Genomic DNA, 144,179 nt, shown 5'->3' on the forward strand with positions numbered 1-144,179 from the left:
TGAGAATGCTAGCTAAAACACGTTTTGTAAACATCTATGCCCATGGGTGTGGACTTTTGCTTTTGCTCCATGTCCTTAGCAATATACAAACACGATCATAAAACCACAAGCACACAAGTGAGAACACCAAAAGAAGAGGTCATGGCACTCCACAGCCATTACTGTCCTACAGAAGGCCTGTGTGACTTCAGCTAGGTCACCAGTGCCATGCAGCTTTTCAGTTTTTGTCAGAATTTCTTTTTCACTGGACTGCCAGTTAGCCATATCCCTCAGCAGTCAGGTAACTCTTGCTGCTAGCACAAGGAAGAAATAGAGGTGCACAGCTAAGATGAGAAAAGGAAGATAGCAGTGGATCAGCACTGACTTGGTTCAGCTTGAACTGACACAAAATGGTGGCTGTGTCTGTCTGCACAGCAAGTGGAGATGGGAATTTTGGGGAAAGGTCTTCTGCCAACTTGTATGAAACGTCTGCCATTACAAGTTGTAATTTTGCTAAAAACCAGAATACGTGACTCAGTTTTCTATTGAGGTAGGTAAACCTCAAGCATTTCCTTGAATGAATATGACAAGTCACAAATTGTTACGCTGTGCTAGAGAAGAGTTCCTACTGGCAGGCTTGCAATGGGCATTCTCAGACTGCCGAATGGCAAGAATGCAGCAGGGCCATCACCTCCTGGTCTGCACTGCCAACAGAGTGGCAGTGGGTTCCATGTGGTGGGCACAATCAGTCTGCTCCTAGAAGGGAAAATAAAGCTGCCCACAGATGCACCAGGTGCACATTTCAAAAGATTCATTGCTTTGTCCTTCTTGTATACAACACAGGAATAAAAAATGAGGTCTCTTGTATTCAAACAGAATGGAGGCAGACACCGTTTTAATGCAGGAGAGGTACAAGTAATTTGTAGTACTAAGAAAAATTTAGCAGACAATTAATTGGCCACTAGAGGGGATCATAGGGGTGGAGAAGGAGTTGAATGTACTACATGATAAATGTTTTCCTCCAATCCAAGCTCTCCTACGTGCGTGTTGTACTGTACGTGCACAGTTTAAAAATGATTGAGAAAAGACAGCACTCTGTGCATACTTAGGTTGATATAAGAAGCTTATTTTAAGTTTAAAATACATTAATAACAGGTTTACTTGTTACAATGAAATAGTTTCTTTACACAGATATTTTTTAATCAGTTTAACTTAGTCCAGAATAAGTTTGTTCAGCTTCCATCTGTAAAAAGGTGCTAATCGTTTTTTTAACCTGTTTTAAAAAAACAGGTTCTGTTCTTCAGACTTGCTGTCATTTAAACAAGTGTAGCTTGCTTGTTTAAAAGCTAACTTTCAATTGTTTTTGATCCTTCCATAAGCTTGTTCTTATCTTTAAGGATGATTTAGGAGTAGCCACCCTAGGCAGTATGAACCTCATTACATCATTGTGGAATCAGACTGCAAGTTGACATCCACCTATATATTTTAGTTACGTCAGTCTCGCAAATGAAGTATTTGCAATGTGCATGATGTGGTATCAACGTCGCAGAACCTGAACAAATTTCCACTAGCTATAAGGATCCTGCCCATCCAGTTACTGGCTATCTTGCTGAAATGGAACTTGACATCCCATCATAAATATTTGATTTAGAAATCACCCTTCTAACATCTTCCAGACCAAATCAAGCCACCTGAAGCAGTGATGTCAAAGTTTTCAGTCCAGGATGAATTCTTTCAAGAAACTATGCACAGTAATAAATTCTGCAGAATACGAAGTTCAGTTCCGTGAAAATGGACTGCTCTCAAATTACTTCCTTGTGACACATCTCTCTGCCTAGGGATGGGAGAGGACAGAGCCATTGACACCTTGCACAATGACTGTAACATACCCCCTAGTACCCTTTTTCCAGTACTTGTCTAAGAAGGTGGTGACTTTTCACTGTCCTTGAGTTGGAAAAAAATTAATAAGGCAGTCTAGCCTTGTAAGGTTATAGACTTAATTGCACATAGTTAAGTTACTGAGTTTTGTCATTTACCTTTGAGGTAGTAGGTGTGAGGCATAAATATTTCAGTGAGATGTGCTCTCACCTTTCAGCATCACTAAATAAATATGAATAATTTGCTTCTCTCTTTTTCCTAGTGGTGCATTACAAGAGAAGCATGATGACTATTAAAGAACCTAGATTTCTTTTTGCTTCAGTGGAGTCTCACACAGAATATATTGATATACAACAATACAGAAAGAAAGGCTTTGAACATAAGCAGCTTTACAAAAGGGAAAGCTGAGTGACACGTGGTATTGCCAGCACCTTTCACCTCTGTCAGGGGACTCAGTTTAATTGTCTTCTTGCTACTAGGATAGTAATTATACTGTGAGGAGTAATTGCATCTAAAATTTCTGTTGTTGGTGGTTTGTTTTTGGGTTTTTTTGTTTTGTTTTGTTTTTTAAGGGAAAGTGAGAAGATTATTTCACCCTTAGGTGCCCAATGAACATTTGTGTGCAGAAGAGGCTGCAGAGTGCTGGTCGTAATTTCGTAGACATTATTCTGTTATGAATGAGATTGAAGCCACAAACTAGTGCAACATATTAAGTGAGCAAAAAAAGACAGACCTGCAGTAAGTCTGGCCCCTGCTACAGCAAATGTTCAGCCTGGCAGGACAAAGCAATGAATATTCCAAGTTCATATTTCTTATTCTTTGAAAAATAAACTGTGCCCATTTAGCTCTTCAGACCATATGGCATGAATCATTTCAGTGAAGCATTCATCACATCATGATTTACACTGACATTATTTCTTAGAAGTTAAGTGGTGGGGCTTCACTGGGAGCAGCTTCATGTATTACAGCCATTCTTGTCTCTTTCACTTGTTTCACTGAAAGGTAACTTCATTAATCTCAGCTCAAAACTGGAGTTACAGGAGTGAAACCCAAGCATAAAGGGTTCCTGCTTTTAGGTTTTCTGGTTGGAAGTTAATTTACTCATAAATGTACACAAGCTTTTTATTTTAAGCTTTTATACTCCTGTATGATGTAGTCATAGGTGCCTGATTGCTACTTACTCTTTCATTTTAAGAACATTTAAGTACAACAGAGAAAAGTCTTAGGATGGTTATAGCAAATACAAATTTAATTAGAAAATGCTGAATATTTAAATGGCATAGAAGGTATGTGATCTGGAGTGTGAGTTACCTGAGAGGGATTCCCTGACGTCAGAAACCTGCTACCGCGTCCTGGTAGACTGTGTCAGTAACACCACAAGGCTGCAGGGTTGTCCAGGAAAGCCTGTGAACGAGGGCACCACAGACACTGTGTTGCATCCATAGGGAAACTGAATAGGTAGATTTGCAGCAGCTCCCTCTTTCAGTTCTTAACTCTCTTTTATCACTACTAATTTCTTTTTTTTCCCGTGGATTTCCCACAATTAAGTGAAATTTCTGTGGGTTTTTTCCCCTATTAAACCCCTGCTGAGAGACCAGAGAAAGGAAGAACTGCATATAGTAAGACAAAATTATTTCTCTGCTAGTTATGTACACAGTGTGACCTTGGGAAATCACTTAAAACTCTGTACTTCAGGTGTAAAAGAACCGTGTTATCTGGGTAGTAAAGATGGTAGACCAAAATTTAATAGAAAGAAGAAATAATAAAAATCATCATACTCTCTTTGACTGATAAAGTGTAAAGTATTGGACTATATATCCTAGTTAAAATAAAAGACAGGAAACATGGAATATTATTGAATGATGGGAATAGTTTACTTCTAAAAAAATCCCGGAATCAAAACATAAAGTGGCAAATGTTGGGTGTTAAATGTAAAGCTGAGACTTTCAGAGTATGAGGCATCCATTCCACTGGGGCTTGACTCACAAGTCATACTTCACAATTTACAGCAAAACTGGATTATTAACATATTGGAATAAAGATTTTTAACAAGCTTCCATCTGTTAAACCAGTGAATTGGCTTGGTCTGATCATGCTTGCTGTTTTAATAAATAGCCAGCATCATTTCAAACCACAGCGTTCAAATTACTTTGGAGCATTTCTACTCACACTAGTTGTGGCCAGTCCTGAAAGATTGACATTGCTTGTATGTTTGGAGGAGCCTACACCACACAGAGGGCCCAGCCTCCCATCCTGGTGGCTTGGAAGAAAGGCATACCAGTGCCATTTAGGAAGGGTGGGCTGAGAAGTGACCTCAGGATAGCCACTTCCTTGACTAATGGTATTGCAAATGAGACATAATTGGTCTCAAACAGGAAGGGAGTGAACCGCTAAAGTCCGAAAGCAACTCCCTGTCTGGAAGGTGTGTTTGCCATAGCAAAAAAAAGCTTCTCTGTTAGCATGGGAAAATGAACTGAGGGCATATTTGTCTTTTTGCTGGGTTTTTCTTTTTCAACAGCACAAATTAAAATGTCAACAAAGAAGTGTGCATGGAATTAAATTCATGCTGTTTCCTCTCTGCAGCAAAACATTTATGGTGTATGTATATTTTTCAATCACTTTATATATCAGTATCAAAGGTTAAAGCAAAGCATCAGTAAAGTTAAAATGAATGTTTATGGCCCAGAGTAAAGCAGTTAAAAAGCCATCAAACAGAAGTCATAATGGGAGAGGTGATTAGAAAAAGGGGGGGGGTTAAAACCATGGCTATTAACAGCTAAAATGATACACTAGCATGAAAGGCGGAACATGCTTGTGTTATGCAACATACTTCTCAAGTCTGGAGTGATAGCAGTATCCAAAACAGGAAGTGATGAGGATTTAGATGCTGACCACCAATCTATACCGTCAGAGTTTTTCTTATGAGAGTACAGAAATAAATGAATTGTGCAGTTTGTTGTTTCTCCCCTGTCTTCTCTATTTCTACATCCGTGCTCGTCAGTTTCTCACCCATGCTTTTGTGGGCTGTTTGATCCAAATATTTTCTCCTCTCCATCTCAGTCCTGTCTTTCTCCCAGTTCCCCTTATAAACCTCAAGAGACTGCAAAGCACAGGAAGTGACAAAGGTTCAGAGAAATGGTTGCTTAAATAATCTAATCTATGGGAAAGAATTGAGGTGACATAGCTGAAATAATTAAAAAATGAGTAAATTAAAGGAGTGTGAAGCATTTCAGCCCAAAATATTGAAATCTGACAGCATTAGAAGCAAATAAAAAACGTATGATGTAGCCTTTAACGAATGGAGTCTTCCTCTAATGGAAAATTCAATACAAACTCACATATGTGCATACATCTGTACATAAATGTATGTATAGATAAAAACAGGTCCTTAACTTATATTTCAGGTTGGGGGAGATTTTGGTTCTTAGTCTTTTTTAAATGATTCACCTAGGTGCTGCTTTTGTGAAAAGTTCTTAGCATAATTCTATTGGATTCTCCTAGGAAAAGAAATAAGGTATTTCTGGAAAGTTCATTTTCCTTTCCCTTGAACTGTAGGCCTTTTTTTTTTTTAATAGTAACTCAGCCTTTTGGTCTTTCACCCCTTTCACCCCCTTTGTTGCTATTCCTTGAGAACTGTGGGTGGCCGATGAAGTGGTGAACATCACATGATCTCACTTAGCAACCTGATGTTCATAAATAGCAACAATCATTTTTTTCTAATGGCTATTTTTCTCCATCAGACTAAATGTTTAGACCCATTTCATTCTGAGAGTGCTGAATTCTTCATCTGATTTCCAGTATACTTATTGCTTATGCTTTCCTTTCTGGGGGTCCAATTTCACATGATTATATCATGGCTGATGCTATTAGGATGCTTCTAACTTTTTTCTGAGCTTACTGGTAACATGTAATGACAGTAATTGTTATCACCATTAAAACTCTTTATGAATAGTCTCCTCTCCCTTTTCCTAAATGCTTACATTGCATAAGTCTCAGATGCTCTCAACATACTGTTGGTGAGATGAAACCAGAAGGGTCATCCACAAGTGATTTTTATTTTTAAATGCCTTTGGGGAATGCTCAGGAAGCTCAGAGATTTATCAATTCTTTTGATAAATCAGAAAAGAGTTATCAAAAAAAATCAAATCAGAAAGAATCTGATAGGATTTGTGTGTACCCTCTTAATATTAGTATAATCATTTAAAATATTGGCTTTGCTGTGAAGGACTGTCTCTGTTAAATGACAGATTTTTGCAAACAGCTTACCTTCACATGAATATTAAGATGGAAACCAGAAGATAAGATTATAAACTATGGAAAGTAGAATTGTGCAAGCCTTTGAAAAGGACCTTGCAAAAAATCGCTTAGGAAATACAGTGAAATTTTGCAACTACCATAAGCCCAGCGTGTCCTCAAGGAGTTCTCTGTCTGAGAGCACAGAAGAAAAAACCAGCCCCAAATCCTGTCCGAGCAGCACCAGTTCCCCTCTCCCTAACCATATGGCTGCTCCTCAGAAAGCTGGGGGCTCTCTGACTGAGAAGAGGGAGTAATGTGGGTGAAACCAAGACACTGTCATCGTGTGTGTGTGACTGCTTCCACAAATCCTCCAGCTACTCTGTAAATACTCCTCTCCCTCTCACTATCTGCATTGGTAATTCATACACCAAGTAAGTAATGGCTGAACAACACAGAGAAGGAAAAATATCTGGTTTTCTTGCTCCCTTTATTGTTTCTTTCTTTTTTAATTGATATAAAAAAAATGTATTACAGAACAGAGGAATAAGGAAGACTGTACTTCCTTTCTATTTCCAAGACATCTTTGTCATTCATACCTTCTTTCTGTGGATCTGCATTTCAGTTCTATAAAACTGGGGGCAGGGGGCGGGGGGGGGGGGGGGGGAAAGCCCTCTGATAGAAGCACTTGGGATGCCCCAGAGCTCTCTACTGCTCTGCTCTCACATGGCTGCAGTATCTTTCATCAGCAAACTTGCTATCTGAGCCACTTAAAAGCACAGCAGCTCATGTCTGGAGGGTGACAGCAATGAAATCCCTACAAGCAGTCTCGAAGTTTCAACTTCACTGTGTCTGGTGGAAGTCAGAAGAATAAAAACTGCAAAATAAACCGCTTCCTCTTGTTGAGGGAAGTGAGGACAGAGGTACCTAATCAACAGCTCTCAGTCTACTAAAACCTTTAAACTCAGTTTAACAGGACAGGCAGATAAAGCGATACATGTAATATATTACTTTCTATGTCTTTTTCCTGCAAGCAAGCAAAATTAAGACTACTCTAATGAAAGAAATTAATCTAAGATTGGATTTGATGTAAATTATGCAGACTGAGAAAATGAATGCAAGATTATGGCCTCTGCAAATTCATTGTTTTATTCTCTGCCAATACAAGATTGGGGGTTTTTTTAATTCACATTTTTATTACACTATACATGATGGGATTATTCACAGAAATCATCACATTCAGGGTGTGCTGTCTGGAGACATTGGAAGAGAAAGTCCTTAACCTGATTACTTCCCAACATATTTTTTATTTGTCTCTTTTGCATGTTATAGTGTGAATTAGAGTTGGAGGACTCTTGGGGGTTAGGTTTGTTCCTTCTTTCTCTAAAGAATTTTTTCCCCACAAATTACCAAGGAGACCAAGTGTTGGATACTTGAGAGTACTTAACCGAAACAAAGAGGTGGACAAAGGTGGAAGGGGGAGATAACGCAGGTAAAAGACAGAGCTTGAGGCAGCTGCGGGCTCTTCTTTTTCCGGCGTTCGGGGAGACGCGTGTCTGCCGCTCCTCGAGGAGCTCAGCCGCCGCAAAGCACGCCGAGCGGAGAACGGCTGCTGCTGGCTGGAGGAGTTTCACTGTGGCCAAAGGGATCCAGTCCTGGGAAATCTACTATCACCGGTTCGGCCTGAATCCTGAGTTTTCCCTGCCACCTGCGGGAGCTGGGCTGGCCCTGCCTTGCCTTTGGCTTCTTCGGCGCTGCTTCTCTTGCTACAGCGTGACCCTGCACCCCCTGCGCTGCCGGGACACCCTGCCATCCGAGCTACACCAGCCCGGGACTTTTCCACCGTTTCAGCTTGGTGCTCTGAGGATCCTGCAGGGACACCGAAACCAAACTGCCCTGGGTTTTGTGAAACAAAGCCCTCAAGGTTCTTGGTACTGTTGTCGTTTGTCATTAATGCTGTAGTTGTTTGGTGGTGGTGGGGGGGGGGGGAGTTTTTTTGTGTTTTGTTTGCTTTGTATTACATACTAGTAAAGAACTGCTATTCCTATTTCCCAAATCTTTGCCAAAGACCCTCTGATTGTAATTTTACCTGGCAGATACCTGTCTTCCCAAACCAAGACAAGGACATACCTAAATCAAAGACAGATTGTGAGGTGTAGCAAAACTAAAAATCTCAAAACAGTTATGAGCTGCAATGAAGATAATTTAGGAAGAGTATTTCATGCTCTTTGTGTGTCAGTAGATGGTGCTCTGTATACTATCTACACACAAAATATATATGCATAGAATAGTTTTATAGATGGTGATTGTTATGTAGCCTTCCCTTGGTGCAATGAAAAGAACTTCGGGGGGAAAAACCTGTATTCCAAATTCAAGCTATTCACAATTCTAGTTACATTTACTTGAAAACATACATTTTGCCTCTTATTTTCTAACTCATCTTTGAGTCCAGGTGTGTTCATAGTGGGGCTTTTCTTCAGGAGATCTGGCTTCTGCAGCAAAGTATCAGGTAGCAAGTAAAAACAAACTAGTAAATAAGTTTGCTTTACAGCTTAACTGAATTTCATTGTAAGCCCCATAGACAGAGCTACAAGGTAGCATTTAGATCCATTTAGAGATCTGATATCTGAGAATGATATTCCTTAATAGTCTTTTAAACCCCCCATTTTAACAATAAACTTACTTTTAAAACATTTCATGTTAGCTCTTCATGCTGACCTTCCAAAATTATAATTCCCCTTACTTGTTTTGAACATTAGGGGACACCCTTAACACATTGGTATTATTTAGGACTTCCTTTGTAGGAGCTTTTGCTCATCCTTATTTTGTTTTTTTACAACATAGGCACTCATTCAGACACCAACCTACCTAGAAGATTTCCAGTCATAAATAGGAATAAAAAGTAAGTAGTGCTGAGACATGACCAAACTTTGAGGTATGCTTTTTCCTATTTCTTTTACTAAATGAAGAGTTCGGCATCTTGGAGGACAGGAAGCTCTCTGTTGCAAATCACAGTACATACAAATCATATAAGTTGTCAGTGGCCCTCTTGTGGCAATGGAAAAGCTCCTTTAAGACAATTTGAGTACACCTTGTAGGCACCCAGGGATCTTTTCACCACTCCTTTCTAACACAGGGCTGGTGCTCCTTGCTCTCTATTAAAACATAAATATAGTGAAAAAGTATTTTTAGATGGAAGTGGTTGGTTTAGTGGGTGATTCCACTGAGACACTGCTGTGTTTCAAGAAGAAAAATATGGTGGACAGAACAGAGGAGTCAGGATAACATGCTGGAACAGTTTCTAGGGCAGTTTTGAACTCTGTCAGTTTTCTGAAAGACAAGTTGATGGAGGGGCCCAAGTCTTCCCCCAGGTTTTGCATGCTACCAGCTGCAATGCTGTGATGTGAAAGCCCAGCCTATCTTTTGTAAAGCATGAAAATTCTTAGATATGGAAGGGTAAAGCTCATTAAAGTGATCAATCTGAGCAAGAGATAGCTTAGTTATCCACTGGGAAATACCAAGGGACAGGCAAGGGCCCAAGGTTTGCTGTTGTTCTAAGTAACAGCCAAATTGTGCTTCTTAATCAGTAAGAAATGAGCGATGGATGTTGTATATTTTAACTCACTATTTCTGCATTTTCTATATTGTGGGAGATCCAAATTTGAACGTCTACTGTGCAGCCTTTGGTCACACCCCCGAGGTCATACCCCTCCAACACCTCCAGACCTGTCTGCCAACCCCCACTGCCCATCATGTGTGGCCCTCCCCCCGCCCACTCTCCCCACTTCATGTCCCCACCCACAGTCCCCATCACATCCCTGTCCCCTTCCCACCAGGTTGCAGGCTGAGGCTTTCTCAGGCAAGCCTTCCTCTTGAAGATTAGCACTTATGAATAAATTGGTTTCACTGAGAAATTTCTAGAATTAAGTCTGCCCCTACCTAGCTGCATGCCTTGGAAACATGCCATTTTGACACAGCAAATATGTGTCCTATAAGAAAGCATACTGCACTAAAGAAATTTTTCAGGGAGCCCAGAGATGGATGGAACAATCACCATCACTTAGGAGTACTGACTCTAGCACTGATGGGGTCCAGGCCTGGCACTGTTAGCCCAAGGGGTTACTCAGGCTAAACTATTGGGACTAATTCACACGCCCTCCTTACTGGAGAATTTTAGTTTGTAAATCAAGGATCATCGAAAAACTATGAGGAACCTCTGTTTTGTGAATCCTGGTAGACCCCTGGAGCTGCCCAGAAACTTGCTGTTTGATGTGATTGCAACCTGATGCAATCATATCAGTCTGTGCAGCCAATATATAATATAAATTCACACATGAAATATTAGGCACTGAGTTATTTCAGGTGCTTTTTGGTGTGGAGTAGATCAGGCAACTGAATGTGTCTGTAAATGTCTACAGAAACACCTGAGGAAAAAAAATCCTTGCTCTGAATTTAGCTCGCAATCCCTATGAGATGCAGTTGGCTGTCCATGAAAAGGGAACACCTCCTTGAAGTATTGTAAAGGAAACCAGTTGGTAACAGTGAGAAGTGTAGAGGCAGTACAGCTGTACTGAAAGGGGGGCAGGTTAATGTACTTATTTAATGTACTCTCTTGAAATATAGATTTCAGCTGGAGAAAATACATTTTCAAAGCAAAATGCTTTGTAAGTTTGTTCCTAGATTCTACAACTGTAGTAAACATTTATGAAGAAGTGACCAATTTGAGAATCAAAAGGAAGATTAACAGCTTTAGTTTTATATGCTAGGACCCAAAGTCATTTCTCACTTTGTGGAATTTATCCAGGCTTCTCCTCTCTAACTTTAGTGAGTTATTCCAGATTTAAACCAGTGTAAGCAAGGGCAAGTTAAAAATACTTGTGCCACAATTGGCCTTGAAAATACATTTCTCCATGATAGACATTAAACTGACTGCTGAGGCAGACAGCATGTCTTGCCCATAATAATTTTTTATTTGCTTCTTTTCCTCAGCCCTTAAAATGAGTTCATGACTTCATGACTCCAAGAGTAAATGCATTATATAATGAATACACTTTTTATTCAATATTTGGGGGAAATTAAAGTAAATGTTGTATGTAATAATACTGCATGGAAAAAGCAGTGATAATAATCCAATAAGGGAGTCAATAGGAAGACATTTAGTTAATCCTGTGGTTTGAGGTAGACAATCATGTAAACCTAATTAACATCATAAAACAAATACAAACAGCAGTAGGCCAGCAGTTCTTGGCTAATCTCTTCTTTTCTTCAGAATACCACTTCATGAAAAGGTTAGGGATTCTATACTCAACTAAATCTAATTCCATAAATAATTTGTCATGCTTTAGCCAAAATTGACCCAATCTAAACTCCTGCAAGCAGATCTTACACAGATGGCCCTTTGGAAACAAGCTTTGCCTAATGGCATTTCCTCCCTATTATTCTGGTACCTGAGCATTGCACAGAGAGAGGGGGTTTAGTGAGAAAAGAGAAAAACCACACAACTGATGCAGTAATTATGATGGTGCAGACAGTTAAGTGAAAGGAACCTTGCTGAAGCGTCAACACCTGAGAAAAGCTCCTGGGAATGAGTACATTTTCTTTGGACTGTATTTTTGGTTTGGGAGAAGAATTTGTGACATTTTCTTTTGGGTTGCATAAAGAAAATATCCATAGTGTATCAGCAAATTTAATTTCTGGTCATTCTGTTGTTCCCTTCTGCTCTCCATTAATTAAGGAGGATTCTCTATCATTTTTAGGTAGTCTTCCCATGGATATGGCACTGTGGCTAAACATTGTAAGATGCACTTTGGATGTCTCAAAGGCCATTTCTTCATACCTTTATACACAGACCTGAAGAGAATATCAGAGATGGACAATATGAGACTTTTTAAAAAACTACTTATTTTTCAGAAATTAACTTAGAATTGAGTAAAGGGGAATCTCAGAAGGATTTTTGAAAAGTCAGTAGTTCTTTATCTACCTGAGCTGAGATAAACTGAATTTCAGCTCTCAGATGAGGACAATTTCCAGATTAAAACATTTACCTGTATGATGAACTAGCATGTTTCACCTCAGGAAAAGGGTAATACAGTTGGGGTTGTTTGGTGGGGTTTTTTGGGGGTTGTTTGTTTGTTTGTTTTTTGGGTTTTTGGTTTTGTTTTTCCATTTATGTAGTACATATATGTTGCTTAAGAATAAACAGTTCAGTTATTTCATTATTTAAACTGTTAAAGAGCAAAATGCTAAAATCAGGTGCCAGCCTTGAATCCTTGTCCCCATTCAGTCCTGACCTGGCAGAGAGTCAGTGGGGATTTTCCCATGTGTCTTAGGAGTGACAAGGAAGACACATAGAAGAGCAGTTGTTCATCTGCTTGCAAATCTCTTTTATGTCGTTCTGCTCAAGTCTACCTATGTATCTTCATCTTCAAAAGGAAGAGGAGAAAAAAAGAGTATTGTAATAGAGAACAGCTTTTCTACTTTAAACTCAGAATTTGTGCAAAATATTGTGTGTTTTGTCCATGATTCATGAAATTTGATGAGCATTAGCTATAAACATTGGAATTTCTTTGTTTTGCACAGATGTCACTATGATAGACTTTGAAGATCCTTTCTATGCATTTTGTACTGCCATACTTCGTTAACTGTATTGCTCTTTCCTGTTGCCTTTCTTGTTGTATTTTTTCTCCTAATGACAAAGCAGAGTCTAATTAGATTTGTGAGAAAATTTACCCAACTATTAGTCTTTCCTGAGAACTAATAGTTGGGTAAAGAACTCACTGTTAAGAAATAAAACAAATTAAGAGGGATACGTGCATGTAGTAAAGAGGTGTCATGGAATGACAGGAAAAGGGCAGCACCTTTAAATTAAGAAAGGAAAATGATGTAATAGTGATTAAACCACAAAACAGAACTCCAACACAGTGAATGAGCAATGAAAATAAGGTAATAAAAAGGACTACTGAACTAGCTCATGAGACATGTTATTACAGTGAACATTATGCTAGGACTGTTTATTTTGCTTAGCATTCTGGCCACCTTCAAGGCTGCTATGACAAATGTGTGAGCGTTTAACAGAAAATGAACTTTTTTTTTTAACTAAAAAGGCATCCACCAGCTCTCTGCCTACTCAATTTCCTAAATTACGTGCCACATAAATTTAACTTCACTGGCACTAAACAAATGTTAATGTTAACCACTTATGGGTTAAAGCAGGTTTTGAAGTATTCAGTGTGTTTCTCTGTTGACATTCCTCATTCCATAAATTTTAATCCATGCAGTTTTGCTTTACCCAAAATGTAAGGCACAATAACAGCACCTAAATAAGAAGCTCTACTAGCTAAAGGGCTGATCTAGTTTAAAAGTGAATATGTACAGCTTCTACTAGATTTAAGGGATATTAAAGTTTTTTTTTCATAACTGGCCTTTCTATGACTTTTTTTTCCATGGCACTGAAAGAGTCTTATTCATGTGTGACTAAGTGACACTAAAATTTATGCAAGGTCCTTACAGCAGAGGGAGTAAGGGAGGAAAAGCACAACAGGGTTTCTCCATGCAACTTAGAAAAACATTATCAATGTAGTTCATTCATTGAGCAGTGACAAACTCAGAGGCCTGTTACCAGCTGGAATAGAGGTACTGAACCAAAGAAAGAAGGAAAGTGGAATTGGGACAACCACAGTCTGAAAGCGAGCTGAAAACAGAGCACAACAAGGTCATTGGAACCCAATGTGCGACACAGAAGGGCCGCACATTTACAGGGCTTTTCTCCAGGTTGTAATCCAGTTTCTAAAAATTAGGTGTTTGGGATGTTTGGTGACATAGGAAGCAGGTAAGGGGTTCCCACCTGGCCTGTCAGGATGTGTAAGGGGAGTAGGAGAAAGCTAGATTAGCCTTGCAGCATTTGAAGCTGTGCAGGTAGTGCTTATTAACGTAATTAAATAATGAAAATACTAAATGGTGAGTGGTGTCCCAATGGAAGCTCTGAGATAAGAAGAAAAAATGGTATAAAAAGAAGAATATAAGATCAGGGAGCCCAACTAATCACATTTCAGCATTTCAAAAGGAATAGATCAATTTCCTCTGCTGGGACCTCAAGTTGAAGGGTACATTGCCCTCTCACCTGACAACTAAAGATATTACATGTGCTATTATTGATGGAAATTTGGTTATATGCTTTTTCTTTCCCAAAACATTGTTTAGCTGTAGCTTTTTGGCTTTTGTTTTGGTTTTTTGGTTTTTTTTTTTTGTTTGTTTTTTTTTTGCTTGTTCTTAGGGGATGACTAGAAGAAAACTGTCATGGTTTGTACATCGTAGCACAAGATTTGCAATTTCATCATTGAGGTGAATGGTGATGAGATGAGGTGTAACTCTGTCATTGCCAGATTAACAAAAAGCATCAGGAGGCTTCAAGTCACGGCACAGGAACCTGTAAGACTACAAGTGATACCAGTCATGTTCTTGCCTGATGTTTGCTGCTGAAGATTCAGGCTTAGAACAGATCTCCTAAAAGAGCTGTCCATGACACTGTCAAAAGAACTCTAAAGCAGTGTGCATATAGATGAGGCACTTCTACAAATGTTCCCAAAGCTGATGATCTTCTAAAGCTACAGGTGGCAAGTAGCATTAAAGCCTAAACTAGTTGCTCAGGGAACAATGTATGTAAGCAAACAAGTGACTGAGAACAAGAGAGAAAAAACCACAAAACAACCCAAAACACTTTTCTAGGATGTACTTGGCGGTGGGAGAGAAGCAGAATCTCCTGGCTGTAGAAATTTTGCTTGAGACACCACAATTTGTTTACCTGGCTATGGAGATTTTGCTTAAGATACCACGATTTGCTTCAACATTGGGCTGGGTATATTTGCCATTCCTCGGGACATACTGTGGTTCACTAAGCTCTGCTGAACTGAAAAGAAGCATTTCATGCCATGCCTCTGCAGAGTGCTGCATGCAATATTTATGTTGGTAGAAGAGCTGAAATGACTGTGTTTGAGTTAAACAGATGAGCAGAACTAATGCAGGGGTTGAGCAAGGCTGAATACCAAGCTGCTAAGGCAAATCCTAGCTCAGGTTTCTTGTTCTGGTCAGTTAATGGCTTGAAAACATTGAAACGAACTTACACAGATTATGTGTAGCATCCGCCCTCAATAACTCATCTGGAACTATTTCACCTGAAGAAGGCTGTCAATAAACCACTGTAAGACATTGTTTACATGTTATCTAGTTGACTGGTTAACTGCTGCTTGCTCACTGACACACAAACTGGATGGACATAAAAGTCTTCAGCAAGCATAGGTTTTTGGATGAAACCAAGACTGTGCACTCAGCAGTTCTTGGCATTCACCACACTGTATATGAGCCCAGTTAAGATTTTAAGCAATTTTACATTCTGAATGCCCAAGATGCATGATCACTCTAAGTTCCTATATTCAAATATATGATTCACTTGGAGGATACTATGAAAAAAACCTATTTGGGAAACATCTTTGCTTCAGTCCTGATTTGACATCACAAATTACTGTCAGCTGTGATTTAACAGTCAGTAGCAAAATAAGACAAAGGTAAATTTTCAGGTATGCTTTTGAATGGCAGGCTTTTGAATAACTGCATAACATAGCTATATCTATCTATAGCTCTATATATAAATAACCTAGCTAGACTATGTCTACTGAAACTAAGCAGCACCTGTTGATACCTCTTTACTATCTTACTCCACTTTTGTAAGAAATAAAGGTAAGAGTGAAGTGACAATCTTCTGAGATCTTTAAAACTCTTGCTCTAGATGTGTTATTGGCAAGTAACTTACTGTCCAAAACAGGAAGAACTCACTGAAAATTCTATTAGCGTGTTGCTACCAGCCACATTTCAGAAGTTGTTTAAAGTCTAGTAAGTGACCATCCAAGCATGTCAGCAGCTGGTGAGATTACTGCAAGTAGAGCTGACCTTTGAAGTCAGAGATATAGTTAAGCATTTACTGCACCATGTAGTAGAAATAGGGAAGGAAAGATCATTGCGAGGCAACTGCAGCTGATGAGGTGCCATCCAATCATCCATGTAAATATGTAATCTGAAATTCTTCTTGGGCTGCATCACAGATGTCAAAGTTCCACCAAGTCCCAGCAGTCTGTTCACCAAATGCTCTGACAGCCAAGACTTTCATCTCGAGTGATGTTGTGATAGTATGTCACTTGCTGTGTTTGTGCAGACATGAATCATTAATGATGTCAGCCTTTCCTAAATGACCTCTGCAACATGTGGGAGCAGTTCCATTTAAATGTTCTTACATCCAGTTGCCACACACAGTGTTTTAAACTGGGCATGCTTGAAGGTCTTTTCTACAGTACAATCATTGATTACACAAGGTGAGATTTTTCACATACACAAAATTTTTGGAAACCCAGGAGAGGTCCACACACATAGCAGGACCTAGTTTGTCCATTTACAAATCTGTATCATTTTGATGTCTTGCAAAGGACAGTTCTTTATCCAACAGCTTGATAATTAAGCCTACATTTTTTAAAGGTCATTTGTGGATAAATGATAGTAACACAGCCCATCACTGATTTAGTACATTTAGTACACATTTAGTACATGAATCAAAGAGCAAGCCCAGGTGGTGTTCTGTCCAGGTCTCTACAAAAATACTTCACTGATTTTCTTTATTTACTTTCTGATTGCCTGCTTTATGAAGGGGAAGGCTTCTATATCTTCCTCGGAAGATTAAAAGTAGATTCTCAAGTGCCAGCACTTAGGAAAAGAGTGAAAAAATATACAAATCAAGGGAGCAAGGACTTGCAATAAGCTGTTGCGCAGTGCAGGCAGCTTTGCACTCAAGATGTCACTGAAGCCTATCCCCATGGATATAGTTAAAGGTAACTTCTATCTCATTCTTCAGCAGATGTGTAGCCAACTGGGAGTACCTGCACTGGGCAAAGCACATTGTAACAGTTAGTTTGGAAGAAACTATTCTATGTCATCTAGAAATATAAGCGTTAACTGGTTGAACATTTTCTAAATTATTCCAAGCAATAGCAACTGTCCTAACGAACTGTTACAATGTAGATCTGCTCATGTTCTCACTCTACTTTTCCCTCTAAATGTAAATGTTTATGTTAAAGAAATTCAGAGGGAATGGAGATAACTGCTGCAGTGAAGGAGTTTCAGCAGATACATCTGGGCCACACATTCAGGGTGTGAAGTCAAAGTGAGTCTTACAGCTCCAGTGCCTTACAATCCTAACTCTGGTGCCAAAGGTACATTACTACAAGACTGAGGAGTGATAGCATGGAAAAGTACAACCAACAGAACCACTCCCACCCTCCCTTAGCTTACCTCCCACCTTATGGGAGGAGTAGGGGATTTTTTGGTTGATCTTGAGGCAAAATCCTTCTACTTTCCTGACACTACTGTAAAGCCTCACAGCAGCACTTACTAAGAAATTATATTTATGAATAATAAACATTATAGGGAAATATTATCAGTAGTGAGAACTGCCACCACACTCATGAATGTGAGCCAGTTCAGAGGTATCAGGCTGAACAAATGAGGACTGAGGGGAAAGCAAAATCTGACTGGTCTAAAGGGAAGAGAAACTTTAGGCAATAATTGAGCATTTGTTGGAGACACTGGTGGATAAATGGAGAGAAAAGCTACAGAGAGCATGAAGTCATCAAGGATAGTGCAGGAAGGACTTGAGTCACGATCAGCATGTTATTGAGTAAGCCGATGAGCCAGACTTACCACCTCATTGCTGGCTGGAGGTAAAATAGCAGGAATCTGTTGGCAGCAGGACATCCAACAAGCAAATGATGCAGTTCAGGTACTTTTGAATTTTCCAGAAACACAAAAACGGCCAAAGTTTTTAGAATATTTCATTTTTCTAAACTTCATAAGAGAGAAACAGGACTAAGAAATGTGAACTGGCAATTATATAGTTAAAATCTATTTCAGTAACCACTTCAGAAAAATGTCTGTCTAAAAATGAGATGAATATTTGTGTGCAGTAACATTACTTTGATTTTTTAGTAGTGGCATGAAGGGGAATGACTCAGTCTTCTCAAGTCCCCACCCATCTTCTGGCTCTGGCTACTAAGAACAGTTTAAATTTTGTAGTAGGTACAGGGTCCCAGATTCAGTGATTAGCTGCCAGCTCTGCCTGTACTCACCCACGTCCAGTCTCACCCTGCTGCTGATGCATCAGCCTGAGCAGATGTGTGTGCCTTTCAAATATACTGTGCACAGGCTTTTTTACCTAGCTTGGCTCAGGTCCCAGATTCCAGGCAAGTTTTAGAGGTGCTTTTAAGGTAGATTGGTAATCTGGAAAAGGTCTGGAGGTCCTGATTTTTATTTTTTTTCTTAACCAAACTATCTTGAAGTTAGCAACTCTGTGAAAACGTTTTTGTGCCAAAAGAGCATGTGAAGCAGCAGTTCATTACTTATGCAAACACCTGTGAATATTTTTAAGCTTACTAACACTTAGCTTTCCCCCTCACCTCAATACCATGCTAATACCTATTACTTATATTGAAAAGCCTTTGTTCATGAAATATATTCATATTTTAATGACAGTGAAAAACATTGAGTTATAATGATGACACGACTGAAATGACAATCCTTTGATCTTAACTTGAAATATTCAAGCGTTAACAGTAGGATTTGCCTCAAAATTAGAGATCAGATTTAGCAGGCACAAAATCACATCACTTATTCTGAAACCATCTTTCTTCTTCAAAATTCATAATTTTTTTTGAAAAACCACAGAATTGCTGATGCAGTAAGTGAATTCTGGAGATCACCTAGTCCAACCTCAAAGGCCTAAAGCAGGGTCAGCTTGAGCAGATTACTCAGGGACCTGTCTTGGTGAGTTCCGAATGTCTCCAAAGATCGAGACTCATCACTTCTCTGGTCAACTAGCTCCAAATGCATTAAAGCCTTCAGAACCATGACTTTAAAAATATATGTTTAGTAATGCAGTTAACACAGAGCAATCTGCGCAAGTCTGCCACAATCTAGAATTAATCAGAAGTCTGGATAGCACCACTATTTTAGAACGGCGTTGTTAATTGAAATGTCTGGACAGCAGTCAATCTTCAATACCAATCAATTAGCTATTCATCTGCACAAATCCCAGACATGCACCATGTACAAAGAGGAGTGTTCTGTACTATGACTTAGCAGATTTCTGAGACACTGCCTATTACGGAAGAGCCAGGACCTTGGCTGTATCAGACTTTACTTATTAATTCAGGTACACAAAAGGGCTCAAAGGCACTGGGGATGTCAGAAACTGCCTAGCTGTAATCAGAATGCTTGAAATTTCTTGTGAATGCTTCTTCACTTGTCAACACATCTTGAAGAGATTAATTTTGTGAGCAGGACCTAGATGATGCTCCTCTTCCTCTTCTCTCCCTCTCTATTCCCATGATTCCACAGAGGTAATTTAACCTCTGTCCACCTTGCAGGGATCACCATTCTCACTTCTCACATCCCCACCATTTTCCAGGCTTCCAAGAACTGGCAGAAGACCACTAAGCGCAAGGAAGCAGGAATAGTTATTCACCATTCTCATGACAGAAGTAGCACTGAAAGAAAAAAATGCTCCTAAGCAGCATTTTTAACACTTAGCTGTAGAGTCATGGAAAACAAGAACAGTGGATCCTGCACAGCTGGTTACTCAAGTGTCCCTAGTACTGTTGAAGGCCAAAAATTGACAGCCTTCCCAAATTAATTTGTTCCACCTTGTTGGTTTCAACATAGTTCCAACAACTGTTAAAATTATTTAACTCTATGACCAATGTGATTGTTAGGGCAAGAGAGGAAACCGAGGGTTGTTTAGAGCTTCAGTGTTTTAGTTTTCCAGCTCCCCTTGAAAAGAGTTGCCCAATAATGTTTTGCAGAATCCAGTCCATTACCCATCTTATAAACAGTTAAATTCAAGTAGGCAAGAGACAAAAGAAGACTTAGGTAAAACCATATCAGACTTGGAAAACAGTTCTTTGGATTGATCAGTCTGTGGCTGAATGCCCACCTAATGGAGACAACTTCTCAGCATTACCATATTCAAGAGTGATGCAGTATTTCTAACTCTTTTGAGGCTTGCAATACAAACTTTTAAATACTATTTATAATGGGTGTTTAGTAATCAGCAGCTATCATCATCAGATGCACACACACAGACTGTAAAAACTACATGCTGGCAAAGAAAGCTGAAGACAATTTCAGAACACACAGAAAGAAAAAGGGAACAAGTTATGGAGAAAAGACAGGAAAGATCAAGTCACTGTAACACTTCCCTCACTGGCAATATAGGCAACAGAAAAGCACCTAAGCACACTGCCAGGTACAAAGAGACAGCCCGCTTCAGCAAAGGGCAGTGATAACTGCTGACAGCAGCAATATATTTGCACAACCCCTTTCTACTTCAGTAACAATATTCTCCTATTTTCAGTTTGAAAGAAGTAGTCCACTACACCACTTGCTGTTTACATGGGATACAAAATGGCAAGTTACTCACACAGAGGGCTAGGAGGTGTCAGGTGTAAATAGATTTGTATTCTACAAATATAGTACTGGAAGGAGAGAGCTCATACAGGAATGGTTTGACAGATTGCAGTCTTGGAGTAAGGAAGATTAGCCCATAACTCAAAGCCAGTTTTACATGCAACAGTAAGTTTAATCATCTTAACAGGCTTTCTTGTAGCTACTTTTAGCAGTGACCACAGAAACAGATTTTATTGATCAGTACTGGGTCTGCATTTAGAAGGGTGTCTCCTCTTCTTTCAAACAGTTATTATTTGGTCAGCTTACTTACCCTGATTCATATTACTCATAATCAGAACGCAGAAGAGGTTTTTGTTGGTGGTTTAAAAAATAAAAAAGCAGCCAATACCAAACATGAAATAATTGTTCCTGTGCATTACCTCGATCTAACATAGATAATTGCATATTGCTAAAAACATTGGATATAATTTGGTGGGTACTGAGATGTGCCTGGAGTCTGCCAAACCACCACTTAGCTGAAATCACAATTAATCTGAGAAGCTTATTCTGTCAAAAACCTCATTTTCTCAAATATTCCCAAACCCCTCAAGTCAGGGCATGGATATCTAGAGATGCAAGTTTCTTGAAGAACTGGCTTACCTCTTTTTTCCTTTTCCTTCTAGGTAAAACTAAGTATTGTAGGTGATACACAGTATGCATTACTCAAAGCACAATTAAATCAGATCCCATTGTGTGTGTGTACACACTGTCCAATCTCAAATTAAAGGTATAAAATGTGGATTATTTTTTATTGTCATCATTTGCTTGTTATGTCTGTTTCCAAACTGTTAAATTACAGCTCAGTGTTCTCAAATTATGTTCAATCCTACAGATTGAACACTTTCTGTTCTGGCACAGGATCCCGTAGTGATCCATGACAATAAGCCAAAAGGTTCAGGAAACAGTGATACAAAAAGCTGAGTATTAATTGCTAAATGACTTAGATATTTTTGTGAATTCTCTTTAGAAACTGACCACCAGCTCTGTGAACTCCAGCAACTGAGTTTGACTCAGCTGTAAAGAAAAAAAGAACAAGAAAAAGAAAAAAGAATAAGAAACAACCCCCCCCACAAAGCCCACCACAACCCCCCCCAAAAAAAAAGACGAGAAAAAATAACAAGAAAAATAAATCATCAAGAAAAATAAAAGAACAATAACCCCTTAACTATCTTTTTTTCTTGTTCAAACCCAGAAGATTGTGCATTAACCATGACATTAGGTTGATTTGTCTGAGATGTAACACTAGGTTTCTAAATTGTATGAAACCATGTTTAATGCTGAACTACTTTCTCATATGCGTTTTTCACATAGTTCTATAGTTTTCTCTCCTAACTCCTCACCTTATTCGTCATTCAATTCATTTGTCTGTTTCATTTCTCTGGTAGAGGTGAATTTTCACATCCTCAATTAAAAGCTCAAGTATCTATACTTAATAGTCCATGTAACATTTGCACCTGCCAATAAAAATTCTTCAAGTTAGCAACTGATCAAATGAACAGGGAGAATTACTTTATTGGCTGTAACCATTAAGAAAGCATTTATAAAACCTAGAGGCAAATACAATTCAATTTAAAATAATCTCTCCTAAAACCTGACCACTGAACTTTCAAATTATGGTCTCACAGATTTCTGCTTGTTCATTTTTCTTCATGGACTGATTAGTTTTCCTTCCTTTTCTGGTGTATATCTTATTCTGCAACTTACAGAAAGCTTGGAATTATATTCAGAGATATGCATTTTTGTGGTAGGGTCAAGCGGGAACACAGATATACACGTTTTACGTAAAGGAATCTTGACCTCAGCATGATGTCAACGACAAGTACTGCTGTGCATACAAAGCAAGCTGGTATAAGCCCATTTTTGTTTAAAACATTATAGTATCTCTTAAAAATAGTTCCTACAATGAAAGATGCTGGAGTTTGAAGGTAATACCTGTATTTAGGGCTTTTTATTCTATTCTTGAACTGCAACATTTCATTTTATGTGTGCTGTTCTGAGGAAACCCACACAGAATGGAAAAACGTGTTATTTTTTTCATTTCAAGATATTTTTAATCAGGTAATTACAGGAGAAACATTGAAACAGTTTTTATGGTGTTATCTACTATGTCAACTTACAAGGATATGATGTATCCTTACAAGGATATTGATAACAAACCAGTTACAAACTTAAAGACATATTTACATTATATACTTGAAGAAACAAGCTATATTCATATTCTTTAAGCAAACCCATGTGGGATGAGTTAATTAAATTATACATCATTTAGTAGACACAAATAGCAGTCGAGGTTTAATGGAAACAATATACACATGAGGCACTTTGAGGTCATTAGGGTGAAAAGCAAATGGCACCAAGCAAAAGAAGGAAAACCATGTAGAGCTTATACGGCAGCTTTAAACATGAAGGCTGCTTTTTCACCAAATGCTTTAATTTCTTTAATGAACCACAACTTTTGCAATTAAGGGAAACTTTCAGAGGAAAAAAAAATAAAATAGAATGAAAAAACCCAACAGCCCCCTCAAGCCCTCTTTATACTTGTAAATGCACCAAAGTAAACAAGTTTTATCCACCCAGCTGCTGGACTAATAGTACCATAAGGCATATTTTTCAAGTTCTTGTTTTTGTTGCCAGCCAGCGATCCTGATCTTCATTTTAGTAATATGAATGTATAGCTGTACTGGCTGCACATTGTGCCGTAAGCTTGGAAAAGATCTGAAGTCTAATTTAAACCTGGGCATTATTTACGCAAGTGTTCAACATTATCCTCCAGGTACACACGAACAGATCATTCTGAAGAGAACTCATCTAAAATGGGAATGTTATATTCCAACATGCACAATTAAGGCATTCTTCACAATACCTTTGCTCCTCTAGAAGAAACTGTATTGGTTAAGACTGTTTGAAACATCTCTTCTATAAGCTCTTGAAGAGTTCTATGAGATCATGCTCTTTACTAAACAGTTACCATAATAATTGTAGATTATTATTAGATATTGCTTTAACCATGCACACAGCTGTAGGTATGTCCTTCACAGCTACTGAATTTCATGTGTGAGAGCACACTCCACCTGTGCATACTCACAACTTGATTTGTATCACAAACCAAAAGGCCAAATATTCTCTGCATGAGGATGAAAACTCCATAACTGTGCTGTGTGAAGAACCTCCAGAGGGGAAATAAATAAAATCATCATCATAATAAAAATAATAATAAAACCTCTTTCTTATAAGCCCAGTGACACAATCAAAAGAATGTTCATTTCATTCCTGGTTCTTATGCTCCTGTAACAGGCCATCACAACGTTAAACCTAACAAAATACATGGTTAAAGGATTTTTACTTCAGTATTAATAATGAAACTTAAGAGGCATGATGAGCTAAAGCATCCCAGTCAGATTGCAAATGACTATTCTGTATATTCATGCTACAGCATAACCTAATGGTGTACCTTAAGCCGTGCACAGACAGCCCGGTGATTGCGGTGTCATAGAGCTGTGCCTGAAGGCCGCCGAGCTTCCCCCGGCAGATGGTGCCCGAGCGCCGCTCTTCCCTTAACTTCCCCCACTTTCAAGGGAAACGATTTTCACGGTAACCGAGGCTTCCAACGAGCGAGGGACTTAATATTCAGTGACGGTTTCCAAAGGCTCGGGTCCCCTCCGAGCAACACAAAGCTCGGGTACTACATGCCTGACAAACTACAGCTCCAATGGCAAAGGCAAGGATTACGGATCAGGGAAGAAATTTCTCTATTTCCAAATGCTCAAGGAAGTTTTTCAGAAGAGATAGAATGAATGTTACATGCCGCCAAAACCAGAAGATGTATGGATGTAACAAGCTGTTCTGGAACGGGTTTGCTGTATGTCTACCTTCCACTGCCAATCTCCTAAATGTAACAGTGGGTAAGATCCCTAGCACCAGAGAAGTACACCTGCGTGCCGCTAAAACCAATCCTTATGCAACCTCGGATCTTTGCATTTGGTTTCTCAAACCAGGCAAGCTGGCTGACGCAGCACAACAGGAACAAGCAAGCATGGGCCCATTTAGTAACCATTTTTTAGATGATACAGGTCTTCAAAGAGAAAAGCAAAAGGTGAAAATATTTTAGCAGCAAAGTGGTTAAATGCAAGGTGAAAATATTAATGCACACATTTAAGAAAAATATTAAAGTATATGTATCATATAAAATACAGTACAGGACCAGGAGTTTCACTGTGTTGTATAGTGCTCAGAGGAAATTGCTAAAACTAATTTCTTTCTGAAGTATATATACAATATGATTATATAGCATTTTCTTATACAGCCAGCAAGTTCTTTTCTTAGGTTGTTCATACCTCTCCACCTTGAAGTAGTAACCTAGCACTTACAAATATTAAATTCCTCTCATTCACTAGAAAAAAGTCACCATTTTAAAATGAAAGTTGTTTTTAAAGTTAACAGTCTATTCCAGGCAACCAAGTTTAGCTGAAAATGTGTGAAGCACGAAAACCAACCAGAGTAGCAGCTTTCAAATACATGAACAGTAAAATCCAAGACTGCTGCTACCACGTCATATTCTTGGACTTCAGCCATCCAATCAACTCTTAATACAAAACTAGAAGCTCTTCCATAACTTCTGTAGTTATCAAGATATTTGTCGTCTTTTTCAATGTGAAATAATACTTTGAGATGATCTATGTACACAAGGCGGTCAATTCAAGCTGTAATATAAATATAAATGTTTTCTTTTAAAAAGTATTTTACAGACAGATAATTATATACATTTGCTCATTTTACTTCTGGGCTACAAAGGAAAATTAAGGGGTCTGATACACGCAGAAAAAAAATTACACAAAATATATTGAAGAAATGTGTATGTAAGTGAGAAAAGTAAGTAATGCATTTTTTAAATTAAAATTATTTGGTTATGTTTAATAGCAAGGGTATACTAAAGACAATCTGTCCCAGTCCAGCCAAGGTGTCAAACAGGCACCTATGCTATCAATTGTGACTGTTTTTAGTGTTTTACAGCTTTTTAACAAGAAGTAAATTATTCTTATTTCATAACATAGCACAACATGTCACACTTTAAAAAATTCTCTGTGGGTTAATTAATTAATTCTTACCTGAAAGTTAGACTTACTAAGTACAAAACCATAAGAAATACCATACACAATCTACCAGCACTCATACACATACATACACACACACTCTCTCACTCTCCAGCCTCCCCTCTCCAAACCCGCCTTCAAATTCCCCAATTAAGAAGTTCACTCAGTTCTGCCTGGGCTGGAATTTATTTCTCAAGCTAAGTCTTTTGTTGTTCTTTTTGAACAAAACACACAGTACTTTTGTTCTTGCCCGTTCAAATTAGAAAAAGTTGTGGTTCAAAATAATGAAAACAATTTCACTTTTGTTATTAATCTTTTGTTTTAATCATAGTACTTGATAAACAGCTGAACAGGATCCTAGTTTAACAGAAGGATAAACAAGAACACTGATGACAATTTGTTACAACTGCCTTAATGTACCTTTTGCTTAATGAACATTTGAATATGCAAGAAAGTATTTTTGGAGGACACCCCAAAAGAAAACAACTTGCTGGTTGAACAACAGAAACAATGGCATTTTTGCTATTATGTTGAAATCAAAGTAATTTATATATAAAAATAAATGTTATGTTCTAACAAGAACATTTTAGACAATTACATCTGTGCTTAACAAAAAAATATTGGTCACTCAAGACTAGAATAATTAATATTTTAAAGGTTTTTAGATTATCAGAATGCATGGATACAACTCAACACAAACTGTAGCTGAAGGGAACCAGGACTGAAAATACCAATTTGTCCATCTGGAATAAAAATGCAACTAAATTAACTATTTAAAATACTACCATGGAATGTGACAGTAGATATGGTCCATACCTACTATATCAGAGGGAAGGAAAGTTTAACATGTAATAATTCGTACCTTACACATTTAGTTAAATATAAACATTTGTTATTTATACATAAAGTTGCTTCCAAAAAACTATTAATAAGTGATTTAGTTGCACTTGAAATCAGTTTCATTTCTCATTTGCTGAGTATTAACTTTTCTTAATCTTAAATCAACTGTCACTAGTGCACTTTAGTTAAAATTTCCCCTCAGATAAGTTTTAATCCTTTTAAAAGAGCCCCCTCACCTAAACCATGAATGTACAAAGTGGCAAAAGTTAATCCCTTTTAGTATAATCATAGTTTATATACTCATTTTATAGCCAATAATAAGAACAGGCTTTCCTTTGCAAAATCTCCTTCACAACTCGCAACAAATGCCACGCACTCAAAGGAAATAGTTAGGCGTGGCTAGCACTTGTAAAATGCCAAGGTCTGACAAGTCTTGCTTCTTCCTCCACATCAAGCATCTCTTACGTGAAAGAAGATTCCCTTCAGCTTGCCAAAAAGCTTCCACAAATCCAAGTTAGATGCTTCCTGGAAACAAAGATTTTTCAGCTCTGTTTGGCACAAGACTGATTCATCCCGCAGCTTTATGCTTTCCTCCACAGCACCCACACACCTCACCACAGTGATGGCATGCTCTCAAGGGGAGGTAGCAGCACATACATGGAGCAATGAACGAGAGTGCCACCAGTGCTAACCAGCGTAAGCAGAACTTGTCATCACTAGTGTCACACGAGCAAGGATCAGAGAAATCTCCTTCAGAGTCTGACATGCAGTGATACAGCATGCTCTCTGCGCAAAGCATGCAACTAACTTGGTAGATACATCTTTTAATAGGATCTGGCGCATCTTGACATTTTCCTCTGCCATTATCTTCATGATTAAACCTTTCCTGGCAGTATATACAGCGGGAACGCTCACCATCCTCTTTTCTTCTTTTTGAGTTTTTAAATTTTGATGAGGAAGGCTGAGTTTTAAATACCACAGAACTCTTTGAGTCTTTTAGGGAATTCAACTTAGTTCCATCCCCACACGGGTATAAATAGTCAGATTTTTTACTGTCTGATTTAGAAAATGGTATATTTGAGTCTGCGTCATCCCTCTCCAGGTCATTCTTCCACATGTCAGGATGCCTGTAGTCTGCATAACGACGTATCAAAATGTCACGAGGGTTTATTCTGACAATTTCATCTTCGTCCTGAAAACTAACGTGTCTGATTGACTTCAATGGGACCTGAAATGGCAAAGTAAGAGAAGTTTACTATGGTGGAGTCTCAAATTTATGTCCACCTAGAATGCAAAACATAGATTAGAAAACTAAAAAAACAAGACTTTTTTCTCTTGTTGCCTGAGGATAAAAAATTCAGATTATTTTCTCACTACTATAATTTACAAACATCCCCACCATAATGAGTCTTCTGCAGGGTATTAGGCCTGTGAGCTTTAGTATTCTTTCCTGACTTTTTAGTGTCTTGTAACAGCTTTTGGGTATTTTGGTATCTGCATAAAACGTGATGCTTCTCTGTGAATTATGCTTAAAATTAGAGTGTTAACATCTAAAAGTGAAAACTAATCCCACAGATTAATGTTGCCTTTTGTGCTGATTTCATGTGATGATCTGCTGCTTTAGGACTACCTGCCCAATACATTCACCGTGGTGTTATCCAGGAGAAGCTTTCTGTAATTCCTGCTCTAAGTTTTCCTGCTCTCTCCAATTCATAACAAGAGTATTGAACACTGGTAACTTCTTATCAAAGCTGTGTTCTAGATAAGGATTTTGCAGTATGAAGAATAACATTCAGTATGACGATCAATCATTAACTGCATCTTCTGAATGCGTCTCTCCTTAGCTCATCTACAGCACTTAAATTGATTAGTTTAGGACACCAGCAGGCAAAGACCCAAGGACTTCTAAAATTCTCAGTTTGTAATGAACTGACCATCACTTAAGACCTTTTACTTCAAAAGGCAATTAATAAGGAATGTGCTAAACACATACAAAACCGGCAGAGAAGACAGAGTTCTTGTTTATTCCACCTTACAATGAAAGGGCATGAGGGCATGAAAAAGTTGTCAAAGATGACAAAATTCAGAGAATCATCCAAACTGAAATACTGCAGCCCTTACATATCAAAGTGTAAGACAGTGGACTGCCACTAAATGTTACTGAAATCACATTACACTTGCAAGAAAACACGCAAATAATGACCGAGTAAAACTTAAGCATGTGTATAAAAAGTAGCACCAGAAAATAGCAGACAGTGCAGCAAAAAAGCAAAGGTCTCAGTATGCCCCAGTATTTCTACCTTACAGGCAGGCAATTATTTTCCTACACTGTAGGGCTATTATAATCAGAGCCAGATTATAAATGGGCTTCAAGTCAAATTCTGCCTTTTTCTCTGTCAAGTGCACAGCGTGTAAACCATCTCTCAGAAAAGACAAAAAACCCCTCCCCTCTAACCTATTAGTCTTACAAATTCTTCCAGAATCATGAATCACTTGGGAATAATCTTTGGCATCAGTATTGCTGCTTTGAAAGGGTTTACCTTATTAGTACTCAAATTAATGAGAATCAATGTATCAGCATTCCATAGTCAAGTACAACATCTGAACTGCATGTTTCTATTCTGTTGCAGTGTGTGAAACTGAAGATGATGTTTCAGGTTAAAACACTTCTATGTCACTTTGCATTTGTCTATGCTCCTACTGCGCTGAAGTCTGCATGTCCTGGTTTTGGGGTAGGAGACAGAGAAGGGAAAAGGGAAGGCAGCTGGAAAAGAGGAAGGAAGAGCTTCTTAAAATATGCTATCTTCTGATTATGCAAGAATATCTGTAGCCTGCTCTAACCACTTCCCTGCTCAACAATCCTTGTGTGATGAGAACAGAACTGTAATTAGAGATACTTTGCCCTGGGACTTTCAACTGGAGTACTCTAACAAGAACAATTTTTTTTTCCCTTGGCTCCAAGCCACACAGTTGAACTTCCACAAGGCTTCAAGGATACTGGGAGAAAAAAGGTTATATCCTATTCTGCTAACTTGCTTCTCTTCCATACTTAACCGGGTTCTTATGTGAGCAGTTAGGCTTCCCCTTTGCTTATAGAAGTAGACTGCTTCTCAGCCCTATTCTGTTCTCAAACAAAACAAGAGGAAGAATCTATTGCTTAGCAAAAATAACTAACTATGGCTAATTGCCTTATTTGAACATTTTACAGCATAAATTTATTTAAGGAAAAAAGGTGCAAAAGTAATTAAAATTCCATACGTTACAGGCATAAAGGATCCTTGCCCCACTGTCCATACAGAATATTATGCATGCACTTAAGACAGTAAATAAAAAACATTGTTTAAAGGAAAAAACCCCGAAAACCTCAATACAAAAAAAACCACCCTCAACCTCCCATTGCCATTAAAGATCACTACAAATACTAACAACTGTAGAATCTGACCTCTCCTAAGCCTTTGAATGCTTTTTAATAGTTTGAGCAGAACACACGACATACATAGAACTCTTATTTTTTCAAGTCTTGAGCCCAACACCTAAAAATGCTTAACTGTTACAAATAAGGCACCACTACACTCTTTATGGCACTGATATTAAGAAATATTTTTTGAGCAGAAAATGCTGAAAAATAGGCAAACTGGAGAAATGCTGGAAAGAGCTTACTCACTGGGTATTAAATGGGACCGCTATGAATGCATGAAGTACATGAAAACTTATGAACAATTCACAATCCAAAGTCAGATAGAAATAGCAGCAAAATTTAATGAGAATAATGCACTCAGTCCTCTAAACAGTCAAAAGTAAAACTCAGTACAAATGTCACCTATGTGAAGCTGAAGCAGGAAGGGAGGAAGAATGTTACAGCAAACTGAAATTCCACAGAGAATCTGATTCTGAACATGATTAGCCCAGCGGAAATGAGGCAGAAAATTTTTGTTGATGCAACTGAACCCACAAGTATCACACCTTACTGGAAGGGGTGCACCTTTAAACAAGGCACAGTCACTTCCTTGGTACAGTAGCCTTTGCAGCTTCTCCTAAAAGACATACACCTGACTTTGCTCACCTTGCAACTTTTCAATATGAAGACACCAGCAGCTGCCTACATCATCACAAAGTACTAAGTTTAACACACTTTTTATCCATGTATCAGAAGGTGGAAAGCTGAAGGACTTGAATATTTTTTTTAATAACAGTCAAAATGTTACAGGTAAAATCTGAATTGTCATTAATCACTTCTTTAGTTGGAGCATGTACTTCTTGAGCTATTCAACTTACGAGCACACTCTTAAGTAAGAGTGTTCAAACTTATTTACACAAAATTGAAACAAACCCAGTAATTAGCTCAAGGTCTGCTGCGCCACCTGGTTGCATGCATGGAGTTTAGCAGAGCCAGTGCAGTGTGTGCACATACAGAATGTGAGGTTCTGGTGACCTGCCTATGTTCTGAATGTGTGTCCCACAAGACCATGCAAAAAGCAGAGTGTGTCTGTTGCTTGCAAGTGGTGCTACAACATGAGAAGAATATTTTAAGAAATATCTACTTAAATTTTCATGGAATTGCCCATAACTTCCCTTTTCAAGAACTGAATTCTAACATTGTCATTTGAAAGAAATTTCTATTTAATTTCTATCAGGCAGACACAGACTAATCAGTTGAACAAAACCTACATTATCACTTTCTCAGTAGTTGATTTTATACATGCTTTTAAAACTTACAGGTGTTTTAAGCTACTGCACTTTTCTTTACAATGTTGGGAAGACTAACAGGACATACATCACTTGTTACTGTAGCCATTAAATATTAACTGCAATAACCTAATCACCCATCTGGTTTATTCTAAAAAAATATTTACAATTCTCTTTGCAAGTAAATGGGAAGAGGGGAAAAATACATACCTTAAGAGAAACAATAATATGAGATGACTTATGCAAAGAGATAATTGGAGTAGATCAATGATTAAAAATCAAAAATTAATAATTTCAAGCTTCTTAGTTCTCCAGATAACACTGCTTGCTTCTTTTGGTGAACAAAGCAGCATAAGAGTAGCAGATATAAGACTTAAATACAATCATATTTTTCTCTGCAAAAATAACTGAGGGCACTAAAAAGCTTTATTTCAAGTAGCAGAAATATTCTTTTTGTAAGTCTTCAGAACTACTTGAACTTGCATTCTGCTTTGACTACTGTTATTCAGCATATTCTAAGTTTCCCATGTCTTTGGTTCTAGACATAAGACCATCAAATTAATTATAATCCAATTTACTAAGTCTAAAAAACTGTCAGTTCTTTTTGCTTTAGAAAAAAAAGAAAAATGTATAGTGTGGAAAAGGAATAGTATAGTATAGTAAAAGGAAAAGCTGTACCAATGCCTCAATACTTTTCACACATAACTGATATATACATATATTCCTTTCTGCACCAAAACAGAGTACTTTAGTTTAAACAGGCATTTAGAAAGCATAAACAATGTTTCGATAAAAATATTTAGAAGTGCCCTACTGTACAATGCATCCAACTCAATTTTAAAGATACTTTTCAATATTTCTAAGCAAAACAGAATTAGTATACATGTAACCAAGATTGAGCTAATGCCCAATTAACATTTTCTGAAAAAATTTCAACAGCTTTTTAAAGCTGCTGATACTGAAATCTGCAATACAAAAACAGACTTCAAAGAAATTAGAGATTTATTCATGTAGTCTGGTGCACTACAAAGATAGGTAAATACCTTCACAAAGCTTTACCTCTGCCATAATAATGCTATAATATTTCAGCTGCAAAGTTTATATTGAACATTTCAAGAAGCTGAGAGTACATGGACTCAGAACACTGTGATTTCTTGCAGAAACTACACACTGTGCCATTAATACAGCAAGCAAAGTAAGGACTGCTTCTTTCATGGGTATTCTTACCTGGTTAGATTGGCTAGGAAAACAGGCTCTCCTGGTGTTGAAATCCTCAAATGTTGAAGGCCTTAAATTTGCACTGTTGTAAGTTTCACTGGTTACTACAGTTTCATGTTGAAAAAGGTGATCTTTCATTAGTGAACCTGATGTATTTTCTTGAGCGGTCTAGAACACATAAGAACTCCCTTGAAATGATTTTTGCATTTATATAGAAACAATGCCAAACCTAACAAGTTCATACATAAATATGTTAATATTCCATATAACGTGTTAGAGGTATCTATAAATACAAGTAATATTAAATGCACATTTTTAAAGCATTTCAAAGTAGACAAGTATTTTCTTCATTTTTGTGAGCCTTGGTAAATACAGAATTTCTCCGCAGACAGCACACTTAGGCACTAGAGATAAATGCCTTTGAAATACAGTTGCCAAATCAGACTTCTTTAAGGAAGTAAGAGATTAACCTGTCTCTGAGATGATGTTTTCTCTAACTACCCACAAAGCTGCCAGTATTTACAAAAACACAATTGAAAAAAAAATCTGAGACTAATAAGGCAAAAGGCAGTCAGACCTCTTTATAAATTAAAAGCAAAATCAGCTGGAAAGGAAGAGAAAGTAATTTTTAATCTATACTGGCTCAATTAAAATATCTAATTGCAGCAAGTGTGCATTAAACACATAAAGACTGTCTTTCTGCAATTAAAGTTGTATCAGGCAATTTGATACAAAAATGCGACCATGAAGCAGTATATGATGGGATAGCTGGAGGACTTGTGCCATTCAGAAGAAGGAAGAAGAAGTATGTGTTGGTGGAATACTGGCTTGTAAGATGATCCAATTTCTGAAATGAATTGAAAAACAAACAGTTCTCATTCTTTAAGCTTGACTGACTGAGAAATACTTAGGATACAGCAAAGCATTTTGACACAAATTCCATTGGGCCACCAAAAATGTACTGTATGTTTTGTTTGCATTGAGGGATGGTGAAAAGTTAACTGGCTGTCATCACAGATAGCACTGATAAAATTCTGGCATAATCAAGCTTCCAGCAATGAGAACGTTTCAGCTTTATCATAAGAATTTGTATGTATCAAGAAAACATTCAGAGGAAAAGAATAAAAATACTACAGAAAAATACTGAGGCAGAGGCAAACCTAAAGTTTTGGCAAGTTAAGTATTATCTCAGAATCATTAGTTTTCACTCATCAAAATACTAACAGAATTTATTCCAGGATTACATTAGCACGTCACATAAATAAAAGCCTAATGTATCAAGTTCTAAGACACCTAGATAATATGAAGTAGTTGGTCTGTAGCTGATTTTGTAGGAGAAAGAAAATCATCACCTCACTAAGATTTCATATATTGTTTCAGAAGCACCATGTAGGATAACATTAAATTTAGTAATTAATTCATGACCAGTGCAATTAATACTAGAGACCATACATGCCAAGAAAGACAAAAGTTCACTCAGCCAGGTTGAAGTCCCCCTGAAAAATTGTGAAGACATGCAAAATGCCAAAAAGAAGAAACATTTGCAAATCCTTGATCGTGACACCACAACAAAGTAATTGACCCTGTTATTGTCAAAATTAAGTTTTCTGGTCAAACATTGTTGGGAAAGGAGTCTAAAAGAAATATTGGAATGACTGACAACAATTAGACTTCATATATGTACACTTATTTTAAGAGCAAAAAGCATCAAATATTAGTGCAATAGCAAACATCTTCATGGCAGGAGGTACTCTTGCAGATACACTGCCCAATGATATAAGAAGCTTCCAAAATAGTGGCTAAAACCACAGAAGACCTGTATTCAAAATGAGGAAGAAATGCCTACAACCATTTTTGGTCTGAGCAATGTTTAAAAATGACTACAAGCATTTAAGCTAACAGCTAGAAGCCATTTTACAGAAACCACAGTGATAAGCAATCCCCTTTCCCCTTCCCCTGGTTATTATAAATTTGAGTAGTCTAGGGAGAAGGGAGCAAGCAGCAAAAACTTCTACTCCTTCCTTGCCAGGGAAAAAACACATACTACCCACAAGCCCAAGCCAGTCTTTATCCCTGGGTGAGATTTGCAGCAGCCTGCATTATTTCCTGTCCCTGCAGGTGATTCACACTTTTCTTGTTTAAAAATATACTATTCTACACTACAGAGCAAAAAGGACACATGCATATGCTCACACAGGCAGACACAAGGTACTCCCCTTGGCAGTCAAGGAGCGCTCCATCTAATGAAGGACACAGGCACAGATCATCTCTTACTGCGCTAACTAGCGGTGCCAGATGATGTACAAAATCCAAACCTTAATCTTAAAGCAAACCTGTGCCCCATACACAGCAATTATCAAAGAATGCTTTTAGAAAATTCCAACACAGATACCACAATTCAAACTAATTGACTTCAAGGACAAATTTCGGGGTGGCAACAGACAGAGAAAAGCACGTGACCTTTTGTAAGACAAAAACTCGCCAGACAGCATTTCTGAAAGCACAATGCTCAGCTTACCAACCTTTACACTACAGCTAAGCAGACACAGACTAACTTCTGGTATTAAAATAAAAAGCAATCATGTCAGTTCTTTAGCCAATAAATATTCACTATGCCAAATTACAGAAACGCCAGATAACCATGCTGAACTCTCTGCTTTTAATTAAACTGTAGTTTAGATAAATCAAACCACGTTTCTTAGTATCCAAAAACCTTTTCCTTGGACAACACTTCCTGCTCCAAAGTGATATTTTATTACAACACCTGAAAACCCACATTTATAATGGAAACACTGACAATCTGAAGTAAAAGCCCTAGAAACAAAAATGGTATTGTGCTGAAAATGCATTTAAGTAAGATGCAAACATATAAAGTTTTCCACAAGAACATATACAGAACAAATATACAGAGTATCACACACTAACACAGATGCACACACTTCTCCTTTTCTACTGTCCAAAGCAATTACACCGCCCACATTCAATATTCTTTAACCACAGCCTCCAAAGTACAGTACTGGCATAGGTTATTCAGTATCATCTGTAAAGTAACCTACGCCAGTTTTTAATGCACAACGGAAATCTGGTTTGCTCCCAGCTGCTGGTATAATAATTACTGTCCTATGGTTGCTAAGAGATACTCTGAATTTTTTTCCAAGACTACTAAAACATTTCTGTGCGCACAAGCAAAAGGATGCTGGGTAAAGCAATAAAATGACTCCAGCTGTAGCTCTCCAGCAGAATTCAAAGCCAGATGACAGCTGTAGAGAAAATGAAAACCAGACTGAGCTTCTCTTGTTCTTCAAATTTTCTCTCCTTACTTCTCCCAGTTTGCCAGAGTTAAGTCTGGGAGAGAATTCAACATTGTTCTGCAAACATTGTTAAAAATGTTCTCCTCTAACTAAGTTTAATTATTACACAGAAGGATGGATGAGAGACCACATTTCCACTGCATCCCAGTTCTTGCATTTACTTCCCATGAGGCCTGAAAATCTGCTGTTTGATGCTAACAACACAAGAAATGTTTGAAGGCTTTTTCCTTAATTGTTCAATTCTGAATAAATCATACAAGGTTTCAAAAACATCTGAATGACTTCCTTGTGCTTCGGGTATTTCTGAGACTGATGAAGCCATATATTTGGCAAAGAAACTATTATTTTCAGGTATGTGTTTCTGACATAGGCTGAAGTATTACCTGGATTACTCTGAATATTTCATACAGTTTAAACTAAAAAATAAGATATGTGACATGCCTCTTTCTTCAAAGGCTTTTCCACCTGAATACATAGAGAACACTACATGTAAAGAGGCTGCTAGGAACACTGGTGAGGAAAAAAAATATAATTCCTCCTGTTTTTTATATACAACAACAAAAAAAGCTTAATAAACCAAAATTATTTAGAACAATATATGAATAGATTTATTTGAAACTGATAATATGAATTAGTATTACTTTTAGTTTTAAGAACTGGACCTAAGCAATTTATTAACTGCACTAAATATTTCTAATCTTTATTGTTTTACCATGTAGTATTGTCTTATCCATAAAACAATAGACCGTGTCAAGGGCAAATTATTTCGCATTTCCTTACAAGTCATAATGTTATTTTTGTAAAATGAAACTTCTGCAAACATTTTGTTAGAGACAAAATAAATTGAGTGGTCATTAAAGGCCCTTATGAAGAGGTCACTAAACAATATATTTACAGAGTGGCACATGAACAATTAATGTCTTCCCTGCCTGCACCAAGACCACTTAAGATGCATGTAAGCTGCAGGCCTTTTCCCCTTCCTGTTAACAAAAAGTCTAATGTACTTACGTCTGAAAGAACAAGCCAAACTTTTTATTTTCTGCTTACAATTTATCAGTCTACACTTTTCTTCTGCCACTAGTAAGAAACTCAAAAGCATAAGTGATCCAACTCCTATAACTTCAAAACTGTTAAAATGTGTTGGTAGCCTATAAATAACACAAATATGGCTGAATCAACAAAAACTGAAAGAAATTAAAACTCAACTACTCTATTTTTCAGCTCACAAAAGCAAGACCTCACAAAAATAATTTTAAATGTATGAGCTCTAGATTTCATTTACATTTACTTCTAAGGAAATTTTTTTTCAGTTAAGCTAGGTGAGTTTTAGACCATGAGGTTTTTATTTGACAGAGGAAAAGAACCTGAGCCAATCTTTTAATAAACAAGCAAACTGACTTACAAAAGCTGCTTATTTACTACATTCAAAATGCAAGGTTTTATACCAAAAACATCTAAACTTCCTTATAAAAGAAATTCCCAATGTATATTTCCATGTAAGTACATACTCTTTTCCAGGTTCCATTTACCAACATTATAGGAAGTCACATAGCTCTGCCTTAACTCATTTGTATTTCTCTTTGAAATGAATCTGGTGAAACCAGGGCTTTTTTCATGATACGAACAATTTGCATCTAATAAGTTAATTAAACAACTAAAAATAATTGCAATAATTTAAGCAACCACGAAACCCCTTAAGTGATCATATTCTTTTAATACTAGGATTTTAACATTATTTGTAAACAATAGAGAGGCTAAAGAAACGATAATGAAGCTATATCTTCTTAAAATAATAAATTTGATCTTTACAGAAAGACTGCTTTCTCTGGGAGATTTTATTTATGAAATGTAAATTAAAAAAATTAAAAAAAATAATGAACCAAAGTATAACATAGTAGGCCAATTGCTAGCCTAGAAGGCTCAGGACAAGACTTCAACTTTTGGGTTTATATTTAAGATGTACACATACAGCTTTTGGACAATCATTATTTCTGCTAACTACTTCTCTAAAACATGATAATACTTATTACAAGGAAGCACTGAGATTTCACATTGAGATGATAATTTTTGATCTTCTTTTGATCATTTTATTTGCTTTCTTTAGCACCAACTATAACTAGCCAGTAAAATAACTTATGAAGCATGTTTAGCTTTCTTTATCAAATCATCTTCATTAAAAAAACAAATAACAAGAACAAGCCACTGTTAATGAAATTTCTGTACAAATGAAATACTATATTTATACTTCAAAGGTAGACTAAATATAGGATTCCTGCTGTGTAAGATGACTAGAACAGTATAGGAAAAACTACTCTCTAATATTCTATCCACACTCCAAAATGCCCTTGCATATACTCCAAAACACACTCAAAAATACTGATAGAGACTTTGGAAAACAGCTTATAAAATGAACAGGGAAACAAAAAAATCATTAAGCATTTTAAACTACGTAGAGGTGGCAAGAAGTATGGGACAAGTCAACGTGACTCTTCAAATACTCAATACATTATCTTCAAAGAACTATTGTCTTATGCATCAAGTTAAAAAGACCCTGGGGTACCCAGTTTCACTTTATCAGAGTATCAGTCTTGGAAGGGGAAGGAATTAATAATTTGAAAGAGAATGTGGACTATTTGGCATTTCAAAGGTATTCTTGGAGACTAGATCTGATGTCTATAACTAAAATGGTGTAGCTTTTCTACTCTCATGTTTATAACCTTGCAATTACAACTTCGTTATTGATACATTAAACCTGGTTTAGATGAAGGATAGCTAAACCAGGATGGATTCAGTTTTCTCTGCATTTCTGGGTTTTTTTTTCCTCCCTTCTGGTATTTCTATTGATAGGCAATGCTAGTTTCACTTATTTTACTTTGGTGTGCAGAGATACAGTAAGAGATATTGGCTTCTAGAAAACAGGACACCTATTAAGAGGTTAACCACAGTTAGGTGAAGTCTGTTGTGATGAAGTCATTAAATATGTTTCCCTGTCTAAGATGTAAAAGATAGTTTTGCCAGCAGTTTGTACCACACAAGATTGTTTGTACCTGTAATATATATATATATATAGTATGTGAGTGTATATATATAAAATACAGCTTGTAGACCAGATTTCAAAAACAAATGTATGTATTGAAAAAAACCCATACATTTTAAAAAAATTGAATATAAAGTAAACCTATATTTACAAATGTAAGTAGGTAATATATTGATATTCACATATATAGAACAGATGTTGTAAACACACTTTTCTCCACTTTCCCAATAACAAATTTGTAACTATAATGAATCTCAGATATTTTCCTCAATTTTGGCATCCTTCTATAAAAACGTAATAATTAGGCAGCAAAATCAAGAGGTTATTGGTTTGTTCTAATCTCATTAGGCCTGTAGAAACTGTTCAATTATTTATCCTTGCAACAAAGCATGTTTAAGCAAGTCCTTTAAGATCTGATTAAGGACAGCATTTACTTTGGCAGACATTTCCTCACCCTGACAAAATCTCTCTTTTTTTAAAATCTGAAATATCTAATATTTATAGCCGTTTTACTTTCAAGTGCCTTGAAAAAAAAAGCACTGCAAACAAAGAACAACAGGTTGTTACACAGGCAATACTTACACAAAGAAATACATTTCTTCTACCATAAAATGAAAAGATATCAGGAGACTTCTGTATTGTCACTGCATTGCAGTATCCTGTCCAAACACTTGACTCTCAGTCTCCTATCATAATATCTTCAAAGTCAGCTGCTAATTTTCTTGATTTTGTGTTCTAGAGGTTCTACGCTGGATCTAATTACACAGATACAGGATTTATTATTGCATAAGTGACAAGACTCTTTCCCAGAAGAAATCACTTAGCAACAATATCAGTTTTCTGAATAGTCACTAAGACTCCTGAGTCAACTTGTTTCTTTACCATCTTCATATTAATTTAAATTTCTGCACTCTGAAAACTGAATAGATATGTGAATGAAGACACGGCTTTCCCTAAAACCATAAATAAGAAGAAAAAAATGACAATCATACCTAGACACAAGTAGGATTTACTCGGTTATATTATAGTTATTTACTCTGTGTGTATGTATATATATATCTCCATTATATTTTTTTATACTGGCTTTTTAATTACATAGATTCTTGGATATTACCAGGCAGTGCTAGGCATCAGTGTTACAGTATTTATGGTATATAATATGGTATACGTGTAAAGCAGTGTAACTCTGAAGTATAGTTGGAAAAATCTTTATCTGTTAAGCCATTATGACCTACAGAAATTGAATAGTGCTAAAAAGGATCAATAAAAATTTGAATCTCAACAAGTGACTACTTTATCTTCAGTGTGTTTTTAAAAATTGTCTCAACTTCTGTCTTTGTTTGGACTAGATTCTCTTAACCATTGTCTCACCATCTTTTCAACTCTAGCAATTTATGTTAGAAGTGTTTTATCACTGCAAAGTGAAATCTAAGAAGACAAACAGGATGTACAAGTAAAAAGCTTCTTCATTCCTCTATTTTCTGTTTCCCAGAAGAATAATTCATATTTCAATAAGATCAAAGAGGACATATACCTTGAACAAACATTTTGAAGTTAAAAATTAAACTCAGGATACTTAATGACCGTATGGATTAAATAATAACTACTTCATTTAGGACAGACAATATTACAAGTCTTCTAGATAATTCTTCTGGAACTTATTTCATTAAACTGAATTTTGCTATTGCTCTTATTTTGCTTATTCTCACTAATGAGAGCAAAAATCTGTTCAGTACATTTGTAAAAGAAAAGATTTACTCACTTGAAAGCATTCTTCTGCCACTTCAACATCATTTTGGGAGGGTGGATAACCTTCATATAAAGAAAAAAAAATGTAGACAAAGTTATTTTCTTTGTATTTACTGCTTACTGCTTCGAGTAATTCACACCATCTCCCAATATCCAGTGAGGATGATATAAACACTCTTGTTTACTTTTTTTAACCTATAGATCACTGCATTTCAAGTTGATTTAGTAAGCATCATTCATTTCTACACTCTGCATTTTCTATACTAAATATTCCTAGCCATACTCCTCTCTCCTGTTCCCACCTTCCTTATAAAAACATTTTCAAAGTGTCAGCAGCAGTCAGAAGCAAGCGGGTATATTCCTTTTAATGTAGCATTTTGAAAAGGCAGACACATTTGGTTAGCATGAATGCACACTGTGTTGTATTTTGCTATAAATTGGCAGAAATTGAAACTGTGAGACCTTAAGAGAAAAAAAAATTACTCTCAAGTTCTCTAATTATTTGTCTTGAAGGGCTATGGGTCATACCAACACAATTCCAAAGCAGTCATTACAGTATGTCAAAAAGCATTTCCCTTCAGAAACATGCTCCTCCCTTCATTAGTAGGGTAACACACACAAAATCCCGAAAGTTACTTTTTACAAGCCTGAAAGAGATTTTCTTTCAATTCAATAGAGACCTGTTCTCTTCCCTCCCTGTCTCAATCCAGCAATACATTTATCATATTTTCAGCTTAAAATCTAGGCTTGATGATATCCTTCAGTTTTCTCACTGGTTTCCATTAATTCAGTGAAACTCTGGAACCAGTTGGCCATATTGTTATCTGCGTAAATTCTTCTTCTGTTCCTAAAAAAACCTGTCCTAAGAACTATGCTGTCAGCTGTTACTAAAAAATAGAACTATTAACTGAAAGAAAGTGCAGATAAAGAGAGAACTCAACAGGTCACAAATCATTCAACTTCCCAGCTTATCCTACAAGAACAGAGGAGCTGCAAAAAGCTTCTAAGATCCAAGTGAGAGAATATAACACTCCAGATTCCTCCATTTCTTAATGTCTAAAAGAAAGAGGCAATGCTTTATTATGTAGGGATGTTTCAGGAAATTATCTTATTAGTGTTTGTGAAACAATTTAAGACACTTGGACGAATGGCACTTTAGAAATGCCAGAAGTACTATTTCAAAAACTATTAAAATCCCAATATACCATAGTTTAATCCACATCCTTAAATACTATCAATGTAATGTTACACAAAGTGCTTTGACATCTTTTTTAGTAAACACTCAGTATTCTTCCACCCTACCAAGTCTTTCACCTGAAATATGTACCTTGAGAAATATCCTCTACTGCTCTCCGAATACCTCTATCAAATGCTCTTGCATCAGCAGGACTCTGAAATGTGAGGCCAAACTTTTTGTCATCAATCTTCCAGTGGTAAAAAGTAGGAGTAACTTTGTTGTAAACGAGGTCTTTCTTTAATGTGCATTCCAAGACCACCTTTCAGAAAGAAAACAGAAGGAAAAGGTACCAATGATCAACACATCAGATTTGAGAACAAAAGGTACTCTCTGTGAACTACCTAAAAACCTGCATCATAGAGGTCTCTTTTCAAATGTCTTCCTGCTACAAGAATGCAATTTCAGCTTCATTTCCATTATGGCCAAATTGTTCACTCTTGGTTGCTGATAGACAATATTTGTTTACTGAGTTAACCTTACTATTCAAAAATCTCATACCCACAAAAATATCTCATACCTGCAACAACCAGTACAGACTTGGTCGATGTTCAGTAAATGAAAGGGGTCACATCCCCCCAAAAAGTATTATGTGCACTGATATCAAATTTTAGTGTATCACTGGGATCTACAAAATCTTTTACCACTAGACTAACTTCATGCTGCTCTCAGGCAGATTTTCAGATTTCTCCCAGAAAGGCTACTAGACAAGTGAAAGTAATGTAAGAGAATTGTTTGAAAAAATGGAATTAATAAAACCTAAAGTCTTTATGAATGCACTACTGCCTGCGTCTAGACAAAAATACATTTGAGCTTCATGTTCAACTATAAAAAACCCCTGTAACTGTGAATTAACAGAATTATTTGGCTACAAAATCATTACAGGTACACACGCACATTCACTTATAAAGCAAAATCAGTCTTCACATAGAATCATAAAATGGTGTGTGTTGAAAGAAACCTCAAAGGCCATCCAGTTCCAACTCCCCTACCATGGGCAGAGACACCTTCCACTATACCAGGCTGCTCACAGCTCCATCCAAAATCGCCTTGAACACTTCCAGGAATGGAGCATTCACCACTTTTCTGGGCCACCTGTTCCAGTGCCTTACCACCCTCACAATAAAGCATTTTTTCTTAGTATCTAATCTAAATCTAACCTCTTTAAATTTGAAGCCATGCTGCCTTGTCCTGTCATTACACACTCTGTTAAATAATCCCTCTCCTGCTAATTTTGCAGGCTCCCTTCAGGTGCTGGAAATAGTCTGGTTTTAAAAATATATTTGCATATTTACTTTACTGGCAAAAATTATTTTAAGCAACGTTGTTACACTGAGTGTTTATTGATCAAAAAAAAATCCAATGAACAAGAAAGTATGGAGGGAGATGCATTGATCTGCTCCCATTGCAGTATAATAAAGCTCCCAGCAAGACAACATGTCTCTCTGTATTGGTATTTGATGAGGAAGGCCTACACTGACTAGAAGATAAATGAGGAATTTCATTATTCTATCATTTCAATAATATTCTATCACTTCACTGATCCATTTTTAGAATTTTAATTCTTTGTTTTGTTACATATGTGGCTTTTTAAAAGAAAAAATACGAAATTCCTCACAGGATATGGTAAAATTAGTTTAAGTATAAACAATGAAGAAAACCCCTCAAACTTAAATATATCTATTTATCTATCTATATCTAGATCTGTATCTATATCTACATATCTATATCTGTACTTAGCTTATTCTTACATATTCTCTGTGTTCGTCTTCTTTCATTGTCTAATTATTACATAGGCAATTAGGCTTTTTCTCTTGCTTTTCATTATTTGTTCCGCCTATAATCCACCAGTAATCATCTCCTCCCGACTCTTACTGCCTTTTACCTCTGCCTCTAGAAGGATAATATTCTTTCTGCACATATAAACTCCTTCAGCATGGAAATAATTTTTTTGTTTCTCCACCTGGATCTCCCTAAATGGTCAACAATATGTAGGTAAAACTGCCTACAAGAAAACATAAAAAGGAATCTGTTTGCTATAGGTCTGCAGGAAAAGTTGTTGCAGGAAGGAAAAAAAAAGGATTATTCTGCAGTTCTAAGGTGAATCAAATTATTGTTCTTTGCTCCTCTGGATGATTTTACACTTGCTTCCTGTTTCAAAGAGCAGTCAAAAATGAAGGCTTCTCACACCACTGCCTTTTCTAGGTCTGACAGCCCTTTAGGGGGATCTCTAATACATTAACACCAACTATTTTCACAACCTATTTTGTCTGCAGTGTCATCCAAAACATCAACAAAACGTACTGCATGCCTGATTTTATAGTATCACAATGAATTTCTGAAGGGATTAATCCAGATTACTCCATGCTGAAAATTCATACCCAGTAACAATTTGATCAGTAGAGATAAAAACTGGATTAGAACTTCACTGAGTAGAAGCTATGCTTTTCAAAGACACACGAACCAAACTAGAAAATCCCCAAACCAACTCCCTCCAGCCCAAAAAGCTACATTCACCCCCCACTTCCAACCCTCACATTTTCTATAACAAGATACGACTAACAAAATAAGTAAATGTCCCATACAACACAGTAATTGTTTTCACCTTGATTCAAGGAAACAACACATTTGAGTTTCCCCATCTAAACTTGTATGAAAACAGACTGCTTAACACAGAAGATATAAGTAAAAGTACATTGAAAAGGGAAAAAATCCGTTGCATCAAAATTGTATGTGTTTTCAGATATAAGAATCTATACAAGCAAGACCTGATGCCTGCCCTACCTAAGAGAAAATTTAAAAGCTATAGGCCTCAGTTAGCAGTGGGACACAAATTTATAAACATCCAGCCCTTCAATAGTATTTGTTACATCCAGAAATACAAAAAATCCAAACCAAATAAAAAAACATACCAACCATCCCCAGAAGCATTTTTTTCTCCCTGAAACACTTCTGTGCTTTGCAGCAATAGTGAATTTTTAAATTGTAAAACTTAATTTTGCCAAAGGCTTCCTGATGCTCAAGCATGTAAACTATCATGGGGGCTGGGGAGGAAGTATCCTCATATACATATTGTCCAAGGCCTGGAAATGGAAGCCAAGGTTTTGCAATGCAGATATATTTTAAAACTATTATTTTTAGTGCACCTTGCTATGATTTAGAACTCTTCACATCATAGGTGAAGACCATATACTTTTCCACATGGTTACCCAAAATATGCACTCCCAAACCGTTTTAGGTAGACTTTCCCCAAGTCTCCAGGGATAAGCAGAGCAAAGACCTGAAAAATTGTAAATAAAGTGCCTACAGCTTTACTAAGTTTCATTTAAAAAAACACCCCATAGGTTACTGTTCTGAAGGTTTTCTTATTTGGAGACTTAAAATAAGACTTCCATGCCAATATGAAACATCTACCTTGGCACATAATGGAAAACGTTACAGAATCATCAGTCTCAAGACAGAAGAAAATCAGATCCACATGTCCAAATTTTAAATTCTCAGAGCATAAATAGGGCTGTATGTCTACTTTTATTTAATGAAAAATCCTTCTAATATCTAGATGCCATTGTGGGTTACACTTATGAATTCATTGCTACTCAAAAGTACTTGCTTGCTTAATGTTTCTTTTCTCACCTCTAAAAACTAAATTCTTTAAAGACAAAAAAATCTGTTGGCTTTTGTAGAAAAGATCAATCTCCAGTGTCAGAAATTTTCTACTTCAGCACTTAAAACCCAAATATTTTTTAAGCAGAAATGAGTATTTATGATATAAAATAATTATTTAGAGCTTATTTCAGAAAAAAAAAAGACAGAGAAAAAAACTTCTGCATTTCAAACAAATTTCTGTCTTGCTAACAGACCCAATAATTGAACAATTTGAGATACTGGAACTTTTTCACTGGTTTCTAGCTGTACTTTCAAAGCTAACAAGAGCACATGTCAGATAACAGCTTCACTGTTTCTCATTCCCAACCCAAATCCACAAGCATATAAACACATAGTTTTTGAATGCCTTTTCTGCTGTACTCTGGGGAACAAGCAGCACAACCTGAGTATATTCATGCTAGAGAGTATATGAACCCAGTACCACAGTAACCATATGACATAATTATTCTGTGCATACTTCTTTTTATTCAGTTCAAAAAAGAAGATGATGTAAGGGCTGTACTACAGCCCATCAGAATCAACCTTCCCTCAAACTTTAAAGACAATTTTAAAAGTAAATATTTAAGTTTGCAAACCGCAGAAGAGAAATTTTTAGAAGAGAATGGTATTTATATTCAGTTTTAGATTTGCATCTCTCCCTTTACACAATCAGTTTTTATTCAAAGGAAAGATTTTAAAATTTCTCACTTCTGATTCATGATCTAAAAGGTACTAGTAATATTTTTTTTTCTCCTTTAATAAAAACTTGCATGGCAAAGGTCTGGAGAAGAAAATAAAACTAGACTTCTCTATTAGACTTTTCATTCAAGAAGGCAAAATTTACCAAAGCCTGAACACCAGTAAGTTTGAGCCTAATATGTGTTTAGCACTCTTCAGTTATTAAGATAGAGGAGAGCTACTGTAAACACAGAAAGAGAGAACAGCAGACCTGACCAGGTTACAAGTGAGTGCAATTGTTTCAAGCAGACTGGCTGGAGCCTCATCTAGGAAGGTGATTATAATAAAGGGGGAAATGTGTAATTATGTGAAAAGTTTTCATGAAATTCCCTTACATTCCAACACAAACCTAAACAACCTGAGCAAACTAGCAGGGAGCATTCTCTCACAAATTAATTCAATGGTGGCACCACTTTTATTTTCTTCTCAGATAACTAGGATGCTTTTTGTGAACACCGCGAGATGTTTTAAATAGCTCAGTACTGCACAAAAATTTTGGAAGTTCTACATGTAGTCTCTGAACCTGGTTCACAGAAGGGCTGACAGTAACCTGCCTCTCAGGTCTAAAAAGAAACAACACAAGCCCTCTCCAACAAGGATCTTCAATACTGTGATGTTCATTCAGGAATATTTAATTTACACAGCACTTGCAGACTGAGATCTATAGTAGTAATCAAATGCCTGCATAACCTATAAAATACATGGAAAGATCTGGCACACTTGAATGGAACTGCAATGTAGTGTCAGAAGCAGCGACTAAAGCTAATTAATTCCTCTTCAGTATAACAATTTAAAAGGCATCTGAAAGATACCTCCATCAAATACCTCACCTATGGATTTCAAGCTGCTTTGGAGAATTCCCCCTTTCTACTGACACATCAGTTAAACAGTTATACTGGCATTATGATTCCCATTTATCTTAGGTAAAAGCTATAGATCTGAACTGTATTTACTTTCTAACCTAAGATATTTCAAAACCTATGCTTCCCCATGTCACAGGAAAGTGTTCCAAGTTCCATACTCTAGGTTTCCAGGGTAAGGGAATTTATGTACATTTTCTGGAAGCTAAGACAGTTCACAAAAGAAGACACTTGTTGGCCAGAAAAAAATCAAGATATAATCTTGAGTAGAAAGGTATTTTAGCAATGTGTAATGTGACTTTGAAGAATGTGGGGAATCTGTAAAGATGACTTTCTCTTTTAATCCATAGAAGCTGTGTGTACCTTGCAAAAAAATTAGTGAACTGGAAACCATGGTCCAAGTGACTTGTAGATATTACAGTAGATTATTATTTAAACATTCCTGAAGATACAGGTAGTCAAAGTCTGAAAAACTGAAATGTTAAAAACTGTTTAGGAAGTTTTAAAAAAAAATATTGTTACACTCTCTTTTCAAATACAATAGTAAAGCAACCAACTAAACAGCATACTACTAACTTCAAAGATTATTCAGGCATTGAGATTTACCAAGGGCAATCTAAAAAGAGACTAGAGGGAAATTGGTGCACAGAAACAGTGCATTCAGCATAACACTTCTGCAAAATCTGAAGATGATCAAAATATTTGGTATCTGCTCAATAGCAAATACAGTGGCTTCTACTTCTACTTTGCTTTTAAATAAGAAATAAAATACATAATTATTATGAAATATAATAGTCACCTGTCACTTCTATTTGGAAAAAAAACCCAAATATTTGGCTTTATTAAAAGTTAAAATTTGTGCTTGAACAGTGAATCCACAGGAATATACTAAGATTGCATGTAAAACCATTAACCATATTGAAAGCATAATGATCAGAACAATTTTAGAATCAGTGATGTGTCCAACAGAATTTCTCTTTCAGTGCCTGAAATCTTCTGCCCTTCTAAATAAGCGTCATGACCTAGTTTTGTCATCGCATATCCTGGTGTAGGATCTTGTTTCTTTTGTGCCAGTGAGGTCTTGTTGCACACCATACAAGTTGGTCGTTAATTCATTACACATTAGCTGTTGCTTATAATTGCATTATCTGAAGTCTGTGGAAATACATGAATACACAGTGACCTTTCATTCAGTTATCAAAGAATTACTGGTTCTCCAGTGTTCTTCTCCACACCTTAAATGTGTATTTGTTAGTTCCCTGAGATTTATTCAATATACACAGGAGAGATGTTCGTCCTAGCTGCACTTCTTCAACCTTTTATCCTGTGTTTTTGAGGGGCTGACTTCCAACAGAAATTTCCCATAACTACAGCAAGATTATAATCTGCCCTGACAGACTAGCTAGGTCATATTTGGGGGGCAAGTACAAGAAGACAGATGGACACAGGATGGGGCACATACAAAAAACCAAAAACAAAACAAACTGACCAAGACAATAAAGGTTTGGAAAACATATTCATGCTAATTCATGAGCTTGATTTTAGGCAGGAAGAGGAGGAGAAATATTTAAAACCTTCTACCAGAAGTGGAAACAAAACAAATCTTGCCTAGGGGAAATGGGAGAGAGGACTCTGCAAATAGGTCAGGACACTGATGGCCGGACATTTTTATATCCATGCAGGCAAAACATTAAATCAGTCTCTAGTTCAGAGCATTTTATTATTCTTAAGGCAAGCTGTGAATATTCCAAGTATTAAGAATTAAGAAAAAATTACCAAGTATCTCTAAATGCAATTAAGCGTCTCAAAAAGAGCCTCAACAAGGCTAAAAGAAGTTCTAAAGGGAACTACTGCAAAGTGAGGAAGGAATTGCAGGTGCACGTAGCTGTGCGGGAACACAGGGTACTCTGCTAATAGCGCTACGCCCCACTGAAACAACTGAGTCAGCAGAATTTCTATTTATATGCTCTCTTCCTACAATAGTCACAGTCAAGGCAGAAAACTCAGCAGTCCTGCCTCAGGGGAGAAACTGGTGTGCTTGAGGAAGGGTCAGCAGTACAGTATGAGAAGGAATTCTATCTTTTAAACTTACAGAGGAGTCAAAGTTCATTTGCAGAAAAGAGTAAATTCTTGATAAAAGTCATTAATACGGAGCTTTTGTGCCTTCTCCATCTCTCTTTGTTTCCACAGTAAGACACAGCCCCATTCAGATATCTGTTTGCCACTCAAGCAATCCTTAGTAAGCCCATTTTGTCTTCCATAGGTCTGCATGTAGAAATGGCTGAGATCCTGCACCAGTTTTCATTTTTGAGGCTGATTTTCATTATGCTTCTTAAGACGTGTTTATTACTGGTATTTTATGTAAGGTAGCTGATGAATGAATACTGTCAATGTGTTCAGCAAACCAGGTCAATTCTTGGACCTGTCAGCTTCATGCTATCTTTCAATATGAAGTTGTTCTCCTGTAAAATCGCTTCTTTTTATCATAGCCATATTCCACAGCTAACCAATTCACTACCGAGGAACTCCACCTGATTTCATGCTCTTAATAAAATTCTCATTTCCAACACTCCTCCTAAATGCAGTATCACTGCTTAGAAACAAGATTTAACTCCAATCTTTCACTGGAAGAAAAATTAACAGCAAAATTTTTCCCAGATGGAGATGTTTCTAAAAAATCAATGCGCTTGATTCTAAAAAGGCAGGATATTCCATTTAAAACAAATACCTGGCTCGTTTGGTACACAATCATTGATACAGATATAGCATTAGACTGAAACTGTAAGTTTACTTTGTAGTCTACAGGCTACAAGCAAGCATCTAAACTTATGTCCCATATAGTTTTATAATCATTAAATAGATGCAAATTGTTACCGTTTTATCCCTGAGTCGTTCTCCATGGATAAGAAAGTCAGCACAGCTATTCTCTTCCTGGGGAATGACTTTGAAGACTGTGACACAGCTTAGTCCACCCCCTCCAAGTGGTAACCATCCACCACTTGAGTCATCCCGGGTCATCACCACAGCTCGCACTCGTGCATAACTATTACTGAAAGAGAAGCAAAAGAAGAAATTAGTTTTCCATAAACATAAACAACCTAAGTCTAGTAAAAAACAAAACCAAACCGACAAACCCACAACCAAGATCACAATAATTAACACTGTCTTTCCACAAACATCACCTAGAAGAAAACAATTTAAGACCACCCTCAAAAAATGTTTCTCTGCATTTTTATGCCTTCATTAGGACTTCTCAGAGCTTGTAATTTTTTGTAAAGAGGCTCAACCAGAGAATATAGTTGCCAAATCAAAGCTCATGTTCTTCTAAAAACTTTACACTCAGTGATCTAGCTAGAGGGCCGGAAAGAGAATAAGAAACAACTCCTGATTTATTTTAGACTAATCATGAAGCCAGTCAGCCACCATGAAATTGCACAGAAAAGAGAACAAGAAAACAGAAAGAGGTCAAGCCTTCTGTCACTAAAATCTAAACAAGAACAGGCTTCTAGCCAGAAACCCTGCTTCCCTTCATCCATCCCTCCTCCCCATGCATATAACCCGTCCTTTGCAAGGGTAGGTCAGGACACACACTGTGGCGTTTGAAAACAGAACCAGTTACAACTACTTAAAATCCGTATCTGCAGTGTCTACTTGCTGCTTCTCTCCTGTATTTGCACCATGTATAAAATTACTTGCATTTTACAATTTAACAGCTTTTTCTGTAGTTGAGTATTTTTATAAAATAAACTAATTATTATCATGTCATTACTTAAAAGCCAAGTTCCAGAGTACTGTAAAAAGAGGTAATTTCCCTCTCTCTCTGCTCTTAGTTTTTTCTTTTAAATTACATGAAAACTTCTAGTTTTGGTTATGAATTTGCCACTACATCACCTAAAACCCCACGGCTTGCCAGGGATGTTATAAGATGCTACATTTGAAATACAGTCTACTGGATGAATGTAGCAGTTGATGACTGAACATTTTAACACCTTAAGATAAGGTGTTACCTTTTTGTAACATATTCCTGATTGAGGTTTTAAGTACTTATGTCACTTAGCACTAGTGATGTCAAATTTAAGGGCTGAAGACGAAATATTAGAACAGATCAAAACTGTTCCTTCAGTATTTGAGATAAAACTATTCGCCAAGCTGTTGCACTTTTAAAAGATCACTGCTTTATTTCTAACCCCCCCCCCCAACCTGCCAAAAATAAAAAAGGTAGGCTTCTTTGTGTAATTAACATATTACATTCTCATACACATGTATGATTCACAAATATGATTCACTTGTGTGTGCATGTGTGTTTACATATAGATATATATATATGAGATTTTGCTGCAAGCATCTAAAGCTGAAACACACAATGGTTTGTAAAATGGAAAATTATACAAGACTGTAAATTTTTTGCTTATAGGCAGCTGAATTTTGTTTACAGCCTCTGGGCAAAGCCCCTTCCTCTCTCTGAATCTCATAGTTAAAATGACAGTTCAGTCAATGTTGCTTGCCATTTCTTTACCAACATCTTTTACTTAAGTACTCAAACACAGCAGACATACGTTAAAAACAATCCAATCCTTCACTGTATGTGTCTATCTTTATAAAATCTGCCAATAAAACTGGTTACATCTCAATGCTTAATAATATTACTGAAAGTTGAATCATTCGTTCACTGGTCTCTATCACTGTGTCTCACTTGGAGCTAAGATCAGACTGTAGTTGCATGTACACTTCATACACAGGTAGTCTTTCATCTCATTTCTGTCAGAAGAGCCTCTTCTGACAGAAACTGAGGACACCAGGACACTCCTCTAAACCAGTAAGAAACAGGATCCAACGACTGGTTAAGCCTCAAAACTGTCTTTGTTATTCTCAGTTTAAGTGAACAACAAATTTGGCTTTTAAGTTATTCACTCTATAAATTTGGTCATAAATCTGAGTATTAGAGCTTTTATTTGTATATCAATCAACTGCAGCAAGAGTTCAGTTAAAGAGAACTTCCCTTAGGACACTTAAGAAAACCTACAACAACATTAATTTTTTCTTAAAATGAAAGCTCACACTCCACATCCATTTTCTTTCCAAGAACTGCTGAAGAGAAGCAAAGACAGAGGCTTAAGCTACTTCCATTCAGTGGAGTTCTCTGCCAGTGTTGGGAATTTTCCCTCTGTCCTATACTGAGATGCCTAGTCTGGTCTGGTTAACAATCCTGTGATTTACTTTCCATATATTCCAAAAAAATGTTTTAAACATTTATCCTTTCAAATATTTTAGAAACTACTATCGAATCCACTGCATTAGTGCAAAACCAAATTCCCCAAAAGGTAATATTTAATGAACAATCGCTTAAATTGAAACAAGCCCGTTTTTCCGTATAATCACCCTGTAGATTAACTAGACAAATTCTGTACTTGTAACAATACCTAAGCCTACAAAGAGATTTTTAGTTTTATGCTTCTGTTGGTGGCCGTTTTTTAATATTATTTTTTATATTTGAATGGAACTCACAATTCGTAACAACAGCTATTTTTAGCAACAATACAAGCTGGTTTCCAATTAACCAGAATGCAGTGGCAGGAGCTATGAATGATTCCCATTTCCAGAATCCTCTGCAAACAGAACAGGATCTGCCTGTCACACTACTGGCGCTACAAAAGCACTCGCAAGTCTTCTATCTGTAAGCATCATAGCCCTGTCTACTCTTGGGAACTTTAGAACAGATTGTTAAACTGCTGGTGGTACCTTAGCAGTGGGAAAAAGGGCAGACAAGGCCCTAGAGTTTTCCTAACACAGCCTAAGGTTTTTACCTGCTCTTGCATGTTTGGCAGCTCTATCAGGAATACCTGAACAAAAGAAAAACCAAACAAATGGCGATTGGTTGAGCATTGCTCTTCTGAAGCCTTTTACCAGAGCTACCCACAGGCGTGTGAAATGGAGCATGGAGAACAGCATTGCAACAGCAGGTCCAAAGCTACTGTACTGAAGCCAACCTCTCCTGAGACTCCCTGGTTTTGGTTGTGGCCACTGGAAATTCTTGAGGCAGAGCAAGGTTTAAAGGAAATGGTATTCTGGCCAAAGGAGCATGCTGCTTTCTTAAAGTCAGTACTGAGGACAGTAAGACTGGTGACAATGACACTGGAATCCAAGATCAGTTTTTAACGACTAAGGAAACAGATCTCTCTAACATCTGAGCGCCTCAGGTAGGAGATAAGAATATGGTATTAAGTGATTAAAGGGAATTATAAATTGGAATAAAGGAGAAAGAGAAAAAAAAAACCCAAACACTTATCTACACTGTGTTTTCCCTCTAGCAGTGAAAACTTACTGAGGAGTACAGCATGTGTCTGAGTGCTATACCTAGTAAACACGAAACAAAGCTATTTTAAGATAGCATAATAAATATGTTGTGTGAAGTTTCATTCTAAAAATATAATCAAATGAAGATTATTCTTATACCAAAACCAAAATCGTTAGTGGGGTGAATTAAGCAGCCTAAGAAAGTATTAGGGGCAAAATCAAAAGGTTATACACCACAAGTGGACAGAAAAAAGATGACCTACAGTCCTTGCCTGACAGCAGCAGGCATCTTAAAAGCACCTCTGACAAGAGGTTTAAAAGGCTCTCTCCCCGCTCCAAAAGCTGTGTGTTTATATCATTGTAATGCTTTTGGGCCCAAACTGACTTATGAGCTGGATGACCAAACCATCCTACAAGCTCAGGAAGAATGTCACTGGCCAAGACAGGCTGGGACCTTCAGCTCAACAACTAAGGAATAAGCCTGCTTTTGGTAGCTGAGGAAGGAACGCAATTGTAATTTCATCACCATGATTGTTTTCTTCTTTTTGTGAAAAATAAATTACTTTGATAATTTGGGGTATTTCTTACATTTAATATCAAGATAATAAAGATAACAAATGTTGTTACATTTGTCCTTTATTCCATTAGCCAAGCAAAAGAGAATGAATATTTAGAACTTTCTGCCAAAATACTTGTCACAGAGAAAAATGGGAAGAGATGTTGGGGATAGTGGAAAAGCAGCCATCTTGTTGCTTTACCTATGTTTTAACCTAGTTTCAACCGTATACAAATCTTTCCTCTCCTAATTCATTTTAAACATTGCCATTCTTTCACTTGTACTGCATTTTGCACATTTCTATTTTAATATAGGACTGAAAAACAAAAGTGATTTCAGAAATGTTGCTTAAAGCAATTGTACTGTAATTGATTTTTTTAGTACTATACTGCTACTACCATTACCACCAAGAAACCTGAATCTGCAAGTGGAATTATAAACTGAACCATAAGAGAAACTGACTCTTTCAGCTTTGGTAAAAATATTTAGAATTATAATTTCTTTCAAAGTTGGAAAACAGATTTGAAGAAAAGGACTTTGAGTTTCATATGGACACCCAAGCTGAACACAAGTGAAAAACAGGCCCTTGGGAAAAAGGAGGCCAACAATGCTGCCAGCAGGTCACAGAAGCTGATCCTGTCTCTACTCAGCCCTACTGAGGCCACAGCTGGAGAGCTTTGTCCAGTGTTGGGCTTTCCAGTACACAAGAAACATGAAGCTCCTGGAGTGGGTCCAGCAGAGTGTAACAAAAATGGTTCAGAGACTGAACCATCCATCAAATGAAGGCAGGCAGAAAGCTGGGACTGCTTTGCTGGATGAAGAAAACACTTGTGGGTATTTTCTTAGTGTATAGAAATAGCTCAAGGGATGGTGCAAAGAGGATAGGCAGAGGCTCTTCTCAGTAGTGCCCAGTGAGAGCACCAGAGACAAGGGACACAAACTGAAACACAGGAAGTTCCATTTGAACATCAGCAACTACTTTTCCACTGTGAGGGTACCTGAGTACTGACACAGGTTATGCAGAGAAGATGTGGAGTCTCCATCCTTGGAGAGTTTCAAAAGCCATATGGACAGAGTCCTGCATAAGCTGATTTAGGTGACCCTTCCCTGAGCAGCAGGGAAGATGACATCCAGAGGATGCCTTCCAATCTCAAATATTCTTTCTTTTCTTCAATATCATATTTCAAAGCACAGTTATATATATGGGTTATATATGGGTTAATTTATAAAAATTCATGATACTTTGAAGCAAGAATTGTCACTGTGCAAACTGCTACTTAAACACTTCTGACAAGGCTAAGGGAAAAAACAGGCGTTCTGAAAAATCGTGACACACTCTGCTATGAAATTACACTATCTTTGCTGGCACCCAAGTAACAGCTCCAGGCTGGTCTTCAAATGTGAAATGGTCATGGATCAAGGCTCTTTACCTTTGACTGACACTTTACACAGGTACTTTAGTCCCTCCAACTTCTGGTGCAATATCCTTTTGTGTTAGTAGTCTTACCAAAAGAGCATACATGAACCACACTTGGCTTTTTATGGTTATTATACAAACAGCTTAATGGAACACTTTATGATTCCCAGCGAGAGAAGTGCACGGGAGTACATAACATGTCCACATACCAAAAGGTACTATCAGACCACTAAAGTCTGTTTTACTTGCAGATAGCATTTTTTGAGTATTGACTCAATATAGAAAGAAAAATAATGTCACCAATAACACGTGACCTTACTGGTACACTGCTGATGTTATAAACCCTTCGTTACTAAAGGTTTAGTGAATGAGTGCCACTGGCACAAAATATTAATAACTTACCTTAAACAGATGGAGATGAAAATGTAGCACAAGTGCTGAAGAAGACATAATTTACATCAAGAAAATGTATGACAGCATATCTTATTATTTTTTTAATAAGGAGGATATTGCCATAAAAACAGCTACTAAATGAGGCTCTGCTTAACATGACTGTTACCTTTCTCCTCTCAAAATTATATCAACAAATCAGAATATGCACCAAACTCTTATGCTCTTTCACCAAACTCCTTGCTGCTAGAATGCAAGAGTTGTCAGATTTTCTCCTTTAAAAAGAGGCAAGAGATATTCCTCACAACAAACAGAAAATGTGTATGGCTACTATGCCTAGTAAGTTTATTTCTGTGAGTTCAGCAAGGAAAGACATGTGGTTCCAGGAGGAACTACAAACAAATGCTGTTACATTTAGGATATGGGTAACCACACTGATTTACTGAAGAGCTTTGGATTTTGTCCAAAAACCTGAAGAGAACATTTCCGCTCAAATAACAAACCCCAAAAAACCAACAAAACAAATCAACAAGAAGAAAATTTTCAGATTTTACAGAAACCTGAGCTACCAAGCAAAATGGCTTGAACCCAAAATGACAAAAGGAAAAAGCTACACGGGAAATAGTATTATGTAAGGAAGGGATAAGTGGTATTCTCAAAGACCCAAAAATACATGACTAAAATTATTATTTAGTAGAAGCGGTTCATAAAACAAGTTGTTTAACAGTGCACCTACAATTCAAATGGGAAAATGAGACATAAATGAACAAGTGTCAAGATACTATGTTGCTCTCATGAATTGTTCTCTTGGACACAACACAAGAATAATTAAAAGAAAATTAAAAAGTATGAATGGGGTCCTAGTGTTCCTACTTGAATACAGACAATTTATGTCCATATAAAGTAATCAAGACTACAAGGAAGAATGGCTGCTGCTGTAAGCTCTTTTGCAAAGCTCAAGAGCATATGAAGAATGGAGAAGCTGTTAAGAATTGAAACTCATCAAAATTACATATAAAGTATGTATTTGACATTTGTATGAAAAAACATTTTAGCCCTGTTCCCCAGCATCTTCTCTTGTTTCATAATTGTAGCTGTTTTCTATTACTTCTGTATGTCATCCATGAGGGCTGGTTAAACGAAGTAATATTTTATCACACCAAAGGAGATCACAATACATACTTGGATTCTACTCCTTGAAAAAATGAAAAAGAATCAAAGTGAAGTTCGAAGATGGCTCCAGAGGTTTTGGACACATGTAGCAGAACTAAATAAATAGCATACAGTATGTAATTCCGCTTTGTAGTAGTTTATGAGATAAGCAGGACTTGGAAGATACTTTTTGACCACTTCCACAGCTGCCTGCTCACAACAGAGGACTGCTGGTACCAAGGACTACTGGAATTAAGTCCATCCAGTTTTAGGTAGATGGGTAACAATTCAAGTGGTCAGATCCTGGTCCTCATGTACCCTCCAAGTTTAATGGGGCTCTTCCAGAAAGTCCTAAATTTGCCTCATTTTAAAAAGCTGACAGCATGACTCCAGAAATATCCACTCTCTGTTCTAGCCTGTCTTCCCTTCTCTGCATATATTCTTAAAGTTACTGCTTTTTCCTTACCTCAGAATTTATGAAGATCCACAGGAATCTCTTAATTCCATTTATAGCACAGAACTGTCTGTACCTTCTTTTAATTCTGTGAAATCATTACTTGTTTCTTACCAAGCTATTGGGTACTGATGCCATGTATTCTGATTTGCTTACCATGGAAACGTGTAGAGAAAGATGGAAGAGCCCACAAATGAAACAGGAGAAAGAGGTTTAGTTTGGGATTTTTTAGTGAGAAAAGTTACCATTTCTTTCCAAGCTTGCAAAAACAAACATCTAAAGAAACGATGGAACAGAAGCTTTTCATTTTCTTGAGCTCTTCAGTAAACTTAGGACAAGCACAAGTCTGCCACCTAAGGCAGGTTCCACTGAAACTAAGACAACTTGACACTTCCAGTAAATTTCCTCAGACAACACCATCCAGTCTAGTTTGTTTTGTTTTTTTAATGAAGCTTAAAGATTCAGTTGCACTTTTTATTTTCCTGGAAATAGCAATGATGACTACAGTTTAGGACAACAATTTATGGAAAGATTTTATGTAATATTTGTATCTGAACAGGTCAGAATTCTGTCTTCTCTCATAGCCATTTTTCTCGAGTCTTATATGCTCACAAAGCCCAAGTATGAAGCATGCAAGTGTAATTAGATCACTCTCATTGTCAAAGCTGGTCATCTGGCCACTGAGGTTATGGATGGCAGGACTGGAAAACCTGTTAACAGATGTAAATACATTAACCAACAAGCCATTTTGTAATAAAGTTCTTGATCAGTAAAATAAGATGAAAGTAACTAACACATTCTTATAAACCATTTTAGCTCCCCTAAGGTACAATATACTGTACTAAATATGTTATTTTTGAACAAGCACATGTGTACTTTTTATTCCTTTTCTTGTTGTATTTAGGAATAGCACCCCACAAATGCTCAGATAGCTATTATTTTCCTCCACCTAAGAACTTACATAGCAAAAATAAAGGACAAAGCTGTTATACTTTTTTCAAACAGGTCAGAAAATATCGTCACCGATTTTTTTGTATTTCCTCTGCCTGAATTTCTGTCAGGTTGTTCTGGACTACAGACCATTTGGCCATGGGAGCACCTGTAATGAGCACAATTCAATGAAACTCAGAGTTGCCTGTTAGTGTACAGAGCTTAGAGGGTGAGCTGCTACATACTCTTGAACTTTTGGCAATGCATTATGGAAGAAAAAAAGCAGCAGATCCACTGAGCTTACCTAAAATAACACTTGATATTAGGTAGACAAGCACAAAATCTAAATTTTGTTCTAATCACATTAAAAGAAATTTCTAAAAGGTACAGGTCATTTCTGGCATGCATTTCCCACTCAGCCTGGACAGAAAAGGAACAGAACCTGGAACCAAATATAGCATATCCACACTTATAAAAATATTCTAACAGCCTTGCTGCGCTGTGAGATTGCTAATGAATGTTGTATACAAATAACATTCAAGTGTTTAAACCCATATGAACTGAAATTGTAGCATCACTAATTGATATTGTTAAATCTAAAGCTCGTCTCAACATTTACATTGATGTGGCTTTTCAAGGACTTTAGCCACACAATATGAAAGTGATCTTGCAAAGTAAATCATATTCTACGAAAATCCCTATGCTAAATTTCTCCTTTTAACATAATAACAAAACAGTAAACATTCAAAAGGATGTTTTAAACACACACAAATGGACAAATCATAAATGTCTGCACTAACAAAACAAAGACTACAAAGCAAACTGCAAAATGCTTAACACCAAAGTCAGAGTTAAAAACGAAGTCTGAATGAGCCTTAAGAAAGAAGCTTGTGAACTTACAGAAGTTTTTGAAGGTGTATGTTCACTGACCAAAAAAAGAAGTTACTATTCCCTTGCTACACAGCACATTTCGTGGCTTGAACCACTCTCTTCTGTAGTTTTAACAAAACATGAATTTCAGAGAGAGGAAGTAAACAGAAATAAACAAATGAAAGACAAATGCAAATACTTCTATTACAATTATCCATCAAACCAGAAAAAACTAAAATATTAAAAAGATTATAGAAAACGTTTCAATGGTATGCCCTTTATATATGCCATACATCAGCATGAATAATGTAACTTACATAGCCACTATGTAATTCTGTGATTGTGTTTGATAATCTCAGTAATAATAAGCACCTGACCAGCAGTCTAAGCACAGAAATAGGTGATACATGAGCCTTAAGATCAGAACACAGGAATTCTAACAGCACATCTCAAAAAAGCGTAACTAAGCCTTGGTTTACTACATTCCCCATTCCAACTACCACTAAAGCGTTATTTTTCACAAGTTTCTGCAAAAAGCTGCATGTAACGAATACATGGGTGATGCATGAACACAACACAGAGCCAAGAAATAAGGCACCGCAATGCCTTTGAGTTCGAAATGAAGGTTATTTAAGTTCCATTATTTGCTGCTTTTCCAGAAGAAAAGTTTAGAAACTTGTAAGTAGCTGCACAGAAAAAGAATAAGGAGTACACATGCATTCCCCCTTCTCACCAAATACATAATAAACCAAAAAAAAGAACAAATTTAGACTTTATAAATGATAGCCATGAGAACTACTACAATAATCGTGGAATCTCTGTCTATTCAGCAACTTAAAAAGTATCCATTAGATACAGTTTCCTTGTTTAGGCAACAACACAATCCCAAACAAAGGGTTACAGCAGAGATGATGAGATAATGGGATAATTTAGTGTTATAATCACATCTCCTTATTTCCTCTTTAGACTTTTAAAACCATTAACACCATTAGAAGGGTAATGGCCTTAAACTGATGAAGGATAGGTTTAGGTATTAGGGAGAAGTTCCTTACTGTGAGTGTGGTGAGGCACTGAACAGGTCTCCCACAAAAGTGGTGAATGCTCCATTTCTGGAAGTGTTCAAAGGTGTCTTGGATGGGGCTTTGAGCAACCTGATCTAGTGGAAGATGAGGCAAGGGGTTGGAACTGGATGACCTCGGGGGTCCCTTCGAATGCAAATCATTCTATGATAAATTATGGCTTAGGGTGGAACTTCACCCGAAAGAGGAAATTCTGAAAAGGGTGATGGAGACAGCTAAGTCAAACTGCACAAAATGTATGATTAGAGTACCAAGAAAGGAACATTGCACAATGCAAGCTCCAAACAGTTTTTAGGCAGTAGAATCCAAGCAAGGAGTGAAACAACAGCCTTTCAGCTACAGTCAATCTATGAGACAAAAATGTTGTGTAGGAACAACTAAGTAGATTTTTTTTTCTTTGGAGCAGCTGTGACATCATTGTTGCCCAGCTTTACTAGCCAAAGCTGATTGCTATCCACTGTAAAAATGTTTTAAGTGGCTATTTGCCCCTTTTATTATACAAAATAAAATGTAATAGCTTATAAAATACAGGCTAAAGTACAAAACTAAAAAATCTTGCTAAATTAATGAGATATACATTAGGCCATTCCAAAAATATTTGTGTCCTTGTATTTAACAGTACTGGAAATGAGTCATGACTGCATAATTGAAGAAATACAACCAGAAAATTAAATATTTGTGCTTAGAGAGACAGAAGATATTATATATTCAATAAAAATAAGGAGAAATTAAATTAGTAGAACAGACAGGTGTAGATGGAGAAGATCAAACTTAAAAGATTTCAATTTGGCTCTTTTGTTAGTACCCACGTGTTACAGACCTTTGCCCTTACTGCAGCAACAGAAGGACCTTCTATATTTATACTCCAAGGACAGTGTCTATTATCAAAACAGTGAGGATTACAAATAATTTTCCCTTATTATAACTAACAATGAATTTTGAGCACTTTTATCTGCAAGGATACTGTCCGAGTAATTCAAATAAGCCAGGAGAAATCATTAAATTTATTAGCTGAAGTAAAGCAATCAGCATTTTACTATGCATGCTGAAAAGCAAAGTCAAAAGACCAGCAGCGTTTTACAAGTAATTGCTTTAGTGGTGCTAAAAATCCCTAAATTTTGAGCCAAAATGTTCACTATTTAGGAATTTAAGTATCGGCTGCATCACACAGGTTCATCTGACAGACTTCTGAACATTTTGCTTAAAACCCAACATTGGGAATGCATTTACCATGTATGAGCTTTACATACAGGATGTAAAATAGTGGTTTTGAGGGCTCTGCTTCTTAAATTTGGTTGCTCAAATATCAAGAAATTAAATTCAGTTGGAAGAGAGGAAAGGATCTTCTCTAGTCATGCAGCAATTCCTAGACAGATTCATTTTCCTGTAAGTTCAATAATACTGGAAGGAATGGATAAAAGACTTTTTTAGTCAGTAAGTTCTTAAAAATAATAATACTGATACAATTGATTATTTGAGTAGAAGAATTTTAGAACTGTCACTGCAGTTTTAGATGCCATTAGGTAGTTAAATCCTTGTAGCTCAGCCTTGTTCTCTTCGCCTGTGTTGACTGGGAAGTTTTGTGTGCCTAACATTCAATCCAAACATCTGTAAGAAGCATTTTATTCAGAAGACTGAATAAAAACCTAATATTGCCTATTCTACATAAAAAGATGATAAAAAAATACCAAACAAAAAACAGCTGACACAGTTGTTTCTTTAGGGAGCACAAAAAAAAAAAAAAAAAAAAAAAAAAAAAAAAAAAAAAAAAAAGATTGCCTAAGAGTTATTTAAGGGGAAGAAGAGGGAGCTAAAAATGCCAGAACTCAAGTAACCAAAATGAAGTAATAGATGTTCCAAAAGTCAGTGACGTGAAAAGATTGGGGGGGAAAAAATGGTTTGTATAAATCGTCTGCTGCCAAGTAAGTAACAGTAGTGGAGCAAAAAAGAAAGGAGGAGCAAAGAGAAAGAAGGGATGCAAAAGAAGTAGGAAAGAGAAAGGAAGCGGTATCTCCTTTTCCCAGACTAGAAGCAGACACATGAGGAAAAACTAGGTGCCCTTCATCAATGACAAGCATAATCACAATGCACATCACTGTTTAACATGCAATGGTTATACTATGGCTTTCTAAAATACACTGAATTTTTTTTCCTGGATTAAAACGGCAGTATGAAATCTTGTAGCCAAATTTAAATTAGGAAAAATTTGGTTCGATTGGTTCCAATTAAAAAAACACAGAGTAAGATAGAAATTTTTCATTTTTAATTGTATATTAAGTCATTTCCAGCAAATACAAGTTATTGTATCAAAATCTATAGCATATTAACAGTTTTAACAGGTGGAAAACTGGTAAGCATCATGAAGAAGTGGAAAGAATGGTTTTAAGAAGCATTTCCAAAGAGTAGGCAGAGACAGCTGGAAATGCAGAGCAATCACATTTCTTTTAATCTTTCCTGAAACTACTCTCTGCAGCATGATCTCAGGAGGGCCTTTAACAGAGACCTGGGAGAGGACACAAAAAACCTGACAGTTCTACACAACCTCCTGCTAATAAATCCAAGGCAACTTGCATACCTATACTACAATTGTTGTTAGAAGCACTTTAAAGTAATATGATCCGGCACTATTGTCAGAAGCACTCTCCATCCTTCTCTCGCCCATTTCATTTACCTCTACCATGCACTTTCCCCACTGCTTCTACAGCTTTGCAGTGATCAATACTGGGAAAGCTGATGTGAATCAAGAACAATTCAGAAGAAAGAGCAACTTCAATCCAGAACAATTATCCAGCCTTGATCAGTAAATTACAGCCCAGTTGGAGTTTGCCTGCTTATCTACATTACCTATGTATTTTGAGATTAGAACATAACTAACAATATCAACACCCAGGATTTAAGTCACAAAGTTTGGCACATTTGACCCTTTCCTGCAGTTTAAACCTAAAGAGAAAATCTAATGATCAGGTTTTTTGGCTTCATATGGGAGGAATTATGAGGACCAAACATGCAAAAAAGTAGTGGAAAAAAATGTTCTTCCTCCCAAGAAACATATATTGTCTTTGAATTCTTACTGTGAGAGGTTTTGGCCCTCCTTGTATTAGTAAAGTCCAGTTTACATGCCAACAAAACAATTTCCTTTATGAAATGATGGAATACACATAAGGAAAGCACTCTTGATTCCAGACAGTGCAAAGGGATTGATTCCAGTAGCACAGAAAACAGGTATTCTGAACACTAAAAAGGTCACCCCTTAATGTAGTGAGAGAAACCACAATTTTCAAGAAATACAATTGAAAATACATCACAAGAAGAGAATCAATTATAAGCACATATAGCCTGCATGGAGCATTAAATCTGTGTATCGTTAACCCATGCAAAACCGAGTATTTTCAGTGCAGATATAAAAGAAACAAGTACTACTGTTCTGCACATTAAAACATTGATACATCATCTATGGCCAAGCTTTTACACTGATAAACCAATAATTTTACAAAAAATTAGCACTAAAGATAGTAGTCCTACTATGTATGAATTTAGAAGTCTGAACACAAACTACCGTAAGTCTCAGGAAGGGTTAGGAGTATTCACTCTGGATCTTTTCACTGGAAAGGAATTATAGCAGCCTCAGTCTGGAAGAAGTTTAATATATACCAAACAAATGTGATTTGCCTAAAGTGATTCATCACCTCATCTTCATTGATGCACAGTCACCAATACATAAAGGAAATATCACCCCAAAAAGGTTTTAAAATAGAAAAGCAGCCTTTAAAAACAACCAAAAAAAAATTCACTTGGCAACTGAACCTTTACTGCTACAAAACACTTGTTCACAATAAAGTAAAACAAAAACTGATGAAGTGACCACACCATTAACTAACTACTTGTAAAGGAGATGCTTTGAGATTAGTCCAATAAATTTATTGGTAAAAAATGTTTTCCAAACTACAGTACTACTGGCATCATGAACCACACTGTTACTCGTAACCACTTTCCCCACCCCCATTCTCAGTTGGTGCTCCTGCATTATTTTTATGCCAAGCACATAAGGGAGAGGAAATACAAATCTCCTCTCTACAAAAGAGGAAGAAGAAGAAAAAAAAAAAGCCCCAAACATGAAAACCCTACAAGTTTTGCAGCTATTCATCCTTTAATAAGGATCATTATTTACAAAAAGTTATTCAGCACTTGTTGAGAATGCAAGGAAATAATACAAAATCCATAGATTCTAAACTTTAAACATTGGGTTCCAGTAAACTGGCACTCAAAAGAAACAAGATTGCACTCATGTAAGCATTTTGACACAGACAGACGATGCATCTCCAGGAGACAAATTAAAGGGTGATGCTCCATTGAACAGTTATGTGACAGGAGTGCACTGTACTATGCATAGCACATAAATGCTATGTAGATCTCTCAGTTTTTGAATTCCTTATTAATTGCAAGATGTTATTCATAGGAGATGTCTGAGCAGCCATAAATGTAGAGCTCTATCAGTGATTCAGCATCTGTAGGTCTGCAGCAAAGATTATGTGCTTTTATGGGATAATAGGAAAGCAGCTAAACCTCTCGCACCTAAATTCAGCCTGAATTTCTACCCCTTTCTTCACTAGTCCTGGGGTACAATCTCCTATCTCCTTTGTATTAACTTAAATCGGCATACAGCAGTAAAGAGAACTGGTTGCGCAACCAAAACAGAAAACCCATCTTCCCAAAAAGATTGTTCTAATAGATGAGTGCCCCAACTTACTTTCAGTCACGTGCCCCTAATGTCTAGGGCCAAGGCTGTGTAGGTGAATGCAAACTATGCCTTTCATCGGCAGCTTAAAACTATTTCATAATTAGAAATGCAGTTTACATAGGTTTTTAAAGACTTATCTAAAAATAATCATTTTAGGAGACATATGTATTTATAATTTATTTTTTTTTATCCACAGGAAAGCTACAGAAGTTGCTCTATAGTCTACACAAATTTTTGAATTCTAAATAGACTGCCCTTTCATTGTTTACTACTTTAGTGCAGTAAAGCAGTAAAGATTTAAATCAGACTGAAACTGATGACCAACATCCTAGCCATTTGTTCAATATAAAAATCCATTTGTTCCTCCGGTACACTCTGGGGAAAAAAAAACATTACCCCTTTGCTTTGAGGGACCCAGAAACCAAGAAAAAGATTTCTGTTGCATTTGGCATATTTCAATCACTGTAGATCTATTTATACACATACTTCCTAGGTGTGAACCCTAGGAAAGTCTCATTCAGTCAGAATACTGCTACAGCAATGTTTCCCAGATAAAGCCAGTAGTGCATACATTCAGTTGAATGTAGAGTTTGAAAAAAATGGAAGTTAAAAACAAAACAAAACAAATCAAGCCATGATTAACTTCACACAGCTAGAGGCTGAGAGCACCACAGCCTTGTTTCAGATATGAAATAAACACTTTTATAATTTTAAATTGAAATGATCCCTTTAAGTCTATTTATGCATTTGCTTTTCATACTCATATTCTGGCTTCCTCAGCAGCACACACACGGTTAAAACCCGACGCTTATTAGAATAGACTTCTGGTGGGAAGTGCTAAGAATTCACCCCACTGCCTACCAATCTATCCAGAAATCTGTTCTCACTCCTACTTCCTCCTGTCTGTTCCTTTCTGAAACAGCAGTTGGGGGGTTGGGAGTTTGCCTTTCCTCTACTGGATCACAGTTGTGTACATGAACTATACCAGACCATATGACAATCTCTCTCAATCCCTAAGAGGCAAAACAAGCTTCCTACCAAGGCAATCTGAGGAGAAGCCGGTAAGAGCGAGAGCCCACAGATACCAGTGTCGACATGCCTACGTTCTTACAGACCAGTTACTGCACCTATGCCTAATGGAACAAGGAGGAAGTACAGCAAATGTTACTTCAAGGACATGAGCAGCCCTGTCCATACTCACAGAAGCATGCTCCGGCTTCCACCTAGCTGTCTACATGAGACTTCAAGTGGTCCAGAGAAAAACCAAAGGCTCGAGTGTATTGTTTAGCACGCAGGAAGGCTTTGACATACAGAAAATTACTGTATTCAAGTAGAAACAGTGCCTGTTTGATGAGCAATACATGCAGAGGATAACCCCACGGCTGGAGAGTGAGACTAAAGAGAAAGGTTAGAATCTGAAAAGAAACCTCCATGGTTGCCTGGAATCTGCCAGAAAAAAACCAGGCCAATCAAAAGCATAGTGAAGATGGATTTTCCTTTCACGAAGGGAAAGCATTAAAGTTTTACTGAACAGCAAATTACAAAAATCTAGTAGGAAAATCACTCCAAGATACAGCACCTGAGCAGATATTCCACTATTCACTCTCAGTGAAGAGCTGATAAGATTCTCAGAAGGGCCCAGCCTTTAGATCTATGAAACCTGTGTTTAACTCTGGTAAAACCAGAATTGTCTGATCAAATACACTGAAATAGGATCTTGCTCATGTTCTTTTCTGGGAAGCTAAAAATTATTTTTACAGAGATTTTATTTTCAATCTAATAAATTAACAATTGCATTATACAACAGCTTTTAGCCCAGCAACCAAGTTCTTGTGTAAAATAGTACAAAATTTTGTGAACAGTTTTATACTAGGTTTTAGGGTATACAACATACATGAGCATGCAAGAAGTGACTTGACAGAAAATAGTTCCCTCAGCTGGACCTATGTAATTTTTACTTTTTAGTTTAATTCAACTAGAATTTGAACTAAAATTTACTTTAATTCAGTGTAGAGTCATTGTATCTGTATAATAACACAGTCATCTAATTTTCCTATTTAACTTTTCTGCTCACTGTTATGTTCTTAAATCCTTTACTACCACATAGACAACTTACTAAGAAAACAAGAAGCAGTTTTGCTAGAGGGAATAGGGAGCAAAACTGAAGTGGCAGAAGGCATTGCCTATTACCTGCCCTAAAGAAACATGAAAACAACCAGAGACAAAGAACTGTCGAGTAGCTGGAGATACATCCAGGATCTGTCTGTATTCAAACACTACTGCAATAAAGACCAAAACTAAACCACAGTTTTCCATTGCATCATTTCTTCATCAATATCCTACACAATGTGGAAACAGACATGGGTCACTCAGCATAAGAACTGCATAATAGTCTGCCTTTAAATTATAAGTGTTAATGCACCTGTTACATGCAACCAACGACCAATGACATTTGATACACTAGTACCAGAAGTGCTATTGTAAAGAACCATTCAATCCTCATGTTAAGGTTAAATATTCATCCCTCTCAATTTAAGAATTATACATTTCACTCTGTCCACATTGCATTAAAAAAAGTACACAAACAATAAAGAAATAACACATTGTAATAAAATCCCTAAGCACTAAACTAAGAAGAAGCCACATATGTATTTCCCTTGGAGAGAAAAAGTCATCTTCTACTGAAACAGTGCTCTAGATATGATGGAAGAGCCACATTTCCAGAATACCAAAGAAAAGTTATTTTCTTTTCATTGATAAGCAGCTAGGAAAAGATGGCACCTTTTTATTTTCTTGGTTCTGCTTTCGGTCATAACTTCATGTTATGAAGATTAAACATCCAAAAACCTTAAGGGTTCAAATGTTAGTGTGAAAAAGTTGAAGAGTTATAACTTCCCCTCACTTAAACTTTATAATGAATACTGACTGGCAAGAGAATGTCAAAGATGCCACTAGCCTATCACATTTTCAACCTTCACAAACAGCTGTAAAAAATAAAAACCCAAACAACCCCAATAAAAAAATCACAACCCCCTTCTCCCCTCAACACCACCTTTAGTTTAAATACTAAATCTTAGAAGTCCTATAGGGCAATATAGATCTGAGAAATCTCATGGAACCTCTTTAGGAATGAGGTTTTCTAATTCACACAACAATAACTTGAGAAATTTGAGGTTCAGTTAGCATCAAGCATCATTATTTCTTAAGAGTTTTTCCCAGACAGATTATATGTCAAATAAAATTAACCCCAGAGATGTAACACGATCTTATAATAGTTTGACTAAATTACAAATTTTAAAGTAGACAGCCATCAAAGTAAGGAGAACAGGCAATCATGAATTCAGGAAATGTACATTGCCCCATAGTCAGCTAATGGCAACTTTAATAGGATGTGATGGATTTTTCTCCACCAGGAGAAAATACTGCCTGCATTTTTGCTTCAACAACCCACGCCAGCTGACTAATGGAGTTATATTTTTGTCTTCTATGAGGATGGTTACTTGCCCATCCTCTAGCAGTTGCAGAATGAAACATTAACAACAGCTGTGGGGTGAACAGAAAAGCTGCTGTATTTGGTAGCCAAGATCCAAAGTACAGGCCTTTCCTCTCAAACAGTGGAGCTCATTTTCTGTCACAGGGTGACGAAAAGACACAGCATAGAAAAAAGCCACTTTTAGGGCCTGAAGTAGCTAACTGAAGGTACTTTTAAGGAGTAATACATCTTCATGAAAAAAAAAATAAATAAAGGATTGACAGAAATTAAAAATAGGGTACTTGGATAGATAAGAGCCCTTGGGAGCTTAGAAGTTGTTGCTGAAAAGAAATACCGGTGGATCCAGACAGGTTTCATTAAACAACTCTTATCAAATACTATTAAACATAAAACTCTTTAGCTCGGCATTCTAACAATCCTAATCGTAACAGACCAATCCCAAAGAAACATCCCTGCCACGCTACTGAATAATCAGCATATGCCTGCAACTAGAAACATCTTTTTATGCAAACACTTGGGCTTCAGTCCTGCAAAAATTTAAATATATCACTCTGAGTAGACCTACAGATCTCTGTGGAAGTCTGCAGAGTTTATCACACACATAAAAGCTAACACATATTTATAAGTCTTGCAGGATAATTGCTTTTGGCAGAATATAAATAACATTGCTCTAATGTGTTTCAGCATCATGGTCTCCTGCTTTAAGAGCCAGACATTCTGGTGAAGCCTGTCATTCTTCATACAAAGAGTGGCAGCTGTATAGCCCACAGAGACATTTAAACTTCTCTTTGCATTTTCTTTAAAGTTTTAGAATAGTGTTTGGGCATTCTTTTAAAGTAGCAAGGAAGCTAACAAGTGAAGCTGATAAAAACTGCCTAAAAATGCTTTCTTACTAGTGCCATGGATACCACTGGTAGGGCTGGAAGCAATTCTTAGACAAACTATCTATAGCTTCCAACACTGCCAAACAGAACATCAATTAGGCTGAGGAGTTTACTAGGTATTTTTTCCAGAACTTGCACTGGCCAACAGGGCAATAATTCAATATGAGAAGCAGCCTTAATAAAGGACTCTAATGTTCACTGTACTATATACTTCAATGAAAAACCTTAAAAATCTGCTACAAGAAGAGCTTTCAAATTGCAAGACAGGCATCTGAAATAATTTCAGAAATTTAATACCAGCAGTTTGCCTAATTGATTTTTAAATGCATACCTAAAACTAGGCCCCAGATTTCTCTCCTTGTCAGTCTTTTTCTTTCAGTATTGTCTTACTGTCTCTATTGCCTTTCATTTCAACTTCTAACAAGGATAGACAGGAGCAAACAAAAGTAGCTTCAGGTTCCATCAGTGCCATTGAGAATTAAAAGAATGGTATATATCACCTAGTGCAAACCCCAGCTGGAACAGCAGACCTGTCTTGGCAGAAGGTCCAGCTCTAATTAGGGGAAAGGAATTACTGTATTTTGAAGACATAGGTAGCCTTTAGAGCAGCTTTCCTTTTGCCCTTCCACGCTCCTGCCCTTATTTTCATTTGATACTTTCATCTCTCTAATACCACCTTGAAAAATTATTTTACAGCTGAGGAAGTGCTGCATGAACAAAACCAGCCCTGGTATAATTTAACTGTAGTTCAACAACAAAAAAACGTAATTTAAAACACCCAGCAGCTCTCTCAAACCCATATGAATTCACATTTGCAGTCAGTATTGCCTTGGCCCAAATAACCAATTAGAATTTCCTTGAATTCAACTGATTTCCATTACACATATTTTGTCTTGTGTACAAAAATGACAGACCTACAGTTGAGTGGAACACACAGGTAAATTCTGAAGTACCTAACTTTCAATCAATAAATCCTTTGTGCCTCAATTGTATCTAGTGTAAAGCAGCATCTAAAAAACCCCCCCCAAAAAAACCCCACACAAAAAAGCCCAATAACAAAAACAACCAACCAATCAACCAAACAAGAAACCCACCCAGTTTCTAGGTATTAATGAGCCTTGGCTGAATGGTGACTGGAGGAAAGCGACACAGGCACTCTGCCCTCTACTTCATGAGGTCCTTGTCCAAGGCCAAAACCCAAGAGCACCAGCACCTCCCAATCCCTTTCTCTATCTGCTAAAACACCACCTAGCATCAGAAAGCAAACAGATGACACTGACATGACCATAAATTCAATGCATTTCCTAACAAAACTGAATTGCTAAGTTCTTTTCTAGAACGTCATACATACCACTTTCCCTCATCACCTTGTTCATGGTTCCTGTGAGACAAAAGGTTTCAAGAAAAGAAATACCAATGCAGTACACAGATACTGAAATATTTCATTTAGATAAGACTAATTTCAAGTTCTACCATCAAGCATGAACAGCGAGTTACATCAAAAGATTAAAACTGCATAAGATGGCATAACAATTTCAGTTCGCTTGAACTTCTACATGCCTGAAAACACAACACTTCAATTACAAACAGATAAACCACCCAAACCTAACTTTTTGCTAAGGTCAAATGAAGACCTACCAAACAACCACATGGTAAATTTCCCCACCAAAGAATCCAGGAAGAAATAACATATTTCAGCTCAAACCTCCTGATGAGGAAACAGATGTATATGGAATTTAACCAAGTTCCATAGCAAATGGAAAAGTCAGAGAAAGAATGTCAATAATTTTTTTTGCCAGACCCTTTATGGCAACTCTTCTGTTTTTACACAAAGCATGATAATTTTCAGGTAACAGCAGCATTAGGAAGTTAAAATAATAAAATATAGTACTAGATCATTATTCATTTGTGATGCTCTTGGAACACTGTCCAGATATTGATGGCATCTCTGAACATCTTCAATGTCTATTGAGTTTCTCAGACATTTTCAAAAGGACAGTTCCAATCTCCCATAAATGAGAAACCATAGCTGACCCCTCTGTAGTCCTTCAACAGTTCTAAATCATCAGCTGCCTTGTCACAACTTCCCCAAACCATTTCAAACCACAGATCTGTTTTACCATTAAAAAGCAAACAAGTGAGCATTTAAGTTCAGTAGATTTAAAATAAATCGACTCCCACTCTCTCTCATTAACTGATTTCAACTGTAAATTTGCTTTAGTTGCTTTAAGAGGGGGACTATTAACTACATAGAGACAAAGTTATTTTGTGTGTCAAAATGACAGCACCAGTTCTCTTATATTTAGTGAAACTGGATTTGTCAGTGTTGATTAAACACAGTGTATTAATGGAATTGTCTTTTGTTTCTATTTTAAATGGTTTGTGTACTTATACAACTGTAGTTTATTCTGAAATACTTCACAGAATTTCAGAAAGGGTCTGAAAAAATACCCAAACCAAACCCTCAAACCTATCATGAAGAGTATAAAGTATTTCAAATTATGTAGGCTATCAGAAACCTTTGCAACAGACCCACCAATAGCACATATCAGGTATATCATTACAAATCCTCATACTGCTTGGGGGAAGGGGCATTTACTTATATGTCTTTAAAACACCCATAGAATTATGAAGACCTGCTTGTGAGTAGCCTTTTCTGTGTACTTTTACAAAGGAGCAACAATTTCAAGACCCTTCAGAGCCACAGATAAATAATTTTGTGTAATCTCAAGGAGTATGTATAACACTGAATTCAACTTAACTTCTGTGGATCTTGGAACCTCACTTGGTAGCAGCCAAGACTGAGCAACTGCAGTGCAAGGCTAATATGGGAATGAGTAAAGCACACAAAGATTTTCCTTTGTGAAGAAAAGGGTACATAATGGAGCTTGAGAGACTAAAGATTAATGAACCTAAGTTTATCATTAGGAAAAATCAAACCTTAAAAAAGAGAGAGACAGAAGGAATACATAAACCGCCCTACTTGCACTGCCAGATCCTAGAGCAATTTCTGACCATACTGTCATGGAAGTTAAAGGCATAAGAGTAGTAGCTGGCTATTTAAACTGTGGGAACTATTGATCTGAGCGTCTTGTGATCTACTGGAATATTGCATGAAGAAAGGGTTTGACCAAAAAAAAAAAAAATTTCTACTTTTTGTCCAGCATTGTTATTGACAAAGGACAAAGCCCAAAGACAAACAAAAATACATCCTGACAAAATTATTTGCTGGGTTATAGTAAGGCCTCATTGCAGAGGAAAGCAAAATCACTCCTTTGGAGAACACCATTTCCCAGTGTAAATTAAGCTAACAGAAGTTATATCCTACTGAAAACATGATATAACCAAAATTTTTTATGGTTAATGATGAAAGATACAACAGCATCTTTCATTTCAACTGAATTCCTCCGGAATCAAATATACTGTTTTATTCTTCAGACAAAATAAGGGAAGCCAAGTAGTAACAACACTGAAAAAAATCACCTCTCATCAAATTGTGAAGTTTTGACCCGAGATCATGGACATTAATGCTGTAACTGGGAAATGAGTTATGTTTTTTCCACTGTAAAATACAAAGGTATAAGTGAAGAAAAAAAAATGCAGAAAGCAAAGAATTTCTACTGTAGAATACTAAAATTTCTGCACTACCTGATTGCAATTGCCTTTAAAACAAACTGTGAAGCAATCTCAGAAAAGCTGACCAAAATCACACTTGCCCTTGAGAAGTGTCATTTGATCCTTCCTCCTTTGCTATGTAAAATACAATTAGGATCTCTCTTGCAACTTCTCTACTGAAACAATCTTTGACTGAAGTACATGGCAGAGATTTGGATCATCATGCCTTATTTGGGATGCTCAGTTGATCCAAGCTCATACTGAAAGGAGCACGAGGATCTTAAAACTAACTAAAACCTCTTACTTCATCCATTGAGCTTCAGTTGTGGGGCTCAAGCTCAAGCAGCATAGATGTGCCAAAACGGTAGAAAAGCCAATTCTGTATCTGCCAAGTGCCACTCAGGCCTAAAAAACCAGCTGAAATAACAGACTTGCTAAACTTATTTCCAGTTATTCCTCAAGCCTAATCCATACATTTTGGTTTTGTTCCAAAAAGGAGCTATACGTGTAACTGTAGTTCTACTTCAGAATGATTTGTTTGTAAATATCAAAAAAGTTGAATTTTCTAAGTCTACGCAGAGAAGTGACTCAACATTGACTTTCAACATTTCTGTAATGTCTTCTTCTTTCACTGATGAAAAGAGGATGAACTTGTAGCCTGTGGGAAGCATTCTCTCCTTCTACAGCAAAGGAGATGCATGTTTTTATTTGGGTTATGTTTTTATTGTTTCAGAGTGGTAAAAGACCAGCTTCTTGCTAGCATTGCTCAAGGGTAAAACCCTGGAAACTGAGACCTGTAAAGATGCTCAGTGGGTCAGTGAAATGTCTCCAAGAGATACTAACCAGTGGCTTACTTTCCAGAGAAGCTTTTCAGGATAACATGTATGAGAACACTAATAGAGAAATACTCAGAAAAAATGTTTCCTAGAAATACTAAAAACAAACCAAAACCTATGAGGATGGCTAGAAACTCACAGGTTTCAAAACCAACATATTCAAAACATGGAAAAGATATGTCACTTTCAGCAGTAACAAAACAATCAAATGAAAAAAAACCCACAAAGAATCAAAACAAAATAATGAATGCAAAAACCTACGGTTTTTAAAATGTACAGTAAAGAAGGAAAGAAGGGAGAACCTGAAAAAGCTCCTCTAATTAACCAACTAAGCTCATCAGTTTTCCCCTAGTTAACCATAACTTACTCCAGAACAAGGAAAATAAAAGGCCTCCACAGGAAATTACACTATACTAAAGTACAGCACTCTAAATTCATGTGTTGTTCTGGAATAGCTTCCCTGAATAGATCTGTTCTTCATCCACAATTCAACTAAGAGATGAAGAAGAGCTCTCGTTTTCTACCTTGCTTCAGGGGAATGAATGTGGACATGTTCTCCTTGTGCAGGATTTGCAGGCAGTGCTGACAGAGAAATGAAAGCTTGTGAATTCATGCATCATCAGCCCAGGTAGTTCGAAGAAAAGCAAAATGAGGTTTGTATCAGTGACAAACACACGTTTGCTCAAGCATCTCCTTTACCCTATGCAGGACACCCCAAGTGTATGATGGAATATACTTAAAAGTATTCGGTAAGGCAAGACTACTTCACCTTCTGAAACCATTACCAAAAAGTCATCTTCGGCTCTCAGACAACCTGAAAACAGGGAAGCACGTAATCCCATAACAAGATTCCCTCAGCCTGCCTGCAGCCAAGAGGCTAGGGTGCAGGTATGGTCACAGACTCAGTTTTCCATGCCCCAGGCAGATGCTTAACTGATTTCGGCAAATCCTCCATTACCTAACGAGGGCTGTTAACATGCACGATTCTCCTGCATCACCATAGTAACAAAGCACGTACATTTTAAGGTGCATATGGGGGCTCTTCTAGAGGATGTGTCAAGTTGAATACACCTAAGACAATATAAGATATTTTAAGCTAGCCCCGTTCAGTACAAATACAGAAAGCATGAAAGTACTGTGCTAGAGATCATCACAAGACTGCTCAAGCAGTGGTTACACATCCATTAAAAAGTTTTCTGGAGGCTGAAAGAAGTAGAAGGTGAAGCAAGATTCTGTCAAGACACTTAAGGGTCTTCTTAATGCATTAAAACAACTGTAAAATTAATAATGGCCTGATTTACACACACTGACTTCTTTAGGAACCACAGAGTACAACACAGTAAAAGATTTTATGAACACAGTTTACCTACAAGTTTTCCCACCCACACCCCCCACCCCCCACCCACGGAAAAGGAAAAAAGATCCAGCTAGAAAGCATAAGTACTCATAAAAAATCTTGAGCAACTGGCCTTTCCATATGAATGAGAGCAGCAAGCACCTTTCACTTCCAGGCCTGAACTATGACACCATTGCTATAGGATACACACCACAGAAAACCCAGGCTTAATGGCAACCCTTACATTAGGTGTCTCCACACCAAATAAGCCCACACATTGTGAACAGTCTCACTGGCACTCTGTGATTGCCACATTGTGATCCATGTGTCTACCGTGCATGACTCCTCATAACAGATGTCACTACTGCATTAAAAGAACCAAACCAAAATAAAGTTCAACATAGCAAACGTATTATTCGCTCAAATAAACTTCTCAAAAAACGAGAGTGAGGTTCCAAACTGGTGGGGAAAAAAACCCCAACACCAAACCCCCAACTTTCAGATAACAAGAAAATCACATTAGCAGAAAGAATATAAGAAACAGCATGCTACAAGTCTGGATGCAATTACACCAATATTACCAACATTTGAAATACTCCCATAGTTGAAATCTGAAGAATAAAGACTAAAATCAGACTAAACCCAAGAAACAAATCAAACAAAAAACCCTTGACAAATCTGCCAGAATATTGCTTTCCTTTTCAATATTAGTATTTATAGAATTTTAAGGGTTATTAAGATGCTGAACCACCTGTGCATGACCAGAAGACACCATCCTCCTCTCTGGCACGGGAGGAGAAGTAAATGAGGCAAGGGGTTGAAAAAAAATGAAGGTTTGAGAGCAGAACCGAGGCAGTCTGATTATAAGCCTGTATCTGTCTTATTACCAAAATCATCAAAATTCATACAACCTGGCCACATGGATTGTATTTGCCAAAAAAAAAAAAAAAAAAAAAAAAAAAAAAAAAAAAAAAAAAAAAAAAAAATCAGTTCTCAAACCCAAAAATTCTCAAGCATTTTATTTTACAACTTTGTATCCCCTTAGCATACTCATTCTGTGCAATTGGTACCAGCAATCAATTTCTTCTTAAAAATCTTCCAAAATTAGAGACAGCAATGCCAACAGTTTTTTGCATCATCAATAGCACAGTCATACACCAGTAGCACAGATCAGTATGATTTGAATCACAGGTGAAACTTGTAATGAGATAGTTAGCTACCCCCTGAAAAGGGCATAAACATACCATCTGAAGTCTACCTACTATGAAACTTCCAAATTAATGTTGGTCCTAAATCGGGCAAAGCTCAGTGATTATCAACACTAACTAGTGCTTACAAACATATAGCTTTGTTACATAATGTCAGCTCCTTACACAGATTAAGAAAACCCTCAGGATTTCCCACTTTAAATGTACAAATTTCAGCTCTAAATCCTGAATTAGCTTCTTTACACCTTTTAAAAATGTATTCCTGTTCAAGGTTCAATACATACCGGCCTCAATCACAGCCCTCATATTAAGACATACTGTTCTGGGATCCAGAAAAAGCACACCACACAGAGAAAGGAATACCTAGGTCTCAGAATACTTTATCACATCTGAGAGGCTAAAAAGTTTCTAAGAAGCTACATAAAAATTCCTAAATCAGAGCAGGCGCTATACTCCACTTTTCACTACTCTCATTTAATCCTTTCAAAAGGCTAAGGAGAGAGAAATCACTTCTGCCCTCAAGGTTTATACCACTTCACCAAAAAAGTTCTGCACAATTTCTGAAGGCAGAAAAATGCCTGGCAGGAATACTCACTGACAACTATATCTTACCAGTTCTGGGGTTATCTAGGGAACACAGTGAGTCTCAGTAACAATTTTTAATAAACCTGCCATTAAATTTCAGTAATTACGTGTTTCAGTAATGAAATTCTCAATGCTCCTTGTTGGTACGCTTGTTTGATGACAGCATTTGACTTTGTTAAAACTGAAACAAATCAGTTTCATTTTTGCTTTGACAAACTTCAGTTTAGTATCTCAACTAACCAGCAGGAAAAGGGTGATTGTCAACAGTTGTCAGATCATCTTGGGAAAGGCCTATTCATTTATCACTGTTTTTCTGGAGTTAAAAAAGGAAAACCAAAAACAAACAAACATAAAAAACACACACAAAAAACCAACCAACCAAAAAAACCCCCCAACTCTTCCATAGGCTTTAATGACACCTGCTCTTGCAAACCATTCCAGTCAAAAACTGACTCACAAAACCTCTCAAGCCAAGCATTGGGGCCACAGAATTCCTTCTGGTGTGCTGAATAGGTGAGCATTAAACTTGCTAAAACAGAATTAGACTTCCTTACCTAATCAAAACATCATGAACAGCAGCAGTCAAGACATAGGAATGAATACATCTGGATGCTATACCACCTAATTTTTAAGACAGTTTAGATGTTTCAATGATACACATTTGGTGAATTCTTGCATAGTGTCACTTGAAAAATATTTCCTTCTGAATGGAAAGACAGCAGTGCAGAACTGAACACAGTAACTGATGAAGTTTCTATGCCCTGTTTTCCCTGTTTGAATTATTTACTGTCATATGACAGTGAGTTCTTACAGAGAAAAATGCTTGTGAGTGATTTCCTTCCACAGACAGATTAATTTATTCTCATTATATTGGGACAAAATTAATAATAGTAATAACAATATTAATAATAGTATCATCATCGTCATCCGTTTTCCCCACCTTAATTGGAGCATTGGGAGTTAGGGCCTGTGTGTGACAAGTGAATTGTTATTTAATCAGAACCACACTTATAAACAAATTCTAGCACTCAGAGCATTTAAATGCAAATTTTTTTGTCCCTTAGCATCTCTAAAGACTTGCAGGTTGCTTTGGGTTTTCTTCTTTTTCTTGTTCGTATGTAGGAGAAAATGAAAATAATGCAATGAATACAGACAAATTAATATCTTTTTTAAGCAAATTGATATCACTTGATATACAGTATAAACATTACTGTAAAGATAACCTGGAAAAGATTAGAAAACTCATACACTTAAAATGTCTGCTTACTTTACACAAGTGCTAAGTGCTGTTCAATACCATCAAAGTCCTATAGATTGATTACAATTTCAGGTAGAAGAGGTACTGTGCTTATGCCAGTATGACATACCATAGAATATTTTACCATATGCAAAATGTTAGCACTTAATGAATGAGAAAAACCACAGGGAATAGTGACAGCCAACTGATTTTCCTAGAGCATAGTCTAAGCATTAACAAAAAAAGCCCCAAAAACCCACAAAGAAAAGAAACTTCACGTACAAAGTACGAAAAACCAAGCACAACAGAAGTATGTATTGCTATTGCCTTAAGTCTAGAAATATATAGCAATGCACAAAAGCTTCAGTCCTCTTCCTTCCACCAAAAAAAAAGCATTGCTGAAGACAGGAGACGCACCTAACAAAGTATTAGAAAATATTAAAAATTGTTGAAAATGTGTTTACATCCTACTGAATTTTAATTTGGAAAATTTGTAGCACAGTAGTTGCCCATAATTAAACAGATATCCAACAACAGAAAGTGCTTTCAGAAAGAGGCTTGAATATTTTCAAGGGAGAAGGGAGGAAGAAATTTGACATTTTTAGGGAACTTTAAATTTTTGTTTGCAATCAATTCCAGCCATTCAATAACTGTGCAAACTCTGCTAGCTAAAATTTACTTGCTGAAGTGTTGCTGCACTCTAGAACAAAATGGAAAACCAGAAATTTCCTTCTTAAAGCAGCCATAAAGAAAATGGGATCCTGAACAATATGGCAACTTCCAGACACCTTTTGAATTCCTTTAAGTAACCTGTGACATGTTCTAACTGAGGAAGAAGAGTAGAAGGCAGAAAGCAAACATTTAAACATTTGAACAACAGCATTTAAGACAACATACACTCTGTGTCATATCATAGACACTCTTTTTGAATCAGCAGAGTAAAAACCAAAAACTACAAAATTATTTCCTTTGTCTCCTTTTTAAACTTGTGTTAATACTCTGAAGAGTATTTTGTATTTCTGGTGTTTGTCATAATCCCCTTAAGTCATCACCTATACACACAATTTCTCCAGATATACACAAGAATGGGTAAATAACAAACAAAACTGTCGGGGTTTACCCCCAGATGCACCAGGATTGCCCTCAGCTTTAATCCTGTGACTTCTGATCCTGTCAGGATATAATCTTTTCAAGAAACATCTTTACTTTTAAAAATCACGCTGATGTCCTCACAGTCACTTTAACAGACCAAGAGAATTACATTTTAAATGAACAAACAAGGGAAACACTCGGCATCCTTGAATTCAAATATTATTGCTGGTTCCAGTTATGCTGAAACATCCAAAAGCTTTTTTCTGCAATATCACAGTAATCAAGGACTGTTGCTAGGGTGAACCTTTTTTAAAAGAAAAAAGTAAAAATAACCAACCCCCCAACTGACTCTTAGATTATGTAACATGCAAATTCAGTTTCACCTTCAAAATAGTGTCATACAACATAAAGCCAAACAGACAGCAAGAATCAGTTCAGAAGGAAGAGCATCCCAAGGACTCTATAAGCAATCTTCCCTCAACTGAAAATATATCAGAACTGCAATGATTTAATATAATCAATTGGGTTAGAAGATACTTTCCGGAAAAAAAACCCACAGAAACAAAAAAAAAACCAAACAAAAATAACCACAAAACGGTCTATTTACAAATTCCTTTCAATAAGGGATGAAGAATTTCAGAGTCCATATATGCCCTAAACAGCAGAAAGAAAATTAGCCTGCAGAAAAATGTTAAAATCCTCCCAGAACTAATAAGCCCAAAGTAATAGGCATTACTTTCTGTGACACAATTTCACATTCATCTTACAATATCTGGGCTTGTAAGACAAATTCAATACAATTCTGAAGCACAAATGAAATACAGTCTTTTCATATATATTGAAGGAAAACATGAATAAATACCTTTTTTAAAAATTTAGTTCACCTTTACTTTTTCAAATCAACACTTGAGGATGTTTACAGTATCATAACCTGAGGCTATTAAGCACACAGCATTAGAATATAGTGTGTTTAATTTAATTATCTAGGAAAATTAGTATATTTATGTGGTAAAACAATCCGCATGTAGCAGTCTGAATCTGTAAAAATACAATATGTAAAAGCAACTCTGAATATGATCCAAGAGCAGCAGCATTCCCTGAAATAAAAAGTGGCCACCTGCAATCCAGAAGAAAGTAAACAAGCCGGTAAAGCAGTGCTCCTACTTTCCAATTGCAGGAACTACGACTCCATCTTAAGCTTGTCATCATTCATCCCTACTGAATGAGGACTGCACAGCACAACTACTCTGTTTGCCCTGACACTGAAATTTAGTCACATTTCTAGACAGCAATTAAAACCTGCCACCAAAACAGGAATTTGGTACAGCGCTCACTGACATGCCTCCTTTAACATTATTATGGTAAGATGCATTAGTAGCGAATTGACCAATGAGTCCGAAAATTCTACTAAATTCCTTCATTTAAAAACTGATTGGTTTTGGGAATATTGTTGATGTGACCGTTGTGACTGCAAAACATCACTGAGGAAGAAAAAGAATAAAATTACCTGGAGGTATAGAAAGGCTTTCATTCAACTAATACCTAACTGACAAATATAATAACATCATTACAAGAACAAAGTAAAAATCACCAATGAAGACTCATCTGTAATAATTAGAATTTTATAAGGCCGCCTTCCATATGTTCATGATCAAGAAGAAACCTAGTAGTCCTTTATGCTGCTTCTTAATTAATCTTTCCCACCACCACTGAGAATTTACTATCAACTGAGGTCAGACTCTAGACACCACAAATATTTATATCTGACTGTGTAAAACGAAGTTTTATAAACAAAGAATAACACTCAATTACCAGAATATTCCTGGTAGCTACAATGACACAAAATGCATTGCAAAGTACCCGTATTCACCCTTATATGCCGAAAGGACTGTTAATGAACTCAAGGCCATTGATGTCATCAATTCCACTGATAACATTCAACACGGCGAACTTTTAATATACGATGAATTTCAATTTGCACATCTGTCCTATTTTCACAAACGGTTCATCTGGCATTTCACCCTTATTTCCCAGCCATTTAAAGAGACACCCTCGTTCTATGTGCAAAAGCAACCAGAGAGAAATGACGACTGGCCACAATAAAAATGCTGTCAAAAAAAAGCAACCGAGAAACATTTTTCTTATTTTTCTTCTGACGTTTTAATAAGTAAAAAAAAAAAAAAAAAAAAAAAAAACCCAAAAAAAAAACGAACCCCCCCAATCTATTCTTTAGGAAAAAGCATCGTTTCTAGTGCTCTGTAAGGGTATTTATATAAGAACACATTTAATTCTCTAGCACCACTGAATAAACTCAAAGCAAATACTGTATATGAGCTTTCCTTTCTTGTATTAAGTAAAGATTAGTAATATTTCAGGTATTCTCTTAGGCTGTACTAACAACAAGCCTCCTCCACTCCATGAATGTATAATTAAGGATCACCTCAGTGTAATTTGTTAAGATAATGAAAAAGCGTACTCATGAGCAATGAACATCACCATTTTAACACTGGCGACCACAAAACAGTTACATCAAAAAAATACATTGTCTGCTCTGGGGATCCCTCATCAGGAAATTTCACTATGTTTTTTTTAAATTTTCAATAAATCTAAAATCAAAGATAATACATTGCCCTCCAAACAATTTATGCCATATTAAAAACATTTCTGATATTTCAGAGGTCTCTTTAGCCACGGCAGAGGTTAAGGAGAAACTACGATTCCTAATCTGCTGTAAAATTCTCAAAATTAACAGGCAAAAAAAAAGAATCGCAATGTTGGTTTCTACCAGTTTAGTTGTCTTCACTGACACCTGTATTTTATAACAGGTAACATTTTCAGATGCCTCATTAGGTATGACTGACTTCCTTCTGCACCATGTTGATCTCCTGCAGATGGACGACTTTATTGTTCAATAAAATGCAAATGACTCCAAGAGGATTAATACACTGCCTTGAAAATATGTTCATAATAACGAATTTGATTTTCAGTATTCTATTTTGGACTCAGTATTCCCGAAGAGGAAAATATTTCAACATTTTCTAAATAAAACTGTTCCTAGTTTAAATGTAAGATTGTACAGCAAGAAGGGACTTATGAATCAACGCTCCTTTATAGGAAAAGGATAAACATAAACCATAAAAATAAGCCCTTCTCGTCCCTCCGTATGTGTCTTTACAGTGACTTCCCATGCTCGCAGCCATAAGCCCTCTTTCTGCTGCCCTCACCGATAAACCTGCTGGCCTGGCTGCCTCTCCCTTCCCATGCAGGTCTGATCCGCGAGGCTGCTGAATGCAGACACTGTACTGCACTGTGAATGGACAGCCAGGTATTTTATGAATGGAGCGGATCACGTGCTCCCAGCACCTCCCCGAGCTGATATTTCCCACATAACTGTGTCAACAAGCAGCGAACAGCACATATTAATACAGCAGGTCCTGGAGACCTTCCGCCGCCGGCCGCGGGCCGCAGGCTGGCCCTCGGCCCGGGAGCAACCGCTTCGGGCGCTCCGCAGGGCAGGATCCGCCGCAGGTCAGCGGTGGTGACAGCAATTCTTTCTTCGTAATTTTTTTTTTTTTTTTTTATGAATGGAGATTGTGGTATGCAAATGAGAGCGATTCACAAAAAAAAAGGAAACATGGCGGCGGCGGCCCCAGCTCCCGGCCCCGCGGGCGCCGCGACGGCTCCCCCCGGCCCGGCTCCCCCCGGCCCGCTCAGCGCCGCGGGCGGCAGCGCCCCGGCCCCGCGTCCCGCCGGCTCCGCTCCCCGCGGGGCCCGGCCCGCGCCGCTCCCCGGGGACCCGAACGCCGCGTTCGGGAGCGCACGGGAAGGTGCGCAGGCTTTGCTCGGAAGAAGGCAGTGAAATGGGAAATCCATCTTTCCTGCCGGAGGAGCCCCTTCCGCACCCTGCCTGTCAGCTCGGCCGCTCCCCGCTACCTACAGATACAATGGGCGCAGCGCTCCCTCCCCACCGCCATGGCCGCGGCCGTCACCGCATCATTCATAAAATCAGCCCGAGCAAACACCGACATCGCAAATCGGAACGCTACGGCTCGGAGACCGCAGCAATCAACTTTAAACTTCCCGATCACAAGAAAAGTTTCAAAATACTTTATATTCCTTTTTCAACGCCGTAAAGAACTCGGATGTTTTCTGATAAACATTTATCGCCTCCGACCCGAGTGTATTTCAAAGACTGATTACATGCAGGGAATACAGCCGCACACACACAATCTCCTCTGGATTTTCTCCAAACCAGTCAGTCACGGTAAAAATATTAAGAGATCCTTGAACTATCCCTTTCCTCTCTGGGGGGTGGGGAGGGGGAAGGGAAGGGGGAAAAAGTTCCAAGTGCTCATTAAAAGGAAAAAGAAAAAAAGAAAAAGGAAAGGGGAAAAAAAAGGCTTTAGGGTAGGTTTAAGCTGTATTTACACTGACTGACTCATCCAATTAAAATTCAGGAGCAGTTTCCTGCAGGATGAAGCTCCCACACACTAGTTTCCATGTGAAATATCTACAAGTAATAGGATATTATCAGAGGTAGTACGTGCCGACACCTCTCTGGGCATTTCAGACCCATCCTCCCCCTCCAAGACACCATCGTTACCTGCACCGTTTTCTACCCGGCTTTAACTAAACCAAGCTTTTCTGGCCGGCGGCTCGTAGCCCTTCCAAACCAAGCTCCTTCACAAAGAGGGAGCTTCTGGGCTTCCATGTACGCGAGCAGAAATGCGCAGTCCGCGCAGGGGGAGGACAGCACACGTACGTGCGCGGGCAAAGGCCCCGCGGGGCGCGGAGCCGAAGGGACGCGTCGAGCCCCATGCCCATTCCGATCCCAGGGAGGAGGGGAGGGGGAGCACAGCCACTTACTCGTTAGAAGTCGCCGTCTCTTCGCTCATTTTCTCCTCACCACGATCCGACAGGCACACGGAGCAGCACCGACGCAGCCAGGGCGCAGCCAGAACTCACCAGAAACTTCACCATTGTTACCCCTCCCCGGTCTGCCGCCCCCGGCCAGGGCACGGGCCGTGCGGTGAGTAAGGGAGCGGGGGGGGAAGGAGTAGGAGAGCGGTCTTTATCCTGGAAACCCGAAATCCTGTTGTCCGGCGGTGCAGCGTATTTCCCCTGTCTTTGGAGACGATGATGATGGTGGTGATGGTGAAGGTAGTGGTGGAAACAGAAGCAAAAACCAAGGATCTTCTGCTACTGAGCTGCTCCCAGTTAGAGGGGGACAGAGTTGTGGAGACAAGGGAGGGCTCCCCGCCGCAAAAAGCTGCACCGCACCGTCCTCCCGCTGCAGCTCATCTCCCGCTGCAGCCGCCTTCGCTGCTGCCCTCCTCCTCCTCCTTCTCCTCCTCCTCCTGCTGCTGCTGCTGCTCGGCCGCCTCCCTCCCTGCCCGCCCGCCTCCCGCGCACAGCCGGGGCAGGCGGCGGCAGAAATTCCTCCAGACACCGGAGCCGCCACAGGCCGGGGCAGGCGGGGAGGGAAGGGGAAAAGGCGGGCAGAGAGGCTCGGCAAGGATCTCCCACCCCCTCCAAAGCAACGCCGAGCACTGCGGAGGGAGGACGCGCCGGCCCCTAGGAGAAGGCTGGCGACGGGGGGAGGGAGGCGTTTTAAACCAGCCTGGGGGTGGGAAGGGGGGGGGGGGGGGGGGACGGCGGAGAGCGAGGATGCGTCACGGCTGTTTGTGTGAGGAGAGGCGCGGGGAGGGAGGGGGAGTAGAGCTGCCAGGGCGAGAGAGGAGCCCTCGGCTGCAGGATGAGGGGGAGAGGAGAGAGAAAGCCCGCGGGGAAGTTCAGCGGCGGCGCTTCCTCCCCGGCAGCAACTCCATTAGCGGCCGCTGCCGCCGCCTCGGCTCCTCGCGGCCGCCCCCGCCTCCTCCTCACAGGAAAACTGGGCGGAAGCGTTGACTTCAGGCTTCTTCCGCCGCCACAGCTTGATCCAAAATAACCACGGGGGAAAGGGAGGCGGGAGAGGAGGGAAGAGCGAGGGGAGGAAAGTAATCCCCTTGACCCGCGCCCGCCACCAGACGGGCTCGCGCCGCCGCCCTCCCCGCGGCGCCCGGAGCTGCCCGACACTCGAGTTTCCTGAAAGTAGTTCCCTCCCCCTGGCGCTGCCTCACGCGCTTCCCGGGGAGCCGCCGCCGCCGCCGCACACGCACGCACGGCGCCGCGGAGGGATACGCGGGCTGCCCGCTGCCGCGCTCCTTCCTGCACCGAGCGCGCGGGGCGCCGCTCCCGGGCCCCGGCGCGCCCGGCGGTCTCCGCTCGAAGCGGGGCCGCGCCCCGGGACCGGGGGGAGGAGACGGGCCGCCGGTGGCGAAGTGCCCGGCTCGGGCGCCTGCAGCGGCTGGGGGCTCGGGGCAAGCGCGGCTGAGCGCTGGAGTCTCCGCCCGCGGGCTGAGCTCCCCCTCTTCTGCTACTTTTTAAAGACGGAGTGAGTGTAGCTGCGAAAGTGCAGACGTCTCTGGGGAGCGCGGGGGGCTCGGTGAAGCGGGACCCCCTGCCCGATACGTGCTCCGGACGGCTCCTCCCGGAGCGCCCGCCCTCAGCCCTCGGGTCCCGCTGGGACGCGGCGTGGAGCGGCTGCAGCGGCGGGCCGGGGACAGCGGTGACGGCAGCCCGGGCTGCGCTGCTTCCAGCGGTGCCGGGCGGGCTGTACCAGCGTGCTCAACGGAGACGTGGGAAAGGGGGCCCTTCGTGAGATTGTTTCCGTGACTCCCTAACTGCCGTTCTAAGGGAGTGACGGCACGAGAGAGTTTGTGGAAGCTCGAGTTGTCCCTTTTCCTAAACTCACGCTGAAATGGAAGCATTTGTAGTTGACTTAAAACAGTGAAATCAAGAAGCAGCAGCAGCAACCAAATCCCTTTTCAGGAACTTACATGGTAAATGTGTTTTTTGATCTGATGAAAAAGTGGAGCAGAGCTGCAGACCTGGAGGACTCAAAAATCACGAGTCAGACCATCGAGTAAATTAAGTTATAATAAAAGCTTGTACTGTAGTTTTGTCTGTCGGTTGGATTTTTGTTTCTTCCTTTGTCCTTGTCTTGGGATGCACACTTGCCAACTGATATATTTCATTGTCTAAACTTCACGGAGAACCCAAAACATAGTGGTGCTGCTGCTGTAAAACATCACTTTCCCAATGCACATTCCATTATCCCAGGCTTCCTGTGTTCTTCCTCACTTTATCACAGCTGCTCTCTAAGAACCTTCTCTGTCAATTGTAATCCCATTTCATTTTTTCCTGGAACTGTGAGATTTTTTTCCCCAACTCTGGTGGTACTATAGGAGTGGCAATGACCTGCTCTCTGTTTGAAAACGATGGGGCAAGCTCCCCTGGCAATAATAATGTTTCTGATTCACACACTACTGCTGACTGACTTTTTCCCAAGGAAGGGAGACAGGAACATGGGAAATCAGGAGAAGGAGTTTTTACCATTTCAAGGGAGTCTGGAGTCTCTCACATCACTGAAGGCCAGGCTATAAACTTGCATCATTTGATGGAACGCCCAGAAGCAGGGCAGTATTGCATTTCTGAAGTGTATTTGTTAAGGAAATTGTTCCTTTTCACTAAGCATACACAGGTTTAGTCAGATTTTTATTTTGTGGAGTGGTTACTTAGAGCATTTTAAACAAAATCTATTTTTATCTTACCTAGAAGGCAAAGAAAGGCATGTTTCATTTCTAGATAGTTTATGTTGCAATATTCCTATGGATTGAAATTCCATGTTTCTATAAAAGGGTTCTACCATAAACTTAATGGTACAATTACAGTAAACTGCTATCATACTTTCTCTGATAAAGACATTAACATGTTTCCAGCAGCACATATCTCAAACCTGCAGTATTAAAATTTGCTTCTTTATCTAGGAGGCTTTGGGGGAAATGTTCCAATTGTTTTGTAATTTTTTTTTTTTTTTTCGGAAGAGTACATTCAAAAATGGAACAGTTATTCATGACATACATTACAAACCAAATTTTATATAATTTTACAATTCACATGAAAAGTGTTTAAAGCTCAGCTGTGGGCACAATATAATATTCTACTTAGCAGTAAGAATCCTTTCAGAGAACTTCCTGTCTTGTGACTGGCAAGATAATGTGACTTCCTGCTAATTTATTTCCCATTTTGTTTTGGCTTTAAAGTTGGAATACTTAACATTCTGTAAGTTGTTGTTTTGATTAAGGTAATTCAATTAACATTATTCTGTACAAGAATGCTCAAGAAGGTTCAGTTTGTCAGATGGTGGTATAGTTCTATTCACTGCATCTGATGAATGAGACACAATGCTGACAAGATCATTAATTCAGGTGTGTGGTTTTTATTATAATTTCTTAAATATATTTAATGTAAAAATTATTTTCATGGTGGCAATTCAATAAAATTAACTGGTTTTTAATATACCACAAATAATTTCAAATCATTTCAGTCTCCTTAAGGTTTTCATGAGTGTTTGTATTAAGAATAAAATGTGTATTCAGTTGTCAGCTGAAAAATGTGAGACTCATCCTGGGCTTCTGTTTTTCTGTGTGGAGGTAGTAAGAGGAGAAGGACCCACTGCTTCTTCACCTGTGGTAGGTCTTTTGACTTCTGCAAGCAGTCTCCATGCAGCAGTATGTGAAGAGCATCTTGCAAGAGATCTTGCAAGCAGTTTCTCTCCCTTTACCTGAATATCCTAAAGAGGACAGAAAATCTGCTCTGATTTGTGTCCCGATTCTGAAATTCTGTTTGTGTTCCTCTGTCCAGGTTAGAAAGGTTGAAGAACACAGTCCTTGAGTACTGGTATTATTTTGCTGAGCAGCAGTTGGATTCAGGGCTTTCTATGTTTGGTTCTTTTGAGCAGAGTTAAGTGAACAGATGTTTTCAATGCAAATGGTTTATTTCAGTAGTATGTGTGAGTCCTGCCTGTGCAAAGAAGGCAGAAGCAAGTTAGGCATATGTGTCACTATTCAGACACCTCAGACAACTTACTACTTTCTGTCCCTGCCACCACATGTTTTGGGGCCTTGTCCTTGTAAATTCTGTGCATCTTTGCTTTCTGTTGTTAGAATCTGGACAATTTAAGTGTTCTGAGTTGAAATCTGGCCACCTTCTCTATGATTGGAAAAGTTACCTCTAAAAAGGAAAGCTTCTGTTACTCTATTCACTAGAGCTGCTGAAATGTACTCACTTTTTGGTGTGAGTGCAGAGGTGACTCTTCAGCTAGAGACAAGAGATGCTCAGTATGCAATAGGGCAAGTGAAGTTAAAAATCATTATTTTTTTACATTGCATTTGATGTTTTGCTATATCAAATGCCTCTCAAGCTGCATTTTACGAAAACTATATGTCAATGCCATTGCTCTGCTGTAACATTTTGGTAGCTGTGGAACTTTTAAAATGAGAACTGGGGAGGCAACCGTTACTCCTAAAGCAAAATGAAGGTAATGTATGTTATTAGGAAGCCATATAACATACAAGAAGAAATCTGTGTAAGTGTAGTATGGCTGGACACTGGGCACCCACCAGAGCATCCCTGTCACTCCCCTCTGCAACTGCACTGGGGAGAGGAAACATAATGAAAGGTATGTGGAACTATTTCAAGGAATGGTGAATAAGAAGACTGGGCCAAATATATACGTTTTTTACACGTTTGTACATGTTTTGACCACGATGGTATTTGGTGAGTGATCTCTCTGCTGGACCTTATCTCAATCCACAAATCCAATCTGATGAAAGAGGTGGTCAAGAGTGGCCATGGAGTGTAGCAGGACTCTGAGTCTGTGGCAGAAGAATTATATATAGATGTATTATGGGAGTTAGGTTGCATAATTCTGATTTGCATGGCATTCACATCTTAAAATCCATAATAGGATCAGTGGAAGTTAAGTAATGCAATCCAGATTAGTCAGTCATTGCAGAACTTAAGTGACCAATTCTTAGCTCTAAGTCCTAAATATGAAAGTTTTGAACTCTGCCTCCACGAAACACCATGATGGTTATGTTTGTATCCGCATGCTAATGACACATTTACAAAAAATGAAGGTTGGATGGATGTTCTGCTATTTTGAGGAAGATTATTAGAGGTCATTTGGGAATTTCTTCTGCAGTAGCTTTCATTCACAATCCTAGTGTGAGTTAAAACACTGGGTGGTCACTACACACATCTTAATAAGGATTTAGCTAAACCAAGCTGATTAAATCTATATTAGTATATCAGCAAAGTCAGATTTTGTTAAGTTCTAAGCAGGAATCCTATTACTGCACACGGGATAAAAAATTATTTGTTCTACTTGATGCTACTGGCTCAGAAAATGTTCTCTCCAGCAAGATACAAAACAATGTTAGAGTCAAATCCTTATCAATTCTAATGTACTTGAGATGGATCTAATTCATCAGAATATCAAATTATTCCAGTTAATGATTTCCAATAACCCAGAACTGTTTGGATAGAAATTACTGCTGTGTGTTGGAAAGATAGACACCCAGGTGGGAGGATGGGGAACACATCTTGTGATGTTGATGTGGCAGATGTGATTGATGTGCACAGCAGTTGTAGTGGTGATCCGTTGTTCAGGATGTTTATTCTATCCTGTTTGAGCATGCTTACAGGGTGCTTTGGGATTAGTACATGTTTGATTTTGGTGATATCTTACATGCTTTAAGGTAAGGCCAGTTAGGACAGCACTGCTACTGAAACAACGTCACATTCCTCCTACTCTGTTCCCTTCCCTATCTGGCATCTTAGGTGGCCCAAATATCTGTGTGTTGGGCAATGTACTTCACTGGGATGTTCATTTAGATTGAAACTAGTGTGGGAAAAACATCCTGAGTAGTCTTTCAGAATTTCCAGCTAACCATGTGACTAGATAAACACTCACACTCGCCCAAGAATGGATAAAACAGAGAGGGGGGCAAGAGGATGGTGACAGTGCAAAACTGCTTTTTATGGAGGCAGTGGTGAGTTGTGCCAGCCTAAAGTGTGGCTTGGTACAAAATTTGGATAAATCCAAGGAAGAAAACACTGTTTAAGTGCACTGAAAAAAAGCTGCAATCTCATTTGTTCACAAGTGGTTGTGCTAAGAAGTAATTATTCTGTGAAGAACATGCAAAAAATCTTAATTAGAATATTGTTCTTAATTTAAAATAAGCTTTCATATGTTTATTATTTTTCATTTACTTTTTGGACTTGTTATGATCAATAGTCATCTAGAAAATCAGTTCTCAGGATCCTCCAAAGGGAAAGCCCCAAATATATTCAGAAATTACAGTGGTACCTGCTGGCCAGCAACTGGGGACAGATTCATTGCAGTCATTTCAGCCCATATGAAATAGAAACAGGAGACACATTTCTGTACCATATGCAGAAATGCGCTGTCTAGGGCAAACTGTGGCCTAATGTGCTGAATACAGTGCCCCTTCAGCAGTTCTGGTTCTCCTCCCAGCCCTGCATCCCTGTTTTGTGCAGTCTTTGGCAATTCATTTAAAATATTTCCAGGGTATGGTGTGATGGAACAAGAGCTTCCAATGTTGCTGAAGAGATTTCAGCTGAGATGCTGTGGTCAGTTTTATGCAGACTTTTAATGCATTTCAGGGCACAGATGGGTAAGTTTCAATTTACCACTGCAGGGAGTTTAAGCAGACCCTTTTCTTTTTCAGTAAAACGAGCAAGGAGCATTTACACAACTGTTTAATATGTTCAGTCATGAGGAAGTAAGTTCCTACATCACTTGACTTCCATGGGAGGATAATTCTTATTCCACCCTGATTTCCCTCATTTCTAGAAATGAGAATGGAAATAACCACTCTATTTTTAAGGGTGCCTCAGATAGGCAAACAGATACATAATTCTCTCAAGCCTTTCTGGTCCGATAGAAGCAGAAAGAAATCAGAAATGGATAAGGAAGGTCTGAATGGAGTGTTAACTCAAGTGCAAGTGAATGTTGCACGTAGTCCTTGCTTTAGAAAATAGACTGCACAGTAACAGGACAGCAAAGAGGGAACTTGCCGTCTTTCACTTCAGGTGTCCGGTTACTCCAATATCTTCTTCCACATGCTAAGTTTTGCTGTTTCATCAAAATAATTTAATTTAAAAGAATGTTAAACTCAGAGAATTTCTGCACTGTACTTGGTTTTTTCCTACAAATGGTCTTGTGCTGCAAACCAATGTGATGACTACTGTGTATGTGCCATCATTTCTAGAAGTCATACATAGTTGTGCTAAATTACCTAATGACATGATTGTACCTTTAAACAAATTCAATTTAATCATTATATCGTTATTATCACATGCATGCTGCCTCTTGGAGAAAAGCTTTAACTTGGAGAAGTATAACAAAAACCTAAAACACCAATATAAACTTATTTAAAAAACAAGCATCCAGATAAGGTTTTTTGGAACTTATACTGCATGTTTCCATTCCTAATTTATTACTGCAAGTTTCCATTCTTATGTCTTTACTATGGAGCAAATCCATCCTTTTCTTTTAGAAAAAAACCTTTGTGTTTCATCTACAGTAGTGAAGATTATGAATATTATCTTATAATTGTAGTCTGCTTCAGATCTGGGCTATTTTTAATTCAATTTGCCTAAGAGTTTGTTTGGGTTTTTTCCCCCAAGAAAGACTTGAAGGAAAAAGTCCTATTGCTTACTTCCCAATTCAAGCTCATCACTCTAAAAATTCACTGCTTCTAGTTATCAGCGCTGGGATGTGTTTCTGGTTTAGTGGCTAGCTTAGACCAGACACTCACCTTTTAGATGGCCAAACAAACCCTACTTAAGAGTACTTTCTACATTGTAAAAGATGATCAGTTCTGGCAAATTGGTATAATACTCTAGGGTCTCTCAGATCCTCAATTGCTCTGGTGTCTCTCAGCTGAGAAATAAAACAAGGGCTTGATTAGCAGTGTTTATTAAAAGCCCTGTGGCACTTTTTGCCCAAGCTGACTATAGATGGGTAATCACATCAATGGTTACATAACGAAGATAAACATTTCACGGCATTATAAACTCTCCTGCTGTGAAGCACAAGCCACCCACCAACTGCCTGATTTTAGGAAGAACCCTCTCTATTACATAAGTGTTCAGTATGGGGGTTTCTTGCACCTGCCTCTGAAGCATCTGGTACTTGTCACCTTCAAAAACAGGATTCAAGACTCGATGGACAACTAATCTGAGCCAATCTGGCAATTTTTTATATAACCAAAGGCTCTTTGTGACAGGGGGTCATGTCACAGTTCTCACTGATGTATCTGCTGAGTTCCCAGGGCTATTTAAAATGTGTATTGTATGCTCTTCCTTAAAAGTTCATTTTTAGGCTTCTTGATACAAGGTAATATTATAGGAATTGCTGTACAAATGTGAGAGTGGGACTGTATTCATATGTGTGATTGTGGGTGACTTTTAAGTACATTTCTCTTCATGAAGAAGCAATGAATTGCTAGCAGAGAAAGTGGGAGTACTATTACATAAGTTGGAGCTATTGAGGATATCTTTAACTCGTTCTCATATCCTTGTGCATTTTTCCTCTCCTTGCCGAAAGTGCAGAACAGGTGTAACTATTTAGCATCGTCTGTATCTCACCCTAGATTCAACTTCTCCCTACAGTGTTAGCATGGATTCCTGATTCCTCTCACAACCAGATCACACAAATGTTACCAAAATGCTTGTGAAAGAATTTACACCATAAATTTTTACCAAGGGACCTTATTATTTATAAGAACAAAAATTTTAGATACCTTCTAATGAAGTAACATTTTTGATTTCAAAGCAATCTGCAAATTGCAAATGGGAAATGTGTTATTTTTTCAAGAAGGTATATGGGGCTCTGGGATGATACATGGTCATAGTAAAATCAACTAATTTTATGTCTAGGCCATATTTAAATCTCAGTGGTGTTTCTAGGAGTTAAGCTCATGTGTACAGTTAATGACATTCTTGACCTCTTTGCAGCTTTAGGATAGTGTAACTTGCAGCCTGTATTAAAAGATGTCTAAGCATTTCCTAAACAATAGTCTTGTAGTGCACAGCAACAGTGAAACATTTTATTGTGGGGCATTAACAAAACTGTATCTACTTGAAACATAATATTCTTTAAATTAAGAAAGAAAAAAAAAAGGCAGCATTAGATGCTGCCTTTTAGATATATGTTCCTTGATAATGATCTTTAATATTTTAAACATGAGTTTAATCTGAAACTCTCCAACCAATAGACTTCCTGAAAAGCTCTCCAAACATTTTCGTCCATTGCTGTGGATTCCAAATGTATTGGCTCTTTGTCTTTTTCCTGGTTGCACTGATTGCAACTGTCACTGAGTCACACAGCTTGCTTTGGGCCTGCAGCCAAGTTGATTACAACAACAACTTGTGAACCATGAAAAGGTAGTCTCGGATCTCAGAGAGAGCTGAGTTATAAAGACACACTTAATCCTTCTGAAAAAAGACTGGACTCAATAAATACTTTTGCATTGTTCTCTCCACTTTCTCAAGAATAATTTAGTTATCAATGGTGAAATAAATTCTTTTGAGACATCACAGTCAGCTACAAATGGAAAAGATGTTGAAGCTGTCTGTCAACTGTTAAGGCAGTACCTGTTAGTGGACAGATCACAGACATACAAGTTTAGGGACAAATGTGCCCAAAAAATTTATTAGTTCTTTTCAGTCTATTTCAGTCATGGGCATATCAGTAAAATGCCTGCTCACCAGCTCTCTAGGAATATTTGATATTTCCAGGGTTTAAACAATAAAATGAACAAATTTCTTTTTGTAGTAACATTTTATACAATGGATGGTAAACATACCAAGTAGGAAGGAATTGAAACTGTTGGCTTTCGGGAAACACTAGAAAACACTGTATTTAAAGTAATATCACAACCTTTTTGGTTGGCTGAGTCCCCATCCTTACACAGGACAGCATGGAACTCATAAATCATTTGGGAAAAAAAATTGTTAACTTCCAGTATTTAAACCCATATTTGATTTGTTCAGTGGGTTTGGGTATATACATAAAGGAATAAAGGGTTCAGTTACTCTGCTGAAACATCAATTCAAAAATGAAGTTTTGCATAGACAGCTGAAAGAATTCTATAAAGTAATAAGGACAAAAAGCCATTAAGTTAACTTACATGGCTCTGCTGTCATGAGCACCTATGTTAGATAATTTCTCTGTTGTACTGACCTGTCAGGGTTAGAGCAAACTGCTGTGTTAGAACAACCCAATGTGTTTCTCCTCCATACTTTGGGGAAAGCTGGTGTCTCTCTTCATTCCCTAATTAAGAGAAAACATCTTAATACCCAGCCTAAATCTGTTCATTCAGTCTATTCGGATTATACCCATGTGTTCTTATGACAACACTGTCTGCTACCTTAAATAGTTGTTTCCTCCCTTGATCTTTTTAGTCCATCATGACATCAGTCTCCATACTCTAGATGAACCAGACCACAGTCTTCCACTTTCTTCTCATATGCCTGGTTCTCCATTTCCAAGACCAGTTAAATAGCCCATCTCTGCAACTACTTTTGCTTGAATTAGTACTTATTGAACATGAAACATAGTGATTGTACAGAACAGTTCATATGAGTTATTTCCAGGGTTCTGCACTAATGGTATTAATCTTTCCTTATCCCTGATACAGCCTATGAGTATTTCTCTTTTTCTTTGGTTATAGCAGATTGGTATCTCAAACAGTTTTGTATCCAGTAGAGGTTTACATGTCCTTCTGCTCCTGAATGTCCTCTAGCTGAAAAGCTTGCATTTTACAGCAAAACTTCTGTTCTTAGTTTCAAAATGCTTGATTTTAGTGTTCATTTGAATTTCATTTCTGCTACTCCAGTCCTCAAAGTTACACAGTTTTTCTGGTGCGATATCTCCCTTTGTTGCCATTATTTTGCTTTGTCAGTCCATCTCATAACCACAGCTGTTTTCAGTGACATCTACATCCATCCAGATGCAAATAGGACTAATCCAAGAGCAGTGCTTTAGGAACTCTACTTGCTGCCTTTTTGCAGCTTGATGATTTCCTTTCAACAATTGATGAGAAACATCTGCACTTTGTAAGGTAGCATGGAGGCCACTCCTCCTACATATATTTTAAATGAGATTTGAAGAGGCATTTTGTAAACAGAAGAACTAGAGACAGGATAACTGGGGTGGGGTTTTTTTGTGGTTTTGTTTGGGTTTTTTGTGGGGGTGTTTTTTTTTGTTTTGTTTTGTTTTGGTTTTTTTTGGGTTTTGTTTGTTTGTTTTCCCAGATGTTAGAATTATCATTCAAGGCCTTAAAGCTATTTTTGTCTATCAAATTTCCTCCTGCTACCTCAGTCTGCTAACCTTTGCAGGCAGTTCACTAGTTTATATGAGAGCATTTTAACAACTTCAGAACAATTAAAGGCAAATAAACAGTATTAATATTCAGGTTAAGTATAAAGAAGTGTGATCTGATTTTGATGCCTCATCTGATTTAGAATTCTGATTCGAAGGCATCAGAAAACCTTCAGCAGGTCTCCCCTTTCATCCAAGTTTGATTTAAAAACTGTGGAAGTAAAACTAAAAGCCTTTGTGAGAAAGAAGGTTGTCAGGTTCATTCAGATCCAGAAATTCAAATGTGTCTTGGACCCGTAAGGCAGAAACCATACTTAGTTTCAGTTTAATCTGCAAATCACAAAGCCACATCAGAACTTGCAACAATTTATATAATTCTTTACAGTTTCATTATACAAGGCAAGACATAAAGAGTAACAACCCCTATCTGCTTTCTCTCATTCCTTAGGTTGTAAACTGTTTGAGGTAGGGCTTGTTTTAAGATTATTCTGTTTCCATAGTGCTTAGTAAAAAGGGGCTCTTTTTCTTAGTTGGCACTATTGTAAGAAACACCATTTCTGTAGAAGTGTGGACAAAAACTGCCCTGTTGTCAATGAATCATGGATAATAGTAATGCTTTACATATTTCCTCTTAGCCTCCACATTCTGCAAGGATAAAAAAAAAAATCTCCCACTGTAAATAACAAAGTACATGTATTTGCTGTACAAAGAACAGTGTTCAGTTAATTTAATGACTAAATCCAATTCACAAATATATGAAAAAAATTAGTAAGGTTTTAGAAACTATTTTTAATTCTTTCCATCGTACACACCAGCTGCAACATACATGATATGACATTCCTACATCTCTGATATTTCCTGAGAAGGGAATTTTAAACCCTATTCTTGATTTTCTGAGATTGATTAAAATGCTTCAGCACAGCTGAATTGTGCAGGTGTAAATTGTCTGTGTGTGGGAGGAAGAGACAGAATTGCTTCTCTTCAGCCTGCTCTGACTTACACTACAGCAAACAGCCTTTTCTCCTTAACGAAATGTGTGGTAGTTAAGAAGCATCCTGCTCCTCTTGTGATCTGGTGTACTGACAGAGTGTTTCCAGTTATTCATTCTAGATGGAAATGCAGACAAGTACAATGAAGAACACATGGCTGGAAATGTGCTCTGGGTTTTTGGTTGAATTCCTCCATTGCTAAATCAATCTTCTAAATGCTTGTGGAGTACCCTTTTTTAAAAAAAATGTCTTTCATACACACACACATGCATGTAGCCATGCACGCATACTCATGCATGTATATGAACATGTATCTCGTGCATGAATCACAATGGGTTAGGTTGGAAGAGACCACAGAGGGTCATCTGGTCCAACCTCTATGTCATCCTAGAGCACATGGCACAGGGTTGTGTCCAGACAGTTACTGAGTATCTCTGCTGAGAGAGACTCCTGTTCCAGTGATCGGTCACTTGGTAAAGAAGTTCTTACTCATATTCAAGTGGAACTCCCTGTGCATCAGTTTCTGCCCATTGCCTCTTGTCCTATTGCTTGGCACCACTGAGAAGAGTCTGGTTCCATTCTTTTGACCCCCTCCCTTCAGATAAGGCCCCTTCTCAGTTGTCTCTTCTTGAGGATGAACAGACCCAACTCTCTCAGCCTGTCCTCAGAAGAGGATGCTCCAGCTGTTTCTGAAAACTTACATCTCAGTTGTTGTTGAAGAATTAAGCATTTCAGAATTAATAAACATTTTCAGCTATTTTTCTTCCATGACATTGAAAGGCTTGGTAGGCTCTGATGCTGCTGGTGTCAGAGTGTCTACGGTTCTCAAAATCTGGGCTTCATTGCACTGGCCATTGAATGAGCATGTAGGGAATAATCCAATAAGGAGTGGAAGTACAATCCTGTTTAAAGACAGTTGTAAAAATACAGCTATTATCTGTCCATTGCCTGGAATTGGCTTGGGAGACTAGATTGTGAGTGAGGCATCTAGATCATCAGAGGCCCGAGGATATGTGTTGTATATTTTTTTCTGCTATGATTAGCCCAAGGTTGTACTGAGTCCCTGTGGTAGGAGCATGAATTGATTCTAGATCTCTTGATTTCACTCTAATATGTAAACCACACATTATTCTCCTACTGTTACTACAAAATGTGTACCTGAAAATACTGCATATCTGAGATTGCTGGGAACTGTTATATAGCTTGACTGGCTATGCATCAATTTAGAACAGTAAGAGTGGGCATTCTAAAAGTGGATTGGTAAAGCATTTTGGGAAATTAAAAAATTAAACCTCAAGAGACCATCAAAGAGTGAAACTTTCTTGGAAGTCAATGGAGAAAGCAGCTGACTGACATATATTTTATACAGAAATCCACCTGGTGTGCAAAAGCAAATGTTAATGTAAAAGCAAATAACATTTTTTTCAGTCATTTGACTAGAAATGTGCTGTGCTCAGGACCCGGACTCCTGTGTCCACTGCCAAAGGCCATCCAGTGAAAAATGCACTTTGAGCATGTTCTTTGGACTCTTGTCTTTTAGATTACCATGAAAGAAGTCTTGAGATACCATCTCTTTGCTGATATGCCCTCCTAAATCAACATAGTAATTACCTCTGTTAAAATAAGAGTACCATCTGAGAAGCGCTCCTATTACCACTGCTCAAAACAGATAAAGGAAGTAAGTTTATCTGCAGAAATGAGGAGGAATCAAGCAAACCAGTCATTCAGCACATTTGTCTTTTTTTTGTCCCTGATCTCCTGAAACCATCAGAAATATTTTACTTCACAGTATTAATGATCTGATAGGATAAATGATTTTTGTTAAAGTTTTTAAAAGTGCGGGAATAGATAAAATTGGACAAAGACATAATAGAAAGAATCAAGGAAGCAATTTTTCTTGATCTGGGACTAAGTTTCTTAGTACTTAGAAATTTTCACAATCAGCTGCTGAATTTTGAGGTGGAGAACTTGATTACAATACGTAGCAGTAAGCTTTTTCTGGCTTTTATTACTTTAGCATTTAGGTAGATGACATTGACTGTAGCAGTTAACTTGGACTTTCAGGCAGTCTTTGTTTATGGCCTATTGTTCCTGTATATATTTTCAAGTTCTATACCATATGAGTCTTATTGTTAGGAATTTTCCGTGCTTGACTGTTACTACTGATCTAAAAAATATTACAAAATTCCAAATATGCATATGAAATATGTATATGCATTTACATATACATTTACAGTTTTGCTTTTAGAAATTCTGCTGTGCTTTGTATAGCTTATAGAAGGTTTGGGATCAAATTTCTGCCTGGTGTGAGAATGTAAAATTGTATTATTGAGAAACATAAGCTTATGGCAGCCATAAATATATGAAATGTAAAGAAATCATATTCTTCTTGATTACAGGAAATAGTCTCTTTGATATCTGCCAACCCAGCGGTGCAAGGGATCTCCAAAGGAAAGACACTGTTACTGGGAATATATGGTTTTGCAATAATTTGCTAAGAAACACTCTAGATCTCATCATTTAGGTACAAGGGAGCCCTGAAGTAGTCTGACCTTGGGACCAACAGCTTTAGGACTTTGAGAATGCACAAGGAGCTGCCTCTTGCCACTACTAATCTTCTGAACATTTCAACTGCATTCAGCTGGGTTCAGCTAGATCAGGGTGTCTTGTCTGTCCTTTTATCTTTCCACATCACATTTTCCTTTCTTCAACAGTGTCAATGCTTTTATTTGATTTTCCATTAGAGCTGTAATCAATGGCTTTCAAGATTGGTGAGTGGCTGACATTTGCTTTGGGATTACCTCAAACTGTGAGACCAGTGCTATTCCTATGTTGGCCATGAGTATATTTCACTGATCATATATGCTAGCTACTGTATAGTGATTGCTTCTATTAAACGAAACACATGGAAGAAATGTTGCCAGTATCTTAATGAATCTTCTGAGAATGATTCTCTTGTGGTTCAGCTGCCTTGCTGAAGCTCCCAGATCTTTCATTTTCAAATCTACCACTTACATTTCCATAGACTTTCATCATTAGCTCACAGATAAGGTAAAGAAATATGAGGCCAAATAAGATTTGGCACATGCTCTTGCTTTCCAAATAACACCAAGATTCTTCAAACACTCTAGACCACAGAAAATTTATTATGCAACTCAGGCTATTTTAAATGAAAAAAACTCAGATGCAAAAAAAACCCCAACCAAACAACAACAACATAAAACAAACCTAAAGAAAAAAAAAAAGCTGTTGTACAATTATATATATTTATGTTTCAAATGATCTCATGGGATTCAGAAACACAGAATAGATGCTGCTCTCAAATTACTCACAAGATTGCTGTAGAAGTCATCCTACTATTCTTAGAAACAGTTCTGAGAACATTTCTTTTGCTGCACCATCACGAATAAGTCCTACTTCATCTCAAAACCCACAGAGACTCAGAAGCCCTTTCTGTGCCACCTTCAGATGGATCAGGATACCCCATTCCATCATTTTGGATGAATCACTAGATCTTTCCAAGCAAGATTGTTACTAACTCATAACTACCACCCAGGTAAAAGAAATAGTGCTCTCTCCTCTTACTGCCAAGTGAATAATAACAAGCTAGAAAAAGCAGTAGCAGGTATCAGGCAATACATGAAAGGCTAGAAAGTCAATATTAATCAGCCAATGTGATGAAGAACAGAGCTGGAGTATTTTTCTCTAGCTTCAAATAATTCTCTTTAATATTACATAGGAGTCTCTTTACATAAATCATGGTTCTCAGGCTCCACCTCACAAAATAAGATCAGCATTTAAAATAAATCCCTTTCAGTCTGACTGCAAATAATATTTTAAAGAGAAATCCCCTATAGAGGATCAGACTAATTCTACTCCTATTTGTATCTATTTGAAAGCTTTATTTTTAGATTTTAAAACTGTCCCCAATTTGGCTTCACACTTTTCTGATTTAGTGTTCTCTTTTGCCATCCATTTCCCATTTTTAGATATTTCTCTCCCTTCTTTTTCTGCCCTTTACTTCTGTGACTCATTCTTCTATGTATACTACACATCCCTTTTCCCAAATGCATGTGTCTGGTAACTCTCACATGGAAACTAGAATTGGTGAAAATTGCAGTAATGCACCTGAAAAAGCTACAAAATAGTAAGATTTTTATAATGGTATCACTGAAAATTTTATTTTCTACTTTCAATAGACTTCCTCTGCAATATATTAGTGTTCTAGTATATTTAGCATGATATATGAATCTCTCAAGTTTTGTGATGTAAAAATACATGAGTAAACAAGTCTTAAGGATCAGGAAGAGGAATTATATCTTCACAGAGAACAGAAATGATCCGTTAGACTATCTGCATGAGAAAGCCTCCCCTAGTAAAACCATGCAATCATATGGCACAGAATATTCCTATGAGGCATCTGCTTGGGGTTTATTTTACCACTTCCATGTTGTGCTATTTTGGCATGACCATCATTAGGCTTTTGAGGTCTGAAACAAACCTACAATAAAATGCTATTTTTTCAGTATAGTTATAAAACACTCACAGCATGAAATCCATCACTGCCTCCTCATACACCACAAGTTAGGAAATTATGTGGGATCACATTAGCCTGTTGTTATTTTCTTAATGTAATTTGATTTTTTCAGCTTTTTAAAAACTTTTTTTTTTAATCTATTAATTTTTTTTTTTATTTACAATCCTTGATTTTCAATAGAGAAGTGTGAGATACCGGAAGCTAACACATAAAGAACTCTTCAAGATATATGAAGATAAAGCAAAAAAGAGAGAAGGCTGAGGAGAAAAGTGTTACATTCTTTGAGAAGACTGTAGGGAAAGCCACTGATAAAATGTACCTTGTGCCCATTCTTCTTACTCTCATTTGAAAGAGATGCAGTATTAGATGCTATTTGACAATAGAAAACACACAAACACAAATCTACATATGCAACTAATTTAATCAAAGGGATGTGAGGGGTGACTAGAACGGATCAAATGCCAAAACCAGATTTTGCCACAAGAAAAAGTGGAACTGGGAATGGAGTGGGCAAAAAATTTAGTCCATATGGTTTCATTGTTGATGTTCAATGTCTTTATCATCTGCTAAGCACAGGGAGATGCAACTTGGAGTATGTTGTCCTAGTTGAATTGTTTGATGGCTTCCTTCCCCATACTTTTCTCTAAAGAACAATAAATTACCAAAGGCTACTGCATAACAGCATTTCCTTATTATTCAGGTGGAGGCTGTACTTCCCATCACCTCCAGATGTAGCTTGATATAGAGTCCATGGAGAGAAGGACAAGAAAGCATAGGGTGTTTCTTACCATGCAGTAAGATTGGCCAGTGGCCTGTGGCACCCAGGGGAAGCATTTAAGCAACATAATTTTTTTTTTGATCCTGGAAAAGGTTCAGTAGTAAAGCCACATTGTTGGTGCAAGTGTCCTTGGATCAGGGTGAGCTTCCTGCTGATGGGACACGTGCACAAGACTGTGCTGAGCTTGTCCAGGGAAAGTAGTAGGAGCTGACATGTTCAGAGAACTGGGCCAGGCAAGTTCTAGGAAATGGACCTTGCAGTTATGCAGATGAGATATTTTTCTCCTGACCAGAAGTTTTTTCTATATTCCAGATTCTCTTAGATTATAAAAAAGTATACTGGAAGACGGGGACAAACCCTTTGTTGCAGTTTCTCTGTGATCAGGAAGGAAAAATGAGCAGGAAGTACAAAACAACGTAGAATTTATGTTTTTAGCATTCAAATAGTGCTTAAATAGTAAATACCATTGCCACTAGTTCTCATGAGCTAGAACTTCAGTTTGGGAGTCATGCAGCACAGCAACATTACCAGCAGTGTTTTTTGTTGGGATTCAATTTGGCACAGGATTGCGGGACACAGGATGGAGGAGCCATGGGACCTGACTGGCAGGTACTACAGCACAGGTGTACAGTGAACAGCACAGAGCTCGTTGTCCAGGTTGTCTCATTGTTATTCTAGTGGTTTATCACAGTGGGATGTGTTTTTCCCCACTATGAGAAAGAAATTTAAGTCACAGTACTCTTATTATTCAAGTGGGATGAAGCATACATGTTTAATATCAGTACTGGCATTTTTGGAAAGTATTGTAGATTGTGTTTCCTGCCGTGTTCAGAATTCCCATCCATTCAATAAAGCAGTCTCTACCCCTATCCTCTCCCCCAGGCAATCACAATTGCCCATTTACCAAAAAAAATACTCCAGACCTTTTGAGCATCTTCCTCTCAGAAAAGGCATATCAGATTTAGGGCCAAGCTTCTGCTTGATCCAGTCACACATTTTGATCAAACTTTCAGAATTGAGTAAAGCATTAAGTACACTTCTTCCAGCATTCATTTTTAGTGAATTATTCAGTAAGTCTAAGGCAGTAATTGGCTGCTGTGTCTTATGAAAGATAACCTCCCCCTGTGCTGAACCACAAGTATGAATATTGAAGGAGCCATCTAATTCAGACTCAGGCAGATATGATTGTTTTACAGGTTTTTTTTTCAGGTGGACCAATAGCTAACATCTTCACTTATGGGGAAGAACATTTTAATCCACAAAAGGATTAAACCTCCAATTGATGTTTACATGAATTTTACCAACAAATTTAACAAGATCAAGATAGGTCTCAAACAAACCATTTAAAATCTAAGCAAATTCATTTTTACTACCCAGATTTTTATCATGTCTGTGTTATTGGCTACAAATAGGTTCAAGTCAATGAAAGAGCAAGTATCTGTCATTTAACTCCCTAAGAAAGGTGTTTGTATATAAGCTGCAATTTGCACTGCCTCATTTCAGTAAAATCTATATGAGTAGCTCTTATCAGTGTGGAGCTATACTGTGCTCTAGAGTGGTCTAATCAATTGCCAATTTTAATTTCCATATCAAAACTGTTTATTAGACATTCAAGAACAAATCTATATGCATACAAGAGCCTGATTTTCAAAGGAACTCTAATGACTTAAAAAACCCCTGCTTATTAGGAAGGAAAATAAACAAGCCCCCCAAACCTGAAGTAAAAAGTATGTTCCCAGGCTGGAATTATTCTAAGTTTGGAGAGAAATTTAAATATTGCCAATAATTTCATGCAAAGTAGTCAAAGTATTACCATTATAGTTCCAAATGTTTGCCCTATCTCTGCATGAGTGTAATGACAGTCAGGTCTCAACTGATCCGAATAATTAAATCGTACGGTGATAATACAGTAAATAAACATTACAAGCAGAATCATATAATTTCTTTCATTAACTCTGTGCAGCATATTCTCTGGCAGAGTATAAGAATGTCAACAAAATGCATAACACAACACCTTATTGTGCAAATATTACGCATGTAAATGAACTGAAACCTGATCATTTAATTAACAATTATCTTGCTGTATAAAAAGCTTTAAATATATTTGAGTATATTGAAATATACAGTAAATATTTCCTAAATTTTAAATCCACATTTCATTCAGCAGGCAGGGAACAATCCTGTGTGTCATATTATTATCCTGGCACTTCTGCTTCCTAGCAAATATCAGTAGGATTGGTTGTACTGATAAGACTGAAGGGTTACAAATTTAGGAAGCCCTTTGTGGATTGGATATTTATGTGTACTTTCCAATTTTCATCTTAATGTGTGTGTGTGTCTTTCTGTATGCACATATGCACATGAGAATAGAAGATGGAGAAGAACGTTTTAAAGTAACTTTTAAATGAGTAACTTGATAGGACACTTGAATGCAAAGAGAGTGTTACGTACCTTAAGTGCTAGGCAAAAACTGTCCCTATATGTATCTGTAGGTGGATTTACAGCTTTGCCATAATGGGGAAGGCTGTGGGGACTATGGTTTTTACAATGGGGATAGCAATGTTCAAATTGGCCTCCTTAAGGTAGATTTGGGCAAGCTCATTAAAGGAATTTGTGTGCTGTAACAGAGTTTCTAAGGGTTTCAGGAAGAGCTTAGTTTTGGTTAAAGAATGGAAAATAGATTAACTAGTTTTATTAATGAATGAAAACAATTCTGGACTGGTAAAATATCTAAAAAACTTCCAAATCCATTTCAGAGTTTCATAGTACAAGCAGTCATATTTTATAACTTAACACAAACACATTATGAACTGATGGCTGACCAGTTCTGTATTTCTAAAATGGAGCTTTACAATCACACTGCACCTCAAGAAAAGATGTGCAGAGAGAACAGTTTTTCTTACTCTGATGTGTGTCAAAGTGTCCACCTTAGTCACTCTTCTAAAGAGCAGCATTGGGTTGCTTATGTGTTAGCACTTCTCTTAACATTACTTTGAAGTGTTCAAGAAATACATCCTACAGAAACTGCTGCTGGTAACAGGCTTAGCTCTGAATGAAAAGTTGAAACAGTACTTTTCTCCAACAAGAAACAGAGAACCAAGCTAAGTTTTCCTAGTGCTTTAATCACAGTAACCTATGGACATCTATGCTGATGAAACTCAGAACAGGTTAGTTTTTCTCCAGTAACCTAACTTTTGTCAGGTCTTTTGTATGTTTTATTCCATAGAGCATGTCATATAACCAGAATATTTCATGCCCTGGATTTTCTTCTTCAAGTTCTGTTTGCCATTGCTCTTTATGGTGAGTAATATTTGTACTGGAACTGACTGAGGGCAGAGAGTATAAAGTACTCTCCACGTTTAGGAGCATTTTGTACCCAGTCTAGGCTGCATTTGTGCAATTGTTATGCAAGAAGAATGAGTGAAACCTTTCAACTGTAAAAATGGTTGATTCAGCAAACTATGGCTTACATGAGTCACACTTACTTTGCTGAGCAGATTTTTGATCGTAATGACTATCTACACCATCCTGAGAAAGCATTCTGAAGAAGAGTTGTAAGTGAAGTAAGTTGCATCCCTACTTTGTAGGCCAAACCAGCATATTATCTCTAGTCAGCTTGTCTTGATCTAGCTGGCAGTTTATAAACTGGACATATCAAATTCAGGTTTGTTTGGCTACAACAAAAACCATACTTTCAGATTTGTTGTCCCCATACATCAGACTTGTTGTCCACATACACAAGCCCAGCACTGGTAAATAGATCTGCAGTGCAGAATGATTTTATTTAGCAAATCACTAATTTATTATTGGGACAACCAACCAATAATCAACAGTTTGGCTGGTGACCTAACCTTTGCATGGAAATCCCAGGTGAAGGATTTGTTTTGCATCTCATGCATGAAAGCATGGAAGGACAGGAAAGCCAAAACAAAACATTCAGAAGTTGCTTTAAATGCTTTTTAAGGGCCAGATTTTACTCTTCAGTTGCAGAAAAGCATTCTGTGGTTGTTGTATTTGTAAAATGCTTTTTGGAATGATCTCTATGTAAACTCCCAAATCAATTGTTGTCTCCTTGTAAGCAAAACTTACATAACCCAAATTTTGGTGGTGGTGGATCTTATCTTTTCTTTTCTTTTCTTTTCTTTTCTTTTCTTTTCTTTTCTTTTCTTTTCTTTTCTTTTCTTTTCTTTTCTTTTCTTTTCTTTTCTTTTCTTTTCTTTTCTTTTCTTTTCTTTTCTTTTCTTTTCTTTTCTTTTCTTTTCTTTTCTTTTCTTTTCTTTTCTTTTCTTTTCTTTTCTTTTCTTTTCTTTTCTTTTCTTTTCTTTTCTTTTCTTTTCTTTTCTTTTCTTTTCTTTTCTTTTCTTTTCTTCCTCAAATAGCAGTTTTCTGTGCAGGTCAAAGAAAGTTCAGTCCCAAATGAGAAACTTTTCAAAGATTGTGTCCAATTACAAGCCAGTAATTTAGGTCAGCATGAGTATGTGGCCAATTTGTAAGGGCAAGATGATGCAAGGAGTGGGCAACAGTTTACTGCAAAAGTGGTATGCTTTTTTGAGTAAACCTAACTTTCCAAGGTTGATCACTTCTACATTTGTTGAATTATTTATCCTAGTAAAGAGCACTGCCTAATCTAAGATTCTCTAGTTTCTTATCTACCCTATTTACATAATTGGCATTGACCTGCATGTGCAAAACAGTAAAAGATTCATTGCTGTCCTGTATTGAGAAGCGTCTGCCAGAAATGCATGTTGTCTTTTAAAATTGGAGGTACTTTTTGGTTAAATAATGCTTTCCTTAACAAATTCCAGTCTTAATATTACCAATGTGCATACCGAATGTGGAAACCTTTTAAATCCTCTGACTTTCTATTTATATGCCAGATCACAGACTAAAGGCGAACAAGGGTATCTGTTTTACTGGAAGTCCTCAGGTAGATTCTCTGTGCTCTACATCACCTAGTAAGTATGTCTGTCTCTCGAAAATGGATAATTACTTGGAGGGCAGCAACTGCAGTCACTTTTGATATCCAGAAAAATGTTTTGGTTTTGTACCTGTGATGAATGGCACAGAAATCTTTGGGTTGTATTCAGTGCAACCTTTAGGGTTCTGATCATGATCATTATAATAAAACTCCAGGACTACAGAAACATTTCCCCAGTTCATCTTATAATACTTTACAAAGAAGTTCAGTTTAACACCATTTTATAGCTGGAGAAATTGAGTGTGAGAAAGATAAAGTGGCAAGACTGAGGCCATGAAAACAGCTGAGCAGAGACAGAAAACAATTGAAACTGTCCATATTGTAGTACTTTACCATATTCATGAAGGATTTATATAATTTTGGATAGAAGAGATTCAAGCATTGGGCTCTGCTCTGAGTTTTGGAGTTTTGACTTGTGATCTCAGCTGGGATCAGTCTCCAACTGATTTATGGTTATTTAATACTAGGCTATTCTTGGAAGAATGAAAATGTGCATATTTTCCCTTATATATTGGCTAATACTGAAGCATGCTTGAAATCACAAAGAAGAGAGCCTATCTGGAGAGAGATGTGAACATAGCTAAAAAAAAAAATTCTTTGTGTTTACTGAATTTGGCGGTTAAAATAACATCCAGTCCCACCAGAAGGTGACAGATCATGTTCTCCTTTAAGTGAACTGATTCTGAAAACGAACAAAGAGTGAACAAAGAAAAAACTTTTCATTCAGAGAAGTTAAAGGCCCACTGCTTAAACTCCACATTTCAGGCAGAGATGAATCTGACAGGAACACATTCGCTTTCTCCCAGAGAGCTGTTCATGCCAAGTCTTTGGAAAAGGGAAAGCCAAACATTCTTAGCCACTGAAGCTACAGAAGGAAAATGAAAAGAATTATCTTTCTATAAAGTCTATCAGCAGTTAAAACTGTTCCGTCTCACTGGAGTAGTGCAGAGCTGCTAAGCTGGCATGTAGGTCAGTGTCTTCATATTACAGATGAGAAATTCAGAGACTACTCAAACTATAACATCAAGTGAAGAAACTTGATTTGTGGCCTTCATAAATCCAGTCTTCTGTTTAAACAAGAAAAAGGCTTTTGGATTGATTAACCATGCCAAGAAAGGATTTGGAAATACCAGAGTAGAAACCTCTAGCATTGCTCTAGTTCAAAAAGATAATTGTTAAGTAAACACAACTTTCAAAGCAAGAGCCTTGCTCTGCATAGCAAATAAGCACTTAATCAGGCATGTAAATGGAAGAGAGGCATCTCAGGTATTTTCTGAAGGTAATTTAGGGGCACTTAGGACTGCTGTTATGCGCTTGAGTTGGTACCCTGACGAGATTAATAGAAGTGGTCAAAAGAGATTTTGAGAAACTAGGTAAAGGTTCTCCACAGCTACATAGAAGACTGAAGGTCATCATGGAAACACTAAAATTGCCAGGAAGCACTTCAGATCTATTTTTTGTGGTTATTGTTTTCTAGTCCCACATTGTAGAAATATGGAAAGAATCATGCTAAAATTGAAAAAGGATAGGAAAAATCCCAGAAGAAGCAGTGTAATACAGAATTGAGTTATGCCTGCATGTATTTGAAGTTCTATATTGAGAAAGAAAGATGCAATGAGAAACATGAGGAAGTACTCGGAAGAGGATGCAAATGATCTGAGGGGAATTACTCTTGTTCATTTCCTCAGCTGGTTGGTCTGCCTTTGGGTGAATTACTGAGAAGATGCATCACAAGTTATGTTACTGTGGCTGCAAGGGCTGTGATTAAACTGGACTTCACACATGTAATTTGCTCAGGTCTGTTGCCAGAGAAGATTTGGTTGGGAGGGAGGGTTCCTGGCTGGGCAGGAAGCGTGGCAGCACGGGGAGGGCAGTGCTGCTGGAGGGGAGCTCTGCATGCTGGCTGCTCTCCTTCCTCCCCTCAGCCCCCAGCACTGCTCCCAGGGGCTGCTCTTTGAGCCAGCTGACACAGGACCACCTTTGCCACTCCACTCCATGGGCTTTTGGGTGCTGTTACTGGAGAAGGGAGCAATGTGGATGTTCTCCATGGAAAGGACTAAGTGCACTTGTTGTCTATTAGTTCTCTAGTCAAAACACAGCATAAATTCGTTTGTGCAGCTGAGGTGTGACTTCTGAAAGCCACTGCATCATGTTCTGTCTCCTGCCATGCGTTTCCTGTATGTAAGAGGTCACCACCAGCTTCCAGGAATACTTAACATGATACAGTTAGATATTTTTTCCTCTGTGTACATGGAGCATATGTAGAATAAACGCATAAGTGATTTCCCTCAGCTCTTTTTTTTTTTTTTTAAGTGTTGTGGAGGAATGTAATCTCATCTGCAAAACGCCACAAAATCTGTCTAACATGAATTTTTCAACTTTGACTTATACATCCACAAAAAGAAACTAATTGCAAAACTAACAGAATTTTCCTGTTAACTGTTCACATTTCCAAATGGAAATAAATTGCTTTTAGAGTCTCTCCCCCAAATAAGTAAAGCTAATTTCAGTGGCTAGATTGAATGATATATTATACATTGCTTCAAGCAAAATATCTTTTGTGAAAAAAGATGAATAATGAATATTAAAAAAGAAATAGACACAAACATTTAGAGCCAGGCTGAGACTTCAGTCCGTAAAATAATGACATGTAGGATAATTCTGTGGTTCTTAAAATTACACTCTATTATATTGTGCCAATCATTTGCTAAATCTGCCATCAAAACCACATACCTCAGTAAGTGAGTTGGGTTTTTTTTACAGGCAGCAAACCTGTTATTTTCCTGACTTAAAGCCATATGGTCTCTCTCAGACTTTCCTCTGCAGCACAAATTTGTTGTAATATTGAGATTAATTCTCTGTTCAATAAATTCTTGTGAATCACACCTTTACCCATCTGTCATCCTGTGTCAAAAACGTGGCACTCCTGTATCTACAAACATTTCATTCACCTTGGGCTTTTAAGGGATGCTCTCAGACTACATTTTCCACAGATTTTATTTTTATTGATTCTTCAGTTTCATGTCTGTCTGTCTTGTCTTCAGTCTCTTGTGGTGAATGCACTGAAATGTGATTGCAATGGGTGAAGTCACCAGACTGCTGACCTGATTCAAGGTAGATTTTTTAAAAATAGGCCAAATGATCCCATTTAAATGGACAATAAATCAGAAACTGTCCTGCACAGAGACTCTTTGAACTGCTGTTATGTGGTCGTGCTTTTGAATATGCAAATATTGCTTTAGATTTTGTAATTAACCTTATTCTGACAGAACTGATTTTCTGTCCATGTGATAATAATTCCTTTAGGTTGTGTGTAAAATAGTTTATAAAAAACAGTTCTGTGATGATTTTTTTTTTTCTGTGAAGAGTTTTGACAGTGGTGAGAATGTTACCATTTCCAATCTCACATTGAGAGAAATAAGTAAGAGTGCTCTTTAAGGAGAAGATATTCCTTTTCTCTACATGTGTACACAGGGCTTTCCATAGCCCTTGGTGATGCCAGTCCTTTGCTGGACCTTGTAAAGCCAACTGTACAATGCAAGTAATATGACACTGAGAGATTAAGAAACATAAATCAACAGTGTTTTATGTTCCTGCTGACTTCCACTTTTTAATAGATATCGTTTGGAATTAATTTGGCACCACACTTAAAATATTCCAAGACCTGTTCTTGTTCCTGTTTTTAGAGGTCTTTCCAGCGTTATGACAGAAGTACAAATCCCTGGCTTTACTTCCCACCCCCCCCCCTTTTTTTTTCCTATGTAAAAGCTGCTGACATTTCAAATGACAAATCTAGTTTCCTCCAGTTCTCAAAAGAGGAAGCCTGACTTCAGTGAACATGTGAATCAGAAACTACTGCCAAATGGAAATGGTGTCTTTTAGGGTTAAAACTTCAAAGAAAAAGAAGGGATCCTGTATTGTCAACACTGAGCTTACTACATAAGTAGTAGCACAAAGCCAGACAATGACCTTCAAATTTGAATATGCAGAAGGTACCTTTACTAGCAGGTCTCCCAACTCCCACAAGAAAAGAGTGTTTGGCAGCCAAACTAAAGAAGTTCTGCTGTCACTCCCATGTCCATCAGACAAGGAAAAGTTCATCAAGGTCAAAAAGGGCAACGCAGGTGGGTGGCGAGATGGGGTGAATATTATTTTTACCCGTCCTTTCAAGTTCTGAGAGGAATAACTGGATAGCTAAATTAAATAGTAAGCCACAAGGATAATTTTGTAACTCTTGTTACTTTGCTAAACCTAAAGTGGCAGGGAATCAGGACTTCAGCATGCTTGTGAATTTTTAGTGATCAGGTCACCCATTAGGTTCACAGATAAAGCCTCTTGGTATCTGAAAAGGGAAAAATTCTTTTGTTCTAGTGAAAGAGCATGTATTGATTCTCCCTATTTCAGTGACAGGGTTCTCTTTTTTGCAAACTTTACTATGATTGGGATGCAAATGAAAAGACAGGGTGGGGAAACAACTTATGATCTATGACAGAGTAGTTTAAAATAGAGTGAAATCTAAATACAGGTGTAAATAATAAAAATTATAAAAAGCAATATAAATAAAAGTCGGGGTCACATCTACTCAGCACAATCATGTTATTTTTATTGTGGGAGTGACAAGGGACTCCAACAGAAGCACAGATTTCAATTGTGTTCATTGATGCTCAAAGACAGCATATAACAGGTATCTGCCTCTAAGTACAGCCTAATTTTATTCAGCTTCTTTACTGAAGAACGTGTTGAAAGAGGGAAGACTGTAGAGTATACATACTGTCACAGAAGTTGTGTTAGAAATGCTTTAACTGATTCCAGTGCCAAGAAAAAAGTTTGTATCTTTATACTTTTTTCACATAGATCTCTTTAGAGATCATATTGTTTGCACGCCTCCCTGTCTTTTTTAACACCCTTTTGAAAAAAAGCTGCATAATTAAAGAATAGTACTGAGTGACATTAAAGCAAAAGTGTCTAGTGTGTTCTGAAAAAACCCATATAATATTTAGGATATTATATCACTACATGAATCACCTTTATTATCACAGAAGGAAGAATTCAATTAGGAACAGACATCTGAAATTTCGAGTGACAACACAGTAGACCACAGAGATTGGTAACACAAGAAAAACACAATGACACCCTTGTGCTGAGCTGATATAATGTTGAGTACCAGGGCAACTGGGCGTCAGAAAAATGTTACTTGCCAAATAGGTTTTTTTGCATTAGTGGATACAGTTACAAGTAACTTTGAGTGGCAATCCTGGCATGTAAATGGTTAGCAGATACTCATCCCAGAATTTAGGCAGCTGTCTGGTGCAACCCGATATATTTTGTAAGTTGTTTTCCATATAAAATGTCTCACAGAAGGCTTTACAGTTAATCATCCTTTGTATAGGCACACACAAGAGGATACCAGTTGCAATATAATCCCTGTTTGGCACATAAAGACATAGTATAGGCAGAGGCAAATGAATTAGGATCTACAGTAGAAGCAGACACTCATAAACAGCAGCTAATTAAGAGTTTATCAGCATGTCACTATGCATAAGAAACCCTAGTATTTCTGCAGAGCATGGTGGCGTGTGCAGACTCAGCTGTCACATCTTGTCAGATGGGAGGCTCATGCGAGGTGAGGCCGTGACACTGCACACAGCACTGTGCTGTGTGTGGGAGTAGCAGGATACAGGATGACAGGATGGTTCTTCTCTGAATTCACATCACTGCCTGCATTTTTCAGAATTAAATCCTTACAAAAATGCCTACTCTATACAACATTCTACCTTTAGTAAGGTAAGACATCTGGGGACTTTGTCCCAAAAATAGAAGACAAAAACAAAGTGTAAGGTAGTAATGTACCCTGCATTATCAGAAGACAGATGCTTTCACAACACCGAAGAGGCAACTGAACAAAGGAATGATGTCTTAAACTGCTGCTGGACATTCCATAATGTGCATGTGCTCTGATTGTATGAATTATCTGAGCTCATCACTCTTTCAGTGGCAGAAATATGACAGTACTCACTCTGCCAGTATGAAAAATATTCTTGTTTGCTTCCATTTTCTGTTAGTCCTACAGAACTTACCTTTTTTCTCAGCACAAAGGTGCAAAGATTGCACAGAAATTATATGAAACAGATACTTTCTATTTAAACTTCAGCTTGTGATCACTCCATTGTGATTACTCCATTGTGATCACTAATTGTGCAGCTTCAGGTTCACTCTGAGTCTCACAGCTTTATAATATTGCTTAGAGGTCATCTGGGACAGAGTCAAAGTATCCTGAATGATCAGGCTACAGTTTGGCAGCTGCAAGTCTCCAATTCTCTGAAGTCTGTATTATTACAAAAAGTCTGGTTTGCAGGTTTCCTTGTCTGTTTTCTCAGCATTGGAAAAGGATTCTTTACTCATACTTGAAATCTTTCAAGTGCCTTCTGCCTGGGTTCTGGATTCCAGGGGCTTTAGATAGAAAGTGCTGCTGAAATCCAGAAATTCTGAGAGAATTGGGAAAGCCTTTGATCCGGTAAACTTTCCTAAAGACAGGGGAAGTACTTCCTTTTTTGTCAATGCAGAGAAATTTTGTCAATGATGAAGAAATTTGTTTTTTGAAAAGGGGAAATGTGATTCTGAGCTACATCAGAATCCCACTGACTGTAATTTTAATCCTTCTAACATTTATTAACATGGACAAACTTCTTGCAGTCTCTATCAGCTGTGAGAAGTGACCATCAAATTAAGCTATTGGCAGTAAAATTCAAAGCAGAAGGGGTAGGAGGCTTGTGACTAAACTTGTTACTAAAGGACATTTTGGATTTTGGCAATTTACAGCATTTCAGGGAAAGGTTGTCTAACCAGGAGCGAGACCTGTTGGTGGGTTACTGCACAAATGGTATCGGGATTAGGAAGTCTTCAAATGTGAAACAATCAAGAGACTGGGAAAGTATGTTTAACCTACTTTTACTGGGTTTTATGTATCTAGTTACAGATATTTTTTGTGATAGAATATGGGGCTAGACAAACCCAAGGCTCCTATATAAAGAAATTTCTGAATTCCAAACTACTGGTCATCGGGATCTTCCAAATACCAGGGAATGTTCACAATACAGCCTTCCTGTTCTTATACTCCTACAGATCCCTGCTCTTGACCAGTGCTGGGGACAGGCTGTGGGGCTAGGGGTCCTTCAGATCTAGTACAGCTGTTCTTGGACTCAAGAGTAGCAATTCAGGACAGAATTCAGGATACTACTCTTCCAGTCATCCTTTTTATCAAGACTTTTCAGAGGCATCTTCTGGCACATGCTATTACTTTTCATCTGTCCAGTAGTCTCCATGGGTCAATCCAGAAAAAGGAAGTAAAAACAAAGTACTTAAGAGAATGATTGTGATCGTGACTTGGTTCCACACCTACAAAGCTTTGAACCCTCCCACTATTCAGTCTCAGAGAATGTAAGACCATTAGAATTGGTCTCAAAAATTTTGAGAACTGTTGTTTATATATACAACTCTTTTATCTTCAAAAAATTTCTTTTTGGTCTAAAAACTGCACCTATGATCAAAAATTTCTGCTTATTATGTGGCTTAAAATAAATAAACAAATGACAATAGAAAAATTGCAGTAGGCCTTTTTGCCTAATTTCCTGAAAATACAGAAGTGGCTTCTTGGTGGGACTTTCCAGACGTGTGTACTTAAGTTAGTTTTCTCTGAAACCACAAAAATGTCTCAGAGTTTATGCCTGTTTGTAATTGTACATGTTATAACATTTCTGATTCTCTGTTAGTAAGAACTTGATGAAGTATTACAGGAATGCGTGCTTCATTTTTTTTTTCTTTCATGCTAAGGCTAACAAAAGATGATCAAAAAAAATCCAAGTCAGGCATCTCAGCTGTTTTTCAATTATGACTTTTCCATTCAGAAGCCTAAGTTACAATGAAAATTTAAGTCATGTATTCATGAAATGTTCAATCAAGAAAACAAATATTTAAAGTAATTAACAAGGTCTGTTTTCACACTTTATGAAATGTAAAGTGTCATCCAAGGTCACCAACTAAACTTGTTGGAAAGTTCTTTTTTCTGTCCATATTGGTACCATATGCAAAATATATGGGGAAAGGTCTACAGAAGTTACCAGAATGGGAATTTGAAACACAAATTTAATGTCAGAACAGAGAGATTTGTTTTTTCACCATCTTCTACATTATGAAATTTATTAACTTCTATGCTTAAAAACACAGTGAATGGGAGAAAAGGTTTCTGAAGGCCCATGGTGACTTTTAATGACTGTAAAGCAACAAGGTAGTAAATGTCTGATTTCAGCACTCTCTGCATATCATGCCTTCATTTTAAACTGAGTCATGGCAGAATGTGGCAGTTCCCTTATCCAATGAGGTTTATGCATTTTTCATGTTGTCCCCAAACATGTTGCAAGTAATTCTGGTTTCATGTCAGACACTGGAAATCTAAAACGTGAGTGACAAACTTTGTCCTCAACACATAGAAACCTGTTCAATATCCTTAAAACGGCAAGTATTCTGCAATGTAGCCACTTCCATTAGTCATATGCACGCATTATTTCATTGAAGGATTGTGAAGGTTTTGCAAGAAGGCACAATCATAAAATCATACAATAGTTTGGGTTGGAAGGGACCTTAAAGAGTATCCGGTTCCAACCTCCATGCCATGGACAGGGACACCTTTCACTAGACCAGGTTGCTCAAAGCACCATCCAACATGGCCTTGAACATTTCCAGGGGTGGGTCATGTAATGTTATGAAGGAGGCTGCTAAATTAAGTGGCAGGGATTTATTATACTAAATGCATAAGTCTCACTAGCTTGCTTCTGTAGTTTGAGTACATACTTTCAAGAAATTCTTTTCATAATGACCCACTGAAAGGAGTTCCTAGATTCCTTTAACAAAAAAGGTATTAGACTATGAAAAAAATCTAGATTTGAATGGGAAAATGGAAGAGTGTAGGTAAAACTTCAGAACCATGTGGCTGTGCTGTGGAAGAGCATAACAAGTGGCAGTCTAGCGAACATTAACTTCTATAAATCTAAGTAAGTCTGCATCTGATTTGGTGCATAAATTATGTAATGATTGAGTGTCTAGTTTTCAAAATGATCAGACAGAATACAATTTCTTAGTAAAGGCAGAAAGAAAGGAAGGAACTGGGAGCCAGGAAGGAGGGTCATTAATGTTTTGTGGGTTTTTTGTTTTTGTTTTTGTTTTTGTTTTTGTTTTTTTTTTTGGGGGGGTTTGTTGTTGTTGTTTCTCTAAACAACACAAGGGAAATAGCAGCTGAGAGAAGGAATTAGGTCTAAGAAACTTTCAGGAATTGGAATGGAAATTGATCAGTTGTGAATGAATGTACTTTCCAATTTTGGGTAAAATTTAATGGAGGAAGAGGTAGAAGGACAGTCATTTATGATTCTAATAATGTAGGAATGATTACATTAATTTTGCTGTGGGCATCTTTGGGAACTACAATATAAGAAGAATATAGAGCTATTAGAGACTTTCAAAGAAAGGCTGCGAAGCTGCTGAGGGGTCTAGAGAAGAAGACGTGGAGCATCTGAACAACTTGGCTTGTTCAGCCTGGGGAAAAAGAGGCTCAGAGGAGACTTCATGGCTGTCTACAACTCCCTCATGAGGAAAAGGGGGGGGGGGGGGGGAGACACTAATTTCTTCTCACTGGTGGCCAGTGACTGGACCCAAGGTGTCAGGAGAGATTTAGGTTGGCTGTCATGAAAAAGTTCTTCCCCTGGAGGCTGGTTGGGCACAGGAACAGGCTCCCCAGCAAAGTGGTCACAGAACCAAGTGTGTCAGAGTTCAAGAAATGTCTGCACAATGCTCTCGGGCACAGGATGTGACTCTTGGGGTGTCCAGTGCAGGGCCAGGAGGTGGACTCAATGACCCTTGTGGGTCTCTTCCAACTCAGGATATTCTATGATTTTATGATCTTAGCTCAATTACAGTAAACTGTAATTGTTGATAAAATTTCAAGCAAAACCTGAATTGAAGCTCAGGTCTCTGGCCAGAAAACTTGAACCCTATTTATTGATTATGGTTTCAGTCATATTTCAAAGCATTTCAAAACATATGGCTCTGATTTTTGGCTGTTTTGCAAGTATCTTGAGTGTATCTTGTACAGAAACTGCATAATTCATCTGTTATATGAAAGGCAAAAGGAAGTTTTTTTAAAATTCAGGACATTTTACAGCTCTATTCATTGAAAAAGCATCTGAAGTAATTAAGAAACAGATAATCTGCATTCAGAAAAACACAATCCAAGTGGTCTTTGTAAAATTAAAAAAGGAGAGATTTTCTTGAATTTGCAAAACAACCATTATTTAAATCTATAAATTTTTCATAGGTGTCTTGATAGAAGTCTGTTTACAGGGTGCTGATATTAGATTTTGGCCTCTACATGCTCATTTAGGCCAGGAAGCAAGTAGACTGAAAATGGATATATTTTAAAATAGCAAAGACAGAGCTGATTCTTAGATACAAACTTTGAAAATATTAAAAGCAGGCTTGGGAATTCTTTACTCAGGGTGTCATAGAAGGGAAGCTTCTGTAGCCAGACTAAGGCAGATTCTAACAGGCCACTTGTACAAATGAGTGTGAGTTTGTAGCTATCCAGCCCTGTAGATTGTACAAGCCAAAGTGAAAGACACCCTCAATCTGTAAAGAAAAAACTTTGTGTGCACTTGCATCCATCTTTATCACCGTGCTGCTGAGCTTCTTGGTAGCAGCTGCAGAGGTGGCTTCAAGGAAAGTCATGCTGCTTCTTGGTCTTATCTTTCTATTAGTTTTTTTTTTTAATAGAGAAATCCAGAGAGGATTGTGATTCAGAGAACAGCTGCTTCTTTGATTCGCCTCTTCCTGTTCTCACTCAAAGGCTGCTGTACGTAAGCAAAAGGGCACCGGCGGGGTCGCAGGCAGGGAGGGGTGGGAGCCGTGCCCGGAAATAAGGACTGCTTTCCTCAAAACATGGGTGGAGAGACACTTAAAGATACCTGCTTCTTTCTGCATTCAGTTCCAGTAGGAATTTGGCTTGCTTTGTTGAGTTAACCTGAATAAAGGTTTTTGGACATTGAGTAATTTCCCCATTTCAAAGTAAGGAAGCAAGAGGAAATAGTGTCATTTTCCTAATGACTTCCACATTTTTAAACGTCTGTGAAAATTCTCAGCACAGTTAGTAAGGAGACATACATTAATTGTTCAGAATTAGAAATCACCTAAAAATCTTTTTAAAAAATCAGGATTAGAATTTACATCTATGATAATATGATTTCCCTGTGCTTCACCAACGCCTGGAATTCAGTAGTCAGTGCTTTTGACTACTAGTGGTAGGCAAAATTGTTTAATTTAGTTTTCTATATACAAACTGTAGGTTAGGAACAGTGGACAGTCCTCTGCAATTTCAGTGATTGTTGTCTGTTTACCATAATTACAGAGATATTTTAAACTTCCACATTTCGTTGTAGACATAATATTAGGTAAGGAATAGCAGCAGAACATTTTGAGTAATCTGTTATTGTGGATACATCCTGAAGACTAGCTGATGCTATATTTAGTCGCTATGTGGTTAACTGTGACTAGACTAAGGATGTTATTTTTTGTTTTGTGTTTGAAGTTGCAAATGTTGATTTTTTCAGTCTGAAATTCCTCAATTAAAGAAATAATAGTTTTAATTCAAAGATGTGCATATGCACACACACAGAATTTTCCTTTTGCTTTCTAGAAACAAGTCTATGTTGCTGTAGTTCAGTTTAGTTGTTGAGTTTCTCTTGAAGCAAATGAGCTAAACAATATAAAAAAAATATAAATTCACACCCAACTCCAATGTAAAATTTATAAGGGATATATCCATAATATACTTTAAAAATGTTTTAGGTGTATGTTTAAATGTGTATGTGTCTAGATCCTGTATCCTGATCTTGTTCCCACTAAATAGAATCAAAGAGAGGACACTGTAAAGGAATGGAAGTTTTAAAAAACCACACAGAAGTTATTCTGCAGGTACATTTAATATTATAGTTCTCCCAAAAAGAGCTGTACAACTTAAAAAAAACTTTTTTGAGGTGGTATTATTCCTAGCTGAAAGGACCTGATTTAGCATTTTAGGTTAAGCTGTGACTGGCGTAATCTCCTCTTAGTTTTGTGGTTACTGTAAGTATCAGCAGCAAATGCAGACTGTTCAGAGAAGTTCAGGAGTTCCTTCTGAGCAGGGTGAGGAGCCCAAAGACACAGAGGAATAAGGGAGAAAGCTGTGTCATACTGTTTCCTCTGTGCAGGACAATGCAGTTAGCAAATTACAGGCAAATAGAGTTAGTAAATGACAGACAGTACTTTCAGAAAGCATAGGTGATCTCTGAAAAAAACTTAATTGACTTTGGGCTAAGGGTAAAGTTCTGTTTATAGCAAAGATTCCATTTATTGAACTGAAGCCACAAAAATACCCTGAAGTTTTGTGGCTAAGGTTTACAGAGATGTGTGATTAATAAGTGTTTTTATAATTTTACTATATATGCGGTCTCTAAATCTTTAAAATGTCTTAATATGCAGAGCCTAAACCTTTATAATGTCTTATGGTTCAACAGTAATATTGTTGATAATCTGCATTGCTGCTTTTAGGGAGATGTACAACATGTGCCTTTCTTAGGACACAAAGGATCACAAGGGATCTTTCTTAGGACACAAAAAATCCTTTGGATTTAAAACCAAAATTCAGCATCACAAAACTTAGACAAATATTAATTTGACAGCCATCAGTCAGTGCTTCTAGATATTAATTTCCCCATTTTTCATGACCTTTTTGCAAGAAATTTCCTTTCCTGCTTCTCTGCTAGCAGAATGGTTCCTAAAACACAACAGATGAAACCAGGATGTAAATTTAAGTGTCAGCTAAAGGAGTCTGCCTGTTTTTAACACTGTGAGTTAGGAAGTTCTCCAAGGACCAGCCACCTTGAAAGCAAGAGAAGAAATATACTTGGAGATTTAAAATTTAAGTGACAGCACAAGAATTGCAAATTGCTTCTGTATTTTTTCAAAAGAAAAAATCTGCTTTTAAGTCACGTAGTACCCTTAAAAATTTTACCCTTTTTTAGTAGGAAAGGATTCCTGTTTCTAGGAGATCCAAGCATGTTAGTTATGAAAAAATCCTAGGCATTTCAGGAGCATACCCTGTATTTTCTAGCTTATAGTAGGTACACAATTCAAGTGACCATTCTAGAGATAGTCTGAAATAGCATCCCTTACACACAGAATATAGCATTTCAAATCCTCAATCCCAATTGTTTTAGTCTCCATACTCATTGTCCTTTTTGCCTTTTCATGGTCCATCTCATTTATTGCAATTGGCCATCAAGCCAACGTCTACCAGCTGCCAGCTGTTTAAAGAAAATAAAATCAAGAAGAATCCATGGTGAAGTGTTTCTCTGTCTTTCATGAAAACAGTTTGCATTCTACACAAAAAATTCTTTCGTGGTGTAAGGGAATTGACGTCAGTACTGTTACACCCAGGATGATTTTGGCCCTGCATATCTATTATGCAATGCTTTCAGATGCACAGCTCTATGATGAAGAAATGATTGCCAGATGTGAGAGTAGTATTGTCCCTTGGTTTTTTGAGATCCATGAACAAATTCTCATGTGTGGACTGTGTACATCCTCAGTGTATGTATGTGTATGTACTCTAAGAATAATTCCATAGAAAATATTTGAAATGGCAACATAAGAAAGAATAAAAAAGAAACTCTAAATTTATTGCTCTAAAAAACCAAAAAGCTCTTATAATTATCTATTAGACATGTGATACAGGCTCCTCCTTCCTTCCTGCCAGGCAGAAACAGATAATGTCTACCAAAATAGTGACCACTTCCAGCTTAGGGAGAGAAGCCCCTGGAAGGAAGAAAAGATATAATTGATAATTTGGCCTTCTCCCAAAGTCATGATAGAAAGCTTTATAAAGACACCTGTAGTTTAAGACGATTGGGTCACAGGATGTGTGGAAGAATCCAGTGGCTTGGAGCCATCTGTTGGCTTTCCAATTATATCCACAATTTTTTTCAATAGTAAAAAACTATGAAGTTTTCTTCGTAGGATCCTAATACTACTGTTACTGCATCTTGTAGTTTACTGCAGAAAATAAACAGCCCAGGTGAGGTAAAATGTTCCTTCCAGATCATGTTTCCCCAGAATTTTGTTCTTCTCTCTTTTGGGTGATAAGTAGAAAACATTTCTTTCTTTATGCTTTCATCTACTTTAATTTTTTCTTTGTGCTTGTATTTGGTTTGTGTGGCAAGATTTTGGTAGTATGGCTTCTATGAGCAGCTGCCAGAAGTTTTCCCCATGTCCAAATGCCAGGCAGGTCCAGGATGGCCCCACTGCTGGCCAAGGCTGAGCCCATCAGCAGCAGTGGTAGCACTTCAGGCATTACAGAGTTAAGAACTTTGCTGCACAACACCAGCAGCACCCAGGAGAAAGGAGTGAGAATATGTGAGAGAAGCAACTTTGCAGAGACCAAGATCTATGAAGAAGGAAGGGGACGAGATGCCAGAGTGGACATTCCCTTGCAGCCCATGGAGAAGACCATGATGAGGCAGCTTTGCCCCTGCAGCCCATGGAGGCCACAGTGGAGCACAAATCCACCTGCAGTACGCAGAGAACACCATAATGGTGCAGGTGGATGCCTGAAGGAGACTGTAATCCTGTGGGCAGTTCATACTGGAGAAGTTCTGCAGCATGGTTTGTGAAGAACTGCAGCCTGAAGGAAGGGCTCACATTGGAGAAGATTATGGAGAACAGTCTCCTGGAGGAAGGACCCCATAGTGAAGCAGGGAAAACATATGTGGAGACCCCCCTGTGGAGGAAGAAGTGGCAATGTGTGATGAACTGACTGCAACCTCCATTTCCCATTCCCCTGTGCTGCTTGTGGGGAGGAGGTAGAGGATTTGGAAGGGAAGTTAAGCCCTCAGAGAAGGGAGGGGTAGAGGGAACATGGTTTGAGACTTGGTTTTACATCTCACCACCCTACTCTGATTTGCTTGTTAACAAATCAAACTAATTTCCCCCAGATTAATCTGCTTTGCCAATGACAGAAACTGGTGAGTAATCTATCTCGGTCCTTATCCCAACCTGTGAGACTTTAACTGCATTTTCTCTTCCCTATGCAGCTGAGGAGGCGAATGACAAAGTGGCTTTGGTGGGCACCCCATCACAATGCTGGCCCCACCCCTTAGCGCCAAATGAATTGGACTCTTAGTATTTAGGGCTGGGACTGAAGTATCACTTATGGAATTTATTCCATTTTGAAGAAACTGAATGTAAAATCAACACATTTTTACATGACTTGGGTTCATGTTGCAGTGCATCCAGCACATGAAGCCAAGTCAGTCTCCTACGCAGAATAGTTGTACTCTAAATGGTAACAGTTTAAGCTGACCATCAGTACTGCCTGATGTTAGTAGTTCGATGGAGGGGTGGACCTGGTCTGAGTTGTATGCAAAAAGCAAATACAGTGCATCTAAGAACTTCGAGATTGTGACCAAGGAGTCATTTGAACAAGAAAGGGGGATGGGATTGGCAGAGATTCCACTGAAAGAATGCAGAAAATAAATAAGAATGCAGCCTATGTAGTTCTTGATATTTCTGAGTAGTAGGCCTCCTTTTTTGGGGTAATCTCAGGTTTCTGTCTTCCATTTCCAGTAAAGCTAGGAAAAACTGTAGAAGCTCATCGGAAATAATTAAAACAGGTGAAACTTTAAAGGGCCACTTCAGATGGATGGCTCAGGCATAGAGGAACTTAGGTCTGATACAGGAAGTCACAGTTGCTGCTGCATGTATATTTTTAGACACAATGTATCTGAAATAAAACACTGTTTCCTTGTGAATAAGGATTCACTATTTGTTTCTCTGCCTTTTGGCTGAAGACAGAAATGCATTCTTCTTCTGACAGACAGAAGGCAAGTTTCCATTTGAAGCAATACTCATCTCCTAGTCATGGTGGGCAGGAAAGACTGATGGAGAACAACAAAGTCTCTTCCCTGGCAATAAGAGACTTAGCTTGGGAGATCCAAAGCAGCAAAGTCAACAGGAAGAAAGGGTGCACAGAACAGAATTGCAGAAGCAGAAATAGTTCCTTGTGAAGAATCACTTTGGGGTGGCTCAGCCCATTTTGTTTTTAACCTTACAAACATAGAGGACTGAAAAGCATGGAAAAACAGAAAAGCTCTGACAAAAGGCCAAGATACCTAGAGTGGAAACAATCTTGAGATCTGTTTCTAGTCAGTGCGGCACATCTGTATGCGTAACAAAAGCACTACCCAGCTCATCACAAAATTAACAGCATGGAGTGATCCAAACTGAGAGCAGCAGAGGAACTGTAGATGAAGGCAGAGTGCTTGAGCTGGGGGAGCTGGGGAGTTGTGTAACACCTGCTTGCAATACTCTTGGCACTAGCTACCATTCTGAGTCTGTCACTTTCCAAGTTTTCTGAAATAGTATAATATAAAAACCTTAAGACAAAAGGACTGGTATTTCTGCAGAATTCCCTCTCTCTTATTCAAAGCCATCATATACCAACCAATTTCTGAAATGATGTATTCAGTATCCTATGGAAATCTAATGAACTCAATGAAGTTCTTTAGAGTATAAATCAGACTCAGTTTTGCTCTGTTTCCTTTAGATTTCATATGCTTATTACCCTCAAAACTAGCTGGTCCCTCCTCCTTTTATTCCTGCAACTCATTTCCCACAGCTGTAGTATTTATTCAAAATCCTTTGCTCTTGTTTTGCCTCTCATTCTGCTGCCTGAATAATTTGATCCTCTGGAGTATACTACTTTAAAACTGTTGCACACACCAGATGAGAGATATTTTTGCACCTCTTTTCCAAGGCCAGATTAGAAATGAAATTATTTCTGTTTAGATAGCTAAAGACTGATCTTTCTTTTTCTTTCTTTTTTTTTTTTTTTTTTTTTTTTTTTTTTTTTTTTCCTTTTTCTTTTTCCTTGAGCAGGTATCTCTCTTTTTCAGTACACACATTGAAACACAGTCTCTGCCATAATTTTTAGGACTGCAAGCAGGGAGTTGAATGGGAGCCAGGGTATTATTTATTAAGACAGTCTGGGCAGTCAGTGAGGTAAAAGCAAGTATTGTTTTGTATATAATATCTCTTGATGTTATTTCTCTTTGTCATGCTAATATTGTTTTAGATCTCTGCTGTGTCATGTGCAGACAGGAAACTAGTCAAGAGTGGTGTGTCCTTGACAAAAAGTACATTTAGAAACAATAAAAAATAATTACTTTTAAAATTCGGTAAGAACAATAATCGTGGATTAATTTCTGAGGTCCTTGTGGAGATAGCTATCTTTAGAATGACTAACATTGAAACAAAATTAACCAACCACAGTTTCTTATCGCCTCTGTTTAAATGTCCAATGAAGGAAAATGTCCGAGGTTCAGGGGGCAGACAAGCCTTCATTTCAAACAGAATCCTAGAATCATTGAACAAGATAATGGTTTGGGCTGGAAGGGCCCTTAAAGATCATTTCATTCCAAGCCCACTGCCATGGGCAGGGATAGCACCCACTATATCTGGTTGCCTAGGGTCCCATCCAACCTGCCACAAAACACTTCCAGGGGTGAGGCACCCATATTCCCTCCAGGCAACCTGTTCCAGTGCTTCCCCATCCTCTGAGTCAAGAATTTCTTTCAAACATCTAATCTAAATTTGCCTTCTTTTAGTTTAAAACCCTTGTCCTGTTACTATTTGCCTGTAAAAAAAAAGTCTCTCCACTTTTTATAATCCCTCTTTAGGTGGAAGGTACTGTAAATTCTCCTTTACTCTATTCCAGGTGAGCAACCCCAGCTCCCTCAGCCTGGAGAGGTGCTCCAGGCCCTTGTTCATCTTCGTGGCCTTCATCTAGACACTCTCTAACAGGTCCACATCTTTCTTATGCTGAGGACCCCAGAGCTGGATGCAGGTAGGACATTCTGCACTTTCACAAGGGCAGAGTAGAGGTGCAGAATTCCCTCCTTTGCCCTGGCCAGCAGGCTACGCAGCTTTTGGGGCAGCCTGGGATGTGGCTGGGCTTCTGGGCTGTGAGCACACCCTGTTGGCTCATGTCCAACTTGTCCTCAAATAGTAATGTAATAGCAAAAGAAATACTTAGGTTTGAACATAAGGATTGAAATCTCAAACCTTTCATCTTTTAACCACACTTTGTCAAAACAGCTTTGTAGGATAACTTACGATATGTTTCCTCTGAACTTATTGTATTTATGTATTGCAGAATCACAGAATCATTTAGGTTGGAAAAGACCAAGATCATCGAGTCCAACCTTTGACCAGTCACCAACTTGTCAACTAGACCACAGTGCAAAGTGCCCCGTCCAGTTGTTTCTTGAACACTTCCAGGGATGGTGGCTCCACCACCTCTCTGGGGAGTCAGTTCCAATATGTGACAACCCTTTTCATGAAGGATTTCTACCTGCCTGATGTCCATGCTAAACATCCCCTGGCATTGTTTGAGACTATGTCATCTTGTCCCATCACTTGTCACCTGGCAGAAGAGGCTGACTCCCCCTTCATTACAACCTCCTTTCAGGGTGTTGTAGAGAGCAATAAGGTCTCACCTGAACCTCCTTTTCTCCAGCCTAAACAATCTCAGCTCTGTCAATTGCTCCTCATAGGACTTACTCTCTAGATCCTTCACCAGCTTTATTACCCTTCTCTGGACATACCCCAGCAGATGCTCAATGTCTTTCTTGGAGCAAGAGGCCCAGAAGAGGACACAGAAATGCTTCAAGTTCCAGATGAAAGTTCAGACTGGTGTTTTCTTTCCAACTGGTGTCAATACTTTGGCTTTGACATATGTTTACTTGGTTTCTGAAAATATATTTCAGTTAAAGAGTGACCTATAGTGCTAAGTTCAGAACTTGGACTTGAAATGTAGTCTGCCAAAATAAGAGCTGGAAATGACACGTGTCAGTTTTTGTCCATATATCCTTTTATTTATCAATAATATATATATATATTGACATTGAAATATTTTACACACACACAAAGGTGTCTATGGCTGTATACAAACATGCATATACATATAAGAGGCATGACAATGTACACTTTGTTGCTAACTGTAATCATTATTTAGCATTGCAGAGATCTGGCTTAGTCCAGAACAGAGAAGCTGTAACAGTTTTCTTCTCTGCTACCAGGAAGATTCTCACATTCTCTTGTGAGATACTAAAATTTTCTATCAGTTTGACCCCTTCTGTGGTGCCTGGTGAAATCTAACAGCAATCAATTGTTAGTTATTGGCCAACACACAGTTTTTATACTTGTAGGAGTGATGTAAGATGCCTTAGGGCATACTTTGATCTCATGTGCTTTAGCAAAAATGGAACATGAGGGAGTACAAACAATAAAGATATCCCCTTTAACTTGCTAAAGAGCATCTTTTAAATTTGGAACAAAGTTTCACACTAAATGTTTCTCATTACCATTGTCAATACAAAGCTAATGTTGAGGACAATGGTTAGAACATTAATCATGTAGAGAGTGGAGGAAATGTCCTAGCTAAACTGAGTAAGCGGAGGCATTCTGGAGAATGTTTGCTGTAGGAGTTAGTCACCCTTCCACAGTCACAGAGCTGGCTTCCACTAACACAGAGGTAGCTGGCTGTGGGGTTGACTATTTTTAGTATGAATGCATAAAGATGACTAACACTGCATCATGCCTTGGAGTGAACACATAGGATTTGTCACAAATTCATGTTCAACAGAATTTAAGAAATACCATGAGTGACTGTATCAATGTCTAATGAATTTCTCATAGAGAGGAAGTGATTGAGCACACAAGGCAACTTCTCCATACAAAGAAATAATGAGTTTTTTGAGCACAGAGGAAGAAATGCATCTCTCTTAAAATGATCATCAAGGAAAAGAAGGTAATGGAATAAGCCAGAAAGATCATCATATTCCAAATTGTCCTGCTATCTATCATGATTCTTGTGAAATCCATTGGAAATGGGTGTATATATGAGATCAACCAAATCTCAGTGGGGAGGACAGGATATGAAAACTGTGCACTTTAAGTATTAAAAAGATGTAAAACATGTAAGGCTGTAAGATGAGGTGCTGAAGGAGATATTAAATAAATCTCTGTGCTATTATATTTTTTATCACGTAGAAGAAATATGATTGTGACAACAATCAGTGCATGCATAAAACTGAAAAAAGGAAAACAAGTATAAATAGCAAGGAAGCCCCATAATTGTTCTTTCTCCAAATAGACACATGATGCATCTTTTCAACAGTCAAAATTTGAAGTTCAGCTTCTAATCCACAAAGATGTATAGCAAGTACCCTGTCCACTTGCATAAATATCAGAATTTAGCATGCAGCCAACTTGTATGACAATTTGAAGAGAAAAAAGGGAGGAATAAAAGGAGTGAGCTAGTTCAGAGCAAGCAGACAGTAGTCTGTCAAGCAAATGGAAGTATTCTTTCTTGTTTTAGATGCAAATCATCTGCAGATTTCTTTCTATTGCTGCAGTGTGTTCACTTGTTTCTTTTGTTATTTTAGGAGGAATATTTTATCACCAACTAGTACTATCTACATAAATGAGCTTTTCCTCCACACCCTGGCATGCTACACTGTGGGTAGTGCAGTACATGGGAATCCATGGTGTCATTGTGCCATGATGACCTTTGCATCTTCTGGCTTGGCAGGCTTGCTTGAAACGGACTTGATTGAGCTACTATTGAAATAATAACACATAAGCATCAGACAAGAAAGACTCACAGATACCCAAGAGCCATATGTAGCTTCCATGCAGTGAGGGCTCTGATCAGGAACTGAAGCTGGGTAAATAAAGTTTGTTGAAAGGTCTGGACAGAAATTCTGCCTCAGGTGGTATTCCATGCAATTCAATGACTTTTATACCCTGGTAAAAGTAGATACTAGAGAGAATGTAGCCCATAAAATCCACAGTACAAGCATGTCAATTTTGATGTTTTCCATTTACTGTGAAGGGTCCTGAAAAAGTCCTAAATATTAATCTTTTTTTTTCTTTTTCTCCCCCCAGAAACAGCACCAGCTGTCCTCTCTGTATGTGAGAGTATAGATATTTATATTAAATCAAGGATGCTTCTGTTTGAAATTACATAAATAGGCCATCTTCAAAAACAAAATAGAAAAGATGAGGTACTGAAGTACCTCAGAAGTGAGTGGATAATGGAGGTCTTCTCACTAGAATCATAGAATTGTTAAGGTTGGGCAAGATCTCTAAGATCATCAAATCCAACTTAAACTGACACTGCTGTATTCACCATTAAACCACATCCCCAAGTGCCACATGTCTTTTGAACATTTCCAGGGATGGTGATCTCACCACTTCCCTGGACAGCCTGTTCCAATGCATGACCACCCTTTCAGTGCAGAATTTTTTCCTAATATCTGATCTAAACCTCCCCATAACTTCCTCTTGTCCTGTTGCTTTTTACCTGTAAGAATAGACTGACCTCTGCCTTGTTACAACCTCTAGAATCATAAATTAAGGTTGGAAAAACCTCTAAGATCATCAAGTCCAACTGGTAACCCAGCACTGCCTTGTTCACCACTAAACCATATCCCAAAGTGCCACATTAAGGGCCTGGAGAGCCACATAGGAAGCACAGTATAGTGTACTGTAGAGTTGAACCTACTCTGTGTATTACAGACCCTGTATGGAAGAGCACACAGTCAATGAAATGTCACTGTAGGTTTTCTAGCTGTCTGACACGGGTCCACTGGAAAAATAAGGGGAAGAGATACATTTTACAATTGTTTCATCTTTGCAGCTGGCCATGTCTCAGCTACTGCACATAAAGTGGGGCTTAGGAGAGCAGACATTCCATCTTCCCGCACAGGAGAAAGATGACCAAACAATAGAAACTGAAAATATAGCTCAGGCAATGAGTCGTTCATTTGTGACATTCTCTGCTATGGTATGGGAACACACTTCAGCATATTCTTTTCCTGTAATGTTCAGCTGTGGACCTAATTTCAACTGAAGCCACACACATATCTGACACACCCAAACCCATACTTCATTATGAGGAATTCCTGTGTTTTAAACCCAAATTAACATCAGTCATGTAAGGACACAGTGTCTTCATTTCAGTTATACTAAATTACTGCATGAGAAACACTGAATCATAAAGTTCAGACTTAAAGCCTTTATAGTTAATATTTATTCCCTCGCCCTTTTTGTTTGTATATTCATTTTAAGATTTTGACTGTGTCATCAGGCTTTATTACAAAACTTCCCTACGCCTTATTAGGAATTTATAGGATTTATACAATTATATTAAATTCTCCTTTACAGAATTTCAGTCAGTAAGTAAATTATCTCGTAAGCAACCTTCTGTAAAGCCCTTGTCTCAGAAAATACATTTTTTAATACTTTGTAATCAGTAGGAATTGATAGCATACGAACTCTTCAATTATCAAAGAAGGTTTTACAAATACCAATAAAAAAAATGGTAAGAACCATTCTAGGGCACATTATTCTACTTTTGAAGAAAAATAAATCTGTTGACTATTTGTTGCTTACTTATTGTCTTTTTCGTTTGCTCGTTTGTTTGTTTTTGTTCTGTTTTCTGAAGAAATGTTTTAGAAAGCCACTTTTCTAAATGGCATTTGTTCTGGAGAATTCTCTTTATTTGTTGCAGTAGTGTTTGTATCTTCTTTTGGAAGGGCTTAGACCCTCCATATCTATCACTTGCATATCTATCACTTCAGTGCAGCCATCTCAGAGATGCAATACAGAAACCACTGTAGTAGCAAAAATGGATTAAATAATAATTCCTCTTTTATTACTTCTGCCCTAATAACATATTAGTTATTTAGATGATTGTATACTGAGAAACATCTGTCAGCACTATTTTCTAGTAAATCAAAACCTGTAAAAGTAGCTGGTCTCATCTTGCTATAAATGCTATTTGTCAAATTTGTCATCTTTCCATAAATCTCTGAATGTCCAACTTATAAAGAGATCACTGTAAACTTGAATAGCTGTGATTTTCTAAGAAACAGATGAACTGGAGAATGTAGGGGGGAAGAGACTATTTTCCCAAGCTGTGCACATTCTTAATACGCAGATATAATTTTCGGTCCTGCTGCTTGCTTCTTTTTGTTTTAAACAAGTCTTTGTTCCTGTTTCTGACACCAAAACTATGTCAGATGCAAGGAGGGGACCAAGCTGACAAATTCAGATACCATCATCTCTCAGGATACTTAGTGACTCAGAGAAATACAGTAAAAATGGTACTACACCGCCTGCTAGCTCTCCTTTAACCCCATTAGAAAAAAAATGAAGCGCTTAAAACAGGGCCAAAGAGACAAACAGGGAAAGCAGAAAGGAGCTTGATTATCTTGTTCTTACTGTCTTTAGCATGAAATATATTGAAAGAATTTTATTGAATTATATAATTCATTGATGTATTGAATTCATTTGCTGTCATCCTTTGTCTCAGTGAATAATACAGAACTGTGCAGGGTACAGGTATATTGTAAAATCAAAGAAAAAGCACCAGCTGAAATACAATCATATTTTTGCCTTAAACACATATGGTTGACACTACTAAACATAATGCATCACTGAGTCATACAGAATGGCAAAACACATTTATTTTTCTCTATATTTTATATTTGTTTATGTTAGCTTTTGACAGCATTTTTGCTGCTTCTCATATAAAATCTGTCCCCCCTGTTGCTTTGTGGATCTTTCAGACAGCACGAAGGATCTTAAGGACAGGGTTCTGAGTCATACTACAGCTTGAAATATCTTAATTTTCTTTTTAAAGATCTGAGATTTCAATAACTCTGATACTTTATGTAACAAATAGTAGCTTTATATGCACATGCACTTCTAGAATTACACATTGTGCATGGCTTTTGCTTATTCTCATTCTAATAAATCAATTTACATATTCAAAGCTTGAACAGGTAATGTAATATAATATAAACATGTATTCATTCATCTCGAATGCTCACCTGTGAGGTCAGTCAATATTGCTCTTTCTTTCTCCCACCATAGGAAAATAAGGGTCAAGAAATATCTTATTCAAGCCTACAACAGATTTAATTAAATTTTCAGACTTAGGAAAATTCTCTTGATTTTGGCCCTACAAATGTATTACAATATTGAACTTCTTACAGAGCCCAATAGTTTTTTTTTCCTCATTTAAATGCCCGGGAGATTTTAGATGTTCTTCCATAACTCCCTCCCAACAATGACTTCACTAGGATGTAGCCTCCTACAGAGACCAGATTTATTTTAAATTCCAGTTTCCATCAGGAATCCTTTTAACTGCAGAGAAGCAATTGAATACCAATTAAACTGACCTACCTGTTACCTGGAAAAAAAGTAGAATTTGAAATTTAGTTCTCACAGTAATTACCTGGATCTAACAGACAGGACTTGGACTAAATCTTGCCTGGGGCAGGCTTTTTTGACACAATAATTAGCCCAAAGGAAAAGAAAGCTACCAACACAAATCCCCCCAAACCGAGTATGTGTGTGATCAGGTAACAGAAGCTGAAAGTAGAGGGGAAAGAAGAGTTCTCAGGATTTTCTAAGTTCTCAGGATTTTTCAAGTAGACTACTTTTACTGTGTCCCCCCACATACAGCAGCAGTGCCTTGTGCCACAGATTGGTGGTGACACTCGTAGAAGCCTTGAACTTTTAATCTAATTTATTTTACAGTCGAGAAATTCATTCACTTCACAGAAGTAGGGACCTGTTTACATGAATCTAACAAAGAGAGAAAAAATCCCCTTCAAATTATTAATATCAGATGGAGAAACAGAAAGAAACTTTGTACAGTCTTAAGTTAATGTGTATGCAAAACTGAGGAGAAAGGAGCATGGATCTGTAACTGATGCCTGATGGTGTTGCAATGATTCAGATAAAATTGATAAAAAATAGCTGTCAGTGACTTTTTTGATGACTTTTTTTGGCTAGTGAGATTTTGATTATTTTATTATTGTACTTCTCTGTTTGAGAGTCTTGAAGACGTGAGGCAAATAACATCAGGATCTTGCACAGATGAAGATGATATTTCTTATGATGATGTGTACAGAAGCTGTCCAAAACTCAATAAAACCATAATGCCTGTGACTGATATCTGATTTTTTTTGTAAACCTGAGTCGAAAGGGACCAGTATTCTCTACATGCATGTATTTGTTACAGTTTTTCACTCAGAATTTTACTTTATTATAAAATTCAGAGTACTCCATAGGCAGTCCCATTGATTCCTTGCTCAGAGCAAAGTAGACAAATGCTGGAAATCTCCTAAAATTAAGGATGGTATTGTAAAAATAACCCCTGCCTGCCTCTGGGGGCTTGAGATTACTCAGTTATTAGGAGGCTTTGGAGGGAATTTTTACCAAGGATGAGATAAAGATATCAGAAGAGGCCCTTTCCCCAGGAGCTTTGTCCCAGGTGTTTATTCTTTGAAATTTCAGGGGGGAAAGAGAAAGAACATGGAAAGGCGAGGCATTATATAGCCCCCCACTCAGGGAAAAGACAGTTGGACCATAGCCAATGGGGTCAGAGAAGGAAGGAAGGGTCATTCTATGTGGTAAGGAAATGGGAGAAACCATTCCCCTAGAGAATTACAACATGGTATAATGGCTTTAAAAAAATAAAAAATCCTTTGGGTGCTCCACTTGCTGGACTCCATGAGGGTATAAGAAGAATTAAGACAACTTTGCAGCACTGCATCATATTTCACAGGCAGCTACAGTACAAAATTTAGTTAACTGACTATGTATGTTCCAATTTATGGCAGGAATTGTAATACACTTTAGATATTAGAGTTTGGAGTATTGGCATCCTTTCATACTCCTGCACATATGGCACAGGCAGAACAAGAGACTATAACTGAGGAAGGTGCTTAGGCAGAAGTGTATTCTAGAATGTTAAATACAATAAAAATTATTGGTGAGATTTTGAATACAAGAACCCTCTACAGATGAAAATAACTGCAGGACCATTCTGTGCTGTTAAGGAAGACACACTGATTCTGCAGTTAGAAGAGCCTAACTTCAAACAGCCACCATAGCTGCATAAACTACCTGAAAAAAATAATTTGTTAAGATTTTACATTTACTACTGAGGATGATGATTCTGTTCTAATTTCACAAGCATAAAGAGATAACAAATTTTTAAGTTTTTTATAAAATACTTTCTTCATATAATGACCATGTCTGATAGGAAACATGCTACACAGCTCTTAATGCAACAAAATACTTTAAAAATTACCATGTTTAAACATGTCATGTTATGTTGATGAAGGCCTAATACACAAAGCTGCTAGATGCTTTGGATGTCTAAATAATATCAATATTTTCTGGGAATTATATAAACAGGTAATTATTGTAAACTGGTTTTATTATATTGCCACAGCAGTCACAAAATGACTTATTTATGTCTCTGTTTACTTATACATTCAGCTAATTCAGTGCTGTAAAATAACTTGGTTGAGTTTTAGACAGTGAGAGTAGAGTAACCTGTTTTTTCTGCCTGGTGGTTCTGTGGTACTCAGTATCATCACATCTCACCCACCCTGCTTTGCTAATGGGTGATTACAGAATTGCCACAAAGAGGAGAGGTACGTTAAAAAAAAACCCAGGCTGACAATGACATTAGTTCTCCATCTCCCATGTCCTAAATAATGTCACTAACCATTATCCCAAACTGACAGCAAGTCAACTTCTGTTTTCTGTGTAAGAACAAGTATGGGATAATCTCTTTTACAGAAGGCTCGTGTTTCTAGAGCACTAATGGGCAGAGATCAAATTTTAACATACAGTCTTACTGCATATTCTAAAGAGAGACAAGGTTTCTGGAAGTTTGAGGAGAACCAGAGCCATTGTCATGGGAATACATTGAGAATATGGCAGTCTGAACACTGATATTTGTAGTTCATTTTAATTCTCCTGCATACGGCAAGAAACAAATATTCACAAATCTCTGCACAGCAAAACCATCAAGTTTCACCTGTCCTAAAGCTGCTTAAGGAATTTGAGAGACCTGAAGTTCATTAGCCAGATGAATCTAAGTCCATTTAGATTCTAGCATTTGCTGCTGCATTTAATTTTAAACAGATAGGAAAAAATATACTCCCTTTTTTTTTTTTTTGTTAGATAGAAGATACAGCATTCCTCATATAGTTTCAACTTTTACAAATGCCACAGTCATATAAAAATATTGAATTGCTTTAAATTACATGAGGATTTACATTTCTTTGTCCAGGTGTCTTTAAAACTGCCCCTACACAGAATTTGAGGAAAAAATACTGTAGGCACTATTTTCTTGATTGGTCATTAGGCTCTACAAAGGAAACTGTCCTTCATGGGTAAAAGATAAAAGCAAAAGCTAGTCAGAAAGGTAACCCATTAGGTGAAAATATTGCTTATTTTTTTTTTCACTAAGTTACCATGGAGCACATGATTATGATTATTTTAAAGCCATGCTTCATTTAGATAAGTAATCAACTCAATGGAATTTTCTTTATAGAACTGCTGAACTAAATCTAGTCACACATGTAAGCTTTATGTAATGAGAAAACATCTGCTACACTGATGCACCAGCATAAAAAATAATTCTGAACTTTACTTTCCATGGATATGCAAATTAAAATTACAACAGCTGAAAATCTTTAAAATAAAAAAAGAAATTGAGCAGGTAGTAAGTATTTTCTGAAAAAATCTGCTTAATTCTGTCAAATTAAGGAAGTGTAAATTACTTCAACTTGTAAAAGCAACTTGTTAAATTAGTCGGCCTGTTAAAAGAGCCTCATAAATTTGATCCTTAATTAAATGTTGATACTAGTAATTCTGACTGTGTTAGGGTATCTGTCACAGATATTTTAGTTTTGAAGGATGTTACATGACACTAAAACTGTTAAATACTTTCTCTGCACAGAGGTTATGGTAAACTCTGAACAGTGTATAGACATGACTGCCAAAAGCAGCTACTGAAATGTGTAAAGACTTAAATTCCTTGTGAAGTCTGAATTTCACAGTCTAAATCAGTTTGGAAACTGTGGACAAACACTAAGCTAAAGGAAATTCTGATCTGATATTTTCATAGCAAAGAATAAATATAGGTACTTGCACTGGACAAGTGCAGTCCTCGTCATCAAAATGAATGCTAATGATATTTTTCAGCAAGTACGGGATCTGCAATCACACCTGCATTTCCCCCTTTAGTAAGAGTAACTTTAACTAGATTTAAGATGCTTCTATAATTCATCCTGTATAATCCAGTAATTACCAACAACAAAGACCAGAAGAGAAAAGCAATTGACACGGCAACTTTAGAGTTAAGGACAAACAACATGTGGTATTAAGAATGCAGAACTGAAAACCAGGGCTCCAGCTGAGTTCTTCTTTTGTGGTTTCTGCTTGTGTGTTGCCTCCTTGCTTGCCACAGTCTGACATGAGCCTTCCCAGCCAAGGTTTCTATCACATACAGCACATACTAGCTGATTACCAAACAACAGACACAATCAGGGAAGGTGTACTCCCATTGATGCTGCAGAAACATAAATATCTGAGCTGAAATTGTCACTGGATGAGTGCAGCTGTGCTCTGTTTCATCAAATGGGGACAAGAATCAAAATGACCATTGCAATACTTTTTCTTTTGCCTCCTCAAGTCTTTATTTTAGGGGTGCAGGGATTGGCTACTTCTGGAAACAACTGCAGCTTCTGTGGGAATGATTTAGGCAACAAATTGTGGAACCATAGTTGCCTTCAAACTGGGGACTCAGCAGGCTTGTGCTGAGAAGCTTTAGGTAACATGAAATTGATTTCATTAAACTCGGACTTCTGTCTTCTCATAAATTATCAGAAGATGTTTTAGACTGAAATGTGTGACTTTGAAACCAAGAAAAATGTCTCCCATGATTATAAATACTCATAGAAATGTGTGTGGAAATCTCTGCAGACTCCAAAAAACATGATATCAGCAACTTAACAGAGTTGGAATTATCTTATTGGTTGTGGTTGTTTCTTACAGAGAAAAGAGACAGAGAACAAGTATAAAAGAAAGAAAATAACTGGTAAAAATATTATCCAGGTTTTATTTGATGCTCCATGGTGATGAAATCAAGCAGTGTTAGGTAGTCTAAAAAAGCCAGAATAGAAAAGAAAACAAGGATAGTGTCGAAAGGATTGTAAAAAAGCTCCACCAGTCACAAACTGATAGGCAGCTTTCTTTACCAATTATCCAAAATTTTTAATAGTGCTAATTTGTGCTTTTAGAGGAAATTTACTAGTGCTAGAATCAGCCTGGGCTCAAAATTTTGAATATCTTGCTCCTTTAAAAGGAAAATTCAAAGGATTTTGTGTCTCTGAGTGTGGGGATTCAAGTTAACTTCAGTAAGAAACGTTTTGGTCTGACATAATTACAGCAATATATTACAAGAAAATACATACAAGATATTGCATTGATCTTATTTTTAATGAGTGTGAGTATTGTTCTTTATGGTTACCATGTTATCACAGAATGGATAAAAAAAATCTTATGATTTTCCATTTTTACTTTGAGGGTTCCATGAAGAAAATGGAAATGTCTGTTTTAAGTCATGTAAACGACCCAAAAGCATCCTGCCAAACATGAATAAAATAAGGCTGCTGGTGTAGTCAATCACAACATTAGCCATGGGAATTCAGCATGTCAGAAATGCAGCTCTTTGGTATTAAAGAAGAATGAAAAGACGGCATTTTGCTGCTGTAGAATGGTAATAATATGCACAATGGGATCTCACTTGGGTAAGTTCTGCCTCAGGAGAACATGAAAATTACCTGACAAGAACAAATAATAGTAAACATGAAGTGCTTTTCAGTGAAGCTGGCAGTGCTTTAAAAGAAATCTTTTTTGATACATTAAAGTAGGGGTACATGTGAAAGAATTTCAATCCTGTACCCAGAAGTTCACTCAGAGCAGTTTTCAATACTAGTACCATAGTACTAGTACTACTTATGTAGATAATCTTCACAAAATGCATGACAGTTTTTCTCGTAATCATTGCAGAACTTTCCAGGAACGGAACGGAACGGAACGGAACGGAACGGAACGGAACGGAAAGGAAAGGAAAGGAAAGGAAAGGAAAGGAAAGGAAAGGAAAGGAAAGGAAAGGAAAGGAAAGGAAAGGAAAGGAAAGGAAAGGAAAGGAAAGGAAAGGAAAGGAAAGGAAAGGAAAGGAAAGGAAAGGAAAGGAAAGGAAAGGAAAGGAAAGGAAAGGAAAGGAAAGGAAAGGAAAAGGAAAGGAAAGGAAAGGAAAGGAAAAGAAAAAGTTATATGTGAGATGCACTAAGTCCCAAATATTTAAAGCTAGAGATACTACTGTGTTTCTACATAGAAACTCTTTTGAAGAAAAAACCAAAACCAACTCAACAACACTTCATGTAGGTACTGCTTGTGAACAATGGACATTCTATATTTTGTTTTAATTTTAAAAACCTCATCTAAGATAGGTAAAGAATAGCCTTGTGGATGCTGTTTCTCTGATTAGAAGGTGGAATAGACCCTAAAACAAGACAGGTTTTTAGTGATCTACTCCTTCTCCCTATCAAAGCCATGTTAGTAAGCAACTTCAAACACAAGTGATTAAAAGTAGTTCCACTTTAAAAGGTTCTTTTGTTATGAATCTGGATAACTCAATTCTATTACAAAGTGGCCATTTATAATTTGTATAAGCAAAAAATCACAGCAGTATGTGGCTTATTGAGAGATAAACACATGTCCAGGGGCTTTACTTTTATACCCATAAATATTCATTGAAGACAATCCTCTCTCATTGAAGTTGGTGACAAAACATGGACTCCATTCAGTGGGAACAGACTCAGGCCTTAATGCAAGAAGCACATAAAATAGTGTCTTCTGGTTCTGGAAACCTCATGGAAACCTATGAGATTCTTGAGCAAACTTGGGACCAAAGTATACAGAATGAAGTAATTTAGTTTGTACTAGTAGGATGGGAAATTCTTTCTAATCATGCTTGATCTGAATGAAAATCAGACTGTCATATGTTTGAGACTAATAATATTGTTATACATCCTTTCATCTCAGAGTGAAACAAGAGCTGAAACTCCTAATAATTTTGTTGTGTTATTTTGAAAAATTCCAGTGTAGAAATAATAGGAAATACTAAATTTCAGCATTTTCACAATGAAATATTTTCATATGGCCAAACTGAAGTCTTTCACTTAATAAACAGGTCATGTGTCTTTGATGAAGTATCATCCATCTCATTGGAAAAGAGAGTTAGACTGAGAAACACTAGCTTGCAAGAGGGAATATGCATATGAGATGTATAGCCAAGCAGCTGGAGAGGGATATTGATTTCAGTATGTGTTGACTTCAAATGAAGCATTCCAGATTAGTTCAGCAAACCAGAATATTTGGTTTCATATTCAGTCAACTGGAAAGAATATTTTTTTGGTTTTCCTAATGAAAAAGGGAAGGGATTCTACACAAAGGCTCTTCTCCTGGGAGGGGAGGGGGAATTTAAAAAAAAATATATATATATATAAAAAAATATATATATATATATGTAACAACACTATGTTTTCTACAAGGTTAAAAAAATGCCTCAAACATTTTGATATAAAGTCTTCAGCTAGCTATGAGGTATATGAAACCCCATGATAGTTCTGCAGGCCAAACCTATTGTTAATAAAACACAAAAGAAGTTGCTTCTTGACTGCTCTTTAAAAGTTTTCACCAGGCTAACAAATATGCAAGGTTGGTTTTATTTCATGGCTTCTTGCTTTAGTATGACCAAGATGACATTTGCCAGGAACTTTATTTTGATGGACAAGAATTTTGATGAAATAAAAAAATAGAAAAGCTGAAATTAATCAGAACTTTTAAAAGAAATGCTAGATGATCCATCACTAACTTGGAGACCTTTTGATGGTACAAGGTCCTAGAGTAATTTTTTAAAAGCAATTAGAAGACAACCTAGAAAAAGCTTACATTTCTGTGATTATTGCTTTCCTTCATTTATTTAATGTCTAACAAAAGAATTTTTCCCCAATGATTGTAAACAACTAGCATTAAATATGTATATATAGATAATCTGAAAGGTCAGAAGAGACTAAAACAGAATGGATGAATTTTTCACTAGGTTATGCTCTATATCTTGGTGAAATATGGAAGACTAATTCCTTGCCATTTGCAGCTGCTTAGACCGTTTAAGAATTCTTTACTACAGTAGCATCATATTGGTTGCATCACTTGGTTTTTTAAATTCCATTTATATTTTAGTTCTTTTTTTTTTCTTATTCAAAGTCTATTCTCCTTCCTAGACCTCTTCAGTACAAACTCCTAAACCAAATTGTGTTCATCATTCAAAAATATGAGGGAAGAAGGAAAAAAAGTCAGAATAATCATCCAGTTTTGCAGGCAACAAAATTTGCAGGCCCTTGTATAGCTGGAAAACACTGCCTCTATTAAATTGCACTAGAATTCACTGACTACAAGTGTAAGGCTGCCATATCATCAGGTTTTTATTAGCAGAAAGTTTTATATATGATTTGTTTGGACACTTGTGTGAGAGACTGCTGCTTAAGAGCAGTGTAGGTGTGTGACTTAAAAGTGCAGGCTGCAAAAATTGCATTTCAGGAATGAAAGTCCAAATACATTTGTGTATGTGTTTATGTCAAAATACAGGAAACAGGAGCATAACAATGAAATAATGCAAAATATATCACACATCCATGGGTTGTGTCATTCAACTGCTTTCTGCGCAATTTATCTTTGTTGTTCTGGAAGCTGGTTCTTAATGCTTTAAAAACTGATTACTCAAATAACTTTATGCAAATGACCAACCCATTTCAATTGCAGATGAGGACCATTTATTTCCCTATAGTGAATACAAGAAACATAATAAAAATAAATCAAAGGCAGAAGTTTTAGGCAATGTCACTGCTCAAGATTATTTTCCAATTTTTTACTGGAATCCTGATGCAATTGTTCCAAAAATCCTTACTCACACAACTATAGGACTTCCTAATATAAGAGAATATTGCCAGGTAAGATGTAACAGCATTCTGCCTTGTTTGCTGTACTGTAAATCACTCCTTTAGTAAAAACACTCTTAATAAATCTATCCATGTCATTTAGTCTAAGCATAAGCGTAAAACGGCTTAGACAAAGGTTAAAAAGTGCTTGGAAAAATACTTGCCAGCAGTCCAAAAAACTTTCTGTGCAATTATGTGCCAACTAGTTTTCACACTCAATTCAAATTATTTTGTTTTTGAAAAATGCTGCTGGACAAAATATATTTAGTCAGTAAAAGAACTAGGGACATTGTTGTGTGGAAAGGGCAAGGTCAGCCTAGCCCTTTATCTAGAATAAAATTAACATGAAATTCAAACCAACAGGGAGCATATCTAATATCTTAAAAATTTTTTGTAGGCTATTGCAAAGTTATGTCTTGGCACTTCTCTGTTTCATCCAGAACTGAAATCGGAAATGCCAAAATACTGTTCTTGAACTACAGCTGACCTGACTGAAAAAAGGAAGTACTCCAAAGTCACAAGACAGACTGTTTTTAGGAAATTGCCATCTCATTTCCCAACTGGAGAAGTTTGGATAAGATCAGATAAACTCTGGAAACTGCTAAACTTCTGGATGTATATCTGAACTGAGCCAGCAATCCTTTGTGACTCAACTGTTACTGAAGTCCACATTTTGTGGAGACGACTATAAATAAAATTGTTTTACTTAGAGAAAGAAAGGATGAAACACAACATAATACACAAATCAGAGGTTTGCCTGCATTATCCCTTAAATTAGAACTGTACTGTACATTCAGTTGTACTGATCATAGTGATTTAAATAAAGGATGCATCCCTGAACTCACAGGAGATAAAATGGTTTATCTGAGAAAATACTTCTGACATATCTGTTTTTGAGATGCAGAAGTAAACTGCAGACATACTGGGCCTTATTCATCCAGGATATAAACTTCATTGCTTCAATGATATTTCATTAGGAATAAAGTTGATCAACTAATTCTAGCTTGGTTATCTTTCCCTTTAATCACTGTTTTTTGATGTTGCACTGACACAGTTCATAATGGTGACTCTGTGTTGAAATGGTGCTTATAGTCACGGTGGCTTAGCCTCTCTCAACCATATCTTTTGTTTATCAATGGAGAAAAGCCTGCCCTGCAAATATAGTATGGGTACTATGTAATTTAGGGCTTGAAAATGAAAGTTGTGACCTGGTTTTTCTCTTTAAAAAACATGCGCTAAAGATTGGTATACACTCTTGCTAAAAAGTGTTAAGCTTTTTATGAAGCTTTAACAGTTTTTTTGTACTTTTTATCAGTTTGACATCTGAAAATGAACCAACACCATGAACAAGGTGTTCTTTTCACTTTAGACACTTAGTTTATAACTTAATCATATTTTGATTATTTAAATCAGTAACTGCCTCTATATTAATTTGCTTAAGCAAAATGGTAAACTAATTTGTTTTATGTGCATAACCCAGGAATATGAGAAAATGCATCACTTATTTAGTTAGTTTAGGAAGTAACAGGGGGTGGGAACTTTCAAGGGACTGGATTGAAATGACATAAGAGTCAGGAAATGACCCCTGCAATAGGATTCCAGAGGCAGCAGATTAATAACAATGTCCTCTCACAACTTCTGTGACTTTGAACCATACCATCCCAGAACACAGTTGGGGTAGGGGAACCAGCCACCTGAGCTCCAGTGAGCAATAGTTTTGGGAAGTACGATCCCAAAGAACACGTCTGTATGTAAAGAGTGGGGAAACAAAAGCGAGTTACAGCTGTCTTTCAGCACTCACGCCAATGCTAAAAAGGAAGTGTTCATCCCACTGGACTAATTCAGGATGCCAAAGGGGAGTCCTTGGGGAGTTTTGTTCAGGCAGCGAATCCTGTGCCGGTCAGATAGCGTGCTCCAGCCAAGCTCGCCGTGGCCAGAGCGGTGCGGAAGGGAAGCTGCTCTCCACGCTGAATGGCGCCTTTGTTCGCCTTGCCGCAGCAGTTACATTCTGCAGGCCCTGCAGATACAACAGTGGCTGTATGAGAGCGGAATGGAAATGAGATGTTGGCTCCCCCCAAAAAGTTCTGCTTCTTTCCATTAAAACTGCAAAGGAATTCTGGCAACTGAAAAATAACCCTTCCTATCGAGCAATATTTTCCTGCCTTTAAAGGCCAAAGAAGCCAAAAGCATAAAGTGAAGCTAAAATACGGCCTAGATGGGTCTATTATAGGTTGAACATTTTACAAGTTGGTTACCTTCCAAAACAGAACCAAGGCTTGCTGGTAAATTAAAGGCAAAAATCATACAGTGGTTGCAAAGCACCTGTAAATCCCTACATTCACCTAAGCCCTAAAATGCAGTAGAACTGCAATGCACCCAGGACTGATCTGTTTGCTAAACAAGCTCTTTAGCATGTACCAGTTGTAAAGGTAGACAGTTCAGTCCTTGAGCTGTGCACCTTTTTCAATCTTTTTCTGGGCCAAAATGCCTGTCTTTTTAAGAAAGGCCATTTTAAAATGACCATAGACTGAGTTCTTCCATGTAGGGGTAAACTGCCAGCAAGTTATGAGATGTGATGTTATCTTTTCTAACTAGAGGAAGGGAGTCTCCTTCTTTGGCTACTGTCTAGTGGGAATCAGCCTATTAATAGACAACTCTCTTCTCTGTTTTCATAATTAATTTTAGAATAACAATATTGAGAGCTTTTTTCCTCAATTGTCTGCTTCCATTCAGACCTTGCTTATATTCAAAGCTTATATAAAGGTATAAAATATCTATCTATATATATATTAAATATCAACATTTCATTAAAATGAGGCTTTAGGATAGTCTTCCCACAGAAACTAGAGTGCTGTAGCAAATGTGAAGCAAGAACTGTATCATATATTACAACTGAACTATGTTACTACTTGTGGCCTAATTTGCTTTTCTATCCAATTTTATGCAATGAAAGGGCAGTTTGTTTGCAGTAGCAGAGCTATTTGCTATTGTGATCATTGGTTTGCTTACCATATAGCTGTGATTTTCTCATTGCTAATGTGTGTATTGTAGTTCTAAGACTCCCGATAGTTTTTTTGACTCACAGTGGTTCCTACAGCCTGTATGATTTCTTTCCTAATATTTTTACTTAAGGGAACTCATGAAAGAAAAACCCTTACAGTCATGTGGAAAATCTTGCAATTTAATTTTGGAAATGCTTCTGTTACGAGCCCTTTTTAAAAGAAGAAGTCCCATTGGTGTAAACAAATACAGGATGTAGGATAGATAGAACTCTTCATTTGTAACTGCTCACTCATAGGCTCCAGATGTGTGTTTTTTCAGGGAAATAAAGGCAAAGTAAGAACCTCTTATATGCCCTGGCATGGCCTAAGTATTTCATGAGAGCAAGCACGACTACAGCAGCAGTTCATCTTTGCAACCTTTAAGTAGCATGTTGATCAAAGCAATGGCATTCGTCACCCTCAAGGAGGTGCTCAGCTGCTGAAAATATCAGGTCAAAAATATTTAACTGTTCATGGGCACAAAATAACCAAACCTATACTATTATGCACTTTTAGGAAATACTATTAAAATGAATGCCCTTTGTTAGGGGTGGATGGAATGCTTGAGAGGAAATTTTTCTGCCCACTAGATATCAGCATTGTCAGTGTATGTGAATGAAGAATTTGAACCTGGGATGGCAGCACTTCCAATGAGGTTTTGTGAAGCCTTAAAGCTATAACTGAAAAGAGAGCTTATTCAAACATAACTGCTGTGCTAGATACCGAGCCTTGAAAATCTGGAACACAGCAATCATGAAAGTATGTTGAAGAAAATCCTCTGAGGTAGTGATCAACCAACTACAGTTTAAGGATATTTGTTCATATCCATCCCTAGGAAGTATTAATGTCCTGAGCTACATAATAGCAGCTGAACTGAAACAAAAAATAAAGAAATTATAAATATCCATTTTTAAGAGCACATCGGGTTATTCTTTCAACCTAAGTTAAAAGTTAAACATTTGCAGCTCTCAAAGATACATAAAGATAAAATATAATCTGATAAAATAAAACAAAGCATTCTTCATAAACTGGTGCAATCAGTAACACATTCAAGATAACATCTGCTACAGTATCTAACACAGATAATTTCTGAAAAGTTAAAAGCTTTATTTGCTTATTAACTTGTGGGTGCTTTTCTACACTTGTTATTTACCTAGAGGCTAGAAAAGTAGAACAAAGCCGAGCCTTTATTTGCTTAGCAACCTATCGAGCAATTGCACAGAATTATTTACAAGTAGGTCCAATGGCAGCTCTTTTGAATTGTATGTTGAGTTTTT

The 144,179-nt window shown here is 37.6% G+C and overlaps 1 protein-coding gene across 1 annotated transcript; it reads right to left on the reverse strand.

Annotated features, from left to right (window-relative positions):
- Positions 1-26,018: 26,018 nt before the first annotated feature.
- On the reverse strand, positions 26,019-84,781 carry SPRED1 (sprouty related EVH1 domain containing 1). The gene is made up of 6 exons (XM_066188327.1): positions 84,069-84,781; positions 49,911-50,085; positions 41,887-42,055; positions 40,573-40,622; positions 32,472-32,630; positions 26,019-27,786 (listed from the first exon to the last, which is right to left on the reverse strand). Exons 1-6 carry the CDS (start codon positions 84,095-84,097, stop codon positions 27,127-27,129), a joined length of 1,242 nt encoding a protein of 413 aa, XP_066044424.1. The 5' UTR covers positions 84,098-84,781; the 3' UTR covers positions 26,019-27,126.
- Positions 84,782-144,179: the final 59,398 nt, after the last annotated feature.

Source organism: Chamaea fasciata, unplaced genomic scaffold (assembly GCF_029207755.1).
Source record: "Chamaea fasciata isolate MVZ Bird 193981 ecotype frontalis unplaced genomic scaffold, bChaFas1.0.hap1 SCAF_7, whole genome shotgun sequence".
In the NCBI taxonomy this organism is placed as follows: domain Eukaryota; kingdom Metazoa; phylum Chordata; class Aves; order Passeriformes; family Sylviidae; genus Chamaea; species Chamaea fasciata.

Excerpts from the sequence above, each read along its gene's own strand:
- SPRED1 (XM_066188327.1), bottom strand. The coding sequence starts at position 84,097 with ATGAGCGAAGAGACGGCGACTTCTAACGA. Across the intron at positions 40,623-41,886 it reads AGTAGAGGATATTTCTCAAG|GTTATCCACCCTCCCAAAAT; the intron begins GTACATATTTCA and ends CTTTATATGAAG. Across the intron at positions 27,787-32,471 it reads TTCCTAGCCAATCTAACCAG|GTCCCATTGAAGTCAATCAG; the intron begins GTAAGAATACCC and ends TTGCCATTTCAG.